This window comes from Oxyura jamaicensis, chromosome 2 (genome assembly GCF_011077185.1).
Source record: "Oxyura jamaicensis isolate SHBP4307 breed ruddy duck chromosome 2, BPBGC_Ojam_1.0, whole genome shotgun sequence".
In the NCBI taxonomy this organism is placed as follows: Eukaryota; Metazoa; Chordata; class Aves; order Anseriformes; family Anatidae; genus Oxyura; species Oxyura jamaicensis.
In genome coordinates, this window is record NC_048894.1 from 104,076,953 (window position 1) to 104,218,809 (window position 141,857).

The window sequence follows — 141,857 nt, forward strand, 5'->3', positions numbered from 1 at the left end:
TTTGGACCTCCACTCACCAAAGAAATTCTCCATCAGGTAACTGAGACTTCCCAAGAGCAAAGAACCAAACATTGCTAGCCGGTATAACGATATGGAGCTGGCATCTATCAGTGAGGTGATGCATATATCTGAGCAATCATTAATTATGACTAGATATATCAAAACTCCTACTATCAAATTATTTTCTCAACACTACTGTTGATTGTGACTTCTAGGAACATAGTATGTACTTATTTCTGTCTTGCAAGAAAAATGTTTTCTTGTGCTGTTCTTATGTGTGTTTCCTTTTGTTGTTTTTTAGGTTCTAGATTTGCAGGATGCTATTGTAAACATAACTGCATCTTTTGACAATGAGACTGTAACGCTGAAAGACATCTGCCTGGCTCCTCTTGCTCCCTACAACAACAACTGCACTATACTGAGTGTACTCAACTACTTTCAGAACAGTCATTCTGTCCTAGATCACACTGATGGGGATGAGTTCTATGTTTATGCTGACTACCACACTCACTTCTTATACTGTGTTAGGTAAGCAGTACTATTGCTTGTTCTTTAAATGGTAGGCAAGCTGGACTTTTTCTGACAAAACTAACTAGTACGGATGGACTACTTGCATTTTTACCACTTTTTTAATGCACAGCACTATGTGAGGTTGCAGATTAGTGTAGCATGTTGGTCTTATTACTTTAGTACTTAGAGCTTCAGCAGGAATTGTTTTAATCAGGTTTCAGGTTAATCTTGATTTGATGCAGACACTGGCTGTGGTTTGCTTTGAACACTTTCATATGCTTTGAGTAGTAAAGGGCCATATACAACTAGCAGTTTACTATCTTTTCAAGTTGGTCAGTAATAACAGAACAGCTTTTTACTTTGTTTTTGTCTGGTGCTGCTGTGCTGAAGCTGTCACGCATAAGCTGACAATTATTGCTGATTCTCTCTTCAGGGCTCCAGCATCACTGAATGACACAAGCGTGTTTCACGATCCCTGCCTAGGAACATTTGGTGGACCTGTCTTTCCGTGGCTGGTGTTGGGAGGATATGATGGTAGGTGGCAAAACAGTGTTGCAGTTTAAGTCTTGAGAGTACTTAGCACCAGAGAGAGCAAGCAACTAAAGTTGCATTCTTGTTTAGCAAGGCTGTTTAAATGCACTCCAGAGAAAGTTGGCTCCTTAAAAATTTCCAGTAAGGAAGGATGTTTTAACTAACTGGTCAGTTGACCAGTGCTGAAAATGAAGGCAGACAACTCCAGAAGTGCCAAATGCAAGCAGCCTGTTATAGGAACACACTTGGCAAGCATGTAAGTGTTCTGTCTTAAGTGAAGTTTGAGTCTGCTAAAGGATCTCTAGTTTCTGGGGACGAGAGAAAGATATGAAGTATTTCAAGCTAACATGCTGGGATGTGCACATGTCTTGGTTTTGAGATAGAATATTTTCTTCACTGGTCTGAAAAAGCAGTTAAGAACAGATTAAGGTGTTGACAAAGGAAATCCTTCCATAGTTATTCTAAGCCAGAGTTTTGTTCAAACAACTTATCCAATCAAACAGCTTGATGGGTATGTCAAGCAAATGTTCTAGAACAGCCATTGAAGGCAGGTATTTGATTAACTTTAGATTTTTCTACTTGATCTGACTAAAAGATATGTATATGAGGCTACCATGTTCGGAAGCCAGATCCGGTTTCTTATTAAGTCATAAGCACTAGTTATGTGATAGCACCTTGTCTAAGCATACAACTGTTTGCTAAGATATCATGAAAATGATAGATAATGAATGATAAACACTCCAGATTGATTCGTTCCTATTTCGGTAATGTGTTGGAGAGCTCAATGTGATTGAACAGATTGCATTGAATAGAAATGTAGTGTTGGGATTGGTTGAATACCCCTTAACTTAATTGTACCTGCCAACACTGGAATGTAAGCTGATTCATAATGCCTGGCACTCTTTTCCTATTCTACAGGTGATAACTATAATAATGCTACAGCTCTTGTTATTACTCTTCCTGTCAACAACTACTACAATGACTCCAGAAAGCTAATGAAAGCCTTGGCATGGGAAAAAGAGTAAGTATGCTTCCTGTATTCTAACACGCATACAGTACTTAAAGCAACCTTTAAACAGAAGCATGCAAAACACCTCTGCTGTACTTGCAGTTATTCTGTGTAACTACAGGGATGTTTTGAGAAGCAGCACAACCTGTAAAGGACTGACTGTTACTGGTCATGAGACTCGCTTAATCTGATATACTTAATTTTCTCTGAAGAGATAAGTTGTTGCCTTGCTAGAGACCATCTAGTTTAGTAGTACTTGCTGGTAAGTAGCTACAGAAAACCTGATGTGTTGCTTATGTTAGAATTAGGCACTTCTTTCAATCTGCTCTATTGTAACCACCAGTGCAAAGGTGTGGCATTATTCTAAAATTCTTAAACTGTCATTTTCTTAAAAAACTATCTTCCAAATGAGGATTAAAAAGCTTCCATTGTCTTTGCCATACTGAAGAGCTGCTGTTGCCTTACACAGGCCAGCTGCTTTGGCAAACAGTTCAGATGAAACAAACTTCTGTTCTAGAAGGTCTGAGGCTAAGTGCAAGTATAACTAGCATCTGCATGTCTCACAAGCATCTCCCTTCATTTAGGGGAACTGAAATAAGGGTTAGTAAACTGTTCAAGTGCTGTAAGCAAGCTGTAGTCATGTTTCATGTGTGTACTTCAAGATCTAGCTTCAAGGAAGATTCCACTTTTGCTTTGAAATAGCTTATGCAAGATACCTAGTTATCACCTACCTCTGGAGAGAATATGAAAAGTATTTCAACATAGTGCATTTCCAGTGCTTGGAGCCAAGTGCTAGGGATGTGTATCCAGCATCCCCATCTCAGTATTACAGGTTTAAAAATGAGAAGTGTGCCTCAGAGTACTGTTTGGCCACAGTGTACTCCTGTACCACACAGATAATTCAAATTTGCCTTCAGCCAACTTACAAGCCTTTTCTACAAGGTGTTTATTCTTTGAACTGTGACTGACTCTCCTCTCTTCTTAGGTTTATTAACTTCTTGAGGAACTATCATAATCCAAATTTGACTATATCATTCTCTGCTGAACGGAGTATTGAAGATGAAATCAATCGTGAAAGCAATAGTGATATCGGCACTGTTTTGATAAGCTACATTGTGATGTTTTTGTACATCTCCATAGCTTTGGGACATATCCAGAGCTGGAGAAGACTGCTGGTATGTTTATAGTTCTTGTTGCTTCTAAACACTGAAGTTACAGCTTGCTAAGTAGCTTTTAAAGTAGTTTTGTGGAACACTTGCATTCAATCTTGTTATAAAGCCTTGAGTCCTCTTTTGACTTTGATCTGGGGGAAACATTCTTTGTTACGTGTGACAATTCAGATGTTATTCATATCTTCAGCTAGGTCTATTTTCACTTGTTATGTGCAATTAGCTACAAGTTTTAAGGCTCTAGGTGTAAGTACTATCTCTTCTGGGGCAGGGGGTGAACAGAAGTAAGTTTCTAACTCCATTCTACATAAGAATGTAGCTTTTTGCCTTTGCTATAGTCTGTCCTGTGTGGTGATGCTGGTTTGGTTAACAGTTATTACAACTTTTTTTTTTAAGGTGGATTCGAAGATCTCCCTGGGCATTGCAGGCATCCTGATTGTGCTGAGCTCAGTGGCATGTTCTATAGGCATTTTCAGTTACTTTGGAATCCCTCTGACACTGATTGTGATAGAAGTCATTCCCTTCTTGGTGCTGGCTATTGGGGTGGACAACATTTTTATTATAGTCCAGACACTTCAGGTATTTATTTTTTGTGGTCTTCTAAACGTGTATTTCTTACTCTTGAAGGCTGTTACTTTGGAGCAAAGTCCTCTGTACTCTAGTGCTCATCCCAGTCTGAGCAGCTCTGGAATCTCAGGGGACATCTAGTGGTCTTGGAGAGAGCCAAGATTATATGAAATTGCCCTATCCCACTCCCTTCACTCCTCCCCCGAAATGTGGAAACTCTTGCTCATTCTTAGCTGTCAGTTGATAGCAAACTTGTTTATTATGGCTTCTGGTCCACATGCTAAGGACATAAAAGTGAATAATTAACATCTCTCTTTGGTACCTGCAGAACTCTGCTATTATTTTGATCACTTTTAATTGTAGTGCACTGTGAGCAGTAATCTTGCAGTAAACTACGTGCTCAACACCAGGAACTTTTGGCACCAATATTTAATGGTTGGGTAATCAGCTTGGTAGTTTAACAGGCTTGATAACACACCAAAACAAACAAACAAACCACACCTGGCATTGCTTTTGGTGAGTGTGTAGTTTTGGCTGAAGCATTGGACGTGTTTCAGACCTAACCTAAAATACAGTAGTAAGGCAACAGGGTGGGATTTTTATGCTGTTTTTATCTTAGAATCAGTTTATGTAACTTATGGTAATGTGGCAGTGATGATTTTGGACATTTGAATATTTAAAACAATATGAAATATTTAAAATTCCTAATAATTTATTATCTCAAAACAGAGAGATGAACGCCTTGAGGGTGAAACTCTGGATAAACAGATTGGCAGAGTCTTGGGAGATGTGGCACCTAGTATGTTTCTGTCATCTTTTTCTGAGACTGTAGCATTCTTCTTAGGTAAGACCCTTATCTTCAAATGATTCACATTATACCTGCATGTTGTAAGAGTAAATGCAAAGCTGAAATATTTAAACAAAGCAAAACCTCCCTTGTAGAGGAAGCTTAGCTTAGGTTTTTATTGCTATAATCAGGTTTAACTTGACCTCTGCTGGGACAGGCCAATGCAGCTCGAAGACCAGCAGAGTGAGGCCACACTCTGTACTAAGAACTTGACATTCAGAATTAGATCTTTTTGCTTTAAAGACTGGAGCTTTGTACTACATTTGTGGTGACTAATGTCTAAATTTGATACTGGGAATATATCAAAGGTAAGTCTGTGTTGACTCCTGTATTGCATTCAGCCATCTTTCCACCCCTTGGAAAAAGGTGCCCTGGTAATAAAAATCTATTTGAGGTTCACCCTTAGTGTGTTAGAGGTGTATCTTATGCTGGCACCCTTGAAGTGTAAATAAGCTGTCCTTCAAAATGAGCTTGGTTTACTCCTAGTGTGACTTGCCATTGGTTCTCCAGCAGGGGAGGGAGCTTGCTTGTTTAACAAACTGGTTCACTTCCTTCAGGGACACTGTCTACCATGCCTGCAGTCCGCACGTTCTCCCTTTTTGCTGGAATGGCTGTACTCATAGATTTTATTCTTCAAGTCACCTGCTTTGTAAGTCTCTTGGGCTTGGACTTTAAGCGTCAAGAGGTGAGTATAAATGCATCTCTAGCCACTGCGTGATAGTGATGGCATCCTCTGCAGAACTACTAAACTCGGCATACTTTGCAATTCATTTTCAGAGGAATAGACTGGATATTCTGTGTTGTATCAAAGGCAGTGAAGAAACAAGTGGGGTGCAACGTTCTGAGAGCATCTTATTTTTGTTCTTCAAAAACCTGTATTCTCCATATCTGCTTAAAGACTGGATGAGACCAATAGTGGTATGTACACTCTGCTTACAGTTAGCAGTCATCTAAACCTGAGCAAGAATGTTGAGCCTGAAGGCTTTATACTGATAAAAAAAATACATTAAACACAATAAAACAAATGAAATTTCTAGCATTTCTTTCTTCCAGCATTGGTATTGGAATGGGTTTGTATACTTGCAAGTGCTTGCTCTTGGATTGTTCAAGGCCCAAATTTACTAGAGTTGTATTTGTAACAATCAAATCATCTCAGAAGTATGTCAACATGTCATCTCCCACACTGTATGAATCCAGTCTTGCTGTTGCTGGGGAACGATTCCTAACTCAGTTAGAGGTTACTGTGCTTTTTTACACAAGGTGTTTAGCATATCTGTAACGGCAGCCTTCTAAGTATAAGTTGGCCCTTACCTAGTCAGTCCCCTCTGTGGCGCTGGATTTTATTGTTATCGTAGCACTAAACCTGGGTAACACACTTAAGATAGAGCCTTTTTGCATCATTGTTATTAACTTTAGTAAATTATTTCTAGAATGCTACTGCTTGTTGTTTCTGCACAGCTCTCACTCCCTGAATCTGCTTTCTTTGCAGATTGCCTTGTTCGTGGGCGTTCTGTCATTCAGTACAGCAGTTATGCACAATGTAGAGATTGGACTTGATCAGTCTCTTTCAATGCCAGATGTAAGTCTTAAAGCCACGTTTCTGCTCAGCAATATGAGGCTGAATGGAAAGCTTGAAATCCTGTTGTGCCTCTTCAACATTATGTAACAGTAACTAAAAACTTTACCCTTTAAGGACTCCTATGTAATGGATTACTTCAGCCAGCTCAGCAAGTACCTGCATGCGGGTCCTCCTGTTTACTTTGTTCTCGAAGAAGGGCACAATTACACCTCTCTGGAAGGGCAGAACATGGTGTGTGGTGGAATGGGATGTAATAATGATTCACTTGTCCAGCAAATCTTCAATGCTGCAGAAATTAGTAGCTAGTAAGTATTTCATGCTTTTTTCTTGTGTGGTTTTATGGAAGAGATGTAGCTGACCATTGCGTTCTGTTGATTTAGCTTAGGTTCAGCTGGTGATTGTGCAACTGGCATTATAGTGTTTGCTTTATGCTGCGGTTTATGGGAGGGAGGAAGGGGGAAAAAGCTGTGGCAATCTTCCTAGAATGAGGCTAAATCCTGTCTGGACTGGTGGGATGTATTGATGTACTTAGATGTGGAAAGGGGGTTTGGTCCTTCAAGGAATCGGGAATGGTAGGAGGAAAAGCTCATGAAAATCTCAGTATGATTTAGCTTTCCTAAGAAATCACTTGCATGCTCAGCTTCTAAACTTGGTGAATACACTAGCCTAATATTCTGGCAGCTAAGTGAGAAGTGCATCTGGAATACAGTAAACATAGCTGAAGCAAGTCTCTTCTAAATTCCCTTCACTGGACTTTATTTTTTTCCTTCATCCTGACTGAAGGGGGAGTCTTGATTGACAACAGGCAATGATATTTGAGTTGGGATGAGGCATGAAGTGGGCAGGGGAAATGGAAAGCTGATACTGCTTTCTGCTAAGCTCAAATACAGGGAATAAGCTCCTGCTGTTTGTTAGCTGCGGTGTTACAAGCAAGATTAGGTCTTGGATGAAGTACTAGAGCAGGGGACTACAGGGTGAACTAAGGAGCTGCACCAGAACGAGTTGAAGTAGAAAGAACTGGCACTGGAGAGATCAAGAGATGTGTTCTGGAATTAAAAATTAAATTACTGAGTGTGCTATTTTGTTAGTACAAGGATAGGCTATGCCCCATCATCCTGGATTGATGACTACTTTGACTGGGTGAAGCCACAGTCGTCCTGTTGCAGAGTCTACAATACCACCGGACAGTTCTGCAATGCTTCAGGTACTAGCATCCACCTTGTTACCAGGGGATTAGCTTGGCCAAAGTTTCACGGCCAAAACACTTTACTGTGGTATGAGTCAGGTGAAGAGCTTTCCTTACTGTGAGGAGGAACCTCTTGAGTTGCCCCCTAATTTGAACTGCTGTTTGAGTGAACTTAAATATTCTACTGGAATGCTGCATGTTGAAGATGGCTTACCTAGACAGCCAATGCAATGACTATTCCAAGAATAATTTGTTATGAAACTTTGATCTCTGTGCTCTAATGAAATCAGCAGAAGCTTACTACCCCATTTATGTTCAGATCCTCAAGTCTGATATAATTCTTCCTGAGTCTGATGTAAATAGTGCAAAAGTAGCTAGCATTTGTCTTGTAGACCTTGCCTTAGTAGTAATAAACGCAGAAACATGACTGCAGATTTAATACAGAATTGTAGGGCTGTTCAGTTGTCTCTTCCTCAAAAATGCTTTTTAAAGAATTATGTTTCATATTATTTAGAGTCAGAAGTTAACTAGTGTTAAAACAAAAAATACTCGATGCTGTAGCCAACATGATTTCTATACTTCTGCAGTCACTGATCCATCCTGTACTCGTTGTCGACCACTGACTCAAGAAGGCAAGCAGAGACCACAAGGCCAAGACTTCATGACATTTCTGCCAATGTTCCTCTCTGACAACCCTAATCCTAAATGTGGCAAAGGGTAAGAGCCATATTCCCCATATCTGGCTTAGACCAATGTCAAATATGCTTGATCTGGAAGTGTGGCCTTTCTGTGTATGCGTTTGAGGATGACTATCTAATGTTCCCCTAAAATTTGTACAAACCATCTAAGTCTCACCTGTTCTACAGCGTTTTCTGAAACAAAGCTGTGAAAACAAGCGCATTGCCAAACAAATAGAACAGAAGTTTCCCCCTCCTGCATGAAAAAACAATTCCTGTATAGTCTACTGTATCCTGTGTAGTCTTTAAATATGTTGTGGTCTGAAACCTTGCAGTATCAGCTTTGGAAACTGTTACAAACAAGGATATATGTGTTATAAAAGTGATAAACATGACTGGTGTTCATTGACACGTGAAATTCTGTTTACACAGAGGACATGCTGCATATAGCTCTGCTGTCAACTTTATAAACAACAAAACTGATGTTGGAGCTACTTATTTTAGTACTTACCATACTGTACTGAAAACATCATCTGATTTTATTGATGCCATGAAAAAAGCTCGAATTATAGCAGACAACATTACTGAAACCATGGGCATCAAAGAGAAGAACTATCGTGTGTTTCCTTACAGGTATGCTTAGATCTTTCTTCCTGTAGTGACATACTTAACTTCTACAAATGAGAATTACTAGCAAGCAACACCTTAGAAACGTGAGTCTTCTGTTTTGTCTAACAGAAGAAAAAATGGTTTTACTTCAAAAAAAAAAAAATCTAGGAGGAAAAAAGACTTATTGTCCAGCACTAATTTATCTATAGGCTGATAACTAACTTAAAGAAGCCTCTCCTTCAGTACAGATATAGCTCAGGATTCAACTCAGTCTTCTAACTTTCATAAGTAATTTTCTGTAGTTACTCTAAATTTTGGAGATACGCTGGTTTGGATAGTTGCAAGCTGTAATCTGATTGTATTGACTTCAAGCTGACGCAATTAAAGCAGTGACAGTAGTGATGTCAAATACTGCTTGCTTAATGCTTGCATGATTATTAATGCGCTAGAGACTCTGCATAATAATACACAGACTTTCTGTAGTAGTAGCACAACAAAAGTGAATTGGAACTAGCATCTGTACTGCTGAAATGCTAACCTTGTTTCAAAGAATCCTACCCATCCTTGTGGTCTCATTGCGTAATGAATCAGTTCAGACCCTTCGCAGTAGTTACGGTGGATACTACGAGCAATCTCAGGCACTACCATATGGCCACTACTATAGCTGCTTATATTGCAGTATGGGAGTTACCTTGACTTCCAGGCATATTGTTTGTTGAAGTGGTAGTAAAGACTTGTCCTGTAACAGCTGGTGTTCCATAGATGTGATTCTGAAGCCAGTTCCCGTTGGTGGTTCTTGTAATGATGGAACTACTTTATCACAGAAGCTAAACCACTATTAGCATCTTATTCTCGGTACTAGATGACTTCTTTTGTATTTCTTGCCTGTAGTTGGTCAAAACCTAAATAGCTCAAAATACTGAGGCATTTCTAGAGTCACTTGGGAGTTTTCACTAGATCAAGCATGCAGATCACACAGCTTTGTTAGCTCCAGCTAGCTGATCTTTCTTCAAGAGTAGTTCTAGTCTCCAGACCTTTCTATGTAAATGGCAAATGACATTAGATGTTCATCACCTTAAGCAGCTTTGTTCAAACATTCTCTCTTACTGCATTTAAATACAGTGACTAAAGCAGAGCGATTACCTATCGGGGGCTGAATACAGGGGAACTGTTCTGAAGTTCAGACTCAGCTTCTAATGGAAATAATGTACGGCTTTCTGCAGAAACAGCTTTGTTCCTGGCAAGTAGGATGGCTAACCACAACTTCTGCTCTTTCCACAGCGTATTTTATGTCTTCTATGAACAATACCTGACAATTGTGGATGATGCTATCTTTAACCTCTGCGTCTCCTTGGGATCAATATTTCTGGTGACAACTGTGCTGCTTGGATTTGAAGTATGGGCTGCTGTTGTGGTTTCAGTAACTATTGCTATGATAATCGTCAACATTTTCGGAGTGATGTGGCTCTGGGGCATCAGCTTGAATGCAGTTTCACTAGTAAATCTTGTTATGGTGAGTTAACAAGACATTTGTCTGCTTCTCTTTCCAAGTATTGAGCAGTTCAGTGTGTCATTAATGACGCTAAGTAATCTTTTTCTGCAAAACTGTCAGACACTTGACTAATAGCATAATTATCTTAGTACTTCTAGATGGTGTACGGAAAATAGAACTAGTTTGTCAGAATAAAACTAGTACAGATAAGATACATCAATTGAAGTGTAAAATATATTGCTTCTGTTCTGTGTTAATAGGTGTGTTACTACTTAGTCTAGGTGCTGTCACCTGAGGTTGTTCATGCCTGAAGTTAAGGCTTCAGCTGTATTTGTGTTCTGCAGAGATCTGTGATGTGCTTGCATCAGTATTGTCCCTGCGTAAATGGATGAAAACACGGGCAGTGAATGCCCCGATGAAACGCTGTAGAACTTAGCTAATAATAGCTGAGTATTGCCAACGCTCTGGTTAACCCTGTTTTCCAGAGGTTTTTGGCAGGTCTGAGAATGTTATGAGAAAATAAACCATTGCCCCATGTTCCAGCTAGGCATATATATTCATACGAGTCTACCTGCCGCATAAGTAAAGGATTTCCAAACTGTTTAATGTTGTAAATGATGAATTTTATCTTAAAAAGAAAAAAGCCTGCTTAAATGAAGTGTTACATTCAGCTGACCTTATGGTATAAAATCCACGTATATACTCGGAAATCCATGTATATACTTGTTGTTCTAAAGCTGTGCTATTATAGCTAGTGTCTAGAAAACGATTTCAGTGTTAACTGTGTGCTGCATACACTGTATTGAAGCTAGCTTCCTGTAACACCAAGAAACTTATGTCCTCCAGCACCATCCCCTATTCTGATTCTTGTTTAATCAGATTATCACCAGTCACTACTGAACAGACAAAATGCCATACATTACTCAGAAGCCTCTAAGTGACAAGTTAATGCTGAACTTGTAACTTGCAATGAAACTTTTCCAATGACTGGGAACGGATCACAAGTAGAATTTTTCTGGCCTGTGTAATGTCTCTACTCAGAACTCTACCATCGAGATGCTGATCTAAATGACACTTCTATGCATGCTTTATTTTCCTATCTAGAGCTGTGGTATTGCTGTGGAATTTTGCAGTCACGTCACAAGAGCGTTCACTATTAGTACTAAAGGCAGTAGAGTAGAGCGGGCAGAAGAAGCTCTGTCTCACATGGGCAGTTCAGTAAGTATCTACCTATGTACTGAAAAATGAGTAGCCAAGTTGGAACTTTCGACTATATCAATATCCTTATGACTTAAGGATAGCCTGGCTTTTTGGGGGGAGCAAGGGGGATAATTGATCAAAATTCTTAAATATCAACCTAGGCTTCTACCAGTAATAGGGATGATCAGGACTTGATTAACTTCATATTAGCTTGATACTAATACTCCCTAGTAGTAGAGAACAGAGCTAAAAGCTTTAGCTGAACCAGTAGTTCCAATTAATTGAGTTGTCCCATTAAAGTTGAAGTGCTTCTCACTTCCAAATGCTCAGAGGTGACTTGGAAAGGTCCTGAATATGGCAGGATGCTGGAGCTTTGCAAACAAAGCAGGGCTCAGTACTTAGGCAGTACTGTCCTCTCACTGCAATTAAGATGAACAAGCTGGGGGGGGAGTGGAACAGACTGTTCCAGTGCTGTATGTACTTGACCACCCAGGAAAGGAACTTTACTGAAATCTAAGTTACTCCAAGTAATCTTTCTTTAACATATGTATGTGTCTGCCTGACATCAAAATCAAACTAAAATTGTTTGGCTGTACAAATTGGAATAAATTTTTATCATACTGAGCCTGGCCTGTAGTGTCAAGTAGGCCTAAAAGGGGAACTCTTCTCTTGAGTAGGTCTTGGGTTTGGTTCTAAGGATTAACAGGGAAGCTGGTGTACTGCATCTAGGAGCTTCAAATTACATAAGCATTTTCAGCAAATGCTAGGTAGTTAGAACATAAAACTCTACTTAAGAAAACTATTTTTTAATTTACAGGTTTTCAGTGGAATCACACTGACTAAATTTGGAGGGATTGTAGTACTGGCTTTTTCCAAATCTCAAATCTTCAAGATATTCTACTTCAGGATGTATCTAGCTATGGTTCTTCTGGGAGCAACACATGGACTAATATTTCTTCCAGTTCTGCTTAGCTACATAGGTAAGATGTAAGAGTCCGCTCTAAAATGCGCATAAAACAAAAAAGCTTAGCTGCCTGTGGATAGATATCTTTTCTTACATTAAATGGAAAAAAAATTGGCAAAATTAGAAAATTAAAAAAATACTTAAGTTTGCTTCTCCATCATGCAAGTAGCGAGATCCCTTGGAAAAAGAGGGTTGGCAGTGCAAGCTCACTGTTGCAGGTGTGCTTAGCCTGTCTGGCATGGTTCTTAACACGCCCTTAGTAAGTCTCAAGTACTAAGACTTAAAAGCTGTTGTCCTTGCTGCTGGTGGCAGCTTTTGACAGCTGAACTGAAACATGCAGCTAAAGCCTCTCCAGTGTTAAGCTAGAAAACCAGGTTGTGTGTGGTTTCTTGTTGACAGCTGCTGACTGACCTGTAATGATGAGATTTGCAATAACGCTGCTTTCCCTTATCCAGGCCCATCGGTAAATAAAGCTAAAACTCACGCTGCACAGGAGAGGTCCAGAGGCACAGAACGTGAGAGACTCCTCTACTTCTAGTTTTTAACAGTGTTCAGTGGACTCAATGAACTGTGGCCTAGGCCCAACTATTCCTAAGAACTGAAGCGCAGCAGCGTTCTATGACTATCACTGTAACCACCGTCTCGACTCCTGCACAGATTCAACTAGAAGATAGCAACTGCAGCTTTGGACATGGCTTCAAACTCAGGGAACGCTACGTGTGGCTCATGTAACAGTATTACTAAAAGTAGATGTGTTAAGTTACTAAAACACTTCTGTTTTCAAGAGGTTGCATCCTTCTTCTAGAAACCTAAACCAGCTGCACTGCAAGTTGAATAGCTTTGTTGTCAACGAAACTGAGGTGATGTGTATGAGAATGGACTGCTAAACCACTGACACTAATTTTAAATGCAGGTCAATGCAATTTTTGTCTCTATTTTTAAGGGGGAAGCCATCACAAGTTGTAATATTTTTAGTACTATTTGCCAAAATGTCTTGTATATACTTTATTATAAAATAGCAATTTTGTAGTTCAAAAATCTACTTAAACGCAATAAATTAAGTTTATACATTCCAGTGGGAAGAGTATTTTCAGAAAGTTGTGGGCTTCATGAGAGCTTGTTCTCCAAATACTTGTTTGAAGAAGGTGACATGTTCTTCACAGTGCTCACCTAAGTGGGCAAAATAAGAGTTTGTTAACACTGAAACTGAGGAACTGAGAAGCAAGAGGGTGTAGTTTAATTTACCTCAGTTAAGTACTAACTTACATTTTTGCATTAGAGTTGAAAAAGTTTTAACAATTTCAAAGCAGTGGAATGCTTTAAGGTATTTCTAGTCCTATGACAGATTGTGCTGTGGTAAAGCAGGTGTTTGATCTAGTTCCTCTATCTGACCTGTGGCCTTGCACCCATTCAAGTTCTTTGCGCTCCAGATGTAAGATCCTGAAGTGGGATTCTGAGCCTTCGGACTACCTAGTGACTAACAGGTTGCTAGTACAAGGAGTGTGGCTGGGCTTTTAAAATGAGAGGAACTGTAGCATAAAACAGGCCTTGAGTTTTACACTGAACTCAACGGCTGCATCTTGATCCAGTTTGTGGCTTCAGGAGAAAACACTGAGTGGAGGCACCAGCTTTAATAAATTCAGTGATGCAGGCAACTGCTAGCCAAACACGTTACCTTCATTTGAGAGTTCCTGTTGTCTTAGAGTTGCTTTACTCTGTGCAGTGTATATAAAGTTATAAAGTTAACTTTGGAAGTATGCTTCAAGGTAAGACTAAAATACACTCCAGCTGAGTCTGTATCGTAAGATGGAACTCAGTCCCTGTTAGCCTGTAAGTGGAACAGGTCTTAGTTCTGTTCGTACAACACACCATCTGTGGTGAACTGTGTATTGCTTACCTGGTGTGAAACTAGGGTTTCCTCGTAATCGCTGATTTCTCTGTTCAAAGAATCTGAATATAGTGTAGAAAAGCATGTCGTCATCTGCTTGTTTTGCTGCATCAAGGAATTTGCGGGCTGAAATACTGTCATGTCCTCCAATACCTCTGATGAATCTCAAGGCAGCCAAAACTTGATGTTTGGACAACAGAACTTCCACTATTTCATCGTTTGCAGTGGAAAGCCTCTGAAACCAAGCACAGCTGTAAGACTATGTTCCTAAGAAACGATTCAGATGCTAGCTAGTCACTTCAAGCTTGGTCAGGTGAGCTGTTTGACAAATCTAACCCCATTGTGACACAGATACCGCAGTTTGAAATGCTTACTTTTAACATGTCCAGAGAGAGCTGATGTGCAGGAGGGTAAATGCTTTCCAGGGACAGTAACAGACAAGCCTAGGGCAAAAATAGAAATCACTTTGAAATTCTGAAGGCATCCCCCCCATCACTAGTTCATTGAAGCAATTTGCCTTACATACCAAAGGCTTGGAGTCACTGAGCACATGGTACTGAAGAAACTGATGGAGCATGTAGAACAGGTTGTGCTGAACAAGGGTTTTGATGACCAGCTCGTACAAATAGTGCTGTGAATACAAGAAGACCACCATCAAAGGCATGTCTCAATACTTCTTTTTAGATGTAGAAAGGGGTAGTGGCTAGGACTCAAACACATGGCCAAGACTGGTTTGACATTCCATGTAACTTCATAGTGAGGTGCTTCATGCATGTAAGTGCTTTACCTGAACTGCAATCTGGAACTGGTTGAGAGAGCGAATATATTCCATCAAGACTGCTATAGTGAACTTGTGAGGTGCTTCCTAGGCAAGAAAGAAGTGTTAAGTGGAACTTCCATAGCTTTCCCTTCTAGTGACACAAGCAGAGAAACAAGATCTTTTAATCATGACAGGAATAAAGAAAGCCTCCTGCTTGCTACTTCAAGTAGTCAGTTCAGCAGCAGGCTCACAGCAAACATCACTTAATGTTAACTTACCTTCTTCTCTGTAAATACAGATAAAACATGGGTGTACATGTCAGACTGGTCAATAACTGCTTGAGTGCGGACTGGACGTTTCAGAAGTGGATTACTTCTTTGGCCTGCTTCTACCACCTACAAGGAGAAACCCTTTAAGAATAGTGTAGTCCTGTAGTACAGTTTTAGTTATCTTATCTAGATAGACTATTTATAATTATAGTTTCCAGTTGAAAACATTTTATTATTGAGCAAACTCACATCTGTGGTTGAGTTATACTGGATGCATTCTGTTCAGTGGGGGCTTCCACAGTGAAATTAAAAAAATTTAACTGCCACTTGTGTATCTTAAAGCCAGGAGATAAAAGGGCATATAACCTTGAGGCAGTCCCAGCCACTTAATAGAAACTTGGTATGTGGCTGTGCTACAAGAGCAGAACCTGCTAGGTTGTCAGTAGTTCTGACATGCAGCAGTGTTCCATAGGTTGTGCAGTGGTATAACGTGCCATAAACTCAGTGGTCTGGAACTACTGCAGTAATTATGGCTTCAGAGCTGCTTTTTGAACTTCCAACTTTCTTTCTCAAGTATGAGGGTATGTTACTTGTCTTACTGGAGATGAACCACATAGCATCTCTGGCAGTGTTCAATGCCAGGTGGGACGGGGCTCTGGGCAGCCTGATCTAGTGGAAGGTGTTCCTGGGGGAGGGGGTGAGAGAGGAAGAGATAGAGTGTTCAGATGATCTTTGATGTCCCTTCCAACCCCTTCTGTGATCTTCCACAGCAGAGTGCTGAACAAAGCTGTCATCCCCAAGTGGGGGAAGAATTCCATGTTACATAAGTCTTTCTCCTGGGAGTTTGAGGACTGCAAGGGACTGACCTTGGGGGGGAACCTGACTTTCCTAAGTAAAGGACAGGTAGTTGGCCTTTGCCACATGATGCAACTTGAAATTCCCATGTTTCAAATAGTGTTATCCTGTCTCTGCAAACTGCTACAGCTAACGTGGTTTACCATAGTATAGCTTTGCTCAGCTTCCAAGTACTTCTTATATTCATGATTCAGTTTGTCAAAAACAGTTGCAATCACAGGTAGTGATCCCCTTTCCGGCTCACTGAGCACTGAAAAGATAAAAAAAAAAAAAAAAACTATGAGGAGAAACAACAAGGGCTTTAAAGCTACCTTGAAAAAGGTGATCTCTAAACTGTACGCTAAACTTAACTGAAAATGTTTCTTTCATGTCAGATGTATTTTAACTAAATGGGGGTAGCAGAAAGTTGAATTATTTCATGCTGTTAATTCCTTTATAGTGGTGACTGACACTTTATATGACAAAGCTTGTTTCAGAGGTGATCTCAAATCAAAGACCAGTCCAGCTAACTTGTACAAGCATTTGAGGAGTTGGTGTTGCACTTTCAACGTAGAGAAAGCACTTCAACTTACTTTGAGAGCATACAGCTAGGATAACCATCTTGCATTCTTTCCTTTGGAGAAGGAAATCCATTAGTCTTCCTTTATCAAGCAACAGGTTAACTACAGGCTCAAGTTTCACTTGAAGATTCCAGAGGTAACCTTGAGTTGAAGGAAGAAAGTAAACTGAATTGCCTTAGAAAACAAGGATATCTAAACTATATTTATACCTCAAAGGATAAGCAGATCACAACTTGCTTTCCTAAACATGGTTTAGAGCAGCATAACCCTGATAGGATTTTTAAAGGATATGCTCATCCCCAGTTAGTACTGTTAAGAGTGGTCATCTTACTAGGTACAGCTGCTTAGTCGCTATTTCAAGCTGCTTTGTGCACTAAAGGTATGAAGTAGTTACTGGTTTTGAGTAGGAGAGTTAGTTTTCTTGATAATACCATGTGAGGAGATACATTCTGGATGTGTGACGGAAGTATCACTGACTGATAATGTGTTTTGGTTCTTGCTGAGTAGTGTCTACATAGTCAAGGTCTTTTCTGCTTCTCAAGCTGCTCTGCCAGCAGGGAGGCTGCACAAGAAGCTGGGAGGGGATACTGACAGGGCAGCTGACCCAAAGTGACCAAGGGGCTATCCTGTAACATATTTCATGCTCAGCCATAAATGCTGAAGGGAAAGCAGGAGGAAAAGGGTACTGAGTTGTGGCCTTTGTCTTCCCAAGTAAGTGTTATAGCTGCTGAAGCCCCGCTTTCTTAAAAAAAAAAAAATGAACAGTGGAAAATTAATTCCTTATTTTGCTCAGATTGCATGTGCAGCTTTGGTTTACCTACTGAACTGAATCTCAACCCACAAGTTTTCTCACTTCTCTCTGATTCTCTTCTCTTTCCCCCTGGGGAGCAAGCTGCTGGGTGGAACTCAGCTGCCTACTGAAGTTTAAACCCCACCAACTAGGCACCATTGTAGAAAGATTAGAGTAGTCAAACTGCTCACTACTCACCTTCACTTGCACTGATGATAATATCAGGTTGAAAGACAATCCATGAAGACGAATCTAAATGTTAAAGTTTAACACCCATCTCAGTATTGATTCTAGACTGTTGCTACTATTTTCACATAATTGTACTGAAACAGAATGAGTTAACATACTTCCATTCCCTGGCACAGCCTTTCTCTTGAAACATCTTGAAACATATCCTTGGATGTTTATCTTGTTTCATGGTGTATCTATCCAGTAACTTCACACAAGTATCTCAAATGACTGAGAAATACTAATGCATTACACTGGCATCCCTTATTTGTAACTCTGTAAAAGTAGTAAAGGCTCTTATGAAGCACAGTTTCCTCTTGAAGTGGTAAATGTGTGCAATGAGCTAAAGCCAGATTTAGTGAGTCAGGCTGTTAGCTTTTTCCATGCTTAGTACATAAAAGTCTGACATTTTAAGAGCACTTAAAGGATACAGAGTTTACACGGAACAGGAGACTGACTTGTTACAGAGGCTGGACCTGCAGAAAAATTAACATCAGCTGAATAACAGTAGCAGGGCAGCTCCTGTACTAACAAAACACAAAAGCACCAGCATACACTGAAAAGGCAAGTGTAGGTTGTAACATTCTAGCAGTCCTACAGCAAGCAGGCAAAACAAAAAAAGTTACATGCAGTTGTGTAACTACATCTTCTATAAGCAAAACTGACATGTAGGAAATCATGCATGCTAAAGTATTCTATCTCCGATACTGTGACTCCAACTGCACAGTCTCCTACTTCCTTTATTTACATGTAATTGCTTTTGTTCCTTAAAAAGCAGCCTAGGCTTGTATCTTCTGGTAGTAACCTTTACTCACAGATTTATCACATACTTTCTATCAGTGACTTCAGAATTTTGTTGTCAGAGAGCTTTTAATGTGCAATCATCCCTAAATGAGAGTTTTTCTTCCATAGAGAGTGTCACGCTGTTTTGCCACAGCGTAGTGGAACTATGCTCAGACTATTTCTAGGTATTACCAAACAACTTTCAGGCTGGAAAATTATCTGCTACACTTTTATTACAGGAGGTCAGAAAGACAATCCAAGAAGAAGAGTCTAGAATCATCTTTAGTATTGATGTTAAGCTGATCTTAAACTTGAGTCTAGGCCTGAACGGTCTTTCAGCCTCATGATGTGGGCTAGAAAATTAAATAGTTATAATGGAGGCCAGAGAAGCACGAAGTGCTTTGGAGTACACACCAGCTTTTATAGCTGTGGTCAGTAGGGAAAGGACAGGGCATACAAATAGTCCGTACAACAAAATTTGAAAGATCTTTGCTTTAATACTTCAAAGTATTATAGCAAGTGTACAGCTTAAGTAGCATCTTTTACTTTTCTGTAAGAAGCACAAATTCAGGACGAGAATTTCCTATCAGTTCCTTGCTATTTTCTTTCTTCCCTCACCTCCTTCCTCACTACGTATAATGGAAGTGTTGATAGGCTGAAGCACTCTGGTATGCCAGCTGTTGCATTTAGACAATCCTGATAATAGGTTATTTATTACATAGTATAATAGTTCTACCTGCTACAGGTATTTGATAGGGTTGTATTGATCGAGGTGGAAGTACAAATTGATGGATGGTAGTAGACCCATCAAATTCTCCTTTTAGCTTGATGTCAAATATGACTGAAGTCTGAAATTGACAAGAGAAATTAGTTTTCACAAAATACAAGTTCCCACCCATTTACATGTATTCAGGTCACTTCTCACATTTTGTAACAGGTTACCCAGGGAGCTGGTGGAGCTACCGTCCCTGGGGGTGTTCAAGGAAAGGCTGGATGTAGTGCTTAGGGACATGGTTGAGTGGGTGACATTGGTGGTAGGGAGATGGTTGGACCGGATGGTCTTGGAGGTCTTTTCCAACGTTAATGAGTCGGATTCCCATCTTGTGTTCTACATAGTAACATCATGTCAAATTCACTGTTCAGTTATGGACTCTAGAAATTGAGAAAAAATTCTGCACCCACCTATGATATCCTCATACCAGCCAGTCTTGTTAAATAGCTTACTAACATTTTCACCCTGTATGGACAACATTCATAGTGAAAACCTCACATGGAAGAAATCTGCTTCACTGCCAATGCGACATGACTTGGCAGCTACCCTACTCAGTGTGGTATTTGTTTTGTGTGTTCATACAGTCGTATTTGTTCTCCAGCATTTCAGTCAAGCTATAAGAGTTCTGGGTTGAATGTTAACATGTAGCATTAATATGAATTTTAACTGAAACATCCACTAATCAGCCTAACAAGATATAATGACCCAGTTCTTGAAGCTGCCCAGCAGAAGAAAAGAAAGCCTCTCCACATGTAAAAAGCAAAGTACCGCTTCAGCTTTCCTACTGATCAAGCCTTGCTACTGTGACTACAATCAAATAAATTCTACCCACACTATGTGCGTAAGATCATGTGTGTTCCTATAAGTTTTCAGAGACCTGTCTTTTCAAACTAAAAGTTTTGGTTATAGAAACTGATCATTCACATCTTCTCTGATACAAGAAGTTCCCAGGATTAATAATTTAGTTCTACCAATTTAGCTCTACCTCTCGACAATGCCTTAAAAACCTACACAATGCAGCAGAATAGCACAGAAAAATAATACAAAAAAAAAAAAAAGAACACAAAAAGAGGCATTAGGAAAAAAAAAAAAAAGATGAAGTGTTATTCCCAACAAGGCCAAAGGTAAGTTTGAATCTTTTACCTTTATGGTGTTTTTTCCCCTGCAAGTACTCTGGCTTTCGCCAGTGCTAAGAACACACAGATATTTTCTAAAGCTAACATGTATAGTAATGAAAATATGTCCAACTTTTGGAAGTTAAGAAAATATAAACAAATCAGACCTCAGTATCCTGATGATGTACTACCACCAAGTTATCCACAACATTTAGTGCAAACTTTCCAGTTCTGTTGAGCTTTAAAATGTGCGTCTTCTTACAGGAGCCCTCTCTATGGAAATAGAGAAGAGCTGGTCAGTAAGCCTATTCAAAACAGAAAAGCAGAAGTATCTTACACACACGTGAAGTGCCACTGAAGTTCTTTATTCTGCTCTTACCTTGGCAAGTGATAGAGGACTACTTCTGCTCCTGTACTATTGGAAGTCCTTGAGTGATGCCTCAAATAGAGAACATAAAGCTGCCCGTATCTATTGAGACAACAAGATTAAAACATTATTTGACAACAAAGAGCTGGGAAGGAGATGAGACCTAGGACATCCTTTCTGAAACAAAGGCATAAAACTGTCTTACTCTAACATCGTGTTAGAACCACGTTTTATCCTAAAAGAACAGAGATAAGATTACCTAAGTCAATTGACCAATTAAAAGTGAAAGACTGAAGCAACACTTGGTAAATCACAACAGTCTACACACATGCAAATTAGACATTAGACTACCTCTATCAGCACATCAGCTCAAAAATGAAATATTCTCAAGATGTCTGTACTAATCAAGAAGAATTTCATGTAAGACTCCTCAGTTTGCATCTTGTCCCCACCCTGCCTCAGGAGAGTTTAGACTTTCTTCAAGGCAGTAACCAAAGCACTTTAAAGCCCTTTAAAGCAGGAGTATTGCCAAAACAAGAAACAAGTGCAACCATGTTACCATTCTTGTCTTTGAGCATCCCCAAACTCTCATACTTTTCCAAGGAAAGGAAAGGATTGACTAGTCAGATACATACATTGTAGCCATTGCAATATCTCTTTCAGAAAGGCTGAGCTTGGAGGACTTAGGTGCTGCAGGTAACTCAATTTCAAATTTTGATAGTTTTGACATTGTTCCACTCTGTTAAACAGAAACAACAACAAAAAACAGAAATCCAACATTAAGACTTGGAACTAGAAGGCGGCCTTGACTAAGCGTTAGTCAAAAGTTAGACGAATAGCACCCCCATGAGGAGAAGAATGGTGATAGCTGAAAAGAAAGATGACTGACACCTTTCTACTGGGATCCTAAAACAAATACTTAAGATATTATGAGATCATCTTGATATTATAACATCAGCTTCAGCTAGCAAAACTTTTCAGTCTTAGTTAAGGCAACACAAATTTGTATGCAAATCCCAGTGAAATTGGCTTGGAGATCTTGAACATAAATTCTCTCAACTTCCTCTTTCACAGCGAAACATGCACTCCAACTCTTAAATAACCGCTTACTGGGAAGGGGAAAAGTGGCAGTAATTCCTAGTCACAGTCTCCTTTTGTTCCTACTAACTCCAGAACCTGCATTAAACTGAAAGCATATCCTTGTTCCCACTTGAGGCTTCCTCCTCTCTTCCTCTTTTTGCATGGAATTTAAGTAAATTTTCAGAGCTGTTGAAACTTCAACTGAGTTTCGCTTGCCATTCTCATTAACTTGTTCTTGAGTGCGATATGCAAATACTACAGAAATTTCTTCTTTGCTAGAGCTTTATTTTCAAGAGATTATTTTAGCACAGCACTTTTCTCAGGAAATCTTTCTAGGCTACTTTCTGAACACAAAGTAAGAGTTATTTAGCTACATCTTGACACAAAATATGAAGGAGAGGGAAGCACAAAGTCCTCACAAAGAAAGCAGGGAGAGTACATTCTACCTAGACACCCAAGAGAGTATTACTTCAGGATCTAGGAAAGACCCTAGGTGAGATCAACCCAAATCAAGAAAACCATCTGAATATGCTTTTTAAGTATGCTCCCTTAGACTACCAGAGAAATATGTAAGCCTTTAAAAGAAGCAAGATGAAGCCAGTAGTTCTGTTCATTTTTTCTAAATCATCTTACTGTACAATTAACTTAAAGAAAAAAAATCTAATTTTCACTGCAGTGTTTTTCTAAGCCATAAAGAGAAATATTTTCACCAGAACCTTTACTGTTGTCCACAGGGAAGAGCACCAAGAAAAAGAAATAAGGTAAACCTAGCCCTCTCATGCCTGGAACAACAACTGTTTCTTAAGCACTACATTTTTATTTTCTTTTTTATGTTGAAGGATACTTAAGTTGTCAAGTCCTATGTCACTGATTTTCTGTTCCCCTTCCTCAACAGGAACTGCCCAACATTAGCTCGGTACCCTTCTTTTCAAAGAGGACGTAAGGACAAAGTGAATTAATTTTAAGTTGTTGCCGAGGACCTAACTTAGAGGTTTTGCTTTGTTCTTTGCTTATTGTCATATAAAGATGTGAACATGCACCTCTTGGAAGAAATCCAGGAAAAGCAACAGAATGCGTGAATGAAGTAGCAGCCTAAAAGAAAAGCAAGCACTGAAAATTGAGAAAAAAAAAGTGTGGAACATAGCCCTTTACCTTGAAATAGAATGGCTGCAGGACATTGCCAAGGACAGTGGTTGACAGAAGAATAACAGAGCTCTCTGGACAGTACATATACCAGTTGACATTGATACTCTGATTCTTCAGAAGCTTTAAGCTTCGTTTCTCTGGTAATACCTGGAAGTGTAAGATATTACCATTATATAAATATCAGGATTCCAACTGCATAAACAGCACACAGCTCTGGAGACATTTACAATACCCCTCATCACCAGTGTCCAAAAGGGCTGTTTATTCTTTAGATTCCTCAAAAAACAAGGTAATTAAAAAAACCACACAGGCTACCTCAGACAATTAATTGACCAATGTAAGAAGCAGCTACCAATTTGCAGAAGGATATCACTATCTTAATCAACATTTGTTCTTCACTGCATTTGAAAGCATGCACACATCTTGCCAACACAGAACGGCCAAGGTTGACAGCAACCTCAGAAGATCATCTAGTCCAAAATGCTGATTTGTTCTGCATGAAGTAATGTTTCACGTTACATTTATAAATTTGTTTCTATACTAGCCAACAGCACGTCAATCTTGAGCTCTCAATACTTCAGAACTCCTTTATAAAGGATCTTTGTTAGATGCACTACATTACTTGTTAGGTTTCCCTCACTCTGAAAAAAAGTATTTACCATAAGAAATCTAAACAAAAGAGCAGTACTTTTTCAAGAGCATTTTCTCAGTTTGAAAGCTGGAAGAAAATAATTCAAAGATACTGGAAGAAATTACAATTTTCTAATTTCTAAATGCGTCTAACCTACAGGAGTTATTTGCATTACCTGATAGAATTCAATTCCTTGATCTGTGATGAAGACGATTTCTGTTGAACTTGTCCAGCAGAATCCTAGAATATTGGCATTCTTGGTCTTTTAACAAACAAGCAAACAAGAACTTTTACTTGGAAAAAGTAACTATTCAGATAAGCTATTACTATTAATGAAGAATGTGAGATCAAAGGCCATTCAGTTATCCAGTCACTGGAGTTCATGCACTTGGCAGCTGAACACCCAATACACATCAGCTGTTTCATCAAAGACTGCCAAGACCATGTATGAACATAACTACCATGTGACTTGATCTTTTGGTAGCAGGTAAAATTTACAGGTTTATTATGCAGTCAATTTTTCTTCTCCCCCAAAGACAACCAAGTTCGAGAGGTTCAAATCATACTGCCAATTCAAATAATCCTAGGCAAGAAAAGCCTGTTCCTTCCATCGACAGAAACAACGAACTAAGATGTCCCATGACTACACTCAGAACTCTATCATAAATCCTTGCTATAATGCTTTTCTCAACTGCATAATCCTCAATAATGAAGCAGAGAGTGCTTCAGCTTTACAGTCCATGGGAATAAAGGAATCTTTGCAAATCCCAACATTTAAAAACTTACTTCAGCATTCTCTTACCCCATACTGTATTTTCTTAGTTAACAATTGGAAAGTACCATGGACAATAATAGCTGTTTCCCATAAACTGATCATTAAGAAATGAGAAGGGTTGTTGAAAAATACATGACAGTAAGCTATTAGTACTTTGCGTACTCTTATCACTGATCAATGAAATTAGGGCAAAACATCCAAATTAACGTCTGACATTAGTATACTTTTTAAAAAAAGAAAAAAGAAAATCAGCTCTTGATCTCTTTTCCTTCCCAAACCTTGACATTTGTTACTTTCACAGCATTTTCTATGATTCTAGTCCCTTCTAGGAAAGAATTAAAGTGACTGAACCAGGAAGGGTTTTTTTTGTGTTATCGTTCATACCTGTTAATTAGCCTTAATTCAGATAGACAGTAGCGACTACCTATCTCTTGCTTCACATTAGAGTTTTGGAAGGTATCTCAATTAGTTCTCTTTTAGAGTAGAGGCCACCAGCAGAAGTAATATTAGAGTTTCACCTAGGCCTATAAGCTTCGAACATTTATTTACCTTACATTCCTGTGTATATTCTAGCTGAGGGCTGTCTGGAATAAAATTCAAGAAATCCTGCAACGACACACATGAAGCACGTCAGCAATTACGAAGCACAGAATATCATAGATACAAGAGGACAGATATTAGCTGATCAAGTTATTTTGGATGAGATACATAGAAGTAAGCTTGATTTACTATATTCTACTTCACCACAGCCAGGAACTCTTTATAGGAATCAGCTCCACCCCTTCACCTTTCTTGAAGGATGATACCCACAAAGTGATAACATTTCCTCTCACCCTGAGAGGCTGAGCAGCTTGCAAGGCACTTTCATTACAGCTGTTGACAGCCACCAGAACTCTCAAACTTCAGCCTCAGAGGCTTCTACTCTGGTACTCTAAGCACTAGAGTTTCAGCTTCAATTCCCTTCCTGTTTGCAGGGCAGAGGAATCTTACCACACTTTTCGATGTTCTCTGCACAGCCAATATCTTGTTTCCCAAGGAAAACTTGATGCATTTTACTTCACCCTTGTCTTCCATTCTATATAGGAAGAAAAATAAGTTGTGTGAACATTGTCTAGAATAGTTTGTTATAGAATTCTGTAATACATTCTCAAAACAAGGAGAGAGAAAAGTGTAATGCAAATACTTTTGAACGTGACTTCGGAGAGTTGCTGGACACATACAGGATTCAGAAGTTGGCAAGGTAACAGCAGTTCACTCTTCAGAAGTACTGAACGCATCCATGACAGAAACACGGCTAAGACTGCACAAACCGGCACCTGAAGTTACTAGAGCTGCTCAGCTCTGTTGGCCTATGATGGGGAATTGAAAGACTGCAGAACTATTCAAACCTGCAGCTCTGTCCCAGTGCTCCTGGAGTTCTCTAACACTCACTGACATCCTGTGATCAGCTCTTTTACTACCAGGACTACTACTAATGGACACAAGCCTATTCACTTCCCCACTAAGACTCATAAATTCTTCTAGAGGATGAAGTAGGAATGAGGTTGACATCACAGTAACCAAATTGCTTCCTCCATACCTGGGTTCAAGCAGCCTTCAAGTAAAAGAGTACTTCCTAACACACAGACAGTAGATAGGAATATGTGTTCCTAGATAGGAATACGTTAATAGTAACAGATTTGCCTGTACCTAAGACGTGTCAGCTAACTTGCACTAACAACCTACGGATTTCTTTAGCACAACTGCTCATACATTTGTGTATAACCTGACAGAGAGACATCACTTCTAACAGAGGCATTTATAAAATAGTTTTCTGTAGATAAAGTAGTTTCATTGAAAATACTACTGTCAGATTATGAGGAAAGAGGGTGAGGATGACTCAACAAGAAACTGAAGATATAAAAGAAACCAAATCAGATTTAAAAAAAAGAAACAAAACCCAAGAAATCCACAAGTTGAAAATACTATGCTTGAATTGCTGGCTTGAAATTCAGAAGTTATGGTTCTCTACATATTTAAATTTACCTCATTTTGTTTAAATTACTAAACCACATCCTTAGAAAAGTCACAGCTGCTGTAGGAATCACAAGTTTGAATCCCCATAATCTCTCACATTTACATGTTTTAATGAAATATTGCTGTTACAGAAAAAGCCACAGATTTTTTTTTTCAGAAGACTGTAGATTGATGAGAGAAAAGCATGCCATCTTAATTACAAGAAGATTATGTCTAGGAATACAATAGAAAGACAATCACAAGTACTTGTAAGTTTTATGCTGGAAACACAGTAGATCAGGACTAAGTATCACATAATTTTTAAGACCACAGAATACTATTTTAAGACAACAAAAGTGAAGGTTCCTTACCTGAATGAAATGGGATTTCTGTCCTCCAAGCCTTTAACAACAACTCCTGTAGCTCCACCAGATCGAACAGCAAAAACCTATTACAAAGGGAAAAATCCATCATTTTCTCTGGAGCTCTAAGTTTACAAAGGTACTTACACGATACCATAGGCATTTTCTGAACTGCTGGGCAAGAAAAAAAAAAAGTAGAAGCTTGTATAAGCTTTTTTGTTTTGTATATTCTTGTTTACCTAATTCAGGTATTAGTAAAAAAGAATTACCTAAGAGCAGGGCATTGTTTAAGGAAAACAGCTTGGGGATTAGGAAGGGATGAAATGCAACTCACTGACCCAGAAGGCTGATCTTGTCAGAACATGTCACTAGACAGGACTACGTTAATAGTAATCTGCAGTTTTGCCTGTACCTAAGAAGTGTCAGCTGACTTGCACTAACAACCTAAGGATTTCTTTAGCACAACTGCTTACACATTTGCATATAACCTGCCAGATATATACCGCTTGCCAACTAGAATAAGGTAACATTAAGATAAAAAAATCATGCTGTACAAACTTCAACTGGCTTATAAAAAAAAAAAAAAAAAAAAAGGCAGATGCCTTATTGTTATAGTTGTACCTGTAGAAGCAGCAAACACACAGTTCAGGTCTTGGAATAATGACATAACGATATACTGTTTCGTAATATTAACCACGCTGATGGTGCAGTACGCTCATGCAGGAATACAGGTTTCAAGGCTATAAACCGCAAGCAAGTCCATAGTCTTACCAGAACGATAAAAAAAAAAAAACTATTTGTAAATACTTTTAATATTGATGTAGATAGAAAATGAAGGCAGCTTTCTCTTAATTTGTGCAAAACAAGAAGACAGCAAGGAACAAGCTCTCAGAAGACTCTTTATGTGGGGAAAAGAGTCATTGAAATGCTGGATAGAGATGATTCAGATTCACACTAGAAATTAAACAATTTTAGATTAGCAAGAAAAGATGGAGAATTAAAGCTATAACTGAAAGTAAGCTGATTTTGAGAGGGCTCTCAATCAATTTCTCACATCCACATTACCATCCAATGCCTCCAGACAAGTGCACTTACATACTCGTATTTCAACTGTCCCTTGAAATGTACGTAAAGTATAATGGTTTATAGAGAAAAAGGACCCCAATAATTCTGAATATGGAACAGCAGCAATAAGTTCACAACAAAAATATTGCACCTGCCCCCTTCAAATCTGCTGCCGATCTCGTCCATACCTCAGACGGCAAATTGTGCCATTTGTATGGGGAAGAAAGCGTGAACATTTCAACGCTGCAAACGCTGAAGTTACAGGATGGCTACAGGAATTAGACAGCCAACAGCATCCACACGTACACATAGATCAGGACAGACTGGGGACGTTTTAGCTACCGTACAGAAACCCATGGGGATATTTAGGAGAAGCACACTTTAAAAGAAGGAAAGCTGAGGAACGTGAAGCAAAGCAGCTGGTCAAGAGCCGTAAGAAAAGCTACAATTATTATTATGTAAGAGAATTTTGAGGTTTAGGAATTGAAAAACTCAATTCATTCTCCCTGAGGAACTCCAGAACACCCATACGGCAGGGAGGGCGATAACAAAGAATTAGGAAAAGAAATGCCCAAATTCCCCCGGGCCCGCAGCGCCGCGGCAGGTGCCGGCAGCCAAATCCCCACAGGAGCACCACAGCGAGCGTTAGGCTCGGCGGCCGGGAGCAGAGCCGCCAAACCAAGAGACTAGGGGAGAAAAAAAATACGAAAAGGGCAAAAATAAATAAAGAGAGCGTCAGGAAAGGACGCGCCGCCCAGCCGCGGCCCGCCGCCGCACCCACCTGCTTGTTGGCCTCGTCGAAGAAGACGCAGTTGACGGGGTTGGCCTTCTCGAAGTGCACGGGCCGGCCGCACAGCGCCAGGTAGCAGCCGCCGCCGGCCCGGCTCTCGCCGCCGCCATCTTCTCCCCCCGGCGCCCCGTCCTCCTCCTCCCCCGGCGGCGGCTCGCGGCTCATGGCGGCCGCACCAACGGTCCCCAACGGCGCCCAACGCCCCCGGCCGGCCGGGCGGCCGCTTCCTGTTTACACTCCCTCGCCGCATGACGCGGGAGCGGCCCGCCTTACGGGCGGTGCTGCCGCCATTTTGGGGGGGAGGGGGCTGGCGCCGGGAGGGGCCGGCTGTGCCCCAGGCGCAGGGGGCGCGTACGCGTTCCTCGTGTTTACCGGAGAAAAAGATCCTCGCTTGTTAGCCGAAATGTAGGGAATTCTGCTCGGGTTTAGCCCCAGGACTAAGGACTTTGTGGCGAACATCCGGAATTAATTCTGGGATGTGCTTGCCTAATAACAACTCTACAGGCTTTCATGGTTGTGGAGTCCAGGAAAGCCCTTGTTTTAGCAACCTCTCCCTTGCTGTGAGCTACTTGACAAAATATCTAGATGTCATACAATCATAGACTCATAAAGGTTGGAAAAGACCTCCAAGATCATCCGGTCCAACCACCCCCCTACCACCAATGTCACCACTAAACCATGTCCCCAAGCACCACGTCCAACCTTTCCTTGAACACCCCCAGGGACGGTGACTCTGCCACCTCCCTGGGCAACCCGTCCCAATGCCTGATGGCTCTTTCTGAGAAGAAATGTCTCATTTCCAACCTGAACCTCCCCTGGCACAACTGGAGGCCATTCCTTTGTCCTATCACTAGTCTCAAAGAAAATTGAGAGTGAGCAGATTTTACTGCCGGACATTCAGGCAATATGATCAGGCCCACTAGCTTCAATTCACAGGCTCAAGGACCATTACTTCATTTTTTATATTTTATTCCTATTTTTAAATATGTCCAAGCAGATTTTAGAAAGAAATTAAAAACAGTTGTACCAACTGAGGCTTCTACTCATGTGCAATATAACAAGTTTCCTGTCTCAATAATGACACCTCAAAAAGCATCCCCCTCCCCAACTTCCAGTTATTTGTGCTCTCTTCCTCTCACTCCCAATGCAAGCATCCCTACCAATCTAATATCCTTCCTTGACGAGAATGCTGTAACGTAGTAGGTGGCAGCTTTGAGAGAAATTTTTCTTTCTCTAAGAAACGTTAGGAGTACTGAGACTTTTAATAAGCCTAGAATATGAATGCTTTTCTTTTTAAATACCTTATCCTCTGAATACTTTGAAGAAGGTTGGGTTGTATTTGCCAACAGCAGCCTTTAGTCTTCCTGAAGGTGTTAGATAACTGTGGCATTCCATGCCAGTACATAATTTTGTTCATTTCCTGATGTCTTTATTTTGGGCAACTGTTTCACTGAGTGGTGAAGACATATCCACAAGACATAAGCTGCTTTACTCACAAAAGTAAGGGGTAAAGCAAGATGATGGGCAAATTCATTAAATAATAATAATAATAATAATGCAAATACCCATTGCAACTGGCCAAAGGAAAAAAAAAAAAAGTCAAAGTTGTTTACTGTTTATGTAGCACCCATTAAAATAGTATTTTTTCTGTTGTTAAACTCAAAAGAGAGTACTCCCCAAAACTGAGGATCGGTGATGGCCAGGACAATGCAAAGAACCACACAAGAATGCCACCACAAGATCTTAAGTTTTTACTTCGTCACCAGTTCTCCAATTATTAAAAAGAAAATCAAATCACTTTCACAGCACACTGGGAGAATGTCACATGTAGCAACACAATATTCTGCTTGATAAAGAGCAGCACCAGAAACGGCAATATAAAAAGTTGATCCAAACTTCTTAATTCCAAAGCACCCCACTAGATCAGTTCATCTTTAAATGTGCTGGAGGGAAAACATTGCTAGACTTTTAAAACTTGCTAAAATAAGAAGACTGGCAATAAAAGCATGAAAGACAAATTTTCTGTTTTCCAACTGTAAACAAAAAAAAATAATTTAAAAGTAATTCTGATCAATATTTAGTTTTCATAGTGTACGATTATTTTCTAGATCAGTAAGATTTGGTGCTCTACCCTGATTTTCAGTGCAGATGCAAAGTTAAAGAGGTTTGGTGGTTTGTTTTCTTGACTTGCACTGAGTTCTTGGAACTAGTTGTATATTAAGATTGAAAGTAACTGATTTTGCTATTTGTTATGCATCTTGGATGCAGCCCTCAGGACTTCCAGCACATCACTAAAGAAGTCCTCTGCAGGTTGGATTCACATCAGTTTCTCATAATACCCAATTGTATTCACAGAGGTAGTTAGAGCCACACTCCATGTGCTTTTAATGAAAAGGTCCAGACTTTTCTTTCCATGTATAAAGACATTGTTTTGTTAAATTAACAGTTTCATGATTACAGCACAGTTTGACTTTTCATTTTGCCCTGGGTGGAGAAGGATGAAAGGCTTGTTGACATGGTTGCCATACAGAATTTTTTAATTCGTTTTTCAAGTCGCAAAAGGGAAAAAAGAGGGACTCTTTTTTGAGTGTGCTTTCTCACTAAATGGTTCAGATGATCTAGAACTTTTTTTTTAAGTATAACATATAAGCTCTGAGTCACGCAAAATATGACCACCTCGGCTACATTAGCCTAATGTAACCAGACAACTGGTGAAGCTGTCAGACCATCCAAAGTAGTGACATTCCATTCCCGCAGTGCCAGCCTGACGTGTGGGCTAAATTAAAAACAAAAATCAAACAAGGAAAAAAAAAAACCACTGAGGCATCACCGTATGCTCACTGTGTTTTCCATTTTGGCATTCCCAGTCAACCACTCTCTCTTGACATCGGCAGTTGACATTTACCACTGCACTAACATAGTCAGAAGCAGCATATCTGTGTTGTTTTTTTGTAGTTTTGTGTTTGTTTGTTTTTTTAAAAAAGCAGCTATACAGCCAGTGCTATTCATCATAAATAGGTGGGTCTCCATCACTTGAAAATGTGGACACTTTCTTTCCATGATTCTGCACATGATCTTCATTTATCTTCTCCAAAGCTTCAATCTAGAAAGCCAAAAAAAAAGAAAAAGAAAAAAAAAAAAAAAAAGCTGAAGTTATAAAGCCAAGCTGTGCCTGAATGTTCCTCAATAGTGTTAAAAGGTACCTTTAGATGACTGATCAGGTATATATAATAATTTTATTTCAATGAATCTGTCACATGTATGGTGCAATACGCTTGGGAAATACAGCTTGAAACATCTGTTCTCAAAAAAATTAGTAAAAGGAGTAGCACTTTTGCAGCTTCATGCTATATAACACCTGACATGCATGAGCTGAAGGGAAGACAGAAGATTCTTAGGATTCCAGATATGCTCCTCAAATTACAAAAGCATCCCTTTCTCCAACTCTGAACATCTCTGCTGTAATTCAGCTAATCCACCAACACTGTAGAAACTCCAAGTAATATTAAGATTACAAAGCCACTTTAAGCATTGTCAATGGTGACAGCAGAAGACAGTTTAACATTTTGTGCAATCCAAGTAACACAGTCCTGTAGTTTATTTTAATCATCAAATTGTTATGTTTGGATTACTTCCTCTTGTACTCCAGGGGAGGTAATTTTAGATACTAAAGTCAAAGTCTGAAGTTTAAGGATGGGTGGCTCAACTTCACCGATACATAAACAGTGGGATGTCTTTCCCATAAAACCCATAGGCAAAAAGAGGACGTTGAACCTACACATACACCTAAGCTCACAACGCAGTCAGCGAGGTAACTTTTATTTTGCTTAATAAACTGATCTTAGAAAGTCTAAGAAACCCTTGTGACTATTTTACTTTGTTTTCTTGGCCCCTTGATCAGTTTGAGGACCTGTTCCGCAAGTTAAATGTTCCAAACCTACTACATACTTAACTAGCATAAACCCGTGCTGTTATTAAGATTTGAGTAGAATTGCCATAAAGCGCTTACTTTCATCAGTAGGTGTGGGACTTTTAGTCAACTTATAAGTATCTGGTAACAGGATGCATGCCTTGCAGAGGCACATCCAAAATTTGAACATTAAAAGAAAAGGTGACCAAAGATTCCTATTCTGTATTTAGATTAGCATGGATTCAGCTGTCTAATGTCACACTTAAACATTGAAAATGCTAGCCTATAAATTTTAAATTCAAGGAAGTTAAACCCTAAAACATTAACAATAAGCAGCAAATTATTTATTTTAAAACAACTTTCCTTTCTCTGCGTAAGAGAAAAAAGAGAGATGCAGAATAACTAGTGAAATTACACTCATATTAATCATACAAACTAAACTTGTAAAGTTAAGGTATTGCAATAGCTACTCGCTAACCAAATCAAAATGTTAAACGCAGAAAGTTGTACCTCTTCTAGGAAGTCTACTTCATTGTCAGCTGTAATATTTAAACCTGAGACAGCATTGAAGAGTTCACGCTCATTAAGCGCTTCTGCCACACCTCCTTTCTGGAAGAACTAGGCAACATAAAAAGAAGACATTAAACACTTTACAAAACAAAATACTCCTTTTTCTCCCACAAATTGCAACTAAAGCTTTTAGTCAAAATGACATTTTTGCTTTTGTTGACCTACAGGTAGCAACCGAGAGAAGTTCTAATTTCCACTGGTACTGTTTTATTCTTCCATACTTCCTTCCCTTTCAGAGAAGAACGCCATCAGTATCGACAGCATGCAAGAATAATCCCACACATATCCAGCCACAACCACTTTTTTTTTTTAAGTTGCGTTGGTTGATTTTAAATTAGCTCTGAATTTCAGTGATGCTGTTTTAACTTGGAAAAACACTCAGCGTAACAGATGATCATCAGATGAAGAGGTCCTACCTGTGAAACATTCCTACAGTCTCTGAACAAAAACTCAAGTCCATGAGGATGCGTGGGCTCCACAGACTGACTGACATCAATAAGCCAAACCTGAAGGCAGAGACAGCAAGTCATTTTGTATTAACATTTCACATCGGATGAAACCTTTCCTTCCGATTCTAGAAATACGCTCACCTTGCCATCATGCCAAAGCATGTTGTATTCACTCAGATCTGCATGGACCAGGTTGCACTCTTTATACAACTGTTGCATCATCTGCAAGGAACAAAATCAGTGCATGAATGAAGTGTGCTAAGTGTGCTATTCCAAATGATAACATTTGCAGGGCGAGCACAACAAAATGTTTCCCCACCCACCATTTACATTATTTCTTCCAAGTCTTCAGTGAAGCTTCACAGGGAACTGCAGTTTTGGTAAGCTGCCAGCAAACTAAGCTTTTATCACTGAGCTTAGCTTTGGCAAGTGAGAAGAATCAGTCTCGTAAACTCATGTCAACTCTGCCAACAGTCCAAGTGCATGAGACAGATAAACGTGTTCTCTAAAAATACCTGTCACTCTTACGCCTGTCACACAGGGGAAAAAAAAAGTCTCAGTTTTAGATGACGAATCCTAATTAATATCCATATTTGGTTCATTTAAAACATGGTTGTGTTGCTCTACTGATGTCAATATTTGACGTACAGACCATTCACAGCACCAAACTGCTGGGGGCAGGGGGCGTTGTTGTTGTTTTGTTTGCTTGTTTGTTTTTGACTATGGGAAGCTACTGGAGAGCAGACACTTAGGTACGTGTCTGAAACAATTACAGCAGAAAACAGGAATTAGAATATGGTACCATGCAATATTCTAATTCATTCTCTAATTACTAGTTTAAACAAGCAAAAAAAAAAAAAAAAAAAAAAAAACAGGGGAGGGAGGTTTATTCACCAAAGTGTGTTTAAACATTGTAAATTAACTATTCTATAAACCCAGAAGGACTTCAGAGAATTTTCTAAACCAAATACTGCTTCTGTAAAAGGAGGACTACTTGCTTGTGGCTTCCCTGCTACTAAGTATCCTTTTTGTCACCAAGTTCCAGCATGTTTTCTACTAGATTAAGATTATTTATTTGTATTATTTCTAGTGCTTAATTTCTCATTTATTCTAAGTCACTCATTAAACAGCAGTAAAATAAGCCTTTGGACTCCATACTTTGAAGCTGATGCAAGCAACCTGAAAAGTAAATAAATGCTGATTTGTCCTGTAAGTTATTCACCCAAAAGAAAATACAACCCAGAACTGGAGGAGAAATCAGCACTGTCTTACATTAAGAATCTGATAGTAGGCTTTTTTCATATCTTCACTATTAAGTTTTACATCCTTTAGTTTAGGAGCTGGGACTTGATCCTGGCCAATGAAAGACATAACCAAGATGTGTTTCTTAAGGATAACCACTTGAGGACAAGGAATTCCTGCATTTTGCATTCTGTGAATCAGAAAATAGATAGTGATTAAGAAAGAAACACTGAAAACAAAAAAGTAAAAAGTAAAATTAAAAACCTACAGTTCTAGTTCCTGCTTGCTCATTTCCAAACTGTGTGTGAAGAACTTGATCCAGACTCAAAATTTCTTTGAAAGAGACCAGATTGGTAATTGATTTTATATAGATATATTCCCCCCTCTCTATTTCAGATTGGGTAATTCAAACTTTAAAGCCATAAGCGGGCCTAAAAATGCTAATGGAAAGCTTATTACTTTTATAGCTAAAGCCTGGTAACTTCATGGGCTTATAAATTCTGCTGCCAAACCCCTGAAGATGCTGACAATTTATTAAATTGTAAGAAATCAGAGGCTATGCTAAAAAAAAGAGAATAGGAAACCAACAGGCATTTGACTTTTTTTTTTTTTTTTTTTTTACCTTGTTAAGTTATGCATTTCTTTCTCAGCCCACATACGAATAATCTTTCGTGGATTCAATTTACTGAAGCGGTCTTTAAATCTGTAGTCATCCTTGATGTATTTGTCGCGGTTCTTGAATTCATTAAGAGTCGTTTTAAACACTTTAATGGCACATTCTGGAGGTATAACTTTATCATCTTCAGTTGCACTTCTCATGGTAGGAATTAAACACATAACAAAGTTAAGTATTCACATCCTTACAAGCAAATGTATGGTTGCTCCTTTGCCTTCTGTTTGTGGTTTTCTTTTTTTTTATTATTATTATTTCTTTTTTAATACATTGCAAGATGCAGTGATTTTTAACACGAGGGGAAAAGACCTGATTTTGTATCGAGTTTGAAAGCCACTTCAAGTAAACTTCATAAGAGTTCTATGATTAAACTTAGATATTGAATGTTATTTCTGGAATTCTGACCACATGTTGCTCATTAAATAGGGTCCATCTCCCAACCTGTGAATATTTTAGTTAAATATCATAGCTAACAACAGCCCCGTTAATGGATATAATTACTTCGAGTATATTACAAGTGAAAAAATCCTTGCATTAGAACAGTAATGGCAGTGCCACAGTGTTTTGTCAAGCACCTCAAAAGACATTGTTCTTTGAATGATAATAAGCAAAAGAACACTCCTGAATACCATTCAAGGACATGCCAAATAAAAATAAATAAAAACAAAAACAAACAAAGCAAATCAACAACAACAAGAAACATCCACTTCAACTAATCTTCCCTCCGCCCTCAACTCATGTCTCTCCTGATATCTCTAAACAGGTTATGTGTATTTAGGTTTTATTAGTTTCTTCTCAACATGCATTGAACTAGAGGTGTTTCCTCATCCCAACACTGTTCTCCAGGTAAACCAAAAGTAAGAAGGAGCACCTACACTGAACTTCACAGATGGAGCTGCTAACACAGTGATTTCTATGTGTAGACAATCTGCAGGTAGCCTAAGATCATCATGATGGCTCGCAGGTATGGGGCAAGTCAGTGGAAGGAGTTCTCCAAAATCTCAAGACTTTTTTGTAAAAACAAGTATTTATTTTTTTCCCACAGAAAGTCACCATGGATTTGATCGTGTTCGTCAAATGGTCTCCAGGAAGACAGCAGGAATTTTTTGACTTCAAAGTTGGTACCATTTGGTTTTCAGAATTTATTATCATCTGCATACATGTGAATAAAACCTCTAAATCTTAGCAACAAAACAGATGCAGATTGATCGTTGTTTCTCCTTTTCGGGCCATCTCTGACACTTAAGTGTACCATGAGTACCAAACAATATACTTACTTTCCTCCATATGCATGAAAAACGACAGATTCTTTCCCTGTGCTGATGCAGCCTGTGATGGTCTCCAGCATCCCAGCATTGACCATCTTGTACAGAAGTAAACGTGTTTTAGGATCCACTGCTTTCTCCTACAGATAAGAAATGAACACTCGATTCATTAAAACAATCCTTTGCTTTACACTGAGTTAGAATATTTATATACTACAGGAGTCCAACTGGGCAGAAAAAAAATTGTATTAGAAGAACTCTCTGAGTGCTTAAGAACACTTTCTGTAGTGTTTTCAAGAAGTCTTACGCATGATGAATCTAATATCCCAAATATTATGTTCGTTTTGCATGAGCTACAATAAAGTAAAACATTCAAGTTTGTAAGAGTCCACAGCAGGAAAGACCACAGGCACTGCTCCAAACTCACCCATTAAGCTTATCGACTGACTTCCAAAATTACTAACTAAAATTTACTTGGTCACCTCATTTTCCTGAAACTTGCTATGAAGACAGATAGTTGGAGCCACAAACTTCAACCACGGAGGATTCATCCTCTAGATGGTTTCTATAAAAAATTTCTAAGCAGTTTACTCATTTTAGCCGAGTATGAGACAGGTTTAGAAAGAAAAATAGAAAATACTGGAAGCTGTTTATTCTTACTTTGATATGGCTCTCACAGTAATGCAGCTCAGCTGAAGACAGACTTTCTCTAGCAGGAGCTGATACTATCTCCTTCATCCATTATATCACTTGATTGGTTAAATGGTTATGTTTCAAGGAATTACCAAAACAGTCTTCCATTGTTACACAAGATAAAGAGCATAAAGAGACTTCCAAAACATACAGCAGTGGAGTGCTCCTTCTTTTCATGGAGCCTTGCACTTCGACGTTCCTCTGAGTATGCATGCTGCTTTAAGGCATTGAAGACTTGATTTGACAGCTTTAAGTCCATCCCAATTCCATCTCCAACTTGGAACCCAGGAGCAAACTATGAGGAGAAATATCAGAAATTTAAGTATTGTTATTAGCTGTCACCAGAAATTGGCACAAGCAAAAATTTATCTTTATGATCTGCAAATCCAGCTTAAATTAGGACTTAAGTGACAACATTCCACACAGTGAGTTTCACAACATCCAAAACATATTGCTGTAAACTCAGAACTTGAAATTCTGCCCAAATTTATAATAGGATTACCTAACATCCCGTAGAACAGCAATTGCAGCATTTCCTTATTTGAAGCAGTTGTACCAGTTACATTAAAGAAAAGTGAAGGTAGGTACTGTGGATAAGTAGACTGAAAAGCTGTACATCAAACCACTAACTGAAAACAAGATACTTAGTTGAGCAGGCAAAATTAATGTAAAAGAAATTAGATTAGATAGATACACTTCACTTTATTTGCCTACATACCACACTCGCCGATAGCTTTGTATTGTCAAAACTCTTGAATCGTGTCATTAACAAAATATTTTTAAATTAACAAAAAAATCAACTCAAACTGGCCATTTGAATAACTAAACCAACCATTGCATTGCCTTCTTCTGGTTTTTAAAAATAAATAATAAAATGAGCATATACAGTAGTAGCGATATTACTTCTTTGGTAAGTTACTGCATTCTGCATTCCAGTTTCACATGCAAAGCAAAATTTCCCTAAGCTTTCACTTACATTTTCCATACGAGCAGTGTTCTTTCTTCCACAGACCACTTCATCATGTTTAGTGGTAATGTCCTTTCCCTTTCCTATGAAGCCCTTTTTTGGTGTAGTAGTAGGTTTATCTGCCAGCAGTAAGAAAAAGCCAAGCTTGACATTGAAACAAACATTACTAACGCTAAGGTTCCACAATGCCCATAAAAATTATATAGTTTTGTTTACTAAAAAGAATAACATTTTAGTCGTATTATCTTAATGCAGTCTTATCTTGTCTTATCCTAAACACGTCAGCTTCTTTTGCTATGTCATGACTTACTTTTATTTTCTGGAGTATCGAACATTGTAATATTCAATGTTTTGTGTGGATGCCCCAATATATTCTCTATAAAGATCAGATTTCAGCTGCTGAAGCCAAAATACTGGAAGACAGAAGCCTTACGTTACCTGCCCAACTTCCTGCATAACACCTCCTAATTAGGTGACCTGTTTTTTCACAGAACTAGTATGTCTTCTCACATTGAAGAAAACTAATTCAACTATGCCATTTCCTTATTTCTATCAACTGAAGAAATTGTACTGTTTAGAACAGCCACATACCTGCCCTGTACGGATCGTGACGGGTATCCTGCCAATCAACCTCATCCTCCGAGCTGTCACTGTCAAAGGGATGCACCTTCCGATAATTTTCAAAGGATATGGAAACTTGAGAAAGAAAACAAATTAGCATGTCTGTGATTATCAGGGATTTGCTAAGTCTTCACACCTCTGCCAACTTAAGTAGAATGCCACTAGAAAACCTCCAGAGCAAAAATATTTCTTTTGGTGAAAGTACCTTTGCTATCTCCATTGAACTTCTTCTCTTCACGTCGAAGCTGCGCGTCATATTCCCTGTCAAATTCCATCTGCAGCATCTGGGCTAGCATTAGGTCACTAGAAGTGTCAATATTTTCTCCTGTAATAAAGGGTCCTTCAGCAACACTATATAAGATGAAAAAATGGATTACAAAAATTAAATGCGGCAATCTAAAGAGAAACACTGCTTTATAACATTTCACCACTCTATAGAAAAGATCCGGTGCAGAGCTCTATAGAAACTAATGGATCTCAAATGCCCCCCCTAAATTCTTTTCACAACTACTTTGCAGAGCAAGTTACGTCAACGTCTTTGTTTACCATTCTGTAAGGAGCATGAGGCTCCCTTTTTAAGATGTCACTTATGAGAGAGAAAGAAATCATATAGCTAGAAATATATAAAAAGAAAATATATACAATATATATTAAAAAGTAAAACAAAATCAGTGTTGCATTGCTCTGCTTCACAGAAAAGGCCACAGGCAAAATTTGTATGCATTTAGAACTAGTAAGCTCTCAGCCCACATTTAGAGGGCTCCAAGTACAGGGAGAATACGTGTGATATGCATAACCTGACAGTTTTCACATTAACCATTAACAAAACTCTCTAAAAGAGGAGGAGAAAAAACATTTCCAACAACTTCTCTCAAACCATAGCTTATGGACTGGCTTAAAGAAACCAAAACAATGTGAAGAAAATATCAAGAAAGAAGGAGTGGTAACAGAGAACAGCTCTAAGGAAGAGTTGTACCTGGGGAAGCCATCTTCACTGAAAAACACCTGAAGGATCGGAGTTAGGAAATACTAGGCAAGGCACTTACTATGCTGTTACGCTATAAGCACACTGCACAAAAGGGGACAGAAGATGGAGATTTACAACTATGGAGATCACTAATCCGGGATTTAAACTTACGCAACCACTTCAGGAAAAGCAGCATTTTCTTCTTCCAGTTGCAGCTCTTTTGCCAGCTGTTCACTCATTACGTCAGCGAGGGAACATGATATTGATGCAGTTTTGGGGGCTCCCCAGGGACACTGGAAATAAACATTTCATTCAAGCCAGCAACCCCGATAATAGCATAATTAGCTAGCAGTGCCTCTAAAGTAAGCTGGTGTAATCTTTTAAGACCTTGTTTTCTACAGACACTTCGGGAAGCATGATGAACTGTAGCGCAGAAGTATCTCAAGGAGCAGTTCCATAAACTCGGTAAGGTGTCACTGAAAGGGAGCTGATGGCCTTTCCCTAGCGGACAGGCACTGGCCATTCAGTAACGGGCAGACGGGGTAAACAAGTCGGTATCAGCACCTCTGAAGGCAGGGGAAAGGCCTTCCCAGGAAGTTAACTTTCTGAGTTTACACACAGCCCGTGTAAAAGTTCCGTGGGAATAACTGAACATCACTGCTTTATGAGCGGTGTCCTCCCCCATTTCTGGACTTTCTGAAGGGAAAAACACGACGAAGGTGCCCTCGGAAGCACCGAAGCCCCTCACCCAGCTCGGCTTGCTGGGGTGCAGGGGGGTGGCACACACCCAGCTCGCCTCCCCCGGCCTCCAGACCCCAGCAGCGCAGCTCGGGGGCCCGGCGGTGCTTTATGGGGCTCCAGCAACCCCCCTCTCCGCCGACACAGCCGCCGGTGCCCCGGCCCGCGGCGGGCCCTTCCCGCTGCTCACACGGCCGCCACCGAGGCCCGGCGGAGCCCGGTCTCCGCGCCGAGCCGAGCCGACACCGCCTCCCGGTCTCACCTTGCTCTGCCAGCCGGGGCCCGGCCCGGCGTCGGGAACGGCGGTGGCGGCGATTCCTACCGGGTCCATTTGCGCTCGCAAGGCCGGGAGAAGCGGCGGCGGGCGGGCGGGCGGAGAGAGCTGCAGACGAGAAACCTTCCGGGTCCTCCCCGCCGCCCCGCTCCCTCGCACCGCCACCTGCCGGCGGGCTCCGGAGGGACGGCGCCGGCTGCTGTGTGCCCGGGGAGGAGGCAGCCGGAGAGGGGACGGGGACGCGGGGACACGGGGTCCGGGGGACGGGGGACGGGGACACGGGGAGCGGCCGCCGGCCCCTGCCGAGAGCGGCCGGGAAAGGGCGGGGAGCCGCCGGGGAGCCTTGCTGATAGGAAAAATAATAATAATAAATGGTCCGGTGGGGTAAAGTTTGCTTTATCTGAGGAAATAATGAAGGTAAGGGGAGGAAAAAAAGCCTAAGTGTACAAATTGATTTGATCCTGATCCCATAACTCATAGCTTAAGTGAACAAATTCATTTGATCCAGATCCCATAACTCACCATAAATACAGAACTAATACAAATGGTTCCTGTGCGATCCTCCACCTGTTTCACCTCCATGGCAAACACAACGTTCACCTGGAAAATCATACGGGATTAACATGTCCACCAGCCCTCAGGAGCATGGCCCCTGCACCTCCCCAGCCCCTGAATAACCGGGAACCAGCCCAGCTGCCAGCTCTGTCACGGGGTGGGAGATACAGGAAGGGGTCTCACAGCCCCCTTGGCATCCCCTGTGTGGAGAAGCTCCCTGTGATATGGCTGCCAGGCCAGCCTCGGCAGCCGCCGCTTGCCTTTGACTCAGGCATGCAAGAATCATCGTTGCCAGCCAGAGTTCATTCGATCTGTCATTAGCGACCAGCGATGATGTGTCACAATCACCGAGGCGACCTGTTGCGGCTGTTCAGTGAGGCTGGAAGTCCTTCTGCTGCTGAACCAAAGGGCAGACAGCCTGGGCGAGGGCCGAGAGCCAGGTCACACTCCTGCCCACGCATGCCCTACCGGCACTGTGCCGACCTGCGCCAGGGAGGCACTAGGATGGCTCGGTCTGGTGAAGCAGCAGCAGTGCGGTTCTTGCCCTTGCCACCTGCGGCCCTGGCTGAAAGAAATTATTTCTTTCCCTCAGCAGCAGCCTTTTGTGGTTTTAAGATTGCTGCCATGCTCCCTTCAATCTTCTTCGGCTAAATTTATCGGTTGTATAAATGAACAGGATGCCAATGCAATGTCCTGCTGCCCTGAGATAACCTAGCACTCTCACACACATGTACAAGCACTGATTAAAAAAAAAATACATAGTTTTTGGCTCAGAAAAAGCACATTAATAATGACATATTCTTATGTCTTTTATTCAGTTTTTGTTTTTCAGAAATAAGTCTTTCACATTCTTCAGTTCTGCAGTCTAATAAAGGATTCAAAGCAAGCCCTCCTCAAATGAGTATTACATGATTGAGGCCTTGATCCCATGACCCCTTGAATGAATCAAGCTTTGAACTAAATTATACAGAGAAGAAATGCTATGTAAAATCACATGTAAACAAAATCATTTGCCACACATTCACATCTCCTGAGAAAAAAAAAGTTAAAATCTAGATAGAGCAGAAACATCTCTTCATGTTACTCAAAACATTTCTAAAGCTGTTTAGCAAATACTGAATATGGAACTCAAATTATTTATGATAAAAAACATAGGCAGAATTTTTTATTTTAATTCTTTATCCCACACTTTAAGTGATTTACAAGAATTTAAACCTGCCTCTGCATTTTGCTCTAGGAAAATACATTATCTTTGCCCAAGTCTCCTAGTTTTAATAAGAAACACCTCAAGAAACATGAAGAGAGATATCAATGTAATACTTTGTATGACATCTATACTCCACTAAATTAAAAAGTCAAAGTTATTCTTATCACATGCTTACATCAGTCTTTGTAGATGCCAATAAGCTTTTCTTATTCTTTCTTAAAGCCTTACAGGCTGAATTTATGGCACAATGCAAAGTATTTTTCTGCTTTGTGATTTTCAGAGCTCTTGAACACAAGATCTGTGAAGTGGAAATGCTGTATCATCTACACAATCATGTCCATTGCATCTGTTACTGTGGCATGTGAGTGATTGCTGTTGCCCAGGATGGGCCAAACCTTTCAGCACAAGAAATCAGATGTCTCTTTTGGGCCAACTGCTTACAAACCACACAGGATTGCGTTTCATGGACCAAAGTGTTTGAATTTGTCTTGGTGCAGTGGGGACTGTGAGGCCCTTGAGTTCTGTCTGCTGACTTTGCCTTTTGAGGCTCAACGTAGCAGGTTAGACGGGCTCATACTGTGGGGTAGATTTGCCCTTGCTATACCTGTTAGTTTCCCTCCTCCCTCTCCAATTTAGGCCTTGCTCACCACTCCCTCATCTTTCTTCAAAAACAGGGTGCACATATACAGAGATACTCTGTACTTTGCATTACACAAGCAAAGTCAAGATGAGAACAGCACAGGTAGGGCCCTACTGACCTGTGACATGATACAAGAACGCCCAGGACTAGGTAGGACACATCATCCACTGCTTCTCTGCCTCCCTGGGGTATTTATAGTTTACACGTCACCGCTGTGCTTAAGTACTGCTGTAAAATCTAGTTGTTTGCTCCTATTTGCTACTTTTTTTTTTTTTTCTCTAGGGAGGTTCACTAAATGAGTATCTCCTAACAGTGTAAGTTAAGCAACACAGGCTACAGTTTGTGAAATGACTTACCGTTAAATATCTTGAGCTGCCGAAGGCAGAGAACACGAATATCTCAAGTTGAGCATTCACATAATATATTTTACCATAAAGCTTGTCATTGAACAAACATAATGTTCAAAAATTACAGCTAAAATTAAATAAAAAGGACGAAATTTATGCTTGTTAATATATTCTATTAATGTTTTGTGTTTTTGTTGTTGTTGTTGTTTTTTCCAATAAAATGGCTGTTCTCTTTACCGTTTTCTAAAATGTGCCCTGTAACTGAAGCTATAAGAAACATTATTCTGCCTTTTTTCTGGTTTATAATAAAAGAAGTCCCAAAAGATTTGTTAGCTTTTCTTTACTAAAAAGTACCCCAGATGATTAATTTTTCACAACATAATTGAGAAGTATTTTTTTTTTTCTTATTATTTTTTACTGGAAAGCCACTTGAATATTTAGAAAACTGGAAATTTGTGTTGCAAAGTAGGAGCTTTTTGAATATTTCGTGTTTGTCAAATCCCTGAGTTAAATGCAGACTAACAAAACCAGTTTATTTTTTTAAGAAAAAAAAAATAATCTTATCAAATATTCTCTAATTACCAGCGTTCATACACATTCATACACCTCCATTCAGCTTCACATTGATAACTAAACACAGGCAGAAAGGTGGGCTGATACGTTTAATGGCATATTTGTAAGTGCGATGTTTGAAACTGGAAGCGCTAACTTGTCAGAAGCGGGGAGCAGAGGCAAAATTGTCTCCGGGCTGCATCTCTGAGAGCCCGGAGGTGTCACAGAAGGAGTGTATTCCTTACGTGCAAGGAATGGCAATTACCAAAATGAAAGTTTGTCATAAACGGCTTGAAATTTACGTTGGTGTACAGCAGCGGATGAATACAGACTGAGGGATTCTGGTCTCTGCTCGTCGTGCAGACGCTGCCATTTTGGTCCCAGCCTGCGTTTTCTTCTATCCTCGCCTCGCTCTGGATGTCATCTAAATGAACATGAGTGCAATTACGGCGGGTGACACCCGGCTAGCAGAGGAACCGTCTTCGCATTCCCCCTTCGGGGCCCGGCCCCGCTCCGCGCCGCCCCGCTCATGGCGGCCTCGCCCCCTTCAGGAGGAGGCGCCCGGGGGAGCGGCCGCTGCCCCGCCATGGCCGCGGGCGGCTGGGCCGGTGCCCGATGTACCTGAAGCGGCCGGCGGGCGGGCTGGCCTTCTGCCTCTTCTACCTGGCGTCCTGCTTCACCAACAAGGTGAGGTGCTCCGGAGGGGAGCCCAGAGAGGCCGGGGCGGCGGTGGCTGAAGCCGGGGCCCCGGGACACGTGGCGGCGGCCTGCGGCTTGCGGTCGGGCTGCCCCGGCGGGGCTGGGGACGGCTGGCTGCCCGGCTCACGGCCCTTCGCCTCACAACATGGGGGGCGTGGGGTGATAGCGCCGGGCATCCGTGGTAAGCCGTCAGAGTGGTGTAGTAGCAGGCCAGCGTTAGCTTCTGTGCGTGCTCCTGGGGTTTAATTAACCTGCAGACTGAGGGCAAGCCGTCAGTCAAATTCAGGACAATAAATCTGTTTTCTGCTCTGCAGCTTAGTTGGCATTGCTGAAGGATCCAAGCGGCCGAAGTGTGAACAAAAGTGTACTGCTTAAACATAGCTTGAAAGAGTTTGTGTTGATACAGGAGACAGCTGCTGCCCTTTCCTGTCCAATTTTTCAGAGAGCGTCTGTGTTTCTGACTGTACCTTTCTGAAAGAAAAGATGTGGTTTGGAAGTAACCAGGGCACGGATTTCCTGAGGGAGAGTTAAAGAAATGTGGTGTTCTGGAGGTGAGACTGAAATCTGTTCTTGGTGTGCACTGCTGGTTTCTGCTCCAAGGCAAGTCTGCCCGTAAGCATGCCCAGAAGTAGATCAGGGTCCAGATATGAAGCAGAGTTCATAGGAGATATTGCTCCTAACAATTCTGTCAAATGAGGTGTGTTGGCTAGTGAAACAGAAAGGGGCTACAACAGCTGCCAGGTTGCCTCCTGTCTTGGAAAAGATGCTTGGCTTAACTGTACTTCAGAGGAAGCTGGAAGAGCTTTGATGTAGGGCCTCTATTTTCAAACTTGAAAGTAGGTTTTAACATAATGAGGCTGAAAATAATCAGAATATAGAACTTTTGTTTGTCCCAGGTGGTATATAAATGGAAGTGGGGGTATGGACTTGCACAGGTACACCCTCCCAATTTAAAAGCCAATTACTACTTCTGACAAATCTGTGCAAAACACGACCCCTTGTGAGCCAATGTGCCTTATCTCTGTGTGAATTGATGCCAGTTTCTCAGTAACACGCCGCCACCACCTCTAAAACTGACTTTGTTCGGTGCAGTTTTGCTTTCAGCTTCTTGTGTTCGTTAGCTGCTGCCGGCTCCTGGAGGGAGTGGCAGGTACCTTTCCTTTCCCCTGAGGAAGCTCCAGCCGTTCTTCTCCTTTGCACAAATAGTGTCCGTGTACTTTATCACAGAAGATTGTTAGATCCTGGTTTGCGTATGGAAAGGTAGATGCATTTCTGTCTCATAGATGCATGCGTATATGGGGAAAAAATGCTTGCATCCGTACATGCAGACCCTGACAAAGCATGCTAAAGCAAAGACACAAAGCTACTTCCACACCTGCACAGTATATTACATCTCCGAAGGGCTTCGTGGACTACTTCATGTTTTACACAAAACTGGGTGAGCAGTGTCAGGTACAAATGGATTAATCATCAGGAGACAATTATCTCAAAGCTATCAGTCTTAATCCTGCCAAAGCTTGTCTCTGTGGTATATGATTTTAATTGACAAGTTCTTGTATCTTTTTGTTCCTGTACGTCCTTTTCCTATTCAGTGCAAAGTGTGGTATGTGCTCAGCAAGTGAAAGAGCAACTCGGTAGGCATCCTTCTCTCCGGTGTTCAGTGTGTCTGCTCTGTGCCTCACACACTTCTGTGTCTACTACCTTCCACGGTGACTGGGGCAGCATCCAGCAGTTTTGGCATAGGAAAAGAAGTTACAGAAAACATTGAGACTGTCTCTTATTTTTTTACATTTCTTTATTTCAGTAGGGGCTTCTTGTATTTTGTTACTCTTGTAATTGCTTGTTGATGTTATAACTCCGTGGATGTTTGAGGTCCATTAATTTGGTGTTTGTTTTCCAGTATGTCCTGTCTGTCCTGAAATTTACCTACCCTACCCTTTTTCAAGGGTAAGTACCATTTTAAGAATACAATTGTTTGAAAAATGACTTTAATCAGTCTTGCCGTGCCATGCTGAAGCCGATTTTGGTACTTCATGCCATTACAGGCTGCTGCTGTCTAGAGAACGTACTTCGTGAAGCTTTAGTAAAACAGACATTAATTTGTCTTGGTTAACTTTTAAACATGATAATGGTGATGTAATTAGGATATATATACCCCAAAATTTCTTGGTTTTCATGGAAGTTTTATGCTTTAGAGTAGAAAAGTAGTAATTATAGTACTGGCTGTCTCCATGGGATATGGCTCTCATGGATAACAGGCAGATTTGGTGTATTCTTTTTTACTCTGCTAATGAAAACTGACCTTGAACCCATCTTAAGGTGTACACATATACAGTGCTGCTTATTTTCATGCTTGGCATTTGTTGTAGCTGTGTATTAGCTGTGTAGTCCTTATGATACCTTAATGACAGTAATGAAAAATCTAATGCTTTGCCAAGTATTCATAGACCATCAGTACTGTTAATAATTGGTGAGACAGTTAGTGAAATTCTGCCCTCTTACATTCAAGACTTCTCCCTTTGTTCTTCTGAGACACTGGTAAAATCTGCAGATGTTGGATATCTTTAATGCCTTTACTGTTGCTTATCATGGCTTACATTTTTGCCTGACTTGTAGCTCCAGGGCTGTAATTGCCTAGGAATAATTCACCTGGCAATCTCCATTTTCTCTGAATATACACAGCTCTATATGCCATGAATGCTTCCTTCAGTAAACATGCAGTCTCTTGGAGAAGGCTTTTAACATATGGGAAAAGGTTCTTTTGTAATGTATGTCAAACACAAGTGTGGTAAGTCAACAGTAAAAAGCCATATGCTCAATGACAAGGAACTGCTTTATGGTGTCTGTGTTACCAGTTACTTCCCTTTTCCTGTTATTTCGAAATGCATCTGAGATGCATCTTAGTAATTCTGTTTTTTAAAAGTGACCATTCCTTGAAATTTAAGTGACTCAGGTGCGCTTTCATTTAGCGCTAAGGTAGATGAACAAAGGGGGAAGAGTGTTAGGCCCAATTCATGTCATTACTGTTTGTTGATAACTGCTTTTTTCCCCTCTACAATGTAAGAGAATATGACAGTAGTGCTGAGGATATGGAATTATTACAAGCTTCAAATTCTGTCCTTAAAATATGAGATGATACAAAATTATTCATGTAAAGTTGATGGGAATTCATCAATGGTTTAGAATGTAGAGCATGATCAGGCCTGCAGCAAACAAGAGGGGAATCTGGCTTTTAAGCTCTGAAATGTTCCTCATCTGAAAAAGGTCAAGTGACCTGAGATAGTAGCATTGAATGTTCGTCATGCCTTTATGCACAATGTCTGCTCTGACAATGTCTAATTGTAGGTAATGCTGCATAGAGCAAATACTCATCAATTTGTGTGTGCGTGAGAGAGATTTTTAAATAATTGCTTATTGGAGTGAATGGGAATAATCAATAAACCCCTTTCTATACCCGTTAATGTGACTTCATGCTGTTGTGCAGTACCTGTCATGTGTTAAATGCTCAAGTATTTTCACCCAAGAAATGCCTCTCTGAAAACCACTAGCCTGAAGAAGGAAGCTGATCATTTATTTTAAAGCTTAAAAAAAATGACCATGCACCAGTACTAATTTTACCTGCAGTCAAAACTACCTGCAGTCATCACTGAGGCCTCACATGCTATTTCTGTAGTAGGCTAAGGAATACCTTTGTGATAGGATATATTATTAGATAGGTAAGTCAATTCAGAACGTGTGTAATGGTGATTTTTCTCATTGAAAAGGTGTGTAACAGTATTGTGGTATATATGCAAAGTTATCTGTCTGTAAAGATGTTTTCTCTAGATGCTCTGAAGCAGAGGCTCCTGCAGCATAATGATTTGATTGTTGATGACACTTCAGTTGGTGCTTGCTACACAAGATGCAGGGAAAACATGTCATCTCTGTTCTAGGGAGTGTGTAATTTAGGTCCAGCATGAATATCAATGAAAAGTATAAAGCTAATGTTTGAAATTACCAGGACTACATGACACACTTCATCCTTGGGGCTTATTGGGTCATCCAGCTGAAGTCAGTCTGAATTCTGAAGTCATGTTTATTTGCTCTAACAATGACAGTTTATGTATGAACAGCTCTTTATCTCTTGTCACAAACCCTGCCTCGCTTGCATCTTTAGATTACCACGGTTGTAACAGCACTATTATTGTTGTTAATCTTGTGTTGGGAGAAAAAATAAAATGGGCATTCAATAACATGACTAAGGTAATCTTGGTAGATGGTCCTTTATTAAACATTTGAAACATGAGATTGGAAGCACCAGAGTAATAGGAAAAATTGGAGGAAATAAAGGCCCAGAAAATGGAAGATTGAAAGAGGAATAGTGCCATCCCTGATAACCTGAAGAAACGGTAATAACTATAGTCCTGGGTGTGCTCTGAGAAGTTTTAGGGATTCTGAAATCGTGCTCCACAGGGTTAAAAAAGACAAACAATTTAGAGATAGTGTTTGTTTCTATTTCAGGTGGCAGACGTTAGTCGGTGGAATTCTGCTTCATATCTCCTGGAAGTTGGGCTGGGTGGAAATAAGCTTGTGTTCAAGGTAATGTGGGGTTTTCAGTATCTGCTAAATACTTATTTTCTGTAGTTGAGTTATAGCACGGTTAAGTTGGTTATGGAAGTTCCTAACTTCTCAAAAACATCAGACAGTGTGTGTGTGTCTGTGTGTTCTGCCTCACAAGTATATGTGAGGTCTTGTGTTTCAGTCTAATGAATGTTCAAGGACATGTATTTCAACAGATCATTAAGATAAAGTGGATTCAGTTTAACCTTTGGTAAGGTAATGAAAAAAGGAAGCCATTAGAGAAGACTACAAGCTAATTCATCCACGCATTTTTCTGCATCTCCTCCCTGGGTTATCTTAAAAGTACCATAAGAGAAACTAAAAGTAATAGTAGTTAAAACCCCCCTTTCCTAAAATCTAAGTGCAGTGGAGTCTGAAAATGTAATCTGCCTTTTCCTCTGTAAGAAGTGTATGATTCTCATTTATGGGACGCACCCTTATGTGTACCTGTAGTCTTCATAAACGCGTGGCAAGAGTAGCCATTGCAGTGCACAGGGTTGGTATAATAAAATTATTGCTATAATAATCAAACTCCAAATTCAAATGTGCTTTGTTGGATCAAGATCATCTTCTTGAACTGTGTGTCTGCAAATTAGAAGAGTCACCCGGAATACTGTACTGTGTTTAGAGGGATCCATTCCATAGTACGGAACATGACGCATCCTTCATATTTCACAAAATGTTATGATCTATAAGACTGTTTACCTACAGAAATTGTTGAATCCCCATCACTGGAGATATTAAAAAAAACGATTGAACAACCCCCAGGTTTAAATCTGAAGCTGGGGTATTGGGCTAGATGACTGCCAGAGTTCCCTTCTAATGGATTTTTTTTAATCAGTGATTCTGTATTAGCAAATGACAGCTGATAAGTTTTCTGTTTGGCTTACAAGCAATTGATTTGCAAAACCAAAGCTTCTCATTTAGAATGAAATCTCCTGCGTGTATGTGTGTGAGAAGAACCAGGCTAAGTTCTGTTTTATTTTTCTGAGTGCACGTGACTACATCACCCCTGAAACCTAAGCAAAGTTGTAAATGGAAACAAAATTTAAGTCTCTATCTTTTATCTTTATGTTTAGCTAAAATGATATTGTTGTGGAAAGCTGTCATTGATGCTGGTTGAAGTGCGATTAGGTTCCAAACTTTGCTTTAGTAACAATTTCTGATACATATTGTTGTCAAATATATGTATTGTTTCTGCATATTTTGTCTTCGCAGTACAGCCTGAAGGACAAATGAATACAGCCATCAGTAATGTCCTTTTTAATTAATCTTTTCGTCACTAGATGAGAAATTACTTCTGCTTTAAATCAAGTAAAAAACTCGAGACACCGCTAGATGTCAGCATATGCTAGGGAAACTGTTTTAAACAAATCTTGAGAAAGCTTTTAGTAGTTTTCCAGAACATGCATTTTGTATCAGCTGTGGACCAAATGATCAGAATTAAAGGATGTGTTTTAGCTGTAATTCAGCTGAGTACTTAAGCATGAATTTAAATATTTCTTCAGAAGAATTAAGTGCATGCTTTGCCGAGCTGAACTTGTAGCATAGATCTCCTCTATTAAAAAAAAAAAAAAAAAAAAGGAACAACCCATAGTATTTCAGAGCTTCTGTCTGCTCTTTCCTCTCAAGGTCCTTTCCCCTGCAAAGATATTCTCCTGGTGGTCTGGAAAGGGCTTTTTTTTATCCCCTCTCTTGGATAATATTGGTCTCTGGATCTTCTTTGTGTGCGTACATGTAGGATATTTAGAATATTTAAAACTACTATATCCAGTCATCAGTCTTCTCATCCTGGAAATAACAAAATTCTACCCATCTGTGTGTTTCTACAAAGTCTTGAATATTTTTGTTCTGCAGACTGATCTCGTGCTTTCTGAGCCAGTTCAGGTTATCTCAAAGTATTTCCAAAGAATTATTTTATTACATAGAGAATGCTACCCTTTGTCTGAAAGGTATGACAAAGTCAGGAATACTAGCTTCACAATAAAGCAAATAAAAACAGGTCCTCAGTTCCATTAAACATTAATTAGAGTAATTTCTCTTTGGTTTTATGGATAGCCTGCTTTCTGTACACTTCTCTTCAGTACTGCTGGAGTTTCTCATCATGGTTGTTGCTTTTGTGGGGTAAATAGTGATGGTCTGCAAAACTTGTATCCAAAAGAAGAGCTCAGTGGAGTGCAGAGGATATGTGTGTATCATCTGCATAATTGCTTCCAGTGCTGCAGTCTGTTGTCCAGCCTCTGCCTAACCCTTGTAGGCACCTAAGGCCTCTGTGTTCTGCTTGGTGTTTCTTCTAGTGTTGAATTTTCTCCAGGGCTAAGCAGCAGCTAAGAGCCTTGCTTAAACCAAAGCTTCAAAGAATGGTTTCAGGGAAACTGCTCGTTGACTTCAGTGGGCTTTGGATCTAGCCCCGCAACCACAAACTCAACAGTTCTTTTACGTCACTGAGCTTGCCTGTTTTGCACGTACGTTGCTGTATTGCCAGCATAGGAAGCTACTAATTGGTTTGCGTACAAGACAGCTCGTTGGTGCTGACATACTACATCAGACATGCATGCATTCTTTTTCAGTCCTGAAATTCCCACTTGGCAGCATAAAATTCTCTTTCCACATCCTGGGAAAAGTATCTGAAGCCCTTTTCCATTGCACTTCACAGTGCTGCGTTGGAAATGGAGACATATTTCGCATACCTAGAATTTAGTGGTGGGGAACATGAAAGAGCAGTATTTTGATGCTCTAAGTGGAAATTCAGTTTTCATTTTGTGTTGCTTCTTCCCAGCCCTTCATTTCTCTTCTTCCTTTTCTTCTTTCTTGAATTTACGCCAAGTCAATTTTTTTGGTGATACGAAATCATTGGCAGTGAGGTATGACAGTTTTAAATCCTGGTCTTAGTGAAATTCCAGTTCAATTGTGCTTAAAAGGCACAGATTTTCAATAAAAATGATGATGACTGGCAAATGTTTGTGCCAGTAGAAGGACATAAAGACCATTTTTTGTTACACTGTTTTTTGTTTGTTTTTAATCAATTATCTTGGAAAATTATATAAAGAAAGGAAACGTTTAATTTTTTTTTCCTTGTCTTAAAGCTTATAGAAATCCTTGGGCATGATGTATCTTCATTTAGACTATTGGTTTTTTTTCACCTTTATTGTTCTTTGGTATTTAATGAAGTGTGTTACTCTAGTGGTATATTTAACAATATTAACTATATTTTTGACTCTTATAACTATATTTTGACTCTTACATGCTAGTTGGAAGCATAATCCAAGCTGACGAATTGCAAATAATTTGCCTTCATTTTAAAGAAACAGAATTACATGCTAAAACTCTGACTTTAGTTCAAGGTTTAGGAAGAGTGAATGAAGGTAACATTGTCTTCAATCCTGGGAAGCTCTGATTTAGTCCTTTAAATTGCTGTCAATTCTTTCCTCCCTTGCTCAAAATCTTATATTATTCTCTCTGAAGTTTACCGCCTACCTGATTCGTTTTTTTCCCTGAAGTACCGAGATCAAAAAAGGAAGAGTGCAAATTCTGAAGCCCCTTCTCAAAACTGAGACCTGACTCGACTGCCATAACGAAGACTTAACGAAAAAAAAACACAAAACACCACAAGATCAATCTGCGATGACTTCATTCCTCCATTAATTGTCAAACTGCCTCTAGGAGTTCGGCTTAGTCAAACGAGTATCATTAGGAAATCTCAAGAGACAGGCTCCCACAGAGACAATCTGATCTTTAGGAAGGATCTCTTTGTAAATCTGGCTGAGAAATGAATGTGTGGGTGGGCAAGTGTATTTGTACATAGTGAAAATGTGTGCTGTCTGTGCAAGTGTGCCATTTTATGCCTTCATTTGTAAGGTTTTTTCTTCCTTTTACAGTATATCAAGGAACTTAGTGAAATGGAACTGCTCTCCATTAAAACCAATAGGAATAATTGCTATGAAATAACTTTTTTTTTTTTATAGGAGAGCAGCCAAGGAAGAGGTACAAGAAAGGAACTAGCAGAAATACTATTTGGGATTAGTTGAAGTGGTTCATTTCTGTCTCAGAGACTTCTTTAGTTAAGTGGGAGGAATATTGAACAATCAGACAATAAATTATAAAATATGCACACTTTTGAATATATATATATATATGTGTGTGTGTGTAATATTCCTTGCAAGTAAGTGTTGCTGACTGCATGTAAGCAGAACGTGGTGAAGTAACGCAATTCTAATTGTTTTCACAGGTCTGAAATCCTGTCATGGCTTCCTGCTTCAGTACTTTTCGTGGGCATTATTTACGCTGGCTCTAGGGCGCTATCTAGATTGGTAAGAAATGCACAAGTAGAAGTCAGTTCGTTAGTGCCTCTACTTTTTGAGCAAAGAATGTTCCCTTCATACAAGGGGTTTAATGCTGTTCCTGGGCTGGGGGAAAAGAAGGGAGGAGGAGTTCAAATAATAAGGAATCTGTTAATGGTGCTAGAGCAGCAATCCAGTCCTACAAAGTGTAAAGCAGTAACAGAAAGCACAAAATACTTCTATCTTTCCGTGGTCTCTCTGACAGTCTGAAGAACTCAGCATCTCTCCAGAATACTCAGGGTTTTGCAGACAGATCCTCGGTAGTTTGAACTGTGCAAGCAGGGAAGAAGTTACAGAAATCATTAGCTATATCTCTGCAAAAGTGTAAATGGGACACGTCTGTGGGAAGTTCTTCCAGGAAAAGGATGAAAACTATTTCAGTGAGAGGCTTTGAGGCTTTACAAGATTTGAGAAAATAAATTGAAAGTTGGGAAGAGATTATGGGAGTGGTTAGAGTCATTAGATTGATGATCCGTATGAAACACAATAACCTACCAAATGTTTATTCAGGGGATATCAAACCTGCTTTCGTTAAAGTTGACTGCCTTTTACTTAAGCGAGCCAGCATTTCTCAAAAAAAACCTGACAGATGGTCTCTGTCCTCTCACCCAATGCAGTGGGCCTCATATTAGACCCTAGTGATCTTTGGTAAAGCCTGGCTGCATGCTCAGAAGCCACGTGCCTCCAGATTAGCTCTCTCTCATGGTGACTGCATTTACTTCCTCATGGTTCCTTGGCAAAGCAAGTTCCATGGGGCTTCCCTGCTGTAAGCTCAGCAAAGATCTCTAAGGAAAGAGCTGCCTGGAAACAGCGATAAAGCCTTGGCAGTGGCACCTTTTCTGTCTGCTCACCTGGGAGGTGGAGGAGGTCCGATCATATCCTCTCTTGCTATTTCTTCTTTCAGAGTCCCGACAATTACATTGTTTCCATGCCTTCCCTGCTCCCTGGTCATTCAAGAGTAAGATGTGCTGAAGTGGCAGAGGGCCTGTGAATGGTTTTTATTGATTTATTTTTATCCCAAACCATTCATCGGGAGCACCTCCCATTTCTGCATGGCTTTTTGTTATTCATGAATGAGGACTGCGGCCTAGTTCTGTGGCCATTTTAGGAAGAAAGACGAGTAGTCTTAGGCCATAATTAGTATATAGTTCCTTGTACTGGTTCTAAATTCATACTTACATGCCAGCTTTATTTACAGTAACTTTGCCTACACCAGTTTTATGGTGTAGTGAGAAGGAAAAATGTGTTCTCCCAATCCCTGTACCAAAATGGCTCACCTCACAAGCGTACTTGAATTAAGTGGGTTTATTTCTAAAGCAGAACTTATGTGAACTTTCTGGATCAAAACTAGAGATGCCCACTTTCAAACACTACTGTATACTGCCAGGGCTGTAATCTTAGTCTCTATTTGTGCCTCTCCCAAGAAGCGCTGGCAGTTTCTCCTGCCCAGGAGTTCAGGGCTGGGACTGGAGGAGGGGGCTGCTTAGCTCTGGGCTGTGATGCATTAGCAAAAGTATGCAGAACTGTGAGGGGAGGTTTGTACAGAGTCTGTTCGCCCTGCCTGTCCAACTAGTAAACCTTCCTTTTTGTTAGCGTTAAGTCCACTCACAAATTAAAGAAATAGTCACATCAAAGACAGTAGACATATGGAGAAGGTTAACAGGACTAGGCAAACTGGAGCCATTGTTGGCTCTGAAACATGTACGGAAGAGCCAAAAGTGGAGGGGAGAGAGGGAGGAAAGAAAAACCCAATAAATTGGCTTCACAAAAGGAATAACTTAAATTTTGCTGTCCACTTGCCTTGTATATGGTTATTTCTTTATAGTTACTTATATTTCCTATCGTGTCAGGCTCAGGATGCTTACGTTAGATAATTGTGTTTTATTGTGATTAGCTGTCCAGCAACAGGGTTGAGAACTGGTTTTTAGAAACAGTGAAGAAGGAGCTGACAAATTCATGCTAGTTCTGTTTGTGTGATTTTTCATTCCTTGCTAATTTAGAGGTGTTAAGAGTCACCTTGGCGAAACTGTTGTGTTTATGGATCCACCCCAGTTGTCATTATGGCTTTAAATGTTTATTTAGTGATCCTTATCCAGCTTTATGGGAAAGAAAAGAAAAATACAGAAAATACAGATTTCTGATTGCAAAGTCAAGACAGGGAGATGCTTGCTATCTGATACTTACAAGGCAAGGACATCACTGAGAAATTAACTCATTCTCTGCTCGTGATTTAAATACTATCCATAAAAAGGGAAATACTGCTTCCTACAACTGCTTTAGTCTTTAGGTTATCTTAATTGGAGCAGAGAGTTGCTTCTGTTTCGCCTGTCAGAGAGACCATGGATCTGATTTGGAGGAAGTGTTATGAACCACTAATTCAAGTTGGTTTTGCCCGGGGCAATGGGTGTCTTACTCATTATTGTTATCACTGGGGTTTGTTGCTTAATGATTTCATATTGGGATGGTGGCCAGATGCCTTGTTGGATATAATTTCAGCATCGCTCGTGTGTGAACTATTATATTTCCACCCTAATTTCTGGCAGCTCTTCCTAGCAGGAACTGAAAGCAATTGCTGAAAATAATCTTACTCCTAGTTTTGTTGCTAGGAGTAACACTGTATTCTTAGTACCCGCAGACAGAGATGGGAAAACTAATGAGAATGGTTTGCTGGGGAGGCTGTAGATACATGAACAGAGACACAAAACCTGTGGTAAATCTTGCAGTGGTAGCTCTGTATGAACAAACAGACTGAGCACTCAAAACTGGGAGAAGTGATGGTGCTCCTGGAATGGATCTAAGTCCCTTTTAGGAAATATGACATGGATTTACAATTTAAAAACAAATTAAACCCCTGGGACAGCTAGCCCTAAGAGGAACACCCGTTCCTACACCAGTGACTGTTCTGAGTTGATTCAGGCTTTTTTTTTTCTCTCCCAATGGCAGCCGATTCCAGTGTTCCTCACTCTACAGAACGCAGCAGAAGTCATAACCTGTGGCTTCCAGAAGTTTGTGCAGAAAGAGGTAATTGGTCTATTAATTGAGGTATTCAAGGCACCTCCTGTGATATAACTGCCCTATAACAAAACACCTCATTTCTTTTTATATAGGCATGACTGCTGTGTGCTTTTCTGCTCTCGCTGTGATACCAAGTCCCTAATGAGTCCCAGAGAGATATTTGCTGTTGACAAGTATCTATATCGATGTTTTAATTTCCTCTTTAGTTGATGAAAGACTGCAAGTGCATATTGATGGTTTGATCTGCATTTTAAAGACTGGCTTGGTCCCATCTCTCTTATGCCATATATAAGACTTTCATTGTTTGAGCTAAGGGCTGTTCTCCAGCCTCTTGTCCCCCATTCTCTATATGTATCCAGGGTTGCCCCTTCCCAGGGGCAGAATCTGGCACTTGCTCTTGTTAAACTTCATGTGGTTGGTGATTACCCAGCTCCCTAATTTGTCAAGATCTTTCTGCGACGCCTCTTCACCCTTGATGAAGTCAATACATCCTCCCAGTTTAGTAAGATCTGCAGACTAACTCAAAATACCTTATTGTCCTAGTGTAATCCAAGTCATTTGTGAAAACATTGAAGAGAACCAGCCCTAAAATGTTATGGGGAACCCCAATAGTAACTGCTCACTCACCTAATGCAACCCCATTTACTGTAACCCTTAGATCACATCTCCACATGAAATGTTGGATAAACAATGCATTTTTGGATTTGTTTCTGAGTGCTTGTGAATCTGTTCCAATACTTGTTAAAGTGAGGAGAACAATTCCTACTTACTTTAATCAGAGCTCTTCAGCTACACTACAGGAGATTTTTCTTTTTAGGCAATGAAATGCTTTTCTAATTGTCTAACCTGAGAGCTGCTGTGTGAGGTAGCACTGGGAAATCACAAAATCATTTCTGCAGTGGCCTATGGCTTGTAGTGGAAGGGATCTTCTCTTCATTACCTCTGCTGTGCATATAGAAGACAAATAAATAGCTGATGTTTGCTATTCGTAACAAGCTGAAGAGCTCTGAAAGGTTATGAATAAGGGACATAGCAGTGTACAGCATGGCACATCCCTGTGGCATATTTCCCTGTCTAGTGTTTTTGTCTTTCTTCTTCTAGCTCACATGCTTATATTTCCTGTCTTTGAAAACAAAAGCGTGATGGGGAAGGATAATGCAAACACAGGCCTTGCCGGGAGTCTTCTGGGGAATAATTTTGGCCCAGGGGATTGGGAAACTCATGAATTTAGACCAAGACTGATGCGGTTGGGATAATACCTAATTAATTAAGGATACTTAATATATGAGTACATACAAAATGCAGTTTTGGTATACTTCAAGATGTGAGTGAGGACCGGATATTAAGTTAGCGACTGGCTTTAGGTTTACTTGCTGGTAAATAACCTGAAAAAAATAATTAAAAAAAGGGGAGTAGGCTAATCTGTAATCCTTGTTCTTTTTTTTTTTTTTTTTTTTTTTTTTTCAAAATAAATTTACTAAGCAGTACTCAAACATAATGGGCTGTTGAGTGTTCAGTGGCTTTTTAATGTGTTTGGTGCAGGAAGATCATCTGTGGTCAAGCGGATTAATTTTTTAATAATTTGTTCTTTTTTACAGCAGACCTCTCATCTGAAAGTCTGTAGGTAAGTTTTAAAAACTGCTCAAATTCAGATTCAGACTTGTTTTGGCTCCAGCTTCTGTATTTGTTTCAGATAGTAGCACATCAAAACAATGAAGATTGTTAAGACACATTCCTGTAGGCAGTGAGTCTGAATTGCAACAGAAGTAATTAAATGTTTTTGAAATGAATTTTTAACAATTGCTTAAATAGATCCATTTTTTCTTCTCATTATAAAAATAAAAACAGCCAGAAGGCTGATCTTCCTGAGTAACAAAGCAGTGATTGTAAGTGTTTTTGAAAAGGAGGTGGAAATCAGGTTTAATAATCCAGTGGATGAACAGTAAGAAAAAGATAATGTGATATGAAAAAAATATATATGAAAATAGCTAAAAATGCCTTTCCTAAGAAAGAAGAGGTGGGTGACATCCAGCATCATTCTGTTAGCATATACACAACCTTCTCAATCTTGGTTGGGCTTCAAAAAGGAGATAAGGTGACAAACAGAAATTGGCTACACATGTATTAAAAATTTCATTCTTCCTGCCTATCCTCTTGAAAAACTGTCCTCCACACTTTGTAATCTTTTAGCTGTACTTAGAGTGGGTGGTTGTAGTTTATATGTTAGTGTCTTTGGAGGCCCTGTCTTCCTACTTCCTCCCTGTTGTTCCCATTAGCTAACTTACTTATTTACTGCCTTATTTTCCACTACTGGATTATCTTCAAGGACACCAGTTTGTGTTTTTTTGTTTCTTTTTTTTTTTTTTCTTTTTAATCTTATTTATTCTGTCTTCTGTGTCCCTGCAAAGCAGGAAAAGGAGCTGCAAAAGCAAATATTCACTATTATTAATAGCGATTGTCCATAGAAATTCTGCACCTGCATTTTCCGTGTAACCTGTAGAAATCCTGACTCGGCCACAGTTTAAGCTTTTGTTTAGTCCAGCTCAATGGACTAGGGGTGGATGTGTGCTGTCCTCACATCATTTCTGCCACTCTGCCACTCTGTGCTCTGTGTTCTGGAGTTAACAACATACTTTTAATGGAGCCACCACTGCTGAAATTGTAACAAGCAATTTGTCTTAATGACAGAACTTTTGGTATCTGTTCATAGCCAGAGATGGGTTGGTTTTAGTGTTCTGATCAAGCCTAGGGAGGCCAGATGGCAAGTGAAGAACAGTATCCCCTTAAAAAGTAATATTAAAAAAACAATGCTGCTGAGATGTTTTGTGCTGCTTTTCTTCTTATACAACTTTGTTCTGTATTATTATTTATGAAGAATGTCTGATGTAAAACTTAATTTTGGTGGCAGAAATTACTTTTTAAATACATGGAATAAAAAATAAGGAAACAAAGTGTCGCTGTAAAATCGAGTGGAAGTGTCCAGATTTCACTGGGAGCGTAAGCTTTTAGTCTTGTTTTTTCTCTTTCCCACAGTGTGCTGTTCCTTCTGGTAGCAGCAGTGTGCCTTCCTTTGGTTGACACACAGGTGAGCTCTGTTTTTGTAAAACAGCTCTAGTTTGATGTTTGTTCTCATATAAGGGATGCAGCTTTTACTTAGGGCAGGATTCCTGCAAGGAGTTGTAAGTGCGGCCTGTTGCCTTGTTATAATCTTGCTGGTTTTAATGTGTTTGCATCCTGGTAAAAACCTCTGACTGGTACACACATGGAGCTCTTCGGTGAAGCCAGTGGCAGAAAAGACCTTGGTATAACTTCTTAGAGGGCTTTAAGCAAATCACTTCAGTGTGAACACGCAAGTGGTTTCCTAAATAAGCTTTGTAGTCACTCTCTGTGCTTTCGGTAGCCACTGGAGAAAGAAAGGAGGTATCTAGATCTAGAGTAGCTCAGTCCAGCACAGATCTATTCTTTGGAGATGCCTGTCTCTCTTTTGGAGGCTTAGGAAGGCTCCTTCTTTGATTTAGAGACTTCAGCTAATATCTGAAGTCAGGTGGGAAGAACATGGGACTTGTCTGGATGCATTTGATCAAACATAGATATGTATCAACAGTGTTGCACCTGAGCTAGCTCCCTTTATGGTACAGAGTAGGAACTTCTGGTGTATAATGCATCTTCCCTGAAAGCAGACATCAAAAATAGGCCAAGTGAATTCCCCTCAAAAATGTTTATTTTTTCCCCATTGATTGAGCACAGTAGGCCCTCTTCATAGAGCGTTCTTTTAGGATACTCTGCACTTACTGAGAGCCTTGGGGACAGAGACTGCTTAGCTGCTGGAGAGGCTGAGAGGAGAAAGGAGGCAAGAGAAAACCACTTCCAAGATCTTTAGTGGTATTCCTCTGATCCCCTCATTCCTCCCTGACTGCCAATCCAAATGTCCAGGGGCAGCCAGAAGTGCACTTTGCTGCTGAGTGAAAAATGGCTGTGATACATGAGTAAACAGGCTGGAGTTCATAGTCTCAGGCTGTTTAAAATGGTGTCTATGTCTGAAAGAAATAGAGCTGTCCTCTCCAGGGCTGAGAACCTGGGTAACAGCATAGCCTTGAATATGCCAAATTTCTAAGGGGAAGGGAAAGAACTTTAGTCTTCTCTAGGCTTTCTTCTCTTTACTTGTAGCTTTGTGAAGCTAACTGCAGGGAAATAGTAATACCTATGTTTATATGAACATGCCTTAATTTACTTGAATGTTCTTTATTGCAGTTTGATCCAAACGGTTATTTCTGGGCCCTAATTCACTTGATCTGCATTGGTAAGTCTTTTTCTTTTGGAAGGAGAATTCTGAAGAGTTGTAGAAGTAAAGAGTAAGAGTTATAGAAGTAAATCAGCTTTGTTGTGAAGTTACTGATATTTAAGGGTTTTGACGTAAGAAACATTTGAAAAGAATAAAGAAGGTCAGTAAAGAAAGTGCATTCCTTTTATAGCCTTTATGTTGAGAATAAAGGAATAAACTAGATACTGCAGTCAGTTAATTGTGGACGAGAAAATACACACACAATTTTAATCAACACTGAGCCTTTCTGGGAGTTTTTAATGGTTGGCCTCTAAGAGGCGCTTCTCTCAGGGGGGAGAAGAAGCATGAAGAAAAACAAATAATATCTTTATTGCACACACACATTTTATTTAAAACCTCACAAAAACTAATCAAAAAAATTGTGGAATATGCTCCCGGAGGAGGGGTGTTGAAATGTTGGTGTTTTTGATGCAATCATATGTATTTTTAAAAACAAAGAAACAACAACAAAGAGTTGTATGACCTGTTAGTATTTGTATATTTTAATTTTGTCTTTTTCAGATTAAACATTAATTTGGATAAATAATTCTCTGAAAAGCTAAAAACAGACCTAAAAATCTGAAGAAAACCTGAGTAGTGATATTTAAGTAGGGTATTTGTAACAGTAGGTTGGATTGTAAGGGGTTTGTATTTTGTTCTTAGAACTGCTGTAAGACTGAGTGACTCATTCGTATGTTAAGTCTTGTCTGCAAATTAAGGCTGATTCCTTCTTTATTTTGTGTATTCCTATTGTACATTTTTTAGGTCAGAGGTAATGTGTTTATATGTATTTGTGTCTAAGGAGGCCTAGAGATTGCATGCTAAAAAGTTGTGTACAAATAAGAATACCAGAGGTGGAACACTGCTTAGAACCTCCAGGAGCCCTAATACGTGTTGATGAAATGTGTAGGAAGTGACAACGTAATGTTTACGCTCAAAATACATCTTCTTTCCATTTTTGCTTATTTCTGAGAGAAAGCTGTTTATGTAGCTGTTGAAGTTTTTATGTAATTACGTTTTCTATCAAATAACACCAAATAATGATGCTGAGAGAAAGGGTGAACAGGTGAACTAACTTATCACACAATTAAGACAGACCATAGAGGAAGGACAGACATATTTTACCTTTCAGCTTGGTTCAAAGAGAAGTGGTAAAAGGGAAGAAAAAGGTATTGATGAGGTCTAAAGAATTAGAGCCTGAAGCTGTGTTATTCCTTCCTTGAGTGCTTAAAGCCTTTCCCAAAATAGAAATGGGAGCTAACCAAGAGGTGAGTAGGTGAAGATTGTAGAGAGCCTGGAGAGCCTAGAGCTGAGAACTGCAGAGAGCAAAAATGGCTCAGAACCAACAGCTGTAGGAGTCTACATAGATGAACACACAGAAGTTACCCACAAAAATGTTACCCCTTTATTTGTGCACACGTGTGTACTCCCCTCCTCATTTTTTTAGTTGCCATGAGCTAGAAGTCATCTCTTTGGAAGGACTAGCAGAAACATGTAGTGTGACAGTAATCTGAGGTGGTAACACTTTGAAAACCATTAATTCAAAGCGATAGGTTGATTTTACTCATGATTTACGTATCCTTTGTGCTGTGTTGCTAACTGTAATTTAAAGGGGTTCCACATCTGTCAGTACCAATGACCAGATAAGCTGTTGTTTGTCAGAATGATTGCATGTTATGGTAATTACACATCATTTCAATTGCAGGGGCTTACAAAGTATTTCACAAGCTATGGAAACCTAGTTCTTTCAGGTATTGTGTTTTCATATTTTTTTAAAAAGAGGGAGATTGCTATCAAAGAGGGTTGATCTCTGTAGCAGTCAGGTAAACTGTAGGGATCTCTGCTTTATCAGGATGAACTGGATCTCTCTTGGTTAATCATTAATGACTTACAAGAGGAGCGTTGTTGTTGATAATCTTAAGAATACCATGCAGTTATTATTTATACTGCTAATACAAACACTGTATTAGTTTTAAACAGTGCATTATCAAAGGATGATGACTCAATCCTGGAAAAATATCCCCTCATTACTGGCACTGGCATTAAGAGGAAATGTTAGTTTGCATTAGACTTGAAAGCTGCGAGGTTTGTCTGTGTCACTGTCTCCCAATGGGACACAGTCTCAAAAGTGTTTAACAGCTGGTGAGTTGTCACAGGATGTGAATGTCTCTGAGTAGCTTAAAAACCTTGAGACCTTGCAACGAACCCAAGTGCATGCTAGAACTTCAGCCATACAGTAGTTGTTTCGAAAGCAGGTGCGTTGTTCACTTGACGTATTTCTGGTGTCTATAATCTGCAATTGTTGTGGATGGATATTAAGGATATGTATATAACACATACATATACTTAATGTAGAAGTAACATATCTCTATAAAATACGGATAGGCTCATTTATTTCGAAACCATTTTCCATCTTTGTTTAAAGGGTCTAAACTTTGGTCAAACTCACCCTATCTTTACTTTCAATGAGACTCCCATGGACAGAGTAACAACAGAAATAGTGTGCAAAAGCTGTGTAGATTAGTATGCTGATTAATATTATGATATTAATAGTTTGTTTATAATATAATAAGTATGCTATATAATTATAGCATGTAAAATGCAAATATGTTGCAGCATTACAGTGTTATAATACTACTTCCTATACTGATCTATTGTATCAAGTGACTGGCATTACTAAAAGAACACTTTTTCCCCCTCTCTTCTCTCCTAGTGAACTGGACCAGCAGTACATCAATTATGTATTCAGGTAAAATGAATAAGCCTTTGATACACTATTGTTGCTTTTATTAGTATAGGTCTTCATTTTATAACTCATAGCTACCACTACTTAAATGTACTTATTTAACAGGATGTTCATTGGAAGAATATGGCTTAGCAGCTGCATGTTTTTGGCACTGGTTGTAGGTGGGCATGTCAATATACACCTGGGGAGGTAACGAGGTGTTAATTACAAATTTTTAATCACCATGTGCACAAGTGACCTATCTTTTCCAGAAATAATATTTACTGAGTAACTCCCTGGCAAAACCTCCACCACAGAAAATCAAACTTAAACTAAATTGCCAGAGGGAGAGGCAGCGATTATAAAAGTACCACGTGCAAAGAACATGAGCAGTAACTGATTGTTGAGAGTGCCGTTAGTGGGGTTGAGTAATTCAGACCTTTAGCTGTTTTTCTGATTTGGAGATATAAAACTGGCTTGTTATTTTGTAGTTAGTGAAAGAGCCTGAGTCACAGACCAGAGTCCCCTGGTTGTGTTTTTGTTGTTGTTGTTTGGTTGGTTGGTTTTTGGTGTGTGTGTTTTTTTCTTTTATTTGGGAACAAATCAGTCCTTTCCCCAAAGAGCTATATAAGCTAGAGCATTCAGTATGCATGGTTTTCACTAGATTTTTGTAAGGCTTCATTTGAAGTAAGGTGTAAAGAGACTACTAGATCCTTCTCCATCCATTTTCACATCTTCTTGTATATATTGACCTCTTTTCTTAGAATGGTAACTAAAGTTGTATGGGAATGCTCTGGGGTATGGATGTGGAGCTCTAAGGAAGAAAGGGGCTGAAATACATAAATCAGTTGGGGCAGAAGTGGAACACAGAACAGAAGTTAGGAATAAGCATAGCAAAAGTGAAGTTGTGCTTGTCGATTTGATTAGATAGTTGTGTGCTTTAATCTGACCTCATTAAAGATGCCTGACAGGAACGCATCAGGGACACTGGTGTAAGATAGTTACTTAACTTAGGTTCCCATTTATCTTAGGAGCATCATCAACATGATAACAACATGTATCTCTTTCTATTATATCCCAATCAGATCTTCTATTTCCATAAAAAAAGTTATGCAGGCCACTTGGGGTTTGTATGGTTCCAGTGTCTGTTCACCAAGGTCCTGTGTGTTGACAGTACCTGAATATCAATTTGCCTGAAGTAGGTTCTTGTTTTAAGTCAGTTGTTGTTTCCTATTTAGTATGAAGTGCAAAGCAAATCAATTTTACTGAAGGGAGGTAGTTGTATTTATTGAACTGTTTTGAAGAATGTTAGTCATGGAGCTTGCAAATGTGCTGCTATGTACAGAGATAATCCATGAAGTCTTGAATGAATTGTAGCTGTATGTTTAATGTTGAAGGAAGAATCACTAAACAAGCAGTAAAGTCAGTTGTGTTTTTTGTTGTTGTTGTTATGTTTTTTTTTTGTTTTGTTTTGTTTTTTTTTTCGCTTGTCAGCTGGCCAACTATGGCTCTTGGTTGTCATTTTAGCTGAAAACTGCGTTTGGGCCTTGACCTTTATTTGGATTTTGGCTGAAGGTCTTAATTTTGAAGCTTTGATTGAGAAATGAGGGCTGTGTTCCATGTGATGTTCACTGATGCTATCCTTTGAAGTCTGTGAAGTTGTATCCAGCAGAGAGCAGAAGTTCCACGTTACATGGAAAGGGTGATTATGGATATAGAGGATTTTGGAAAGGGAGAAGCTTCTCAACTAAGGAACTGTGAAGTACGGTGGTGTGTATTTAGAAACTTAATAATAATAAAAAAAAAGCAGAGAGATTGTGCAAATTGGGAGATGGCTTTTTTAGCATCTCGTTAAAAACAGAAATGTGTTATTAAAGTTTGAAAACATTGTTTTATGATTTAAGGGCCTTAAAGGTCAGCATAGCTTGTGAGATGATGGTATAAAGCAGTTGATGGAAAATGGGTGTCTCGTTCTTTGCAAAAAGGAGGTGGAAGACCGGATGCTCATTTGTGTGTTTTACATCTCTGAGTATCCATGTATCTCTGTCTATCTGTGTATGTTTCTGTCTGGTAGAGAACCTCACAGTTGATGGCACTTGGGCCTCAACTTGTCTAGGGAAAACAAACAGTACCATGAGCAGTGGAATAAATAACACCTGGTTTCTTCCAAGTTTGTGTGTTGTTATTACGGCCATCATGTTTGATAGGGTGTGAAATTCGGTGGCAGCTCTCTCCTTGTTTGTGACCTTCGTGAGGTGCCACTGAAGTGAAGGCCCTCTGGTGTCTAATGGTGCTGAGAGCTTCCTGCCACCAGAGGCACTAACAAGATTTATCCCTTCATGAGACCTGTCAGCATGTAGTTACCTTTGAAAGGTCTGCTGTTCTCCAGATATGGAGGAAGCTGGTCAGGCTCTTAATTTTGGTAGAAAACAGTCAAAAATACTTTAAAATAACACCAAACGGAAGACATTTTACTCTGAACTCTGGACGAGCGCAAACTTCTTAAGCCTCTTCTCACAGGTAACTAGTGATAGGACTAGAGAGAATGGCCTCCAGTTGTACCAGGGGAGGTTCAGGTTGGAAATGAGGAGACATTGCTTCTCAGAAAGAGCAGTCAGGCACTGGAACAGGTTGCCCAAGGAGGTAGTGGAGTCACCATCCCTGGGGGTGTTCAAGGAAAGGTTGGACGTTGTGCTGAGGGACATGGCTTAGTGGGTGACATTGGTGCTAAGGGGATGGTTGGATCTTGGAGGTCTCTTCCAACCTTAATGATTCTATGATTGTTACGGGCAATTCTTGCTCAGAATTACTGTAAATGTGCTTGTCTCTGGCAGAGAGTGCCCAGCATTTTGTGATTTGGCATGCTGCTTCCTCTCAAGGAGTGTTTTGGCTGTGGTAGCATCCTGGTTCCATCTCTGAGACAGGACAGTAACATCTGGTGGTCTTGTCTGTATGAGCTTTTATGAGGGAACTTCCTAGAGCGGTATTAGTGCAACTTCCCCCTGTTAGCGCATTATCAGCAGGCCCTTGTAGCTTCTTATTTCTAACTAGATCAGACGGCTGACATGAGACTGTGCAGGGAAAAGAAAGCAGCTGTACGAACACAGCCAAATAGTTTTTGTCATCATAGGGTCTGCTCAAACTGTTTCTGTCAGTGCAAAACCAAAATCATGCTCTGTGTGGAGGCAGTGCCTGGATGGAGCAGGTTAAAAGCTCTGTCCCAAGCAACTGGATGTTACAATGCACCAGTGTGTCAGATTGAAAGTACATGTATTTAGGTTTAAGAAAAAATAATTGTGTTGGCTCTGTTGAATGCTTCCAGAGGTGCAGCTGAAATTAGCAGTCTCCTAACATATGCTGTCCTTGTAAGCACTGTTTTTCATTTCAAAATCTGAAACAGTTCCGTGGGGGAGAACATCTTAAGTTAGAGTGTTAGCAAATGTATATGGACAGGAACTTTCCAGATCTGAAGAAATACATGTTGATGATGAAAGTGTGGTGGTGTTCTTACTTCATCACTTACAGCGTGATTATTCAGGGGATTTTTAAAAGGGAGCCTGGCCAGGGACAAATGTATGGGAAGAAAAGCAGAGCTGTGCTATGCAGAGAAAGGAGGAGTGATGTTGCTTTTACTACCCAGCCTGATCCTCCTCTTCATCCCTCTCTCTTTCATTGTCCCTCTGATCCTCCAGTCTTGTCCCCAACACCCTCTTTTACCATAGTGATGTATTTCACTGAATTCTGACTCTTGTGCTTCTGATACTTCCTACTTGTTATGCTGTGTTTTTCCCCCTTTCCCCCTAATCTTGCATTTTCTTTTACTCCCTTCCAGTCACCCACTTCTCACCAAGGCAGGAGCCAGATTTCTCTCACCAGCCAGCTGGCAAAGGCTAGTGTGAGGCAGGGGGTAGAAATGTCTACCTGGCATGAGGAGGGATGTGTAATGTGTCTTAGGAGTGGGCTACAGCTTGTCTTGGGCTTTCTCGTATGGTAATGCAGGTAGGGATATGTTACTTCTTGGGGAGAACTTGGAAGAAAGCTTCAGTATATCCTAATATCTTTTACTATTTGGTATTTGTTCACAAAATAACCTCACAGTCACCAGTGAAGAGAAAGCAAAGACTTAAGGCAGGAGAATTTCAAATGGTGAATAAATGGTACTGTTGAAGATATGGGGAAAGGCTTTATTCTGTGCAACTAAACTGTATCTGGCTGTAAAAGAGCTTTTTTAATTCACAGAAGTGGCAGATTAGCTACAGTAGATTTTCTACAATGAGGAGGCAGCTTTGCAGGCATAAATTACTGTCCTTGCTGACAAAACCTCTTTTTAGCTAGACAGAAAGCCACAGGTGACCCAGCCCATACTAGTGGATACAGAGGAAGACCAGAGGAGCAGAGAAACCCTGTGTGGGAATCCTGCTGTGGCCTGAGGTCCAGGCTGTCCTTCTGGAAACTCCTGGATCCCTGATTGGGTTTTATAACGTAATCCTGTCTTTTCTATTCATTTTCTGTTCACGGTAGAGTTACAATACAGCTTTAATGCCATCTAACCCTTGTGCCTTAACCTTCCCTGCACTTTACAAGGACGAAAACAAAACTTTCTCCATGTTTTCTTTGGATTCAGGCTTGGGATGTCTGCTATGGTTATCGGTCCCTCTTGGCTGCAGAAGGAAGTTTCTCTTTGAGCATTTCCCAATCTCACTGTTATTTTGTTTTAAAAGTAATAATGCAAAAAGCAAAAGTGGAGAAACACAGGTTAGTCATAATTCTCATTAGTGTTGATAGTTGTACTTCCAGTCCCCTGTTGTCTATCTTATTCAGTCAATAATAGGTACCTGAGGTTGCTCATTTACAAACAAAATTTTTTAACCATCATTTTTGCTGGGAACAATTTCCAGCTCTTTCTCTGCATTAACTTTTCATCATGTGGCCTTCTACTGGCTGGGTTTGTACTTTACTGCTCTCACTGTGCCCAGTGACCTGTAAGAATCGCTGGTAATTAGCAAGGGAAACTGCTTAGCTTTACCATTCACAATATTAATGAATGTCTTTTCACCTTCCTAAGTGCAGTGCTTGCTACTTATCAGGGACGTGGCCTCCCACATACTCTTCTCCTTCTCTCTCTTGTCCCTTGTGTTCAACAGGGACGTGTGTTGTTGTCTGTAGGAAGCTCTAGTTCTGCTTTGGAAGACGTACTTGCTTCTCCCATCCTATAATGCTCCAGAATATCTTTCTGTAGCCCTGTAGCCTTTTAAGCTTTGAAACAATGTGGAATAAAAAGTTTTTTTTGGGGAAAAAAATAGAAATTTATAGGAAGAATCAACAGTGCTGAAGGAGGCTCTGTACAGCCTGTACTACACTCAGAGCATGAAGACCATGTAGGATCTCAGAAGTCTTCTGTAGTTCTCCAGTTAAATAACTAGTCACAGATGGTTTTCTTGTTCACTTGGATCTTTGTAAAAAGTGTGTATCATTTGGGCTGGTACTACGTTTTGTTTTCATGCATGTTTTTCAACTTGTTTAATGGCAGCATTTGTTTTTTTTCCAGTTAACATTTTGGGCATGAATGTGCAGCAAGTGTACAACTGCATGCATACGACTGGGTATTTAACTCTCTTACACAACATACGGACATTCCTACAGAGCAGGCATTTGTGCACGCTGTTAAGATTCATCCTTGGAGAGAGGGTCACTCAAATCTGTAGTTCCATCTCGATTCTGTCTCAGTGTCACTATCTGGCTGAATAGCAGCTCTGTTACAAAGGACCTGGGGAGTAACAGGGAATGCTAAAATCAACCTGGATGATCTAGCCGAACTCTTCTAAGGAGAAGCAGGTAGTATAATGTGGAACAAAAGTCATGAACTTTAGTGATAGATGAACTTTAGTAGCTTTAGTGATTTGCAAAGTGGACATCAGGAAAAAACTCTTCATTAGGAGGGTGGGGTGGCCCTGGAACAAGACACCCAGAGATGTGTGGAGTATCCATGCTGGCAGATTTTTGAGACCTGATGTTTTCAGAGAGCCACACAAGACAGAGGACATAATCGATTGGTGATAGCCCTGTTGCAAGTTAGAGGTGGTAAACCTGGAGATTCCTTTCCAACTACCTTTTTTTGTATTATTATTTATGCCTCATTTATTCTACATAACTGAAATCGTTTTCACCATGAAAAAAATTGCAAAGCTGTCAATTCATAATGTTTGGACCATGTCATAACTACTGTAATATGTAATTAATCTTTTTTTTATTTTTCAGTGTGGTGTTGTTGGCCTCCGCATCCCATCCAGCAGGTAAAGTGGTTTGAGTTGCTCCTCTTTTAGGTTTCTGTAGTGCCTTTCCTTTTCAGGAAAGTTTTTAGAGACCAAACCCTGTATAGGTTAGCTGTGGAAATCAATTGCAGTATGACTGATAATATGGTGTCTTGTAGGAAGAAGAGAGGAAGGTACCTGATACTGTAATTTGTGTTTGATATTTGGTAATGTCTTTCTAACTGCCCTTTGCAAAGAAGCAGCACAGGGCAGCCAACAAACAACAGCTTTTGAGGTGGTACATGGTAAAGAACAAAGATTCCTTTACCGAACACGTCCTCTTGAGAGCGGTGCTCCAGCGCTCCTGATAGATCTCAGCTTCCTTCTCTGCATTTCCCTCAGTGCTATGCAAAGATTTTGGTTTGTTGTTTTCATGAGATGTATCCCATCCCTTAACCCTGTGGCAGGATTTGAAGTAGCAAAAGATCAAAGGCTAAAATTGAAGAAACAGAATATTTGATGATGGAAAATACTGCTCTCATACAGGTCTTTTAACAGAAGGAAAAAGATGTCTGCCTGTTGCTTTCGCTAGAACACTTGCTCAGTCAGAAAAATAAAGCCAAAAACATTTAAGTAAACTTGAATTCCCCCTTTGGACTGGTGGTTCGTAGTGTGTATACAGCATTTCCCCACCAGGATAGACAGAAATGCTAAGGAAAATAGGCCTATGTTTCAAAAAGTAGAAGAGGGAGCTACATCTGCATCTGTAGAACCCAAGGGACAAAGGAGTCCCAGGAATTTTTGCTACTAAGATTATTAACCAGGGCCCAGATTCCTGGAAATGCAAGTACTTGAGATCTCTGTGTGGATCTAGGAGAACTCTCTTAAACCTCTTGACTTGTTCTGTGTGACAGAGTTCAAATTCCAGAGGAAGAAGCAGCCAACATGTATCTGTGTTTCCTGTTGCTTCGATAGGAATCATCACAACCTTCTGAAAGAAGTGGATGCGATGGATGTCTAGCCACTGGCAACTGTTGTTTCAGCAGGATAATCTGTATACTAGCAAAGAATATTCTTATATTTTGTATAATCCTGTTCCTCCTTTTCAACCAAAGGCAGGGTCTGGCTGGAATCAAGGTCAGAGAGAAATCGTTAAGCACACTGGAAATGTGGAAAGCATCATAAATGAAAAGTCAGCCAGCTGTAAAGGCTCAAAGGAATGTTAAACTAGTAATGTTCTTATAATTGCTGTTCCCTGCTTGTAACAGTGGTAATTTTTTTTCCTGTGTTCCACTGAGTGTATTGCTTTGTCCCTCAGGTGATCTCTTCAGTGCCTTGGACTTTCCATTCCTGTACTTCTACAGATTTCATAGCAGTTGTTGCGCCAGGTAACCTCTCTGTGACAGGACATGTGAACGTTTTCAAATTACTGTTGAATTCCAGCCTTGACTCTCAGTTTAAAAAAATAAATAAAATGGAGCTATCCTAGTTTGTACCGGCATAAGCCAATAAATCTGCAGAGAATATGTATCTGTGGCAGTGCATTTGAAGGTGTAAGATTTAAATGTGCTGAACTTTGTACAAATGAAGTGAATGTGATTGTTTGAGTGAAGCAGGAGAGTTCCCAGTCACCAGCAAAGTAGTTCTTACCTAATGTAGCAAAGCTTTAATAAACAGCATCTCTTAAATGCTTCCCAAGTTGGATTAGCCCTTGTAAAACTTGCTGTTTGCAGAGATTACAAAGTATTAGTCTTCAGCAGGGCATGGGCGTACATGGATTTGTTTGCTTGTACATCTTGTTACTTGGCAGAATGTTTTTTGGGGGTAAAAGGGAAAAGCTTTAACAAGCATCCCTTTATTTTGAGTAGCAAAAGTTCATTGCCCAGTGATATAATTCTCACAGGACATCATAAATATGTTTTCTATAGGTCTTAATTATCTCATGTAATTTATTCCTGTCCTTCCCCTCCAGTCTTTTCTCTAATGGAAGTATTCTCTTTTTAGAGAGGAAAAATGTTTTCACACTAACTGATGATGAAAATGTTTCCTGATTTTCTTATCTATACCTGAATTCTCTGTGAAAAGCTGTTATTTAAAAATGATTGTTAAATAATTCCTCTGTAGTTTTGTGGTACAAAAGTTTTTTTGTTTTTTTGTTTTTTTTCTCCAAGAACAGACTGTACCTACTACAAACAAATTGCAGTTAGCTATCAAATAACTTGTTCCTTAATAGCTGGTGAAATCTGTTTCTTCTTGAAGACAGATGTAACTTTAGGCACTAATGGATATTTAGCTAGCCCAGACATACTTCTCATTTACTTCAATACAGTTTTACCACTGATGTAGCCTCCTGCTTCTATTTCCATTGCCCCAGCTTCAGCACACATATTAGATAGCAATGTACACTACACTTTTCTAAAATAGTTGGAAAGGAATTGATGGAGAAACAAGTTGCTTACCCACATCTTGTCATCTGGTGTTTTGTAGATGTAAAGGACTTGATGGAAAACCTGCACAATTTAAAGGGTAACTGGTGGGGCTAAATGTATCACCCGTGCAGAATGTCTGAAGCATTAGAAGTTAGGTTCAAAGTGCTCAATTTATTTAATGAAATAAGATAGTGTTTAATTTTGACATCAATATTTCAGGTATGATAATTATCTGTTTCACTTTTTATGCCTGAATTACATGAAATGCCTTCAAACCACTTTAACTAAAAGCACTTTTCAGCAGGGCAGAAGGTATGGAACAAACTTTAGCCAGCTACTGAACTTTCAGAAGTTTGGGCAGTGCTGCTTCACTGAACTCACCAATTTCTCAGGGTGGGATGCTCTCCTGCTCAGTACTTCATCCTCTGCAACTGGCAGCTGCTTGGTTCTTTTATCACTTAAGCATCGTCTGCTTTCTTGGCTACAGGCGCAGCAGGTAGCCCTCTGGGGTCTTGTGTTATGCCTAAGCGTAAGAAATTGTAGTACCTCCTACTCCTCAGCTGTTATGTCCTGTGCCTCATAACCAGCCACCTAGTGATTTGTGCCACATGTATTTTGAAGTCCTTTTCCATTCCCTGCTTGCTGGCTTGTATTATTTCACTGTTCACAGCCAGTGGATTTTAAGTGTGTTGCAAGTGGAAAAAAAAATCCAGAACCAAAGCGTGTCAGGTTTATGAGGTCCAGCGAGATGTGGAACATTTCCTTCGAAAGTAGCCTTGGCTATAGGATGGCCTGTTGTCCTCTATGACTTGAGAATCAAAATTCACTTATTTTTTAGCACAGAGCTTTGGAGTGTTCTGTTCCTAATGCTATTGAGTCTTCTGTCTATCTGTTACCTGGGGGAGGTGTATTTGACTTTTTAATTGGAATTTAGGTTTTGTGAAGTTTAAACAACTTGAAAACTTGAGGCAGAAGGTTTCCAATGGTTATTTTTCAGGTGAACCTCTGTGGAGATTGGAGTGAGTTAGCTGCCAAAAGTGTGGCTTCTGTGGAAATTAGCATTGTCTTTATTCGGAGCTGTTTCAATGCCTCAAGTTAAATGTTTGACCTCATGTTTCCAATAATCTCTACTTTTCTGATTATGCAAGTGCATTAGAGACCAACCATAAGACCGTCAGGCTTGCTTTACTCAGACTCTAGTCACTGACTGAACAAAACCCAAGATTTGCTGGATATAATGCAAGCTCTTGTCAACCAGTTTGCTTTCTCCAAATAAGATTAACGCTGCTTGAAGAGTGCCTGTTCAGTCCTGTGTTAGAGCTGACATGCTTGTCAGAGACTGCTTAGCTGAAACTAAGAGACTTTATTAATAAACTTTCCCCATCCTTTGCAGCGGGCTGTTGGGATTCTTTCTGATGTTGCACACAGTGAAGCTAAAAAGCAGCACAACCTCAGGGCAATATGCAGCGTGGAGTTTCCTTGCAAAGGTAAGAGAAAGACCATCCCAGGAACACAGCAGATCCATGCATCTCACAGGAGGACAAAGGAAGTCCTGCATCTCCGTAGTTTCCCATGTTATTCCTACTTGACACTCGCAGAGCCTGGCCGTGCAACCTGCGCAGAGAGTTTAGGCAACAAATATTGTGCAGGTGCATAGTGAATCAGGATTGTTAGCTAGGGCAAAATGCTGTGTATAGACTGAGTTCAGTGGAGCTCTGCTGATTACTGCTGCTGAGGATTTGGCCTGCTGATTTCAAGTAATACAAATCAATACCTACCAAAGGTGTATTGGAGAAAAATACTCCTCCTGAGCATGTGTGCACCAGCCATTGTTCCCAGCATATCTTCCCAGAATCGAGAGTTAAGACTTGTTCTGTGAAGATCAATACTAGCACTCCCATTGCCATTGTCACACGGCAGAGGATGTCATTTGCTTCGATATTAACAAGGCTTTTGACAGTATCTTCCATAATGTTCCTATAGCCAAATTAGGCTGTTAGAGTCTGGACGGGCACGCAATTAGATGGTGTTAGGAAAAGGTTCTTCTCTGAGAGGGTGGTTGGGCACTGGGACAGATTCCCCCAAGGAAGTGGTCACAGCACTGAGCCTGCTGGAGTTCTGGAAGTGTTTGGACAATGTTCTCAGATATGTGGTCTGATTTTTGGGTTGTCCTTTGTGGAGCTGGGAATTGGACTTGGTGATCCTGTTGAGTCCCTTCCAACTCGGGATATTCTATGGTTTTATGACCAGTCAATAACGCTGAAGGACTCGGTTACACTCTAGAGGGACCTGGACAGACTGGAGAAATGGGACGACAAGAGTCTTAAAAAATTTAGCAAGAACAAATGTGAAGTCCTGCACATAGGAAGAAAGAGTCCCTGGCAATATTACAGGTTGGGGATTGTCTGGCTGGGAAGTAGCTCCGTGAGAAAGGATCTAGGGATTTTGTTAGACAGGAAGCTGAACATGAGTCAGCAGTGTGCCCTGGCAGTAAAGAGGACCAAAAGTGTCCCGAGTTGTATTAAAAGTAGCATAGGCTACTTTTAGTGGAATAGTGGAAACAATCATCACTCTCTACTCACCACTTGTTAGATCACATCTGGAATGGGAAATCAGAGAATCATTTAGGTTGGAAAAAAAACTTTAAGATCATCAAATCTGACCATCACCCTGATTGTCTGAGTCCCATCACTAAAAAATGTCCCTTAGTGTCATGTCCTCATGTCTCTTAAATACCTCCAGGGATGGGGATCCCACTGCTTCCCTGGGCTGCCTGTTCCAATGCTTGACCACCCTCTCCATGAAGAAATTCTTCTTAATATCAAATCTGAACCTCCCTTGGCACAACTTGAGACCACTTCCTTGTGTCCTATCACTTGTCACCTGAGAAAAGTGACCAGCACCCTCCTCGCTGCAACCTTTCAGGTAGTTGCAGAGGGTGATGAGGTCTCCCCTAAGCTTTCTCTTCTCTAAGCTAAACAATCCCAATTCTCTCAGCTGTTCCTCAGAAGTCATGTTTTGTAGTCCCTTCACTAGTTTTGTTGCTCTCCTGTCCTGAATGCCATGTAATTGAGCTTAGCCCATCAATTGAGTCTGTCTGGCCTAGTCTGTCTGGGCCCCTCAGTACAAGAAAGACATTGATAAACTGTAGCAGGTTCAGCAGAGGATCACCAGGATAGTCAGGGGGCTTAGAGCACATGCCCTCTGGGAAGAGGCTGCAGGACCTTGGGCTTGTTCAGCCTGGAGCTGAACAGCTGGAGAAATGGCTTTGGGCGCACCTCGCAGAAGCCTCCCCCAAGTACCCATGGAGAAGTTATCAAGAAGATGGATGCAGGACAAAGGATAATGAACATAAAAGTCAAAATGAGAGGTTTGAACTGGGTGTAAAGGAGTTTTTGACCCCTAGGACAAGTCTGGCAGGGGCACAGGTATCCCAGGGAGGCTGTGCAGTCTCCATCTTTGAAGGGTTTTAAGACCCAATTGCACGAAGTGCTGAGCAACCTGCTCTGACCTCCTGAGGTCTGTTCCTCCCAGAACTATCCTGTGATCTGTGGATCTAGGGTCTGGCTGTACTTGCTGTAAGTTAGTAACAGCTCATTTGTTAGATTATCAGTTATAAATGCAGTCAGAAGAGCTGGTCTGACTCCTTTGCTAGTTACTACCTCGTTTCATCACCCTCAGCTAGGTTATCTGAAAACCACAGCCTTGCTTTGTGGTTGGTGATCACAGCTTTCCCACTACAGTAATGAAGCTGTTACTTTTAACAACAACTACAACAAAGTGTACTTGCATAACATGCCTGTTTAGAAACTGTAGTTAAATGATTATTTTTTTTCTGCTGATAACAAGAAGGGAGTGATGCGGCTCATTTTTGCTTTGCGAACTGCTTCATGCTGTACAAGTCGTATGGAGTTTCTCACCGGTTTGAATTTCTCCCAAACGTTCTGGCTGCAGATTTTAGTGCTTTAACTTTCTTCTTGCTCCTTGGTAGCAAGTCAGCTGATCTAAAGCTTGCTCTTGCATTTTTGTTTTCTAATGCTCTGGGCTGGAGATGGGAATAGCTGGCTCTGCTCGTAGGTATTGTGAATAATGAGAAATGGTTCTCCATGTGGTATTTATGACCTATCCCCAAAAAATTCAGGCAAAGATGTGTTGTGAAATATATTTTAAGCAGATTTGGGTACTTCCCAGCTGAAGTGAATCAGAGCCACGAGGTCTGGAGTGGATCAAAGCTTTCCCAAAGTTCAAGGACTTCTAGATTTGTGGGGGTTTGGCCAGCTCTAGATAGAAATTAGACGAAGTTTATTCCAGCGACTATTGTCAATGAAATTAGGTGCTTTTGTAGCAACTAAAGATTTTAGCTTGTATCACTGTGATAATTCAATCCCTTCTTTAGTTTTAAAGGGTCTGTGTGCATGTGCGTGGTTTAATTGCTTATCTTGCCTAGGAAAGGTTTTGTAACAGAGCATATTAGTCCTTTTCCTACTGTAGCTTCTAACCCAGTGCTCAAATTATATGCCTCCTCTTGAATTCAAAGAGGGGAATAAGCAATCAGGACATGAGATCTGTCTGTAGCTCTAATTTTATCAAAAGTAGCAATTTCCTAAATGTTTTTCATTAGTGTTTAAAGCTCATGGCAAGAATGTTAAAGCTCACTATAGGAATGTTTTTGGGCTCAGTCTGAGGCAGCATTCAGGACACAGAGGAGCTGCTGCTCTCAGTGCTGAACTGCAACTGATTCTGGGGTAGAAGGCAGTGAATGCTTAAAAAAATTCAGAAATACTGCGTGTCAGTTTTAGAGCAGGACCAAAAGGGACTGCAAAGACAGCCCCAGAGGGGCAGAAAGCAATGAGCTGAACCTGCCTGCAAAGGTAGGGGCTGATCTACCAGCTCCTGCAAAATTCTTATTTGGTAACTCTGACAAACCACAGATTTACATGTGGAGTGGTTAGGAAGAATATCTGCCTGATGGCTAATGCTGCTTCGTGCAGGTGGTTGGGAGTATCCTAGTGCATGCTGATCCAAACTCATTGCCTAGGTACGAGGGCTGTCTCAATCACGTCGTAAGTCATGAAAGGACGAAAGGTGCAGAAGAGCAGTGTTTAACTAGTGCTGTAAGAATGTGCTTAAACCTAAGCGTGTGACGCCCTTGGGGGGGGAGGAAATGAATGTGGATAAAGATTAAAGATAGAAACTATTTGAATCTGAACTTGCAGAATGAAATGAGATCCAGTGGAAAACAAAACAAAACAAAAAGCCAACTCCGGGTAACAACAGCGGCTTTGCGTTCCCACATGAGCATTTTTCTCGTATTGAGTAGTGCCCTAGATCATCCTCTTAATCTCTCAGTCTGACTGGAGTTTTCACCAGCAGTTGGAAGGGAGCAGCTTTTGAGGCCAGAATATGTTTATCCTGCAAGTGAGCCAAGAAGGGAGAATGCTCAAGTCCTCAGCACAGGCCTCGAGGGAGGTGCCGACAATCAGAAAATGTGTTTTCCATTTGGATGCTTTGTACCTGTGTGACTGATGAGCTGGGGCTGAGATTGCTGCCGCCACTTCAGGTCTCGTTAAGTGCCCATACACCAATAAAGTAGCCATGAGAGCTGGTTGGGCTTCTTTAAAGATTTGAGGAGACATTCTTTGTGAAGCCCACATATTTGGCCTCGCTGCCCTCTAATTATTCATTCACTTAAAAACTGGAGCTGGGTCGTAACTTGTTTTTACGATACTTACTTTGGCTCTGGCAACTTAATCATTGTATGAGGTTTTTGAATTCTTCCCTGTAATGATTTTTGACAGCTTTCTTGTCAAAGCATTGCTCTGTGCATGGACAGACAAAGCACAGACTTCATCTGTGTGTATAGCCCTGCGTGATATCTGCAGTGACAAACACGCCGCGCTTTTGCTGTGAAAGCAAATAGCCCGTGCATTAGTCATATCTGTATAAATTTGTGAGAAATGCCAAAAAAATCACTAAAGTGATCTGAAAAACAAACAAAAAAACTTTCAAGAAGCCCAAGAAATATGGAATGCTTTGTCATAGCTTTGCACAGATTTAATCCCCAGAAGAGCAAGGATTTGAAGTCACACTAAGTTTTCTTGTTTTAATTTGAAAGCTGTGCTGGTGTCATGGGTCATGTACTGGAAAGAAAAGCTGGAGATGCTCATATATACAGACAGAAGCAGCTGGTGAGAACACTAATGAGCTCTAACAGTGCTGTCAGTGAGTTTGTTTATATTAAGGCTGCCAGTCTATATCTGGTGATGAAACCTGCTAGTGACTCTAAAAAATAAGCAGCAGAAAAACTTAAATCATGATTAGAAAGGAACAGTGACATTTCAGAACTTTCCTAGAGCAAGATACTGGTTACTTGTGAATTTCTGCTCCCATATTATATTTAGTGCTAGCCCAGTAAAACTTGAAGTAGTGAATTCAGCTTATTTGCACCAGGAATATTTTATAAGGAGGAAGAGTAAAAGGGGAGGGTCAGTGGAAGGTGCATTTTGAATTCTTTCTTCCTCCCTCCTTTGACAAAATAATCAAAGTCAAGTTGCACTGAATTTTACCCTGGTTTTCTTACACGTTAGCTGGAAGAAAATTTAGTTTAATCAGACCGGCAGTATGCAGTTCTTTTCTTTATGCCCATCCTATGCCCAACGATGTAACCTCCAGTGTATCTGAATGGTGTTGGGGGCTCCCTGCTACATAAAAGCATCTCCTGACAGCTGCGTTGGTTTCTTGTTTGTTAACTTTAGAACTGGTTGCCCCAGGTCACCCTATGTTTAGTGCTGGCTGCCAGACATTGCAAAAGTACTTTTGGAGAAGCATCTGAAAGAATATCTTATCCATGGGTCTGATGTAACTAACTGTAGCCCGCTGTACTTACAAACCAGCATTTTAGTCCTCCCCTAAAATACCTAACAGTTCTTCAGAATGTCTCCTGCAGGCTTTGATTTTATATTTTGTGCCTGTGTATCTGCTTCCCTGGTCCCTGTGGTGCCCTGAAGAGAAAGGATAGAGTAGATCATCTTCATATCAGTGCAAAAAAATGGACGATAACACTCCTAAAGACTGGAAAGTACTGATGTTTTTTTATTAAAGCAGAAATTCTATTTTTTCCTGCTTCTCATAAAATGGAGAGGCCACAACAGTGAATCTTCTGCGTCTCTTAGCCTGGTTGTGCTCACTGCTCCTCTCCACAGATAGCAATTGACATGAGAATTTTATCTACTTTAATTACAGGGGCAAACCAACCAAGAGAAATAAAACAAATTCAACTTTTTCCATATTTTTATAGTCTTAAACCTTTTCCTACAGCATTTACTCCTATCTGTGTTTCTCTTATTTCCTCTCTTGCACTGCTGCTTAGGATGCAAGTGCTATAAAACATTCTAGTCCAGAGTGTCAGCTCCTTACTTCTGCTGAGGGGTATTTACTTGCAGATAAAGGCGCCACTGTAAGAGAGTCTTGGCCATTGGTGCCTGATCTGAAGCAAATGGATCTCCTTGTGCATCTCTGCCCTGATGGGAGAGGATTCTGGTTGAAATGTGTTGAAGAATTTTATACATACATCATAACCAGACAATCAAACACATTCTGGTTCTGAACTTGCCCATTTAGTTCTATTGTAGATTGAAGTCGTCTCTTCTTCGTGTGCTGCTGTATGCAAGCAAAAGTGACAGATTCATGGCTTGGGCCTTGCAAAACTTCATGCAAGAATGTCGTAAACTCCCTCTGCAGTTCCATAAACGCAGTATGTTGTCATTCAGCAAAGACCCTGCACTGCATATGAGGCTGTCTGGAGATCTCTGCTTGCCTGACCTGGAAAAGCCGTGTAGATGCAAGCCAAAGCCCTGTGAGAGAGGGAGGTTTGTGTGCTAGAATTGGCCAGTCTGTGTGCTGGTAGGTGCACTGCAAACCACACTGGTGCCGGAGAGAGCATCTCTAATCTGAGAGAGGGAGTTACCATGACCCTAATTATTTTGTGTCTGCTAAGAAGTTTATAAATGTAGAAGTGAGCTTCTTCCACCTACATGCCACATGTACTTTTATGCATGGGGATATGCACACACATGCATAAACAAGATTAAGGATGGTAAAAATTCCTATTAAATTGTGCTCAGCCTTCACCGTATGAAATACATAACTTCATTCTTGTCACATGTATTTGTCAGTCACCATGGGGACTTTAAAATACCTAGGAGGAGAAAGTGTGTTTCTCAGCTGAGCTTGATGAGCAGGTAAGGTAATTAGTGTGCTCTTAACTGTGTCTTAAAGGTCTGTGAAACACCCCAGTTGTGGAAACCTGTAAGTATAGGTTTTCAGGTAGTTTCCATGGAGACAGCTTGATAGTTACGTCGGAGCATCCAACACTAATTACGCCATGTAATTGTTGGGAAGAAATCAGTCTCCATAACAACTCCTCTGCGTGCTCTGTGACCACTAGGCGAAGTGGCGCAGGCTCCCTGGGGCACTAATACAATTTAAGGAAGCTGTCCTGTAAAAATAGCTGAAACTTACTGCAGATTTTGCATCTCCAGGCAATGTTAAGCTTTAATATGTATATTAACAGGTGTTGTGTAGGGCTGCATTTCTGCATTCACTGAAAAACAGCAGCTCCCCAGATTTGGGCATGACAGGGTAAGTGCATAAAGTTACACGTTGCTGCTTGGGGGTGGCGTCGCAGCACAATTTTCATCTGCACTCAATATAATAAATCTCTAGTCTCAGCAGACATGAATTGTTAGATTGAGCCCAAAAGAGATGCTCTGCATTAGTTTTTCTTTTATCCCTACCGAACATCGATTTAAAGTGCATTGTGTACGTTTGGTATTGTCATTCTCTGGAACATAAAGATAACTGCAGGACTGCTAGTGGAGAGTATGTTTCCTGAAGCTATTTTTTCATCCCAGCCCTTGGCACACTCCCTGTATATTTGATAGTAGAAAATGACAATTTAAAAGTAGATTTTGTCTAATCTAATGGAAGTTTGAATTGCAGAGGATGCAGGTTCATTGGTTCCTTGGCATAATGGGTTCCTAGTATCCTGTGCTCTTACTTAGTTTCCCGGAGTTACTTTCATATGGAGAGCCGAGGCTGGGAGATGAATCATAAGTGTGACAAAGAGAAGACAAAAGAATAAGGGCTGGTTTGGAAATTGTTTCCATCGGAAATGTACTGATGTAAATACAGAAATTATATGGGAAAACCATGCATTATACAGCATACTGATGTAGAAGGTTTCAGAGCTATCTCAGTGTAGGCTTCCAAAAATGAGCAGAAAACAGCCTCCTTCCCCTTGCTGGTTCCTGGTTCCTTTCAGGATCTGGATCACCACCTGCCTTTCTGGTTCTTAAAACCCGTCATGAATGAGGTGTCTCCAGAGGGCCTCACAAACCTTGAGCCTGATCATTGACCTCTCTGATAGGCACTCGGTGTCACGCTCCAGGTTGCTTTCTTCAGCACCTTCTAATGGTAGCAAGATGCTACTGTCTGAAATTGGTCTTCCTGTCTCTTTCCCTCCCTTCCCCAGCGCAGAACCAGTCTTTGCAAAATCTCAGGTGTGTTCATTTCTCAGTCCGTCTCTGGATGCTTTCTTAAGGTTGTCTTGACTTTTGCTTCCTCACCCGTTCTGAGTGAACGGGAGCCCACAGACTAGTCACTTCTGTCGCTCTCTTCTCACATGTGGGACACTCTCAGACTGCTGACACCCACAGAACCAAGTGCATAACCTTGTGACACTGTTCTTAAAAGGCATTACTCAGAATGGATTAGCTATGATCACATTTAAAAACAACGTTTTTCCAAGTATCACTTTTTTTTAAGGTTTCTGATGGAATATTTTGACCTTTTGTAACAGTGAATGGTTAGAAAGCCTTGGAAAGACTTTTGTTTTTGAATGGAAAATTAAAACCTTAAAGAATACCAATTCTTCTTTGCAATCCTTAGCATAATAATAATAATAGCATGTCGATTTCTTTCCATTACATCACTACTAAAACAGCATAAACACACCAGAAAATGGAAAGGCAGAGACTGTGACTGTTGTTGTTGGGTTGTATGGAAAGGGGTCAGCAGTAAGATTTAGTTATCTAGTCTGGGAATTGTTTGCTTGTAAATTAGGTTTTCCCAAAGGAGTCGTGAGATGGGAAATACAATAGGAAGTGGACTTTACACATGCACAGAAATACCAAAACTGTGCGTCTTGTGGGGGAGAGAGGTTGATGGAAACTTGCTATTTTTGCTAACAGATTTAAAAAAAAAAAAAAGTTTCCTATGCTATTTTTGATACTAGTGATATCCCTACAGAGTTCTGAGTTAGTCATGACAGAAAATTGTTTCACATCTGATAACATTGACAAGGATCATAAACACTTCAGGTGTTTCTTTAGATTATATAATAATGGAAAAAGCAATATAATGCCCTTTTCACACCTAAAATATTCCCCGGAAACCAGATGTCCTCACTAACTCTGTCAATATCCTTGAATGCCTTTCAGCAGCCTTGTGCTAGCCATCAGGCAGCAAAGCAGCACGCGTGGGATTCACTTACAGCAATAACACTCAGGGGCACGGTAAGCTTCATGAAATTCATAAAACCTCACAGGTACTGAACTGACAACGGCCTCAGGTTGCAATTTTCAGCCCGAGACCCTCAGGCAATAGAGAATGGCAAAAGCAGTCACATAGTGTGTGCTGCAAGGTGCTCTGCATCTGCTCAGTCTTGGCACAGTGGGTCAGGACACATCGGGGCATTTAAGCCAGCTGTGGAGGTAGCCTCAGAGCTCACAGCTGCATCAGTGTTCATCTCCATGATGTCTACGTGAGCATTTGGGGCTGTAGCAGAGGCACGGTCCTGTGCTTTTTCCCAAGGTGAGCCCGTAGTGGCAGTAGTGTATCAAGGTCAAGACTGTAGAGGTCAGCAGAAGCCTGTATCTCATCCTGTGTTTGGCAGCGGATCGCACGTTACGTTCACTCATGCCTGTGGTATGTTTGCTGGCTGCTTTCTTACACAAAGATGTGGGGAGGGAAGGTTCACTGTTGGACGCTCAGGTTGCTCAAGGACGTTTTCTGTTGTCAGTCTTCTCATCTGCTTTGTGAAGGTATTATCTGGTGTGCGGCTACACCAAAGCACACGGCTTTGGACTGAGTGCCCACCTGACTTTCGGGAAGGCATTCAGTTCTCTGTGTGTATGGAAACGTGCTGATACAGCCTGTAATCAGTCTGTCTTTGGCCCTGTTTTTTGCCTGGTCGCCTCACTGTTGAAGTTTTCTGATCGTAGTCCCCTGAACAATGTTCTCTTGCACTTCAGGAGAGAACTGACAGTGATTGCAAATATCAGCCTGGTTGATTTGGACCTTGAGAATTATGAAATGGTGGGCATGAAGTAACTAAATGGTGAAGAATTATTACAGTCACTGAGCAGTCTGTTCTTGAAAATGTCATCATCTACCACAGTTCTGCTATATTCTGCCCCCAAGAAGCCAGCTGGATGCCAGCTGAGCCACTGCTGCAGGAGGTCATGGCTCACCTGTGAGGAGCTTGGAATTGCCTCGTCTCCCACCTTCACTCCAAGATCCTGATACTGCAAGGTGGGCTGTTACGGTAAAAGAGCCTGCCTGATCTGGCTGCTGGCCCATCCACTAGGTCCTAGCATATGGGAGGAAGACAGACACAGGCAGATGCTGAGCTCGGTTCTTCACAAGCAGCCAACTCCTTTTGTGCCAGATATATATAGCAAGCTGTCAGCTTGCCTATTAGATTTGCTTCTTTAGTATGACAATGAAAAAGAGGGTCTTCTTACCTGGGTTATCAGCCTTCTCCGTCTCTTTATAGTAACCTCTATTTCATAATCTCGTAAGGGTTAGATGAGGTAAAGAGTAAGTAGGAATGCCAAAAGGCTATTGCTGGGCTTACTGTAAGATGAAGTGTATTTTATTGCAGGATTTTACAGTGGCAGAGCGTTAGAACAGCTGGCCATTCCCCAGAAATGAAAAGAAATACTTTTCAAATCAGACAACAGAAATACTTCTTTAGCACGCTGTGCCATATTACTAACCAATAACGTGTAAGGAAAAAAAAACAAACCACTGTTTTTTACAGGTTCAGATATGCTCAGATGGTTTCAGTGACGTGGTCACTGGTTTCTCAGCATAGGAGAACATTATATAGATATCTTTGCAGTACAGAAGCGAAAAGACTAATAAACTGTGTGCCAAGGGGTGTAAGTTTCCTATAAGCTAAGGTCGATGTGCAGATCCCTCCTTTCCTCTGATGTGCACATCAGCTGCAGACTTGCTGCATTAAGGAAGGATTATAAATTCTCCTGATGCCTCTGACATCAACCAGGACTTGATTAAACAAATCCTTGGTTCGCTGGCTCACTCCAGTTGGTGTTTGGGATCTTAATAGGTAGAACACTTCACTGCTGTTGCTGCTGTTGATAAATGTTTGCTCCATTACACAAATATTTAATAATTCATATAATAAGAACAAGATGATTATGAAACCTTGTCCTGCCAACTTCTGAGCTCAGAGGTTTCAAGGGAGAGAGAGATGAAGTGGCAGGAGCAGTTTAAGGCCATTGCAGTAGTGGGACAGAATGTAAGGAAAAGAGACTCCTCAACAGGCTGAAATGACAGAGGAAAAGTACAGTTTAGCATTTCAATGCAGGAGGCATTGGGACTTAAATTTAATATAACCTAGAAATACAAATACGTTTCATCTATTGCATCTATACATGCATCAGTAGTCAACCCTGTAACAGCAAGAATGGACAAAGGGCTTCTCATCAAAGAAAATCAGTTATTTAGTCTAATTAGGACTTTTCTTATCCCTTATTAAATGACCTTTTGTTGTCCTTTGAGAAGGCTTCAGCTGCTGCATGGATCGTACCTCTCACGCAGAACTTAGCGAAACAGATGCTATTAGTCTGGTTCATAGACACCCACCTGTTGGAGTCATGATTCATAGCGATTTCGTGTCAGCAAGGCGTGCTTCAGGAAGAACTTGGATGAATTGTGCGTCATTTCCCCCTTTTCTCCTCGATACTGGTGCATACTGAGGGAGAGATCAGTGTCTGGGTTACATTTTCAGTGGTCACACTTAAGAGAAATACATAAGTAAAAATTGAGTTCCACAACCATTCTACACTTTATAGGCTGGAAGTTGATGGCATGTGACCAGCTATCTCGTTAGTCACCGCAAGGGGAAATGGAAATTTTTGCCATTACATCCAGTAGCAGAGGGCACATGCTTCCTGGGTTTGATTTCTCTTTATTGTGACAGAAATCTGATGTTTGTGTTTGAGTGTTGAAGGTAGGGTGGAGTAGCTACTTGACGTCCAAAAAGAAATAGCTACCATAATCGTCAACTAAATATTCGACAGAAGTTTTTTTTATAAAGTCTTGGGATATCTTTCACACCTTTTAGGCATTCAGAATGAGTTAGGATGTACTTGTAATTGTCCAGTCATATCTCACCGGTGATGCAGGCTAACGTGTTTCTGTGCTGTATACAGGATGTATGGGTTTGTATGGCTCAGAGCACTGACAGGTGCCACATACCCCTAAAGTGATGGCAGAGAGGGATGTCTAGACGTGATTTAGAGGCAAGATAACAGATGGAGGCTTTTTTGAGCCCTTTCTGCATTGTAGGATGGGGATGGGCATACAGCTGGCTTCCAGGATGGCCTGGTAATGACAGCTTCAGTATCCCCCGATGGCTCGTTTTCTCCCACAGCCAAACTGCTAACGAGATGCATACAGTGCAAGAACAATGGCTTGGCCACCTTTGTCTTATAAGGAATAAATAAAAAAAGATGAAGTTAGACAACAATTTTGCAGTTCTTCTGGCATTCACGTGGGTGCTCTGGGTTAAAAATAATGAATGTATCGTATTAATCTGAAAAGGTTTTACATTAGTCCTTGACGATGTATTAATATGAGAGGACAGGATGCTGAATGACTTTAAGGGACCTGATACATCCACCTATTGCTTCAGACTTTGCACATGTAGGATCAGGGTCTTGGCTGTCTTGATCATCACAACCTGGAAAGAAAAAGTACAAACAAAAAACAGCACTGAGAAAATCCTTCTTAAACATGATAGAAAGCAGAGGATGTATACCTGCTTCCTTAAATACTAGAACTGTATGTATCCAGGCACGGAAACGCGGAGGTTTCTCAGCCCTCTAAAATCATACTAGATGTAATTAAGAAATCTGTTTTCTCAAAGCAATTGGAAAGCTAATATATAAAGATACTCCTCTGTGAGACAGAGACTGCTCTTTTGGGTGTTGGTTAAAAAAAATTAAAAATATCTGATGATTTTGCTAGACAGAACATTTATACTGCTTCTGTTCTGAAAACATTTCAGAAGGCAGGTTTCTGATTTCGTTTGTCATTTAATCTACTCTCCCCCTCTTTTTAGTGTGTTTCATGTTTTGAATGCAGCATGTAGGTGGTTTTAAGCTGGTGAGAAGTTAATTGCTATGAAAGCCAGATAGATTAATTACACTAGAACTGAATTTTATCTTTACCATTAAGTGTGCAAATGCCAGGGCATGTTAAGGCACTGGCTGCATTTGAGTCACAATACATGGAGCTAACTGTGCTCTCTTGAGCTGTGTTAAAAATTGATTTTGCCATTTTGATTTTAATAGCACTCAAAAAATAGAAGTGCAGTACAGAGAAAGGGCAGAGGACAGTGACCAAATCCCCTTTGAGGAACGTGTACTTCAGGAAAGGTGGACATCTGTGCAGGCATTTAGACAGATGTGAAATAAATGATCTTAAAGAAATCTACTGCAGCTGGTAAGACTTCTGCGTGGCCAGATCCAGGCTTTGTGGATCATGAAATTGCTTACTCTCACCATTGCCATGGTGCCACTGTTGCCATGGTGCTGCCATCACCAGACCATCCTTTAACAACCTGCTCAGGGTGTGTGTCGGGAAGGGTTAAAGGGTTTTCTTACTTCTTCTCCTAACACAGCTTCAGGAGAGCTGAGCAGAACCCACCTTCGATGAGCAAATTTCACCTCTGGATGCTGTGATGTTCAAATTCATTGCAATGTCTACTGAACTCACGCTGTGGTGTGTGCTGAAAAGGTGACTTTTCAGCCTCCTGTTAAGTCCATCAGGGAACAAAAGCCCTTAGGGTACGTCTGCACTTTGCTCAGACTGAGGGTAATGCAGCAGACATGCTCAAGTTAGCTTTAAGCTAATGAGCAGAACTGAGAGCAAAACCTCTTTTGCTCTTCCCCCTTTTCCAATGTATTTCATTTTGAATGGTTTCTTTCCTTGTTTGGGCTGCTCAGCTTTTCAGGCAGGATTATGGCATTGCCGTTTCCTTTTGGAAGGGACAATATTTTGGTGCTTCGAGGCTAGATTCATTATTTTTCTTTGCAGAAAGCTGTGTCTGCTTAAAATTGTTCCTTGTCTGTGGATTTATGAATACTGCTCCTTCAAAGGGGCTGTGTCATCACCTGGAGCTGTTAGGTTAAGCAGCGTGTTTTGCCTTTCCTTTTCGTTGGTGACAACAGACCCTCAGAGCAAAATTAAAATCTCTCTCAGCTCCTTTCAATGTGTTGATAGGAGGCTTTTCAGGATAGTTGGTTGGAGGAGCTTTGCCCACTTTTGCTATATCCCTTTTAACCAGAGATGAGCTTTGGTGCCTTAAAGATGGTTTACAAGGACTCTGAGCTTCCAGAAAAGATGCAGATTGCAGGGAAAGCCTTCTTGTAGGCAACGTGCTCAAAAGCTTCTGGGAAAATTCTCATTTCTATGGTAGATCAGCCCCCAGACTGACCTGAAATTAAACAATTAATGCAAGTTTGATTTTGGTCTGGTTCTGCTTGCAGGATTCCTTCACGTACTCTGCAGTCCTGGGGAGATCTTCTGTGCACAGTACCTACAGCTGTTAATGGTGCTTTATTTTGGCTTATGACTGCTGGAGGAAATTTGTTTATTTATTTCTCCATGTTTTTTTTGTATTGTATTTTTTCCCTTGCTTTATTCACAATTAATCCAGATGTTCCTGACTTTATTTCTACTCCCATCCTATCTTGTGAGGAAAGGTGTGTACCATGGTCGTCAGCTCCAGCAGAGATTTTTGTTCCACCCCCCGTTCAACCCAGCTGAGGTCGGTCCCAGTGCCTGCAACAGCCTTTGGTAAGCAGGGAGTTCCTTGGTGCTCACTGGTGCCTCTGGCTGCTCAACGCTGACTTGCCGCAGTCTGTGGAACATGGCAGTCAGCACCTGGTCTCCAAAGATCTTCCCTCAGGTTTGGGTTGCTTCAAAAGGGCTTCTCGGAACACACTGGACCTCTCTAGCTGGGGTTTAGCCGGGGAGAGCCAGGTCCCGGGGTGTTCTTTCATGTATTCAGCTGTCCCAGTCAATGCCTTCTTCATCTGCTTCTGCAGCTGCTAGGTATCCCTGAATCAAAAAGCTCTTGCTAAGATGCAGAGGAGCTGCCCCTCTGGCCATGTTTGGTTGCCTTCAATTGGAATGTAGCAAGGTAGAGGAGAGCTCGATAGAAGTGGCTTCTACTCCAGCTGAAATGACAAATGTATGTAAATGAGGAGCAATGGTGTTAATAGCTCAGAAAACATGAATTTCTGAATAGAGGCAATAACATAAGATTAACTGTTCCTTTTTTCCTGTTCTGAAGATATTTCTTGCTAGCTCTCCCTACCTCACATAGTGTTTCGTATGTGTGCATCTGTACATATGCTTATTCTCAAGTAAATGAATATGCAAAAGAGATGTAACAATAACATTTGATAAATTATTTCAGTGGCTGTCCCTCAAGAAACAAAAGAATGTGTTGTTACTGATTCTTGCCCACTGTAATTTCTGCCTTTTTCATGTTAATGTATTATCTTGATGTAGCTGTTTGCAGCAGCACTAAGAGCGATCCATTTCCCTGGCGATTTTTGACAATTATCTTAGCAGCTGGTTAAAACATGCAGAAGAGGGACAAAACAAATATTATGTCTATAAAAAGCTTGACATTGCTTTAATTCCACCAGTAGAATGAAAACAAAGGTTACGCACATCAGAAGCTTTTTCCTGATGTTTTGAGAAGATGACCTGATGATAAATACAAGATTTATTTTGAACAGTGAGTGAACTCGATGAGCCATTTCAAAACACTGTCTTTGGAAAAAAATAGGCATTTTTGTAAGGACAGAGGTTTTGGCAGTTTGGAGAAGTGAGGTTACGAGGATTGGCTCTGTGTACACAAAGTAAGGAAAACTTTTATAAAGTATTCTGTGTTCGCTTACAGCAAGCACTGTATGACATTTAGCTTTGTAGTTGAGCAGTGAATCAGAGGAAACGTACTTTTTATATGGTATGTGCAGATATAGTTGTACTGTTAACAAATCGTGTTCGTGTCTGGACTAAATCCCCCATATCTTTCAATTCCAGATAGGAAGATTAAATCAGAATCTAAATTCTGAAAATGGCCTCATCTGTGTTCTTGGCCACATAAACGACATGTTCCTGAACACCTCAGAAATGTTAGACACCCAAAATCCAGAGCCAGCTTTTGCAGCTTGAAAATCTTTCGCTAAGGTGCTTGTGAGGTCATGGATGGAAGGGATCAATGATTGCTTGCTCAGGAATGACACATTCATCTAGCCAGTACTGGCTGGTTTGACCTGTTCAAGAACTGACGCCGCGAAGTCTGTGAGACAGCCACAGCTGCTCAGTGGAGAATGTGAGGCAGCGAAGAATGTGTAGTCCCACATTTCTGTATCCCCTACGATCCAGGTGTCTGCTTTGTCAAGAACTAGGAACCTTGAGGATGCCATTGTCATCTCCTGTCTCATGTCAAACTTACCAGAATTGTCGTAAGTTTTGTGGTCAAGAAGTAGATCTAGTTACAGCTGGACCAGCTGTAATCTCACCTGTTCTTAAGGTTCCTCAGCAAAGAACTTTCCATGCAGTCTATCTATTCTTTTTGGTTATCTATAAAACCTTTTCTGACTTTTTTTCTAATAATGATTTAAAATTTTTTTTTTTTACTAAGTTTTTAAAACAACATTTATTAAACAAATTTTTCTTTCTCTTCTGAACATGTTTTGTCATCTGACTGTGATTAGGAGAAAGGAAGGGGTCATTCACATCATGAATTGTGTAGCAGCCTGTCAGAGTTCTTTGGGAACTTTTTAAAGTCTGTGGTAGTCGTGCTTCTGTCCATTCGTGAATCACTTAAGCACATTCATAAATGCAGATGCATGAGAGCACGTTCTTTCCAGTGCCTCCTCTTTGCCTGTGGAAGGTTGACTTTTGCATGTTGGATGTGTTCCTACTGTGCAACAAGATCTTCCACATAGTAGGGTATTTGGGCTTTATGAATCTTAAACTGCTACCCTGCTGCAAGGATGCCGCTGGTCTTGCTGCCCGTAGTTCAGCCTGATGTGGGGCAAACGCTGGACCTGTGGGATTGACTCCTACGTGATTCCTCACAGTCCTTCCCCAAGGTTTCACCACAGTTCATGCCTTACCAGCTTCTGATGAGTTATCTTTGACAATCGTGATTTCTGCAATGCACAAACCCCAGAGCTTTTGTGTGTCCTCAGTCATTAGGTAAAAGGGTTCAGTCTCACTTGTTTCTGTTTCGCTGTTTGCAATGACCGGTTCTTTCCTATCACTGACTCTTCCCAACATCACTCCCATTCAGAGGCTGGAACAGCGATCTCACCAGCTTTGTTTCCCTCTGCGGGGTCCATGTTACAAGCTGAGAAATGAGTCTGTGTTTCCAGGCTCTCCTGTCCCTTCTAGGTGGGTCCAACCCTACTAGAACTCCAACTCCAGTCTTTGCTCCAGCAGTGCTGCAGAATTCTCCCTGTGCTCACAGTGATCGCTGCTCTAAGCTTCTTCCTCCTCCTTCCTGGCGGGACTCGCAGCCCTAGCTCATGCAGGTTATCTGCCTTGCCGTGGAAGCAATTTCAGCTGGGGTATGTTGGGCCGGGCCAACGAGATTCAGACCACTCTCCTTTGACCCCCAGATAAGTGTCCTTCACAAGGATGCAGTTACTGCCTTCAGTGCTGATAGATTTTGTAAAGAACTGGAACTGTTTTTGACTGAGACAGCAAATGTACTCTGCAATACCAAAATGTTTGTTCACTTACAAAGTTACTTGTAAATGAATCAGGGATTAGAACTACAGAAACAGTTGAGATCAAGGTAAATAGGTGTTAATCAAATGTTCCCTTCAAATGCGTGTTGTTTCCATGGTACAGCAGAGCGACATTGTAAAATTAAAACTGTTTATTTTAAGAAGCATTTTTTTTTTTTTTGCTTTTTGCTTTTTTGTTTCCTTTTTGAGCAAGGAAGGTTTTGAAATGATTTCTTAGGAGCAACTTCAGCTCACATGGAAGTGTTTTGTTAAATGATGCTACGCTCAGATTTCTTTCCTAATCGCTGAAAGCTGTGTCAGATTTTTGTACAGATGTTTGCAGTATAAATGCTTTTAACGTGGCTTTTGCAGCACTGCACGGTCACAGTTTCTACAAGCACGCAGGTAGCCCGAGTTCATGGAACTGTTCCTGTTTCTCAGATCGTTGGGGTTGAACCATCCAGCCTATATCATTTGGTAGACTTAGTATCCGTATCACTCGGTGGAATTTTGACTGTATGTCAGAATCCTGGGGACCTTTGCTTTAAACAGGCTGGCTATGCCTAATTAAAACTTTCCTTTCCGTCTCCTAGTTTTAATGATTCAGCAGATAGATTTGGAAATCACTAATTTAATTTGCCCCTTACTTGGTTTCCTTTGTCTTGCAAGCTCATTCCTTTTCCTAAGGCATCTCAGTGCCTAAGAGGACAACTGTGACCTTTAAAGTGAAGAAAGAGATTACCGCACTTTGCGTGGTTTTTGTTTCAGAGGACATTCAGGACGTCAGTGTAGGTGTATTTTTTTTTAACTAAGTACATGGGTGCTCAAAACACTTCAGGAAATGCTGAAATGCAGTAAAAGGAAAATAAGCTTCTGAACTATATGTCTAGATTTTAGAGACTTCCCCTGGAATGACTTATCTGGTTAACTTCTTTAAAAACTCGTTTCTCATTTTTACGTTACACAAACAATCAGAGGTGGACCTTTTTAGCGGCATGTTTTCCTTTTGTTTAGTTTCTTTTTTTTTTTTCCCTTGCGCATGCTTATTTCATGTGCTATTCCAACCCACGTTTTGTTTCTCTTTGGCACAGAGGCACTCTTACATAATTTTTCAGAACTACAAGAGTGTTCTGCAGCAATAGTCCAAAAGGCTACAGCCTGCAGTAGCGTTCTTGCAGAGTTTTGGGATGATCGCAGTAGAATGGGGTATTGTTTTTGATAAGGCCTGTTCTCACAGGGTTCTTAAATGCCTGTTTCTCTGCTCTTGGCCTCCTCTCAAGTTTCTGATAAACATGACTCCACAGTGGGGTGGGTGACACAGCTTTAACTTATGTCACTTCTCAAACGCAGCACTTGAGTTTCTTTCAGGAGAACTTGAAGAAAAGAACGTTGTGTAAATGTCACAGCTGCCATTCTTCGTTAATTCCTGTTTACATGCATGATAATGGATGTTGTGCATCTTGACGTAATAAGCTCACATTAGCCTGAGATAAGATGAATTTAATTAATTCTGCAGTCATCCCCACTGATATGAGAAGTTGGTCTATGGAGGTCAGAGTGGCTGCAAGGTGTGTGAGGGAGAATCCAGCCCCCTAGATCAGGGTGTGGATGCATTTTAGGGTGCTGCATTTGGACTGCCAGATATCCAGCCTAGGAGCCGTGTTAGGGAAAGCACATGAAAGATTCACCTTCTGAGGGGCTGGACTTTCAGTGTTCTCTCTTCCACTGTTACCTTCAAGCTTTGTAGCATTGCCTGATGTTCCCGTATGCTACTCTGATAGTCACTCTCATAGTTAGTACAGAGATATGTTCATCAGATGAATGAGTGGTTTGCATCAGGAGATGTATCAGCGGTTGTATACCAGCAGTTTGATTGCTGCGGAGGAGCAGAGTAAATCTGCAGTCCTGTGGTGTGGTATCCTTGGATCAAACCCATCTCCGGCCTCATTCCCTCTGCAAGGTGCCCGTGCCGTCAGCAAACGGAGAGCAGCCAGGCTGTGGTTTATGGTACTCCCTAGGAGGAAAAAAAAGCCATTTCTGCATCCCTGATTCTCCCTAAATTAGGGACATCCCCAGAGGTGGCAATCACTGTATTGTCCCCATCAAGCACCACGGTTCCTAGTACTTACTGCCATTCTGTGGCCTCATGCCAGCTTTACATTACCACCCCCTGCCCCCTCCAACTATCAGGCTGGGGCTGGAGAAGCGATGCACCAGCCTCTCTTCTGCTGCTGCTTGTGATCTGCGGATTCAGAAACCTGTCTTTGAAAATGCAGCCGTGGTGATTGTAACGGGTATTGGCTAACAAATCGTTGGCTCAAGCTCCGGCACACGGAGTTTACTACAAAGAAGCATTTACTTCCCTGCTGGACACGTATTAGCGTTATAACAAGTCTTCAGTAGATGAAGGAATGAGGTTTGTGCTGTATCCCCTGGGAGTCAGCTAGACAAACAACTATTAGGAAATCTTAGTTGATAATTATTTAAATGCTTGGTTTCTTAATTTCATCATTTCACTTGGGCAACTTTGTATTATCCTAAATAGTTCCCTTCATTCCTCAGTGCTTGTGTTTCCCAAGTGTTTGTAAATCACTACCAAGTCTTCCTTTCCCACAGGCATTGCTTATCCTAACTGTTGACTGAAAATCAGTTCCTCCATCTAATGACTCTGTCACTGTTCTCTGAACTCTTTCCATTTTACATTATCCATCTGGCAACAAAATGTCCAGAACTGAGAGCAGACTGCAGATGTGGTAGCTCCGTAGCTGTTGAGACAGGGATCTGCTGCAAACCATTGTACATCAGGAACTATGTGTTTCTGGGATCGGTACTACAAAAATATAGTCGTTTGTCCCCATCTTTTCTGCCCAGGACACCTTGGTGTAAGAAAATACTTGAGATAGAAACACGTTGAAGTTACATTGTTTTTATTCACCCCATTCCTTTTTTTTTTTTTTTTTTTCCTTTTTCCATCTTTTCTACACCCGTAACACATTTCAAGCTCTCATTGTCATCAGAATTACAAGGCTTTTGAAGCCCAGGACCTGACTGGTCTTCCCCAGTCTGGTTTGCTAATAAAAATAATACCAGCAAATAAAAACTAGCAGGTTTCCCCACCAGACCGACTGGGATGTGCAGTAAAGGTACCTTCTGCTGTAGTTCCCTGCCCTGCCTCTGCTGCATCCCACATTCTGTAGGAGTTAAAGTTCAACTGCAGTGTGTGGTAGTTGTGTTATTTTCCCCATTACCTCCTAGCCTAAGGAGCAATATGTTTTCACTGAATTTTAGGATGGTTTGGGTTGGAAGGGGCCTTTAAAGGTCACCTAGACCAACGCCCCTGCCACGGGCAGGACATCTTTCACTAGATTAGGTTGCTCAAAGCCCCGTCTAACCTGAGTTTGAAACGTGCTTCCCAGGGATACCTCGTGTTCTTGCTCTGAGCTGGTTGCACAACTCTCATGTCCCCACATGTTGGGTCGTCTTCTGGCCTGCCTCACACAGGGCAGAGGAGAAAGGAGGTGCCTCTGGAGAGTCTGTGTACTCACGCAGGGGAGGGAGGTTGGGCAGGAATGGGAATTCCACCTTCAGCAATGTTTGACTGCTTAGAATAGTCTCATTGCATTTTTCCTGTCATTGACTTGTATTTTTGGGCTCTAATAGTTATTATAAAAGCAAAGGAAAAAAAATGTGTCTGCATATATGGAAATTTAATTTCAGCAAAAGCATTTCAGTTTTCATTTGTGTTATCACAAGGTTGCTGAGTTGTTGTTTTTTTCTCCTTTCAATTTTACAGGTTATCACTGCTAGCTTATCACCACTCTTCTTTGTCATGACTGCTAACGTACTGACAATTTCTTGGTAAGTACCTATGTGAACATTTTTCTTAACAGTAAAAATGAATTTCCACACAGTGTTTCATTTTCAAATGGCAAATGCTATTAGTGCTAGTAATATTTAGCATGTGAGGAGAGCCAGGTGTGATGGATTCAGTACAGCAAGACGAATAGAAGAGTGTTTCTCCCCCTTCTGTGGGGGAACACGGACCTTTCAGACATTAAGCACCACCACAGTTCACTCAGCATGTTTTACAGCTAGATAAATGGATGCAATAGGCAAATAAATGACCTACTCAAAGTCATACTATAAATCAGTGGCAGAACTGGACGTAAAGCGTAGGAGTCATGGTTTGGTAATAGAGTTAGCCAACAGAGTGCATTCAAGTTTCTGAACAGACCCTGGTGCTGTGTGTACTGTGAATGCATGAATAGAGGTAGGAAAATAAACTACTACTAATAAACTTTTTTCCAAATCCGTATCTGGATTTTGTAACATTTGGCCATGCACTGCGAATCACCTAACCTGACTTGTTTAGGTACCAATATAAAGGATTGGATTGCAAACTCCTTTGGTCAAAGGCAGCGGTTTTGATCTGGGTTTGAAAAGTGCCCAGCAAAAGGAAATCCCAGCCCAGGGCTGATGCTCTCAGGTGCTTCTGCCATTTACATAACAACTAAAGAAGGGGTTAGGCAGGTATCTCTGAGGATAGACTTGTTATTAGAAATAAGCCTGCTTGCTTTTGAACAGCTTGAGGCTCCCTTTTTTCCCCCTCAGAGTTTGATTGTCATTCTAAGGATTCAGCCCTGCGCTGAAGGGAATTAGCATATTCTGTTCCCAGGTGTGATGAAGAAGATAGGGAAAGGAGAATCTCGGTTTAAACTAGCCCCGTTTATGTATTTGTGAATATGCACTCCCGTATGTACGTTATGCATACGTAATCTCAAATGCTAAGGTAAGTCCTTCGTGGTTTTTGTTAGCTCTAGCTCACATTTATGTGGCCTGTGTATGCAAGAGCCTGAACTAACGGCAACGCTCGCAACGCTGCTAGCACAGGCCATTAACTTGCTGCTCCTGACCTTGTTTTACATGCATTGGCACAGCTCTGCATGCTAGAGGTAGGCTTTTATAATGCATATGTGTTCACTAACATGTATGGGGGAAAAAGGCAGTATCACCATGAATGTGAACACATCTGACACGCCCTGCTGTATGTACTGAAAGTAATATAAATAATGAGTGTGTCTGGATCATTAAAAGAAACTTTGCTTTGCTGCCCTTGGGCCAGTATTAGGCTTTCATGGTTGCAATTAAAAAGTATCGTTATTTGTTTTCAAGTTCCATTATTGTTTGTGCCTCGGTAGTGCCTTGGCCAAGCTCTGGAAATATTCTTAGATGATAGCAGCTGCAAAGCACTCATGAGATCATTAATCACTGAGGTTTTTAGCGTTGCTCCAGTTTTGTCATGGACGATATCATATGTTAATTTCTGAGTGATGGGCAAATGCAGTTAGCTGTCACTCCCACAATAAACAGAAGCCAAAGGATTTGCCAGATGGTAAACCGAAGGTAAATAAAGGTTGGCGTTTAGCCTTGGATTTTAGATCTGCTTCATCCCTAAGTTATAATGATTGGTTCTATTGGCCTAGTAATCTAGTTAAGTATGGATTGCATGGGCTTGCGAATACCTGAAGCTTCCCGTCCTGCAGAAAGGGATTCTTCTTCTCCAGTGATGAAGGGCATAAGATATTATAAACAATTTAAATGCAGGTGCATTTTTACAGGATAGTGTTGTACAGTTTAATCTTTTGTATAGGATTGCCAACTTAATTTTTAGAGTGCTGCAGCAGTGAGATTTTTTTTTAAGTCTCTGTCAAAAATGTTGTAGAGAACACGTAAAAAGGAAAAAAAAAAAGTCATTTCTAAGACTCTGTTGGTTTTTTTAGTTCTTCCTATATGCATCGGGTTTCTCTCCTTGGAATAAAAAAGAATACATTATCCAACCTTAGCTTCCAAAGGAATTAATGCAGAGACGTGTTTAGAACTGGTGCTGAAAATCTAGGCAAGACCTGGGAGTTAACCCTCTCCAAAGAAGTGCTCAGGTGGTTAGTGATTTCAGGCACATACACTCGTGTGTTTTAGATCATTTTGACAAGCCTGCAGCCCTCGCAGCTCCTCGTTGGCAGTTCCACTTGGGGAGGCATTCTGTCTCCACGGTAGGCTGTCAGCACCTACCTCCCAGGGCTGCTCACTGTGTAATTGTGAGGTATTGTGTCATGGCTGTACAATGTTTGTTCCTCTCAGGAACAAGGGGAATTATGTGATTTTTAAAGCAGCTCACCAGAACTAATCATATAAGTGAACGTAATGCTATTAAGGACCAGAGCCTTCAGCTTCACATGCATTTTTTTTTGTATCTGAGGGAAAAAAAAAACCCTCTTGGAAATGAACTTCATGAAAGTTTGTTTTATTTATGAAGTTCATTAAGGAGCTTTTCTGTTTCATAATCTCACTAAGCCATGAGGCTAAGATGAAAGGTCAATATGCTTAGCTTTGCACTGTTACAGAAGTGGAGAAGAGTCTGTGTCCTACCATATTCCTCTCGGATATGATAGCAGGAAAGATTTTGGAGGTTATAACTATTACACAAATGAAGTTGGGTTGATAGATGATTTCAGTGAATGGTTTTGTTTGTAAAAAAGAAAACATTCATCCTGATTTGGATTTACGACATTCATCCTGCTTCACGCCTGAGTCTTGGCAAGACGTGTTAGAGCCACCACTGTGCTGTGAGCAGCAGGGGAAGGAAGTGCCTGGGCACATGTGCCGCTTCAGCCAGGGCACTTCTCTTCCACCAGCTTCCTCGCAAAGAGCAGCAAACACAAGGATTTCTGCTGGCCTCCCTAGGCCAGTGGGAACGCCCCAGCTTTTTCCAGATTTCCTCAGCTCACAAAACCTGGGCTTTACATCTGCTCCTGCCTTTCTTTCCTTTTCTTGCTGGCGGGTGGGTATATAGTTACTCCCCTAACTACGTGCAATCTTCTCTATGTAGACTCGTGTCTTTTCATGTCGTTACCATCAGCCCCAACATACAGAAAGGGCAATTTCTGGTGCGATCCGTAAAATAAGACATTTCTTTTTTTCAGTCTCTTATCAAGACAAATGAAAAAAAAATCACCTGGGATACTGCCTCTAGGTTGAAATGTATTCAGGCAAATTAATGCCGTTCTCTTAATGTTGTGGTGTGTTTGGCATTGTACCAAGTAAAGGGACTTGCCTGATGCTAAATCTGTGGTTTACTTTGTTTACAGCCTTGTGATCAGTGGCGTTGGAGAAGCTTTGCTTGTGTACACTGAAAGGACAGGCACGTAAAGCGGAACCAGATCTCACCAGCTGGAAAAGAGCTGACTTGCAGCCTAGAGAGCCTATCACGGTTGAAATGCAAGAATGAAGAAGTGCAACCAAACACAGGGAAAAAGGCCTATGTTTTTTATTTTATTTTATTAAGAAGGAAAAACTATGCTATTAATAGTGCTGGTAAGAGAGCAGCATAGTTGGTAGGATGATTTGCCTCAAAGCACAAAACAAACTATTTCTGATTGATGTGGTAAAGGAAAAACTGTGCTGTCTCATGCCATTGGCTCTGTGCAAAAACCTCTCAGTAGCAGCTTTTTGCACAGGGAACTGAACTCAGGAAAAGCAGCATTCCCCACTGGATGCTCCCAGGTTTTTGTTGGTGTTGTTGAAAGCTGACAGTAGGTTATACCAAACAGTGTCAGAGCCCAAATCCTGCCCTGAGCTCAGTATCAGGAAGGACGGACTTTGTTTCCAACTGATCTGAAAACAGCAAGCCGCTGCACACAGGTCTGTAGTCACGCCGTCTGAGCTGGCACAGTGACTGAGGCCACAGGGCTTCTGGAGATAATTCCCTCGTGGAACTGCGGTGGGTTGACAGCTTTGCCAAATGGGGAAATCAGCAATAAATCTCAATGTCTGTAGTGCCTGCTGTTTGTGTGTTTTTTTCGCCTCCCATTCCCCAAGATTTCTCTTGAAGTCTGTGAATTTTTGTCATCTGGAAGGGGTGGAGGGAATTGTACTGTTCCCAGCAGTGGTTTGTCTCTTGAATTGTTGCAAGAGGCAACAAAGATTATAAAACCTGAATGGATGTCATAAGGAGTCCAAGGCAATTTATCTCAAGAGTTCTTAAAATTAATTTCTGGTTGCTTAATGAATGTTAGAAATGAGTCTTGATATATTAGTGCCTGGGAAAGCAATTTATGTGAAAGTGGTATTAAATGTTGACTTGATAATATTGTGAGGAAGGTCTCCATGGTAAAAGGAGCTTGATAACAGGTCTTCAATGAGGAGACAGACTTGTCTCATGTGGCATTAGATATCTAAACTGCAGTGCCTTAATCTAAGTTGACAAAAATTTCCTTCATGGTCAGTGGAAGGAATGGGGTGCCTTCACAGAGAGAACAACGGTGCCTCATGAAGGAGGCCCCGAGTGATAGCCTACGTTTTGCAATTGTAGCTGGAACCTTTGCTGTGGGAAAAGCTCTCCGTGTACCTCTCAGTCTTGCATAATTTTCATGGGTAGGTTGCAGTCTGGATTTTTTTTCCCCCTGCTCTCTCGTTTGTCCTATTCATAGCAACACAGCAAACCCCAGAACACCCGTTTGCTTTCTTGCTGGTGGTCTCAGTGGAAAGAAACGGCCAGATCAGCAGCAGGGGTTCTTGAATTCCAGAGGGCATGCTTAGGGTGTTTGTGGGAAGGTTGTTTGGCTGAAGTAGGCATGACATTGTCTGCGTTCTGGGGAATTGAGTCTCGGCAGCTGCCGAATTAGTATCTAAGCTACCCGCTTAGCGAGTCGGCTACGTATTTGTTAACTTCATGCACGTTAAACAACACGGAGCTCCTTTGCTTCTGTTTTTCATTTTTGTGCCTTACCACAACGTGCTTGCATTTGTAAGACTCTGCTTGATGTAAATGAAAAAACTGCAGGTTTCAGTCGATCGCTACATAAGCCCTTCAGGAAAACAGCGTTGGGCTCCCCTGTTAAACGCGGCTGGGAAGAAGCAGCACGCTCTGAACCAACCTGACCTGCTTCAGACGGGGATGACCCCTGTGTTGGGTCAAAGACCCCCTTCCGCTGGTCTTGGAAGAGGGGCTCCTCCAGCAGCATCTCCCGGGTGAGAGCAGACACAAGGAGTGTGTGACTGGTGGGGATGGGACAGAACAACGTGGTAATTTCCTGAGGAAACCATGGCCTGGTCTTTAGTTGAGCCCTGCCTCAGGAGGAGAGAGATTGCAAGGCTAAAAAACGCACCTCGGCGTTGTAATAATGGTCTTTGAAGAGGGAAACCTCTGAAGTTCAAACTTAAGATTGCTCTCACAAGACTTGCTAGTGGTTATGTTCAGTAATTGAGAGGAAAAAAAAGAGCATTTACATCTAATTGTTTTGTTTTCTAGTCAAAGATACCAGGAAACAAAGATCTGAAGAAGGAGCAAAGCCGCAAGGAGGTTAATTCCTAAATGCATGGCAGTGGTCCTGTAGTCGAGCTGGTGAAGAACCTCATTTTTTTCCAGCCTCCGTCATTTCAGGAGCGTCCCATCTGAAGGCTCAGCAGCTCTTGGGCCATCAGCGCGCGGGACTAGAGAGAGATGGGGCTGTGCTGAGGGCAAGCAGATCCTTGTAGCTGCCTCATGCTGCTTTCATGTCTGCTGCTTCTGATCAAACCTCTCTGGCAGATAGTGCAGAATCACGTGATGCCTTTTTGATCTTATCTCGCTCAGTTGGTTTGTGGCGAGGCTCGTATGATCTGCTGGGGAGGCGCGACTTGCGCGTCTCGCTGGTCTTCGGGATAAAGAGGCTCTTCAGGTCAAGCGCCGCGGAGAGAAGCCTGAAATAGCAACGCTGATGGGTACGGACTACAAGCGGGTGGTCAAAACAGTCTTCTAGACCTGGCTGCTGTGCCACGGCTTCCTGCAGAAGGTTTTATTAAATGAATTAATAATCTGATGCCTACCGCTGAAGCAACTCCGTTGTTACTTATTGCTAGGTGACTGTTGTGCTCAGTGCTAGGAAGAGAACTTACGCCAGTCTTTCACTACCTTTTGTGTTTTTTTTCGTGAAAAAGCAGCGGACCTATTAAGATAATTGATGAGAGAGAGAAATACTTGCTAAGGGGTAGAGTTATAATTTACTGTTCTTTTTTTAACAGCTATGTCAGAGTTGTTGGATGAGTATATATGTACTTAGGTTCTTGTTTCCCATCCTCGAACAAGATCTGAAAAATTCAAGACGTGGCTTTGTGGACATGGCTCATGTTTTGAAAAGGGTGCTGTTATTAAATATGGTAGAAAAATTATTTACTGGGAGCGTTGCTGAGGGAAGGAGGCCTTCTTCCAAATGTTTTATCTGAAGCCTAGGGGAGCTCGAGGGTTGAAGAAAACTCCATAGCAAATTTGTGTTGCCCAGAGCAGAAGCCGACTGAACGTTTTCCAGCCAGATGATCTGCTACGTGAAGCAGGCAACAGACCTGCCTGAAACCTTAATCCTGCTCCAGACAGCAGAGCAGGGGCAGGCTGGTTTTGTTTGCAGAGCAGGCGTGGGTCAGGGGAAGGAGACTGGGGGCAGGACTGGCAAAAGCATGGGCCGAAATAGTTCTGTGCCAGGAGATAAAACGGGAAGAGATTTTCTCCTGAAAATGTGTTGCTTATTTATTTCTTTTTTGATTAGGGCACATTACAAATACATGGCTGTTTAGCCCCAGAAAGCGATTAAGGGAGCCCATGAGGGTTGTGTAACTATTTCCATAGCGATTGCTTTGTTTGAGAAGCTTAACCCTTTGTTAGCTATGCTTTGACCTTGTGTGAGCTTCGTTTTCTGCTAGAAAAGTGACTCTTTGGGGAGAATACTGGTGAAAAAGATGTTTCTTGGTTGCTGGGGTGGGGAATGTACCCCTTCCTTGCTGCCTGGGATGGGCTGGCATCAGGCAGTGCTTTCCTACCCCTTAATAAATGTCTCTGCTTCCAGAGCAGATGGGGGTAGCCAGCTGGCATCTTGACTTCTTGATTTGAAAAATCTCTCTTTCTCTCCAAATCATGCTGACAGCACGCTCGGTGTGTTCTGTGTTATGCTTTGTGATTAAGGTTTAAAAACAGGCAGCTGAGGATGCTCAGGCTTCTCCTGATGTTTGCCATCAGCGGTCCCAAACTTTTCGTGACTCCCTTCTGCCCGAATAAAACAAACCCCCAGCACCACTCCTTCGAAACGGGTAAGGAGGAGGCATCGGTGTTGTTTGGAGGAAAGGGGAATTGGGGTTGAGAAACTGGGGGGTTGGGATTTACGCTCGTTAAGCTGTAAGGCAATGAAGACGGCCAGGAAAGGGGGAGAGCTGGCAATGCCACAGGAGCACGGCCAGCACCACGCAGCTTAACGAGAGGGTCGCGGTTCCTGCTAAGCATGAAGCCGTGAGCAGGCCGACAGCCGTCGTGCAGGGGACACAACCCTTCCTAGGGGCACCCGAGCCCCTCGCTTTGCCATCCTGCTCCTGGCTGTCCCACGGCCGGGGCTGAGATCTGCAAATCCTCCCAGCCCCGGCCGCTCCCGACGTGGCGCTGAACTTTCTGTCTCCCACCACTGTGCTCCTTCGGGGCGGCGCTAATTGTTTTCTCTCATGTAATGTCTCCATTTTTATTCAGAGACGTCGGATGCTGGATAGACACAGAAGCTAAAAATTCCATCACGGCAACTTGTATTTCCTTATTGTACTCGTCCGTGCGCCCTGTCTTCAGCATGGGCGCTCCTTGGGTGATTATTGAGGATGAGTAAGAACAGACCGTGTGGGGCTTAACACAGATGGCCGTAGCCTCAAGACTTGATGAGCTGTAACCAAAGGAAATAAATCTCCACTTTCAAGGAGAGCCTTACACAACGCAGTTCCGTGCGGCTCCGCCGTATTCAAAGCGGCATATTGAAATTGCTGAGCAGAGAGCTGCGTGGCTCGTGCTGTGAACAGGCACGTCGCGTGGGCAAGTCGCTTGCTGCAGCCTCTCGGATGGAAAAAACTCGTCTGTATTGTTTTCTGTCGGGTTAAAACAAACAAACAAACCCATAAACCAAACCCTCTGTGGTTCAGAAACCTTCAGAGAGAAGTGGTCCAGCTCAGCAGAGCGGGCGCTGTGCGGCAGGGCAGTGCCACTGGAAACGTGGACGGGGGAACCCTTAACCTCCCGATACAGAAACCGGTGGAAAAGCTGGAAAGTTACTTCCCCCTGCCCTTCCAAATCTCTCGTGTGTTTTTTATTTTTCTTGTTTACGAAAATGTGACACAGGGGCACTATTTCTGGTTCAAAGTCTCTCTTGTGATTTTTATTTTTCTTGTTTATGGAAACGTGCCACAAGGGCACCATTTCTGGTTCAAAGTCCTCTGAAATCACAGAAAGTTGATTTTTAGAGGAGCAAACGCAGGGGATGGCAGCGGGGGTTGTTGTGTAACCTCTGGTTCCCAGCATCTGGGGCTGTAAATGCGACTGCAGGCAGCTCTCATGGGACAATGCTGCCAGTTTCCTCAACGAGAGGAAACGCGAGCCTATTATGACGTGACTCAATAAACCACGGTGAGGTAATAAACCACATCGCCTCCTAAAATGATGCGCATTGAATCAGCTTATTAACCGGTCATGATACGCCGTGGACCTCCTGCAGGTGTCAGGCTCCAGGCAGCGCCCTCAAGCCGATGGTTGTGCTGCTGGGAACCTCTCCTGTTGTGGCTTCACATGGGATGGGGGAAATAATGGGCTGCGGCATGGCGCCAGCTACCCTTCCCCTTAGTCGTTTCATCCAGAGGCAAAGACTGGAAGGGTGTACGGCTTTTAGGGAAAAGAGAGAAGGGAATGCACTCCCAAAGAGCCAGTGGTGTCGTCTGTGTTGGTCTCTCTCCCTGAGACACTTCATGAAATCTCTTCACGATTTCTTTCATGAGCTGGAAGTTGGGCTGTCTCGCCTTAATAGGAGGGTACAAAGTACTCCGAAATATTTCTGACCACTCCAAAAATACATTCCTGCTATAGGATTCGGACATCATTTTCCATGCAAGGTTTAAAAACAGTTGAGTGAGCCCATGGCACGCATGAAATTTCAGCTGTAACATTCTCTAAAGTTTTGGAGTTTGGGGTGTTTTTTCTGTTTCCCTTCATACTGTTTTCCTCTCTTCCTATTTTCTATAGTAGTCTTATGTAAATAAATATAGTTACAGTTATGCTAAGAATAAATAGTTTTTAATTTTCTGTCCCATTGCTACCCAGTTAACTGAAAAAAAAATGCATATAGTTATAAAATCAATAGCTGATTTAGGAACAGGACTTCTGCCTTCTTTGCCAGCTTTTTATTCACCTTTTTCCCCCTTAAAGATCCCCTTGGTAGGATCTGAGGTCATTTGCACTTTGAAAAGTCTATTTGATGATTTTCTGGATGCGGCCCCGGGTGGGTGGGTTTCCAGGGCGTCCATGTGCCTTGATGGGCTTCCCCAGTGTCTGCAAGGTCTTCAGCACAGGTTGCCGCTACGACTTCTTCCCTCTGCTCAGCTGCTTAGTTCAATGAGACTACAGGATGATAGTGCTGGGACTCCTGCCACCTTCTGCTGAGTACAAAACAATGGGGATGCGCGAGTGTCATCAGGTATGTCTCAGATCCTTAAGAAATTAAGGAGAGAGGGAGAAGAACTAACTTGGATGGTTAGCAAACGTCATGGCACAGTGATAGCTGGCCTATCATAAACCTTTGAAAGATCAACTTAGCAAAGTGTCCGACCTACCCACTGGTAAGGAACATTTCAACTTCTCAGCCCCGTGGCCTGGCAGACTTTCATGCTGCCCTCCTTTATCTTCCCAACTAAGAATTTGCTTTGGGTCACAGACTGCCATTTCTTTAACATTTGTTCACAATAATTGCGTTGCCACCATCAATTAAATTCACCAGATATTTTTCTTCCTGGCCTCCTGCAGCTCTAATCTGAAACTTTCCGTTTTCCTGTCCATGGACACCATCGCAGCCTGAACAGAGTCCAACTTTCCATTAATGGACGCAGCAGGCTTTTAAAATAAATCAGACAGAGGGTGGGGACTGCAGCTCCGGATGCCCTGTATGAAAGAGTCAGCCAGCCCCAGCTCCCTGCGCTGCACCAGCATCTTCCTGCTTATCTGTGGGTTTATTCAAATACAACAAGGTGAACCAAAAGGAAAAAAAAAAAAAAAAAGTGCACTTTACAGTCCTGGTTTCATCTTTGTGGGAATTGTAATCTTTACCCAGAGAAATACGCCAGCTCCTACTTGGCTTCCAGTCTGCGCTCCTCACTGGAGAAGGGTGTTTCAGGATGGCTGGGAGGATGTTGCTCCAGGAGAAGGTCTTAAATATCGAGCTTTCATAAGCACTCTGGGTGTAGCTCTTCAACGAAGTGCTTTCGAACGACGTGCATCTGAAAGATGTATATTTAAATGACTTGCTTTTGCTTGAATTGGCTAGAAAAATGCTCACAATAGAAGAGAGATTGGAAAAAACTACTGATGTTTAGAAATGTGCTGGACTTTGTCCATCTGAAATGAGTGCTTTGATGTTTCTTTAAGATGCTTGTGGTCTACAAAGAGCTACAGAGCAGTTAGTTTGTGGGCTGCATCATGGGAGGTCAGAGCATGGACCTGGAGGTCGGTACAACCAGCTCACTTTTGGCCTAGAAAGCAGAAGGTAGGTTGCTAGTGATTGTAGTTCAACCATGCTTCAGTACCCTTTTAGGAAGGAGATTGCCTTTTTTATGAGGAAATGAATGACGATGATGTGCGGGCAGTCATTGCTTCAGTTCACCTTTCTTTAGATGGGCCTGTCTTTAACATGCCTTGGTTCTCTCTTTTCCTCTAAGATTGCTCCTATGGACAAATGTGGTGATGGCCCCTTCCACCCTTTCTTGTCAGTGTTGTGGGCTTCCTTTAAAGGGAAGCAGAACGGGTGGTGGGCTGGTTGGTGCACACCAAGGCCTCACCTCAACTTGAAACCAACACATAGCCGACGTGTACACCTGGGGCCAGCCCCACCACGTGCTCCTGCCCTGTCCCGAAGACAGAGCTCAGACCTTTCTCAAGGAGAAGGCCTGCTCATGGCAGGTTAATCAGACAGAGCTGACTGCCTCACAAGCTGTGCTCTCACCCACAGAAGCGGGGGGACGTGAGGTAGATGCCTGGGGTTCAGCCCTTCTGCTGGAGGCGCTCACGCAGGCGTCGCTCTGCAGAGACACCCCACTGGGAAGCAGGGCAGGTCTGGGGAGGCAGCACGCTCCAGACGGGTAATCCAGCTTTGATGGCAACAACTCAGTCATTTTTGTCATCCCATTCTGAGTGGGATGAGAGCAGTTTAGAAATAAAAGCCTTTTATCTGGCTTTTCAAAACTTTGTAGATACTGTGTTACTACATTTTTTATCTTTTTAAACTAAAAATACAGTTGGGCTTCTTTGCTTGCCAGCAGAAAATATTAACAGAAACCACAGACTCCCATTGTTTTCTGCAGATCTGTGATTTTGTGAACCATTCCTTCCTCCCTCGAGCAGTTTCAGACCACTCAGCCCTGCAGTTTTTCTACATCTCTTCTTTGTGCTTTATCTCCTCTCCCCATCCAAAGCATCTGTTTCTTCGAGACAACATTGAGAATCTCCTAAATCAACGAACAGAATCCATTCCTGGTTAACCACTCTGTGATCACACAGGACGTAACAGCGACTTTTAAATAAACCAGGCTGTGTTTTCTCCCCTTCTGCCTCTTCACCCTCACTCTCTCCCAGTCAACCCCAAATGAAAACCCTCTGGGAAGCAGTGGGCAACAGGTAAACCTGTGAGTCTTGTGATATGTTGGGATGGAAGGGCGATTAGATTATAAAGGCTCTCTCAGGGATGCTGGTGAATTAAAAACGAGCATGTTTAAGCCTAATGTCAGCGGTTCTGAAGGCCTGGCTTGCACAGCTTCTTCCTTGGTGGCAGCACCCACTGATGACAGCAAAGGCAACGCTTCACTGGGATCAGAGGCTTTTCTTTTAACTCTGAATAATCTCTGTGTGCTGTTTACTGATACTCTGAGTGGGTGTTTGCTGCCAGTTTATCCATGATCCCATCTGGAGCGCGTGCCAAAAAGGTAGAGGAGTCAAAGGAAGAAGAGAGAGACACAGCAAGGGGCCTGGAGAAACTGGCAGCAATGAGGGCTTCAAGCAAAAGGTGACGGTTTCAGTGTGACTGGCAGCTCTCCATAGGAGGGAAGAGTTGCTTGGGTGTCCTCTCACGTTTCATGGTTCTGCTGCTTTAGACGAGCACTGTTTTCTTCTCGTGTCTCCGTTCTCCTTGTAGTATCTCGTCTAACTAAATACCTGAATGCTGTTGAGAATATCCTCTGCTGCTGAGGAGACACTGATGCCATAGTCTCCATAGGTGGAGGATTTCAGTTTCAGTTAGGTGAACTGCTGACAGGACTTCAAAGAGTTACAAGCTAGTCACAAGTTAAATCAGACTGAATCGGAAGGCTTCTCGTGGTTTGAGGCATTAAGTCCTGGAGCAGCTCTCTGAGCGGCCTAGCAGAGGCCAGGCCCTTACCTGCTCTAAGGTAATGCTCAGCAGGACTGTGGGAAGGGCTGTGTGACAGGCTAGAGGAAATCAGAGAATGGCTGAATTTTCTTCTGATGGTCACCAATATTTAGGTCTCTCTAAGGGATGGAAGTTTTTGCCTCTCAAGGCAACAGCACCTCCTTGCCCTGCCTTGCTTTGAAGGCCGTTTCCCAGGACCACCATCCCTGCTCTCTGCCAGTAGCACGCTACAGCCATAACTCCTGCTCTCGCTATTGGTCCTGACATTTGCCACTGGGTTCTGGACAAGGTTATTTATTTATTTTTTGGTTTATAGTGAATGGAAAGAGGCTTTTTGAGCTCACCCGGACCAGAAGTCCCATAGGCCGAGGCACTGAGTCTCTGGCTGTAGGAACTCGCTGTGCAGCCGGAGCCAGGTTCAGGATTTCAGAAAAGCCTCTTTGTGTGCAAGCCCCGTTAAAAGGACGCATCTCAAGTTTCCCTCTCCCCTTTACTTCTTTTCCCTTTACTACAGAGTTTAAAATGGCAGCCAGATGAACAATTTCAGTTCAGATCCTCCTCCCACCTTCCCCAAAGGCGCAACCTGGGACAGCTTTCAGTCTCGAGCACTGATGTTGGCACTGCTGCTGTGATTGCTCAGTCTCTCACTTCTCTCAACAACTTTTACATTTTGTTTTACCTTTTTTTTTTTTTTTTTTTTTTAATGTTATTTCTGTGTTTTTAATGTGGAGCCGGGTGCCAAAATCCGTTAACGTTGTGGGAAGGTGTTATCTTCTCCTAACAAACTGCTCACTCCTTCCAGGGAAGTTAGCCCGTGGGCTCCGTGCTGCGTGGCTGAAGCAATTAGATAAAGATATTGCATTTAAACACACTATGGGCTATCCCAGAGAAGCCACTGCCTGTTTGTGGGTTGTTCTGGAAGCTATCAAAGTGTTCTTCCGTATATTTGCATGTTCTGGGGCCCACGTAAAGCCGGCTGCCGTTCCTATCACCACAACCACCCATTTACAACTGCGGGGCTCTAGGGAGCACAGTGATGGGTAGGGGTGGGAAGCCAAACCTTTGAAATCTCTTTATTAAAGTGGACGTGGAATGAAAGAGCATGATAAATGGCTGCTATCTGTCGAGGCCTTCTGGCCAGGCGAGGCCTACCTAGGTGCTGGATTTAGGCGGTGTTAAAGGTGATGGAAAGACAGCTTGAATAAACTGGTGGCAGGTAACGGGGTTCAGTGCTCAAGATTGCAGTTCTGGCAGCCTGCTGTTTGTGCTACGACTGGTACGGGACTGGCTACACGTTTTAGTAACACCGGGCCCAAACATAAGTGGCGTACCCAAACTTCTCCAATTAACAAGGGTCATGAGACAGAAGCAATGCTTGGGAGCCTGCTTGTGCCTCGTGCTTCTGCACATGGCCATTGGGCTGGGCAAAACAGGCTTATGGCTTCAGGAGGAGCTGGTGCCTCCAGAAAAGCAAACCCAGCAACCTTTCCCCCCTTCCCTCCTCCCCAAAAAACCAACCGACCAACCAAAAAAAAAAACAACAAACAAAAAAAACCTGTGGCCTTGGTGGAAGAAGATGATCTGGGCTGGAGGAAAGACCCTGCAAGTGGGGGGCATGTGCAGGGAGATAAATGTCAGGAGATGCCCTGGGCCCTTGGGCAGTCATGCCGCTGGCATATCACTAAGCAGCTTAATGTCCCAGAGGAAGACAAAAACCAAAACCACTTGACACATACAGATGAGAGTGCTGAATAATTTTACTTGCTGTCACTGGTGGAAAAGAGTGTTCTTTTCATTTTTTTTTTAAACTTTTTATTTTTTTTTTTTTAGAAAAAGGAAAAAACTCTGCATGGTAGAGTGTATGGTATATAATTTCAAAACAGAACAAGTGATATGGAATGGATCATTTCCCACACTATTTAAAGATGAACCTAAAATCATCTGTAAATCAACACTCATTACCATGTAAGACAAAGGCAAACAATCAACATTTTTTGTTGTTTGGTACAGATTTCTTCTATCACTTCAGCCTGAATTTTCCAAGGGTTGGGGAGCAAAGGGGGGGCAAATGCTGCCCGTTGTCCTAACCATAATTGTACTGCCCAAGCTTTGTGCTTTGAGATCTAGCATCATATGGCTTTATATACGTTCCCTAAGTGAACAGTGCAACATCATCACCATCTTCAGCGTTTATTCCACATTCAAACTGTAACTGAACAGCACTCCCAAACCCCTTTCCCGCCCGCAAAATGACAAATCCAAAAAGCAGAAAGTCTCCAGCAAGCAGATTTCCTCCCAGAAATCTGTGTAAACTGTAGCTCAGGGTCGGGTAGCAGCACAGAAGACAAAAGAGGTGACAGCATGATTCAATAGTGTCTCTAAAGACTACTGTAAGACTGTCATTCTTTAGTCTGTATCTTGCAATCACAATTTGTTTTTTTTCCCTGCAATACTATAAAGCAACATAAAAAATGAAAAAAAAGAAATCAAGACTCAAAAGCAAAATGCAGAAGCCTTTACAGAAAGGTAAAGCTTCCACTTAGCTTCGAGTGGTCGCTCTTGGGAACAGATCTCTGCCATCAGAAGCGAATCTCAAATGTACGCACATGATTTTGGTGGGGAGGGATGCAGCCAGGGATGGAAGGGCCTCTTAGCAGGGCTGCTGCCCGTTTTGCTTTGCAGACCAGCTTGCTACACCACTGCCCGGGGGCTGAATCAGCCAGGGGGGCAGCTGTAGGCGCTGAGCACTCTGCAGGCTCTGGGCCCTTCTCCTCCAGGGCTGCCTGGGGACGGGAGGCAGCAGGGAGCAGGAGCGATGCGGGGATTGCAGCGGCCTGGGGAGTTGCACCGGGGCGGGAAGTGCACGCTTTTCTCTTTGCCCCCCCCCAATCCTGTTGGAATGTATCTGATCAGTAATTAGGCAAGTGTTAGCAATAACTGTAAGCCAGCCCAGTGGCCCTCCCCCTTAAAATGGAGGGAGAGCAACAGCATCAAGCGAATTCCCAGTTGTCCTGACTTGTTTCATTCAACCTTTCCAGATCCTATAGAGTATTCATACACAGGCGTTTATCATACTAGAATTTAGAGGAGTCAAAGCTGGTAAAGAAACTGGATGTTTCCTGGCCTAACCGAAGGAAATAATAAAACCGGTTAAAGTAAAAGCGAAAGAAAGTAAGCATTAGTGTGTTTACATCCTCTGGTATGTCCCACTTCTCTACGCTCTGCTCACAAGCCCTTTCCGTACTCTGAGCTAGCACTCCCGAACTTAGAGAGGTAAGGCTTCAGCTAAAATCTCGTGGTTGAGATTTTTTTATTTGAATACCGTAAGTGTAAGTATCTGACTTTACTGGATCCATGCGGGGCATGTTGAGGGCAAGGCTTGTTACTAAGTGAATCTGCACGAGAGAAGGTTGGACACGGGTGTAATCCCACAGCGTAACGACGACTGAGCAACGTCCGTAAGCATGGCGCTAGCATAGTGTGCACGTAGCATCGGGGAGCTCGGATGAAGCTCCCCAGCTTTCTGGGTGTCCAGTCAGAGCCACGGAAGCTGCAAGAGGTTTTCCTGTAAAACTCCAGTATTGAAATGTCTAAAGGAACTGGACCTTTAACTTAAATGGGCACTGGTTTTAAGTTTTGCACAGTCAGTTCTAGTTAAAAACCAAACCTTGAACAGCTGATGCCCCTGCCGTTGGAGCCTTAAGACACCTGTTATACTGCTGAGCCCTACTTTTTCTTTTTTTTTTTTAATAAAACACTGTTTTAAGATACAGCACAATAAATGTGCTTATTACGCACTCTAACATAGAGCACAGAAATACAACACTACAGAGTGCAAGTCTAACCATCTCCACAGTGGGAAAAGTGCGAAGGTTAAAAATATGCATGTGGCTTAACACAAGATATTTTTAAAAAACATGACATGGAAATCTCATCCTAATGCTTTCATCTTTATCACAAACACGACTGAAAACTTATGGTCAGTTGCTGATCCTTCTCTTGTAATAGTAGTGTAATCCTTTGAAAGGTAAAATGTTGGAAAGATCAGAGAATTAAAACAACAACAACAACAACAACAAAAAACAGAAAACAAAAAAACAAGTGTCCAAAAATGATCCCATTTACCACTTTTCCAGTAGTTATGTTTTTCAAGAAGTAAACACGTAAGGTCACCTTGATCTTCGCCATCAGTAACTGATACACGCTGACACCGCCGAGCCAACCACCTGGACCCAGATCAGGTCAGTGCCACGCACACACACACACATGGATACACACACAAACACCCCACAGGAAAAAGTGCACTTTCAATTGCTGATACAAAAATAGATTGGCACATTCTTTTTGACACAGTGAAGATATCCTCTTTTAAAAGCTTTTTCACAACGTTAGGGAGTCCTTTTGTAAGTTGCAGCAGGTCTGTAGAAAAAGCACTATGAGAATGCACTCACGTGGGCTTCCAGGGTTTGTGTGATTGAGAGAGGGGTGGTAATGAAGGACGCCCTTCGTATTTCTGTATGACTGATGACAGGTAACTTTTACGTCTGTAGTCCCCGCAGGCAGGGTCAGTTGCCACCCAGTTTCAGCACATTAACCATGTACCAACATCTCAGTCTTTACCTGCTCTGAGAAAGTAACGATACGTAAATTTGCCAAAGCTGAGAGTCTTACGTCAACGCAGTGTTCCCTATCAGTCGCTGGAAAAACTGCTTTGGAAAGGGAGAGAGTGAAGTGTTAGGAGTCTGATTTTGCATTTCCAGTAGTAACTGCAGCTCAAGGGAGCTGAGTGGGAACAGTCCAGAGCCCCTTCCCAGGAGGGCAGCCAGTGCTAGGAGCTCTGGATCAAGCGTCTGTAGTGTGGCATCACTTCGTGCTCAGGAAGGTGGAGAGCAAACTCCAAGGCCACCAGCACTGGGAATTCAAAGGCGATCAGCTCTCGCCTGTTCAGCCGAAACTTCTCTTCCAGTTTCTGCAACAACAGGAAAAAACAAAGACTTTGTGAATGAGGATTTGACTTTCTAGTGCCTTCTTACAAAAGACATTATTAAAAACGTTTAAATAAGCATGTGTTGCTGTTGCTAAACATCTGCCTTGCTGGGCTTGCATGGCTCTAGATTTTGAAAATGATAATTGAGGATTTCTGCTCCTACCTCTGAGTTGAGCCTTCCTAGGTGGGAAAAGCATTGGCATCAGTGTTGGCATGCTCTGCTTCTTATTCAGAACTGATTTTTCCTTACCACATTGTTCAGCAAGACTTTTAACTGACCTAAATGTGCTGAGCAGCAGCTTATGACAGTGTCACATTGCTTCGTATTCCCCCTTCCCTTACTGACCAGCAGGTGACAAACTACTGGGACGAATCAGATGCACCCATCTCTTACTGGGAAGGTTGTTTACAACATTCGGCCAGACATGCTATTTTTGGCATGTTTGTCATTCCACTCATTCCATCTTTAGCAGATTCATCTTCTAATGATCATAATGATTACCGATGCAGGAAGAGGAACACCTAGCTTCATACAATCACTTGTGTGATGGAATAGGTGCACCTTGTACCTGCCTACCAAATTCCTGCTCTGCTTGAAGACTAAGATTTTCTTTTCAGTGCTAGGCTGTGTTACAAGGCCCTGTTAGGACAATTATTTATGCTGCAATTATGTGTATTTGATTGTAATACCTCAGAGGCTAAAGGTGTCATCTGCAACAACTGTAAGTAGAGTATGTATTAAAAATTACTGTCCTCAAGGGAGACGAGATGGGTTTCATAGTTGACTTTCTACTGTAATGTACTTAACCTCCCATCTGTTCTGCTGTTTTCACTGGATTTGGATGCTAGAAGAAGGCAGACAGCTGTTCAGGAACATTCTCAATACCACCCACTCGTCCCCCCCAACTTCTTATGACCTCCCTGGCTTGCTGTGTCTCTGCCCACTGGATCTAATGAAAAGCTCAATGCGACTTAAGGGTGGACCAATCTTTAACGACAGCATGAGGCCAGGTCTTCCAACTCCCACTCAGTTTATTTTTTCTCAGTTATTTGAGGGACGTTCTAACAAACTGAGTGTCAAACCAGTTCTGTGGCTGTGGCAGGAGGGTATGAGTCCAGTTCTGCCCCCAGCCAAGTCCCATGCCTCTTGAAATGAGGCTGGTTGTACTCAGCTACCTCACTGATTTTCTTCAGCATTAAACCAGATTGGTATCTCAGTTCTTGCAAATGGACTATGGAATAACACAACCCTCTGTCTCTTAACTCTTTAACATGGAGTGGCTAGAAGACCAAACACCTTCCTCTACCAAAAAACAAGTTGGGATGAAGTGTCGAATGGAAGCCATGTCCTCTTGCCCAAATTTTTAGCTTAATGAAAAAAATACAAACTGGAAGTCAATTAGATGCCTTCTCCAGTTAGTATCTACATTTATCTTTCAAAGGAAAGTCTTTACTAACACTCTTAAAAATACAATTAAAAGCAAAATGAATTTCTACAAGGTTAACTTTTGACTTGTATTGACAGAATGGTGGTCAGATATCTCTCAGACCTAACAATATCTGACAGCAGGGTCTTCAATCACATCAGAGTTTCTCAGTCCTCTGTTGTGACATTGATCTCTCCTACTTCCACACGAATGTAAAATAAAGGAATGTGTTTAGCTAGCTGTAGAGCTGGCAGCCTAGAGGAGGGCATGACCACTGATAAGCAGGCTTGTGTATAACACACACTGGCACTTAATGTAGAAGGAACACTGGAAACGTATGGATACCTACATCTATAAGATGTTTGACTTCGTGTTTTCTGAGGTCACTGCCAATTTTGGCTGCTAAAAGAACACAGGCTCCAGCACAAAGCTTCCTATTCTGCTTGTTCAGCTTCCCCTTGAGAGCGAGCTTCTCAAAGTAGACAAAGGCCATGGCTACCGTGGGCTCTTCAAAACCACATTCTTCTTGAGCAAGCTTGCGCATTTCTCTCTTCAAGCTGGGTAAAGAGAGCAGACAAGTATGCTGTGAGCTGCATGTTAAAGCATTTCTCATTTTACCATAATAGTTGTATCAAAAATTTAGAAGTAATTGTAAAGCTTTGACACTTTTAGTAAAAACATTTCATCAGAACTCTTAAGCTACATACAAATCATTTAGTAACAACAGATCGAGTGCTTGTGATCTGTATGCAGCTTTGCAGTTGGTTATGGCTGGTCAAACCCAACCTTGCTACGTACCGCAGAGTTCTCTAGTTACACAGCAAGGAGAATCAGTATCCTGGCCACTGCAGTCAAATGAAATCATCGTTACTTCAGTGAAGCAGTATGTCTAGCCTGCTACACTGGAAACTGTGATGAAATATTAAAACTTTGCTGTGAAACTGATCACTTGTTTTGCTTCTGGCCATGCTCTCTGGACAAGGCACAAAAATCAACATTTCTTCTATCTCAGGCTCTTTTCAAACTAAGTGCCATATACTCAAGAGTCTTTTTTATGTTATTTTTCCAGATCTGATAGTATAGTGCAAGCCCAGCTCATATCCTCGTCCTCTTAGATGCCGAGTTTGACACCTCAGTGGTACACGTTTGTTCGTTCACCTATCTTGTTCACTCAGCCCACTAATCAAAGCAACCGTCTGACTTATTCTGCACCTCTGCAGGTCACTGCTCCTGGAAGATCAATCAGTGCTGCGAGTCTCTCCATGTACAACAGCGATGGCCCTGAAACGTGAGACAGCTGTATCATGTGGCTGCCAATACCATGCTTTGCAACGTACCTTCTTATTTTACTGAGGGTTAACTTGATGTGAGGGAACTTCTCCTTAAAGGTCTCATTCATGTCCTTCTTGAGATCTGATGGCTTCACGTAGTCTATGACTGTGGTCTGTAACACACGGTGAAGAGAAAATCATTCCTTTAGTGTGTAACAAACAAGATCACTCAGTCCCTGAAAGCAAGGAATACCAAACAAATGCTTAATGATTTCAGAGAGGGGAAAAACAAGTCTGAATTAAGGTAACAATTTGTGACCGCTCCGTCAGAACAAGTGACCTGAAATCTGAGATGAGTGCTGAGCACAAACCCCAAACAACCCATACCTCATTACTTCCAAATATTGCTGCAAATGAGCTGAAGCCAAATGTGGGCGGATAAAACCTAGCTGACAATCCTTGTTATGCCAAAACAAGTCATCACAATAACGTGATGACCAGATTTTGTGTGTGGTTCTGAAACATGTTGCCAGTCTCAAACAGACTCCTCAAAGGATCTGCTGGTACAAATTCTTGACTACCGTGCTATACAATTGTGATAAAATAGGTAATTAGACTAAATCGTGGGTAAATCAGTAGAATGCAAGACAGTAATGCTGTCATAGCTTACATACTAACCGGACAGAAATACTGAGTTAGGACCACGTTAGAAGTGCTCCGTTTGTTTACTTCACACTGAGATTCCTATTCCTTTTTGTCACGACCTGAAGAATTTCCCTGGATAGCACAGGGCCCTCCTGGCCAGTCCTGCAATGCCACCACCAGCAGCAGCTACAGGTGTGTAGGACTTATCTCATTCCTTCAGTATTCATTCGTGAAGCAATTTGCCAAAATCCTCTGTCACCACTCACCTGGCCTAAAACTATCAGCTGAACAAGAGCTAAACCCTCACTTGAAGGATGTGCCCGTTCCCTTCCTGGCTCTGGCTGCTGTGCCCCTTGGACAGAAGCAGAGAAGAGCCCTGGCTTGGGCAGCCAGGGGACAACCTCGTCCCTGGGCATCAAGCTCCTGGCCAGCTTCAAGCATGGGCAGTGGGAACAGTCTGAGGCACAGCGTGTTCACCTCTGTGTAGGGAATCCCCATCCTGGATTTCCACATCCCAGCACACAGCAGGTGGGTGCATCCCATATGGATTATATACCCTGCGTTTTCCTCCCCGTAAAATCATTATTCCCTTCTACTTTCTGCTTATGGTTAAACTCTATCAGAGCAAAGGGCTGTTGACTCTAGACGGGAGAAGGAAAGAGACATACAAAACACTTGCCACGTTATGCCCCTGTAGAAGATGGAGCCTCACGGCATTACATCCTCATGGGAATCTAAATCAGCCAAAAAAAATCAATAATAAAACATGGAAGGGCTGTGGAGGATAGGGTGTAATGGCTCCGGAGAGCAACTGGACAACTCTTGTTATCTGATCGCGTTCTTGGCTGGATCAGAAATGAGCACGGAGAGGAGCAAAAGGCATCTAACTTTTCCTGCACTTTGTTTAAGAGCTGTGGTACTGAAATAATGGGTGTTTACAAGAATTTAAAAGAAAGCAGAGCATGCTTCTTCCTTGAATAGCACACAACAATATCTGAGATAAACATGCTGATATGAAGAGGAAAAAACCAACTAGCCACAGGGAGTCGTCACAGTCATATACACATTTTAAAATGAGGGCTATTCTGCTGCCTGCCTTGCAGTGTGAAAAGCATCGTTTGTCCAGATAAGCTGCTCCCCACGACATCCTGGCAGGTAATTCTGCTGGGCACATCAAGCACAAGAGTTGCCTGCTGTTAAGTATAAATGCTTGCAAGCCCCCTCTGACACAGTTACATGTCAAGCGCCTGTCCAAATTTTGCTCAATAAAGGGGAAGATTTATTACAAAACTCTGCCCTATTCAGGAAAGCTGCCAGTTACAAGAAAACATCAAAAAGGAGAAGGCCACGTCATTCTTCTTCAGTGATCCCTGCTGCCCTGCACGTGTACGGATCAGCTACAGCACAGGTCTGGGAAGACACCAGAGCACTGTTAAGGTTAAACATTCAGATACCGTCCTGATGCTGAAGCAGGCAGACTGCCATCATGCCTGAATAAAGGGGAGAGAAGAAAAGACAGGCAGCAGAAACCTTACCCTACCTGGGGCAGAAGGGAAAGGCTTCAGCCGAATGTGTGGGTCTGCCTGTTTTCAGTCTTGCTGAAGGTGGAAGGAAGGGAGGATTTGGCTGAATGTACACAGGAGACTTTGCCTGGGTGTCTCAGAAAGTCACTTGCTTGTGGGAGGCTTTGCCTGCAGCCTGCAGGGCTCAGACCTCAAGAGCTGCAGAATGAAAATCTTACCAATTTCTCTCTTTCTCCTCTCATTCCTTTCCCTGGGATTTTGATTCTTGCTTGCCTACTGCTTGCTTTTGGGGGTTTGAGGTTTTTTTCTGCCAGAGGATCATCAGCAAGTTGTGTGCTTTGAAACTTACATGAATATGCTTCTGTGGACTTAAAAAGGATCCTCTTTAGTACTGCCCTAAGAGGACTGCTGAAAAAAAGCCATATAGCATACTTTAGACCAGTGCTATTTGCTCCTCAAAATACAGAAACATTGGTCCACGCCTCACTTGTTTGCAGAGTCAAGAGATGCTGAGCACATAAAGGTTACCCACTATTAAATCCAAGGATGGTTTTAGTTACTATCAGCACTTTTTGGTCGTCTTGGGCAATCCTAGAAAGAGAAGGCTTGGTGCTTCCGTGCAAAGCTGCATTATACCTTATTTCATGCTTCATTGCAAACTCAACTGCCTGTTGTTTGCTCTCCATTACCACAGAGCTCCTTAGTTTTATCTTAATTATCTCCCACAAAGCCATCATGTTGTTTTTTTTGTGTGTTTTTTTTTTTGGCAGACTCGCACTTGGCTCCTTCCAGGTAACCATTTCGCCTTGCACAGAGGAGAAACACACAAAAAAACACGACTTGAGTGTGCAGGACAGAAACCTCTTTGCAGCAGAAAGCCCACAGAGGAGGGAGGGCCTGAGCATCCTCCGCAGTCAGCTGAAGGGCTGCACGTTGATTTTGCAGGACGGCAGGGGTGGGTTGCTTTCACCTCCAGCATGAATGTGCCCAGGTGGCTCCGGGGTGGTTGGGTGAGCCCTGGGCTCCTGCAGTAGCCTCCTGGGTGCCTTACGCGCTGCTCTGCAGGGATCTTGGTGTTACCTGGGACTCCTCTGGCTAAGCTGAGGAGATCAGCCAGTATTCAGCTAAAATCTTTTCAGAAGATGTTGCCTCGTTTTTTTTTAAAAAAAATATTTAAAGCAAAGCATTCAGAGTCTTGAGAATAAGCAGACGGCTTAAAACTGAGAATGGTAATGAGGTACAGCTATTTTTAAACGCAGAGATTTGTCAATTTTGTCCTGGCGATAAGGATCTCCCCCCCTCCAACTCCGAATACTGCTGCTTCCTGCTAGACAACAGTCTCTGCGATATAAATCACAATAATGAAATCCAGATGAAAGCTAGTGTGTGCTGTTTTTGATTCATGTAACAGGATAACAGCAGCATGTTTGAACACACTGGCTCTAAGGCAGCTGTCTCGTCTTGTCAGTGCCATGCTGGAGAGCTCAACTAACTGCCCTTATTCTCAAGAAAAGGAATTGTGCAACTTCTTGTCTTTTTTCCCCTGATTTTTCTTTGCAGGCTGCAGCAGAATCCTGACTTACCCCTGAGCAGCAGGATGCCCCTTTCTCAGCTGGTGCCTATAGGATAACTGTATTTGGGGCGCTGCTCAGCAGAGGGGCAGCCCTTTTGCTGCCATGCTGTGTACCCGTGAAGCTAAGGAGAAATCCCACATGCCCAAGCATCCTCTCTCCATCCTTTCCTGCTGGAGCTGCCCGTCTGCACCCCCCGAGCGGCCCAGCACCGACCCTCTGCTGCTCCCCTTCCCATGGGGAAGGAAAGAGAACGGGCTGGTGGAAACCTCAGTGCACGTGCGAGGCCAAAAGCACGGTCGGGGTGCCCCAGTGACCCACAAGGACCAGCCGGGATCTTCCTGCTGAAATGGGAGTGCTCTGACCCCAAGTCATCTTCTGCCACCTTTTCTTCTGCTCAGCATTTACTCTTCCTCTGCTTTAGGCAATTTTATTTCTCTTGGGCTGTCTGTGAGCTAGAAACAAACTCGCTGTGTCCAGGAAAAGACATCACTGTAAGCCAAGTTTTGTCTGTCTGGAAGAGTTCTGCTATTGCCTTGCCTGCACTGCTCAACACCAATGCTCTGAATTTTAGGGTGGCGTTTTAAATAATCCCCTAAAAGGAGCATGGCGTTTTTCCATCCAAATACGCTTAATTATATACAACGTTATTCCCTAGAAGGCAGCCGTTTTGCACTTCCAGGGCTGTCAGCACGAGCAAGGCACTGGGAAGCACCCGACCATCTCTCTAGCACTCTAATCTCCAGTGTTTGTAACTTCTGTCCTCCAGCCTCGTCTGTCTTGTCTCTGGCAGCTTATTTGCACCAAACACATTTCGCTGCAGTATTCAGAAATGCTCCTTCGCGAGCTCTGTCCGTGTTCTCTGTATACAGATCTGTAAACCTGTATTTTAGTTTGGCGATGGAGGTTGCACAAGACAAATGAAAGCTTTGAAATATGGTGGCTGACAGATGCCTGGCCAACGTGGTGAAGGCTCGGGCTGAAGCCTGTGCTCTGCACACGTCTTGCATGGCTGGCAGTTTCGAGCTTGGAGGTTAGCTCGTGTGTTATTCACACGCGTTTTCAAGCAGCTGCTTTCTCATAGGAAAGCTGTATATATAGTTCCATGAATACGGGAGGAGGCAGGATGCCTGAAATGGTTGGAAAGACTGGCAGGATGAAATATTGTTGAAAATAAACCCTACTTTGGCACGTTACCAGTAAAAGATGACCTAGCCTTGGCTGCCTCCATCTCCCTCTACGAAGGGTAAAATCAGAACAAAACAGGTGAATAAAATGGAAGTTACACGATAGGTTCTCTGCAGCTGGCTTTACTGCAGACCTCTGATCAATCTGCTTCATGGAGAGCAGACACGATGGGTTTCAGAGACTTCCAGTACGCGATGGTAAGGTCTCAGCCACATGACAGACGCGAAGAAGTCAACGACTGTGCACGTGCGTACCACGCGTGATCAGCCACGTGGCTATAAGCTGTCAGTAACCTAATGTACGTAGCGATGGCTTAAGGTGCACATACATGGGAGATCCCGCTGGAGCAGAGGCTTGAAACAGTGATGGAAAATGGGAATGATTTCTTTGTTATAAGATTTTTTTTAAAAAGAAAAGGGACAACTAAAACATGCCTCACTGTTAGAAAGTTACTGACATTGAAGGAACTTAACCTAAAATATTTAGAATTTCACAAAGCAAATCACCTCCAAGCTGCCCCTTTGCATTAAGGTACGTGGAACGATGCCAGTTTATTTTATACAGTTAACACGCTGAAAGCATTCGCAATTAATACAGTGTGTCACTGCTTCAAAATACGTATTTAATGGAGCCTCAGCCAAATATAGCATCAAATCCATCCAGCACTGGCTTTAAATATGAATATATACCACCGCTTTGATCCTCTGCTCCCTGAGACTTTGGGGTACGAGGCCAGCAGCTGATAAAAAAGCCATCTGGAGATGCTTCTTAATTTCCAGCTACAGAAGCAGCTCGAAAACTACAGTGACGACATCAAAGGACGCTTGCGGTAGTGGAGGACTTCTGACCTTGGTGCTCCTTGTGAAAGACAGTAAGGGGGGAGCGAGAAAGCAAATGTGCTCTATCATCATGCAGGGCTTTTGTTAGACCGAACGGATGGAGCAGCAAGCAGTTCTAATTTTAAAATCACATTGGAAGACTAATATTTAATAAAGCAGCTTGGCTGTGCTTGACACGAGTGCTGTACTTGGCAAATGCGGGCTGATGGTCAGCCTGCTGTAAGAGCCCCTCAGTCCTCTGCAACATGCTTTTTTATTAGCAGTGTATAGATGTCAATTTGTTTTGATACAATTAAAGCAATGCACTGAAACTGTCGTTAAGGACCAAAAACCAATTTCCAAGCGTATCCCTTGGGCATGGATAGATGGATATTGCAGGGATGTTATTACACAAGGGTCACTCAAAGTCAAGATGCTACTGATCGAGGCTTTTCTTCCTTTTCTGCAAGTTTTGGCAGCAGCCAGCAGCCAGCTGAACACGCTCCTGTGTTTTTGTGTTACCACCAAAACCCAGAGCTGTGGGGGTCGTCCTCACGCATGCTGCAGAGGGAGTTTTCTCCTCCTCTTTGCTTCTGCTCGCAGGAATGCAGGGAGACAGTGAAGATGTTGGCTGCATGCTGGTTGACGTGAAATGCTAGCAAAGTTACTGCTCTGCCTGCTAGCTGGTGGAAGTTCCCATTCTGGAGAGATTTAAGAATCTGCAAGAATTCCTGTTTTAGCAGTATCAGCCAGGAAGACATCTGTTAACCATGACATGATGTTTCCCTCCCCCTGCCTCCTCCAGCATGAATTCTTCTACCTCTTACTGTTTATATTGTGTCAGAGATTGTAGGCTCTCCTACAAAGCCAACATAAAGTGAAATAATTTCTCTGGGGTACACCAGAATTTGAATACGGCGAATGCAATTAATGGAAGTGGTGGGGTTTGTGCTGGAAACAAAAAATGAGCTGCCTTTTCAGATTTGTTCCCTATCAGGCTGTTTGTGGGTACTACTTTTAGAAATGCTACAGGGAAGTGCATATCCTTTAAAGCTAGGAACTTCGCTGCAAAGAAAAAAAAAGACCAAAGCAAAAGCACTTCTTCCCCACAGCTATCTTCAAAGAGGAAGCTCTCCTTTTCCTTGAAAACAAGGACTTGCAGTTCAAAATGCTCTGCAAGTCAGGACTAATTCAGCTAAAATTATAAGCCCATAAAGTCAATGTAAGTGATAATAACCTTGGGCTCCACAAAAAAAAGCAGGAAACTGCCTCTCTCATAGGCTCGAGTGCAAACCGCACTCATGTCAGAGTAAAATCCAAACAGGACCACACATTTTATCTGTCTTGCACCTTCAGGTAAAGCCTGCAATGTTTAGTGAAGCAGAATTCATGCAGACCTCAAGAGCATTTTACCAGAGGAGCAATCCTGTCCCTCAAAGCACACGTCGGGCTCCTGGGTGTCGTATTTGTGCATTTAACTCCACTCTGCAGCCGGCAGTGCCCTGCAGACCCGCTGCAGCTCAGCATCTAGCCTCGCTCCTCTAAAACACCATTTGTTCAGATTCTTGTCACACACCTTACCCCCTTAATTGCTCTGACATCCACAAGGAGGGGGAAAAAGCCTACAGGCTTGCAGCTGCCAAACATTAATGCTAAATGCTGGCCAAGTAAGGAGACTTTAATTACAAACTGCAGCTTTCCATGCACGGTGCTCACGCTGGAGATGCTCTTGGCTGCTCCGGCACCCGTGGGAGGCAGTAATTGAAGCTGTATTCCACTCGGGACCGCAGGCTGCTTTGAATCTGTGTGTACAGTAGGTCGGCACTGCTGCGGTCGTTTTGCAGGAGTCTGCTAACGCTAAGATGGCTGTGCGCCGCCAGGAAAAGAAACGCAGGTTTCTCGCTGACCTCAGACTGCAATTTGCTTTAATTGCAGCATATGCTGATTTTTGTATCTGGGGAGGAAAATGCCTTGGAATTACAGACGATTATGCTTCTGTTCACACGGATGTGAGCTGCAGGGAGGGGGAACTCCAGCTGAGTCTAGGAAGATGGATGCAAGTGAAGTGCATAAGCCCTCCTTACTCGCAGCCCAAATTGCAAAACCCTGTTTAAACCTGCAAGCTCCTGGGATGCTCTAGCACGACCTTTCCTCCCTTCTCTCGGATGAAGGATGCACCAGCCGCTTGTGAAATCCCTCAGCCAAGCGCTGAAGAACAAACACCCACTCCTTGGTTCCCTGTCAAGCTGTGCAGCTCCTGTGTTGCATCACGGCGAAATCTTGGACCTTAGACAAGAGAGCTCTTGGCACATGCCAGCTATTCTCACCACCAAATGAAACACAGCACTTAATTTCCTTCGGTCCTTTCTCAGATTAGTGCCCTCCTTCCGAGAAGGAGCAAACAATGCCATTGATTTTAATGATTAGCCTTCAAGTCCATTTTTCGCCTTGAATGTATCTAGTCATACCTCCATCGCAGGGGAAAGCCCAGGCAGCTTACTGCAATAAAAGCACAAACGTGGGCCTCAAAATGTTGTGGTTAACCAGCGTACGGAGAAGGAGGGCATCGCACACCCACTCCTGGGCAGAGCTCCCCTGCAGGAAGCTCTCCTGGCTCTCTCATTTTGACTCACCTGACCACGTCCACCTCAACGCCAAGCATCAATGACTTTGGGTGATGTTAGAGGACTCGGACTGTTTGGAGCATACTTCCAGCCTGAAGAAGACAGGAGGCACAACCACGATTGCTAAAACTATGTTCATTTTGGATGCCAGTTAGCAACGAGTTTCTGTTTGAAGGAAGACAGCTCCCTGTCCGTGACAATAACCGTATCAAAACCTAACAAATATTTTCCTACCCAGACGTGGCTGCCATAAAGGGTTGACACTTTGTGGGTTGCCAGCCAAAAATAACTTGCCAACCCTGAAAGTAAAGCTGGCTGAAAGTAAGCAGAGGACATACTAATTTTCTCACTTGAAAATTTAACCCAAACACGGCCTCAGAGCTCAGTTAGGCTATTTCTGTGCAACAGACAGAGCACTCTTGCCAGCAAGAAGATTGGCTTCAATCTATATAACACAAGTAAAATACATTTATATTGAAGAAGGAGCACCTAGCAATACTATTATCAAATAAAGACCAGGCTGGGGGGCAGAGAAGAACCTGCAACAACTGTACCTTTATATATATTAATAGTTTCCTAAGTAGTATCTCTGCTCCAAGTTAAGTGGGGACATGGATGACACTTCAGACTCCAAATTCTATCCTATTCATACATAGAAAAGAGTGAGTAATAGTAAGTCACCACTTTGAAAAAAAAAGAAAAGAATTAGCTTTCCACCACAGTGTACTACTGCTTTGGATGTCTAATTCAGATAGATAGGTGCTCACATGCATACAACTGCACTGCGTCTTGCTACATTTCTGCCAAAATAGCACTCCAAATCCTACGGGCTTGGTGCAACTGCAAAAGGGCTACCGAAGTCTCTCACCAGGGTGAATACTGAGTTAGGGCTGAGATCAAGGAAGGGTTATGAGTCTGTTGCATTACAGCTTTCGATATGGTGAAAAACATACGGGTTCTGCTCATAATTGCTGCAATTAAAGGAAGGACTATCCCATGATGAAATAAATATCTGGGAAACAAAAGCTCTACAAGACACTGAGGTTCTACTCCAATGAGTAGAAGATAAGTATCAAAACAAAATACAGTTTCATGACTTCAGAAAAACCCTAATGGGCATTCTCCTATTTTGTAATAGATGCCAATTAGAGGAAGTATAAATTTTCCTCTGAACGAGAGAATGAGAGCATTGTTCAAACAAGCCTTTCATCTAAAACATTTATGAAATAGAGCAGTAATAAAAGCACTTACTTTTGTAATACCTCCACAAGTTTGTTTTTACATGTCCCAGTAAGTAACTGTCATTTAGAACAAAGCATTCCAAACAGCTGTTATTAGTAGATTAAAAATAATAATAATCTTCTTAAAATGCAGCCAAATGCAGCCTCAACTTTCTAAATATTGTTGCTAGCATTTATCTGTGCTACACCTAGTTTTGAGTATCACTTACCATATATGAAGGAAATATTAAAACCCGCTTATGTTTGCCACACGGCCACTGGGGATCATCTAAAAGATTGGGGTCATATTCAACATAGTCTCCCAGGTCACTGCCTATAAAACAATGGTAAAAATAACACTTTTAATTACATCAACAAATCTGTAAACGTAAGTGGCAAACAAGTTCACAGGTAACGCACAAAATGATCTTCGTGCTGGCTGTTTGAAAGAGTCAAAAAATTTTGCACATTTCACTCCAAGTACTTCAATAGTAGAAGAACTTGCAAAGATGCAGAGGACCTAAAGCTTATGAATTACCTGGTAAATATGAGCATAGGGATTAGGAAACTGCACAATTCTATGAAACCCCAGAATGAAGCCACAGGTCAAAAGCCTGCCAAACAAATGTGGTCCCGTGTACCCTGCCACGTTCAGGTGAGAGGAGAGTGAGTGGGGAAGTTTTGTTGACTTTTATTCCCAGCAACAAGCTCTCATCTGTTTATGCAGATGTTTTGATTTGTTTCATTTAACACGCCCAAGTATCTTAAGCGTACAGTGTTTTGGCGTACGTTTTGTGCCCGGTTTTGTAAACACAGCCCCTTCCAGCCTAATAAAGGTCACAAGTACGATTTACACCTTCAGCTTATGACTATTGTGTTGCCATTGTGTATTTTCCACAGCAAACAGCAGTCACGATGAGCCTTATGTGGGAGGAACAAACAATGCCAGTTACACAAGGAGGCATGCTGAGCGGGATCAGCGGCTGGCAGTATGACAAGGGACTGGCGATTGTGTTTACTCAACTTTCCATGATCTGTAAGCCAGCTTTGCTGAACAAACAGGGAACAAGCGTGGAAAAGGGCACTCCAAGCTCCGTTATCTACTGCGTAAGACTGTATTTTGCTTAATTTAAGCATAAAAGGGGTTAAAACATGGCGTGTCTCCCCCCATAAATCTTCATAATTGGATGCCTACCTGTGCAGTTTGCTCTTGGGAACCTGCTTTGGAAGGGGGGTTGGACGTGATGGTCTCTTGAGGTCCCTTCCAACCCCTACAATTCTGTGATTCTGTGATAATAGTCGCCTACTGCCAAGCTTCTTGGTAAGTTACCTGCATCAATGCTCCCCTGGGTGCTGTTAGCTCTTGCCAGAGAAAGGCTACGATGGCTTGCATTGCGAAATTGGGAGAAGGATGAGGTGGAGTCTATTGTGTTCCTCCGAGTTCCCAGAGCATTGGTTGGAAATAGGAACTGTGTGTATGAAACCGTCTAAAAAGGAAGTCAGAATGGACAGAGAGTTACTATCAGCCCAGCTCAGCCACGGCAGGATCCCTTTGGGGCATCCCAGTTTGAAGCAAGGGAAACCAAATTAGCAGGGGATTTGCTGGATTTGATAGTTAGGCACAGATGAATAAACACTAGTCACCTACATTTGCTTCAGTGTAGTCACTTTATCCACACAAAAAAGCTTTTGCAAATGCATTAATTCTTCAGCAAAACAAAACTACAAACACACACGCGAGCTCTAATACACGGGATTTACAAAATCCTACTCAAGGGTCAGATTTAAAAATATGTCAGGTTTTTCACCGGGCCTTCCCTGTAGCAGATTTCAGCTGTTTCTTTACTGAAACAGCCTTCTACTGTATGGGTCCCTCAGCACAGATCAGCCACAGGCAAATCACCTGAACACTGCTTAACTTAAGCACTTTCTCTGGTATTTTTGTCCTTTGGGATTTGGTCTGGCAAAGTCTTGTTGGTGTCCTAAGTTAACAGTAATGGTTATGGGAGATCATTTACTACCTGCCAGCATGGACTCTGTGTGAATGAGTAACATGTGACAAAGTTATTTTCAGAATGAACCAGTTCTCTGTTTGCATGCTTGGCCAGAAATAGACTACGTCTTGCTTCTCCTAGGTTTATTTTCCAAAAATAACAGTATTATGAAGAAAAAAATGAGTCTCAGACTCCAGACCGGTTTATGAGCAGGTCAGAACAGGTATCAAATAAAACACGTGAGCTTTAATTTATTTATAAGCAGACAGCTTGTCCTCAAGAATTTACAGTCTGGGGTCTGGACTGTCACTTGGTTAGGTGAGCACACCGTGTGCAGCAGCGTTGACCCAGGGCTTTAAGCCTGTAAATCCAGAAATGACAGCAGACTGGATAAATGAAGGACAAAACGTAAATCAGGTTTTCAGAAAAAAAAAAAGAAAAAAAAAAGTTTTCATATATGATTAAAATAATCTACTCTGTACAGATTTGTTTAAAATGGATCACTTTCCCCAAAACCTCATAATTGCTTATTCCATTTCAAATGAATGCACGCTTGGATTTTGACATGTTCATCAGGTTTATACTAGTATCCTCTTGCTCTTTTGGACAAATGCAATGTTAAGTGAGATTTATTTTATTAAATAAATCTGAAAGCAAGCAGAATTACAGCTTACAGCTATCACCAGAAATTATTTTTGCCTCTGACAATATGCTCTCTGCTGATACCTCCTGCTAGAGCCAGGGGAACACCAATTTAGTAATGCTCCACAGACTCAGATGTTGCCGGAGGCAGATTTCTTCAAGGAAACCGAGTTGTTTGCATTGACAGCTAGGATGGTCCCCTTGAATTTCTGCTCATCTTATTTACAGCTCATACATACTGTGCTTTAACTATTGTGTTATGCTGAACATTGTAATTTATTTAATTACTTGTGCTTGTTACTAGTTATGCCATATTTTTCCCTAACTACAAAGAATCTAACGGAGTAGGAAGTGAAGCATCCCCACCTTCCCGTCTGCTCCGAGCTCCACTCCTTCAAGACCAATGATCTCTTTTAGACACACTCCAGTAGAATGGCACTGGCGTCCACCATCCAACTTCATATCCCTGGGGAACAGAAACCAGAGCAGAGACGGCTCTTCATAAGCACATCTTATTTACTTTCCACCACACAACGGAAGCAGCATTAATCCTAAATCTACCAGCGCAAAGCACAGACGAGACAACCTTTCCTACGGACAGGACTGTGTTGTCTAAAACACATTATAGCTACTGGTTGCAGCAACAAGCCCACTTTGTTCCTGGATGTGCCTCAAATTCCACTGATGGTGCAAAACTTGCTTCCTCATCACTGGGGGCACCTGACAGAGCTCGGCACTCGGAGGGAACTGGGAGTTGTGTAAGCTTCAGGTGAGATCCAATAATCTAGCATATCTAATAAACTGATGCTCCTAAAATAATATGTCTCCAAGTGCCCCCATGCTGTCGTGCAGAGAAGCAATTGTCCATGAAAACCTCTGGGACGAGTTTCTGCACCTCCACCAGCAGGAAGGTGTCCAAAGCTCAGTGAATTTGCTCCTGGAGGCCTTCAGGAGAAATCCATCTCTCTCTCTCTCACTTCAGGATAGAAACTTGGGTGTCTGCTTTAAATTACTGATCCATTTGTCATTTTATATGTAAAGGTAAATGACGTGCCTTAGACAATCAGTCTGTATCCCATGCTTTAGCATCATGAACGCGAGTGAAGATAAGAAAAAAGATGATGAGCAAATCTGTTCTCCACAAATGGCTACTGTATTCAACTCCAGAATATTTATCTTGTGGTGTTTTCCCACATGATTTTGTGCTAAGGTCCAAGTACATGCTTAAAAACCTGTGGGAGAGATGCTGACATGAGGCTTGGAGAAGCAGGCTCTTCACTGGACTGCTGGACTGCTTTCTCTTTGCAAACCCTGTTTCCTTGTCTTCACTTCAAATCTTGTCACTCATTTTATTTCTCTGAAAACTGGCAATCAGTGAGTTCCCAATAAATCATGTACCTGGCTTCCAGAAAAACCCAACACATCTATCTGCTGGAAAACATATCTCTATGGCAAACAAAAACACTGTATCAAGGTTTTCATCCAAAGCCCTCTCAATTTCTTGACTGGGTTTCACTTTGCACAGTGTCATATTATCATTTTGTTTCCTGATATCATATTACTGAGAAGCTGCACAAATAATTAGGTAAAAATAACCTTCTGTCAGAGGCACCGGATTAGCCTCCCCGTTCTTGCACACAACATGCTTAAAGGAACTATTTCTTCTAGAGATGAATCTCTAAGAAATGAACACACGACTTGAGGAAGCCCCCAAATCAAAACAAAAATCAGAATTATCTTTAGCAATATCAGGATAATTTAGTTTCCTTCCTCAAGGACAGAGGAAGAAATAATGCCATTACAGCTTTGAAAACAAGTCACGGAGACACTTCTCCATGCAATTAACAGAGAAGGCTAGATAGCTTTGTTAATTCATTCAACAAAAATCTGGCATCGTTTAAAGAGTCAGCTCAGCAGCTTTTCTAAACCAGGAGTGGCTCTGGGGACGTGCAAGAAATCAGTTCTTTGGGAGCAGAGATCAGGGTCAACTCCAAGTGTAAGCATGCACTGGAATGATTCCTGCCCATTAGCTGGAGATCGATCAAGACTAATCCCCCAATTTTTCCCATCTTTCTTCTGTTTTTTAAAGAAACCTCTACCTTCAGGACCCTGTAAGCAACACTGCAGTTATTCTCCCTCATTCTAAATGATTTGTAAGGGCTACGCTGAGGTGCTCTCTACCTTTACGTATATCCTTGTATTTGTAGGTAGTATCTATTGCTTGTGTTGTAAAACAGTAATAAAACTTTACTGTTTGGGGAGAAACTTGTCCATAAAACTGAGAATTTAACTCACTCTCTTGAGGAAAATCAGTACAAACAACACAGAGTTTCTTATCAATGTTCAAATGAAAAGGACCATCCCAGCTTATACACATCCTCTCCTCGCTGATAGAAGACATTGTTAAACACTTGATATGAGATTCCTAGGTGAGTGTAGCTTATCCTTTTTGAGCTCCCTGTCACTAAGACCAACAGCAAGCTAGTCAATTTTTTGCAGGGAGAGTGATTTTTCTTTTTTTTCTTTTTATTCTTTTTTTCAGTGATTTTTCTTCCCACTCCTACTACAGCAGACTTCACAAATGCCTCAGCAAAGCTCATGCTGGATACCTGCGATTGAGCCAGCTAAATAAAATAGTAATAAATCCTTTCTGGATTGTAAATTAAGGCAGATTATGGTTTCTCTTCTGGGGAACTGCTGGTAACAAGCTACAAAGCACTGTCCCAGGGGTGCTGGGGCAGCTTCCCCAGCTGGGACAAGCCCAGGGGCTGCGACCGTGCTTCTGGAGGAGCCCCAGCACAGCTTCTTCCTCACCAAACCCCCAAAATCCCCAAACCAGCTAGGAAACAGTGGGATATGTTTCACACTTGCTCCCTGCAAAATGTGTGAGCTGTGCCTGGGGAATGGTTGGGACAGTTGTTCTGGGACCAACCACACGTTAAGTGCAGCAAACCACTGCCACCAGGTTCTTCAGGATATGAGCCCTTGTGGGGCACCACAGTCAACAGGCCCTACACGTGTGTAGGATAGGAACTTGAAAGAAAATCAAGCCTTCCCTGAGTTTAAGTTACTTACATTACCAATGGCACCGAGGAACTGCGCAAACCAATATGCAGTAGTAACAGCTGTTTACAAAATCCAGAGTAGGAAAGATGGCCCTTGCCAAATAGGCTTTTAAGTGAAGAGAACTTCCTTCCTCCTCTTCCTCGTTTTTGATTTTCCTGTGTTTTGTTTTCCGAAAGTGCTTTTTAACAAAATTTTCCAGCAATTCCAGCAGACACTGAAAAGCTAAAATAAATCACAGGAATGTAACTTTGCTACCTTTACGTTATTTGAGCAGGGAGAGCTTAAGGAAATCACCAGATCAGGATGCCATTTCTGCGGGAGGCAAAAAACTGGACTCCAGTTTTTGCTAACATTTGGGGAGTTACTCTGATTTACATAAATGTGCACGCTCTGTTTGTGCATACCATTTCCAGAAAGCAAGCTGCTGAGTGGTGTTGGAAACTAGACTCAAAACTGAGGGAGAAAAAGAAAGTTAGTTTCTCCACCTCATACACTTCGCAGATTTTCCTGGAACGGTGCTGGGTGACTTGTGAATCCAAAGCTGTTGTGGGATGGTGGAAAGTTTTACTGAACAGGTAAATAAGAAGCAGAACAGGAATTCTCAGCCTGTGCGTCAGGCAAGGACTAACGGAACATAACTGAATATAAACTGTATGATATATATAACTGAATATAAACTGTATTACCTGCTCTTTCATTAATATAACATCTCTTTAATGAGCCAGACACTGTGCTTTGACGTGATCTATAAAGCCCCATGCAAGAGTCCTGCTGGGTGCTTGCTCTTTAAATGACATAACAGTTGAACACTTTAACTTGTGAATAATTTAGGAGTCCATTAAATATTAAACAGATTTCTAGATGCACGAAAAAGCCTTCTATTTTTTGCAAAAGGAATGTGATATGTGTTATTTAGAGATGTAACTTTTTGTGTTTGTATTTTATGCTTAGTGATTCCTGACTGCCCAGATTTATTCCAAAAGCAAAGGCGGTTCATGAGATGTCAAAAAAATAATGATAATACTGCTCTTATCCCTCACTGTAAATAATTTCTACTTACTGTCTGTGTTTACAGGGATGAGGACAAGGACAACTTTGGAGATGTGCTGCCAGCCAGTTCTACAGCAGAGCTCCTACTGACTGAGACTGCTGGCTTTAATTGACTGAGAGTTTTCAGATCCTAATTGCCATTAGTGTTGCTAGAACAACATCTCAAGCTGCAATTTACAGGGAAAGGAGGTGGAGAAGCTCGTGGAAAGATTGCTCTAATGGGCCAGCATCCTTTTAATCTCTCCAGACATATTCAGGTGTCGGCGTGTCAGCTCCTGTCTTGATGTTTTGCCCAACACGGAATAAAAGTTCAGAACTTAAGCCTATTAGCTTTTGGGATTTATCACTTCATTTCAATCTAAAGGAACAGGAAACCTCATAAAAATGAGCTAATGGTGGATCTATAAAATTCAACGGTGAGATGATTAGTTTAAAAATGTCACGCTGTGTGGGAAAAACAAAAAACAAAACAAACAAACAAAAAAAAACAGATTTCTATGTCTTTCCATGAAGCTAATATGCACTTGGTTTTGGTTTTGTTCAATTTGGGATAAGCAAGGAAAATGGGCAACAGCGAAGGAAAGCAAGGATATTTCAGCTTCCCTATCATATGCTTAAGAATAGATAGCTACTGTTTCCCAAATCTACAGACTGGTAAACGTTCAGGAAATATACTTGAGATTGATGACTTGATCAAACTGTCTCGCATACAAAAATTGGTTAGGGAAGAACAGCAAGGCACCTGGTAACAAATCTGAGGGATATAAGAGAGTAACCTGCTATGTGCTTATCTCTGTCATACTTACGGCAATTTAGAAGCTCTCATTTCTCCTGTAAATATTCCCGTTTCCTAGAGGTGCAGTGTGTGAGACAAACTCATCTAGATGTTTCTTTCTGCCTCATTTTGCACACGACTTTCTTACCCAGTTTAAACACTGAGGACGAACAAAGATTTCAGAATTTGGATAATGAAACCCTTTGGGAATGCCTGGCTTCGGGGCTCATTGATCGCTGTGGCTACACGTTATTTGGGATGATGGTATTGAAAACTTCTTGCTCGTGGTATCATTGAACTCATTAGTGGTCTTGTCAGGACTTCAGTGGGCTAAGTTAAATTCAGTGATGATTTATCTTTAGAAACTGGATGAAACTGGTTTGCAGCATTGCTGAGAAGGACACAAATTCTTTTTATCTAGTGACTTAATGCTTTACTTCAGAAGAATGATCGATTTTCTGTGCTCCAGTCCATTTGATTACTGATACTGTATTATTTCCCTTAACTGGAGGCAGGTTTAGTCGGATAAATTTTTATGCCTGACTTAGTAATTCTTGTAATTCTCCTACCAAAGAGCAATATTCAGCAGCTATACTTTCTGCTGGATAAGTTTCTGACCCCTTCATGAATTCAATGCCATGAAGAATAAAACATGAGGCGAATTGGCTGTTTTTATGACACGCGCTATCTGATGCTCTGGATTTTTCTGTATGCTAGCTCATCACCTCCAGCCTCACTGACAGTCAGCCACTTTGACCCCACGGCTGATAGCTGAATGTAAAACCAGCCATGTTGCAGTGCCGAATCTGTGTGACACTGCCAGCTCTCCTCCTTCCCTGGCTCCTTTACATTCATCTTCTGGGCAGAGCTCTACAGAAACTTGGAAATTCTTAAAAGGCTCTTGTAACATCACAAAGTAAAATACTGTAATAGGGATGGTTAAAATCTGTGAATGCAAAAAAAAAATAAAATAAATAAAGCTTAGTTTTTGTTATTAACAAAATTTAGCCTAAAAAGCCCCTTTTCAAAAACATGTTTTTAAATTGTGAGCCATAAGGACGTGTGCCAAATTAAAAAAGAATTAAAGCAAGAGAACTGTAAAATCAGCTAACTTCACTACCTTTTTCTCCTGGAGGAAGCACAATATGGTACCTTTTTCCTCCTTTTTCCTGCTTTGTGACACAGTTAACAACGACAGCCGTACATTATCATCTCCTTTTTTTTGCAAATGCTCAGACATTTTAGAATATGAATGAGAGCTGGATTACTCTCGGACTGCCCCTGTGTCCTGCAGGCCACATGGAGCACCTCCAACAACGTCCATGAGGATTGCCAGAACTGTACTGTCTCCTTGGAAGCCAAAGGAGAAGTGGTGCCTAAAGAAGCTCCAAGAGCACGTAAGCAATGGAGTTTGTTTGTAAACGTTACTGCAAAATCCCCCTTTGGTAACTTCCATGTGTGGGCATGTTTCACAGGTGAGCAAGGTTTTGCTCAGCAGAAAAACCCAGACTGTGAATACCCTTTAGCTGCAAAGATCTCCAGTACGTTAGAAGAGAGTATCAGCTGCCAAGGTGATTCTGCAGCACTACTAGCAGCCCTTGAACTGCCTTACCCCTAACCTGTGTGCCACACAATGATTTTAAATTTCATAAAAGCATCATCAAAGGCAAGCATTCAGCCAGTTCTACCAGCGCTGCTGATAATACATGCCTCTGCAGACTGGCCTGTAACGATAATGAGAGTTTGTGTATGTTAATTTAATAAGAAAGGCAGTAAGACTATCACATTGTTCCCAGTATGGAGCAACTCTCTCATCGCTGCGCCTTAGCTACCACTACGCAGTGCATAGGGTCTGCTAACTTAGGACTTGAGAGGCCAAGGGAAGGCAGCAGGCAAGACTCCTGCTTCTTTCAGCTCCTGACCACTAACTGAATGATCTTGCTTCTCTTCAATGAAACAGAGAGAAGTAGAGCAAATAATTTCCCTGGCACATGGTGCCCTTCCCTCTCAGCCTCCTGAAACAGCAGGTAACAAAACCCAGCAACCTCTGCACTGCTCTGGAATATGCTTCCCTTCAAACTCCTGCTGTGAGCCACGCTCTGGTGAGCCTGCTGCTGTCTGCCTGCAGGGGAGGGAGATCTGGGAAAGATTTTCCAAGGTACAGCTCAAATTTCACCCTCTTGTGTTTCTGCAGCCTTCCCTTCCACATTCCCCCAGACACACATTTGTTTTTGTACAACAATTTAAGAACATAGCTCGGGGAGGATTCCTGCTATCGTAGCTTGAATGAGCATGGAAGGTGGGCAAGATCTATAGCATATTTCCTGCACATGGTTGGTAAGGGGCCGTTATGCCCCATCCATCCTGGCCAAGTACACAGAATTTAGCTGTGTCGGCAGGAACTGCCTTTCGGGCAGGTTTTTATTAGAGATCTATCGGAGCAGTTCAGCTGCCAGCATCGGTACAGTAGGACTCTTCTCTGCTGCCTACAACATAGCTGGGGCTGGCAGCCTCCCCAGGGCACAGCTGTGCCTGCAGGTTTCCTTGCTGGCTGCAGAGCCTGCATGTCAGAGCAGAGGTGGAGAAGCAGCAGCAGCTCTGCCTTCTGCTCCAGTCACATCCACTAGTGTCCCCTCCATGTCCACCCCGCTCTCCCACTCCTGCCAGGGCTTACTCCATCCACTCTGTTTTAGTTGAGGACACGTCCGAAGCTCCCTGGAATTATTTATTACATCTCCTCAACTATTCAGTAATGTTTGCAGACGGTAAACCAGTCAAAACAGATGCACCAGTGATCCAGAGACACACAGATAGCAAAACTAAGGGCTGCTGCTATTGCAAAGCTTCAGAAAGGTAGCGATGTCTCTCCCCCCTCCTACCACACATCCAAAATGTGCAAAGCAGCCAGCAGCTACTGTGCAGCCTGAACAGAGTGGCTACAGTTCCTGATATACTGCCTCATCTGTTCTTTGCACCAGCTGTTCCTGGAAGGAGGTACTGTTTAATTGTTTCTCGCTTCCTCTGATGCTTTGGAAGAAAGACAGAGGGCATTTTTTTTTTTGATCTTGGCTTTTTAACAGACAGAACAGGACTGGATTGCTGTGTACTGGCACTTTCTATCTACTCATCCCAATCCCTTCTTGCTGCGCAAGCACGGCACAAGACATTACATATTGAAATAATATTTATACATGGAGCTGGGTTCATTACTGCTATAATTTAGAAGATGTAACCAGTCATCAGCATTTCAAAATATATTCAATTTTCAATAAAGAGGCAATTTCCACAGGGCAATGACCATAAATGAATGACAGTGCACCCAAGAAGACTGAACAAAGCTGCCAGTCCGTCAAGGATTTGCCTGATGTGTCATTCCTGCTTAATTATGGGAAAAAAATTACTCTAAGACACAGGAGAGCAAGTCAACTTTCCTACGCAGGTACCTCCTTTCCTTTCTGCATTAAAAATAATCCCCCTTTGTTTTGAATTACTGATGCATGAGCAGCTTGTGGCGAATAACTCTCCAGAATTAAATAGATGACAGAAAAATATGAGCCGAGTTCACCCTTTGTGCACTGGATGAATTTCATTCTAGGTACTTTGCGGGTCTTTCAAAAACACCCCCCTGAATCATCTGAATATTTCCCCCAGCTTTGTGCCCTGCAGGCACCGAGCCAACGCCAGCTACAGACAGCTCTCAGCTCGCTGGCAGGCGGCCGCGTTTTAAACCTCTGCCCCAGAGGCACAGAGCTGCAGCCAGCACTGCCCTTCGCAGGTTGTGCCCCAGAGACTGAGATGACATTTCCTAGCTAAACCCAGTTTCCTCCACTTCTGCAGTTTCACTGCAAGGGCAAAAAGCTTTTTCAGTCTTTGGAGAACTGCTTCAAATCCAGACATCTATCTGAGGGCTAGTGGCTCAGCACTTTCAGGGATGTAAGTCAGCTCCATGGAAGTTGCTCACAGCTGCTAAGAATCTGTACGGCGTTAGTGCCAAAACAATCTGTCAGCATTACTACAACTCTCTTTTCACTCACTGAATGATCTGACCACTGTCTACAAGTACAATGAAAAGCTATTATGTTTAGATTCAATTATTTCTCTGTAGTAATGGAAGTCTAGATACAGTAACACCATATGCATGCGGGAGAATCAGAAAGCTAGGACTGCTTATAAAACAAAAGTTATGCTGTCCAAAATACGTGTTTCATCCAAGATGAGTGAAGTCAGAAGAAACAATATAGGCTGTGCATTTTTTTTTTCAAGAATGTAGTATTCAGGAGGATGGTTTTCTCCAGTTTAATAACCAAAGATACCACAACACATATAAATAAACTGGGAAGTGAGAATCGTAGTTTTAACCCGGTAATGACCCACAATGCAAACATTTCTAAATGCACTTCTCTGTTCTCAGAGCAGGTATTTCAAAGCATTAGCCTCTGTCATTCTGTTGTCCGTACCCAGTTCTACATGCAGGCCCAGAAAGACTACATAGTACGTGTATAAATATACATACCCGACTTGGGTACAGTCTCGATATGGCAGCACTGAAAATATGCTACAGAAGGATCTTCTGCTGCTGATAAGGACTATTCTAAAATATAAAAGAAAATAAAAGAAATCAAAGACTAAAATTTAAAAATCCCGCCACAGTAAGCAAAGCAACAGATGTCATTGTTGAGGAATTCATCATCACAAAAATTCCATCACTGACAATTTTTCCTTCCTCCTCCTTATTTCACGGTAAGGTATCGCTTAACTGAATCTTTACAGGAATGCTGAGGTCTGTGCCTTAATACAGTAAAATATACAGTACAGCCCATCCCCTGTATAGGCTTTCCAAGAAGAACATATCGAGTACATTTCACCTGGAATCCAGAACTGATGTTTTTCTAAAAGTCTCAGTGAAAGGGTCCACCAGGAGCATCGAGGAGCTGTTGCCTCACCAAGGTGCCTAAAAGAAAGCTAACAAATCCAACAGCATCCCAGGGGATACACACCAACCACCAATCAACTCTGATGCACCCCACAGCTCTGGCTGACTTAAGAGTCTCCATTTATTGGACAAATATTTGCTGCTACTCGTCATGACCTTCCTCTGCTAAACCAAAAGGCTCCACTATTTTCAGCTTTCTGTTCCTGATATTGACTACTCCATGAATGAAGTCAAACTCTGCTATTACGATAAGTTTTCAGATCTTTCCACTGTTTTCCAAGTTCCTCCTCGAGTATTCTCCAACTCTTCCCCATCATCCCCCTTGGCCTCTGGGCATTTTCACTGGACTCAGCAGCTGCACAGACGGCAGATGTGAATGTCATGTAAGCTTCAGTCCTACCTTTAAGATCAGTGTCTAGACTGGAAGACTCACCAGCCTCTGCGCTCAGTAATCACATCACCCTCTTGGCTATGATGTTGCTCTGACACTCGGGCATGACTGATCCCATAGCTCCTCACCCCGTCTCCTCCAGCACAACGTCTGCCTCAGTTACTAACTGTCAGGACTGGCTCCCTTCTCCTGCAAAGATGGCTTGCCTGCATTCATTACAGGCAGGTAGCTCAACGTGTGGCTCCATAAAAGTATGATTTGTTTGCCTGCACAGAGCTTATCTCAGAATACAGGCCGCTCTAACAGCAAACACCTTGTGTTTTCAACCAGTCTCTGAATCTCTGCGTCATCTGCAATAAGTCACTGAGTGGCATTAAATTAAATACCTTAAAGCAACCTATCTGTTTTACATCTGCACTACAACCTTTAGCCATCAGCCACTGACGTACCATCAAGTAACATCGGAACAACCTTGAGGTCAAGACCCACTTTCCATAAAACTACACGGACTTCCACTTTTAGGACATGCAGATGGGCAAGAAGCCAAGAGAAACTTGATCAAAATGTAAGATATACAATAGCAATAAATACATGATTATTTATAAATATGCCATCTTTCCTCCTTAGCTTCAGGACCCCAACAGCTGTACATTTGTATAACAGACACTGAAAAAGACCCTTCTTTCCCCTAAAACTGGCCAACAGACTACATCCCCTCAAATTCCTCTAAGATATGGTGATGGTAATTCGGACACTTCTAGCCTGATTAGTGTTATGATTTACCTGTGTTTCACCTTTCTGAAAGTCTCCACCTGTGGTCCAGACTGCTAGGACCTATTGCTTGGTTGGTTGTCAGGGCTATTTCACTTCCTTGCTCTGCTCTTCAGCACTGATTCTCCTGATGTTGTCTGCCACAAATCTCTGTGGTGTGGGGATTTCACCCAGATTTTTGTCCTATACTGGTCAAAGTTGGATGACAAACCCTAGCAACCTATTTTGTTCTTTATTGTCTGAAAATCACCATATATGTCTAAATCTTATACCTTTTACTTTTTTTTAAAGTATTGTTTACATATGGGACAAGCTTGGCTTAGTCATATGTCTTGGATAAGGCTTAGGTCCCCCAGAGAGCTGCTGGATGCAAGTATTGTCTCCTTGGAAAAATGCAGAATGATCAATTTTCATTTTCCTGGATCATTCTATTATAGCAATTCTATTTTCTTCCCTAAAAGTATATTTCAAAGCAAAGCATTATTTACCCTTTAATAGCAAAGGGTTTCTAATAATAAACATATGTACAACATTAGGAAACTCTCCTGCAGCAGATACTGTATGGTCTGAGTTCCATAACAGCCCTTACCTATGGCAAGTATCTCATACCTGATAGATGGTCTCATGGTGCTGCAGTAAGTTATAAAGCAGGGAGAATAATTTTGTCACATTTGAGAAAGGCAGGCCACAGGCAAAAAAAAAACTGTCATATGATTAATTTTGTGCTTGCCACTGTTTATTGCTGCATAGTTGCTACTCACAACAGCTTGCTTGTTCACTGAAAGCCTTGTTTGCTGATGTATGAAACTTGGCACACATTTCAAGGTTGACATCAGAAAGCATCTTGGAATTCAGAGAAACACAGCACCCACCAGGCATATTCCCCCATGCCCCCGGCTGCTTCTGGAAATACAGCTCTTCCACTGAAGCCCTACAACTCCCTAAAAACTCTTGAAGAAAATCAAACTGATGCTTTCCATGCCTTCCAGTGGAAATAGCAATGGGAAGTCACCAGTGAAAACTTGCTGTGTATCAGAAGGAATCTGATCAGAAAGAAAAGGATCAGCCCAGCCTCTATTTTTTCAGATTTCTTTCCCTTGGGAATCAAACACTGTCCCTATTTCCATGAAACAGGGGACCTCAACTACATAAAAATCGTCCAGGCAGACTGGGAGATGAGTGCACAGCCTCTCCTTGCAAGGGCCTCCAGAGCCAGGTTGCCACAAAACCTCTGCTTGCATTTCCAGAGGGAAGCTGATACAAAACAGACTTAGGAGGTGGACATGGAGAGAACCAGGGAAGTCAGTGGTCAGAAGCTGATCACAGAGGGATAAAACAGCATTTTATTCAAAGGTTTGATGATATCTGTGGAAACAAAAAAAAATCTGAGGGTTGACAATGGTTTGCTGGACCAGAAAATCCAGATACTTGTCATAAAGCATGCTTTGGAGAAGAAAGTGGGCAGGAAGCTGGCTGCTGTTCAAGAAAACAGAATTATTGTTTATGAGAGAAAAGCATTTTTCTGGATTTCAGCTCTTCATCATTGTCTACGATGCTGTGCAACTCCGATTGAGCTATCTTAGATATCAGAAGCAGTTTGACTCAGTGAGTTTACATGCCCTGATTGCCATTGTGCCATGTAGACATGTTTAAAATTACCTCATGAAAAGGTTTTCACTCTCTAATTCTCTCATTTTACCAAAATGTTGTACTAATTGCTACAGCTTAGAGAAACCATTCTTTTGCAAGAGAGCTCTGACAACGCGGAACTGTCTGAGATTGTAAAAGCTCGTCTTCCAATTTCTTTAATGAGGTATATACTACAAAACTACCAAAATTTCCAGAGCACAAGGCTCCCAACAGAGTTAGTAATATGCCTGATTTGAAGAATAACACCTGTTTTCTTTAGCTTCTGTCTAGGTTTGATTGTGTTGCACCAAAAGACTGCAATTGCACTAAGTGATATACATCACATGGACGTCATATATGCTGAATATTTCCTCAAATGTCATTGACAAAGCTTGAGCAGCAAGACTTTGCTCCCCTGCAGGTAAGGATGGACACAAACTACAGATGCCATCTTGGTACCAGACACCATTCTAGAGTCTCCCAAGTTTGCGTTGGACCTATTTAAAACCGTTTGAGAGTAATCATGAACAGTGAGGACACTCAAATCGTCAGCCTCTGAGTGTGCATGGGTGCGTCACCACAATTAAAGGGCAGCAAGACCTTTCATAGCTTAGGGGTTCTGCTTGGTTTTGGCACAGAAGTAGACGTTAACGAGAAATTGAGAAAGCAATGGCACGGAGTGGGAGAGGTGTATTGTTTTACTGCTATATAGGATGACTCCAGAAATGTTCTTGTCACATTCTCACCCTGGGTTGTTTGTTCAGCTGGCTCACGTTGCTATTTTGGTGGCCTGTTTCTGCTAGACAGGACATCTTCTGCTTCATGGTTTATGGAAGAGACCACCACTAAACCTGCTGAGTAAAGACACCGGGTCTCATAGGGTGAAACCACACACCGGTGGCTACATTTGCCAATTTGTAGGACGGGTTGGCTTGTCTTTGTCTTTTAATGGGGAAATTTATTTTGTGTTATTTTACAAGATTGCTTTGATAGTGCAGTCTAGGAAACATAATTTTCCAGTTCCTTTAATAAGCCACATCCTAAAAATCTGAAGAAACTGGTTTAACCAGTGCACAAAACTATCAACAGGAAACCTTACAAGGAATCACTGATATGCTGCGGTCTGTG

The 141,857-nt window shown here is 41.7% G+C and overlaps 5 protein-coding genes and 2 long non-coding RNA genes across 11 annotated transcripts in view; 3 read left to right on the forward strand and 4 right to left on the reverse strand.

Annotated features, from left to right (window-relative positions):
• Positions 1 to 13,411, forward strand: part of NPC1 (NPC intracellular cholesterol transporter 1) — a 27,244-nt gene extending 13,833 nt beyond the window's left edge. Inside the window, exons 8-25 of the mRNA XM_035316305.1 lie at positions 1 to 36; positions 302 to 528; positions 944 to 1,044; positions 1,960 to 2,062; positions 3,036 to 3,225; positions 3,616 to 3,798; positions 4,516 to 4,630; positions 5,191 to 5,318; positions 5,411 to 5,551; positions 6,123 to 6,212; positions 6,327 to 6,517; positions 7,301 to 7,416; positions 7,986 to 8,115; positions 8,508 to 8,708; positions 9,966 to 10,197; positions 11,281 to 11,394; positions 12,194 to 12,356; positions 12,796 to 13,411. The exon at positions 1 to 36 is cut by the window's left edge and continues 335 nt beyond it. Coding sequence (XP_035172196.1) covers positions 1 to 36; positions 302 to 528; positions 944 to 1,044; positions 1,960 to 2,062; positions 3,036 to 3,225; positions 3,616 to 3,798; positions 4,516 to 4,630; positions 5,191 to 5,318; positions 5,411 to 5,551; positions 6,123 to 6,212; positions 6,327 to 6,517; positions 7,301 to 7,416; positions 7,986 to 8,115; positions 8,508 to 8,708; positions 9,966 to 10,197; positions 11,281 to 11,394; positions 12,194 to 12,356; positions 12,796 to 12,878 — 2,544 coding nt within the window. The 3' untranslated portion in view covers positions 12,879 to 13,411. The remainder of the gene's footprint in view (positions 37 to 301; positions 529 to 943; positions 1,045 to 1,959; positions 2,063 to 3,035; positions 3,226 to 3,615; positions 3,799 to 4,515; positions 4,631 to 5,190; positions 5,319 to 5,410; positions 5,552 to 6,122; positions 6,213 to 6,326; positions 6,518 to 7,300; positions 7,417 to 7,985; positions 8,116 to 8,507; positions 8,709 to 9,965; positions 10,198 to 11,280; positions 11,395 to 12,193; positions 12,357 to 12,795) is intronic.
• Positions 13,331 to 28,827, reverse strand: RMC1 (regulator of MON1-CCZ1). The gene is made up of 20 exons (XM_035316306.1): positions 28,563 to 28,827; positions 26,726 to 26,802; positions 25,350 to 25,434; positions 24,909 to 24,965; positions 23,760 to 23,846; positions 22,960 to 23,100; positions 21,363 to 21,466; positions 20,740 to 20,829; positions 20,528 to 20,633; positions 19,210 to 19,321; positions 18,122 to 18,166; positions 17,661 to 17,714; positions 16,685 to 16,813; positions 16,256 to 16,362; positions 15,267 to 15,383; positions 15,016 to 15,093; positions 14,755 to 14,859; positions 14,603 to 14,671; positions 14,238 to 14,463; positions 13,331 to 13,510 (listed from the first exon to the last, which is right to left on the reverse strand). The coding sequence occupies exons 1-20, from the start codon at positions 28,734 to 28,736 to the stop codon at positions 13,431 to 13,433; spliced, it is 2,043 nt and encodes a 680-aa protein (XP_035172197.1). The 5' UTR covers positions 28,737 to 28,827; the 3' UTR covers positions 13,331 to 13,430.
• On the forward strand, positions 19,317 to 30,789 carry LOC118161206. The gene is made up of 2 exons (XR_004747902.1): positions 19,317 to 20,345; positions 30,585 to 30,789. It is a non-coding gene; the product is annotated as an uncharacterized LOC118161206 (long non-coding RNA).
• Positions 30,790 to 31,196: 407 nt separating this feature from the next.
• On the reverse strand, positions 31,197 to 41,582 carry RIOK3 (RIO kinase 3). Of its 3 annotated transcripts, none has more exons than XM_035316308.1 (13): positions 41,463 to 41,582; positions 40,100 to 40,221; positions 39,167 to 39,312; positions 38,932 to 39,036; positions 38,350 to 38,459; positions 37,525 to 37,668; positions 36,693 to 36,820; positions 35,365 to 35,553; positions 34,773 to 34,932; positions 33,642 to 33,722; positions 33,468 to 33,557; positions 32,992 to 33,099; positions 31,197 to 31,674 (listed from the first exon to the last, which is right to left on the reverse strand). In XM_035316308.1, the coding sequence occupies exons 1-13, from the start codon at positions 41,550 to 41,552 to the stop codon at positions 31,573 to 31,575; spliced, it is 1,575 nt and encodes a 524-aa protein (XP_035172199.1). In that variant the 5' UTR covers positions 41,553 to 41,582; the 3' UTR covers positions 31,197 to 31,572. The 3 variants fall into 3 exon arrangements, with proteins under 3 accessions (XP_035172199.1, XP_035172198.1, XP_035172200.1); XM_035316307.1 differs by having other exon boundaries at positions 35,365 to 35,556; XM_035316309.1 differs by lacking the exon at positions 41,463 to 41,582 and adding an exon at positions 40,929 to 41,012 and having other exon boundaries at positions 35,365 to 35,556.
• A 3,189-nt stretch (positions 41,583 to 44,771) lies between these two features.
• Positions 44,772 to 99,579, forward strand: TMEM241 (transmembrane protein 241). Of its 3 annotated transcripts, none has more exons than XM_035317286.1 (15): positions 44,772 to 44,928; positions 46,841 to 46,887; positions 49,441 to 49,518; positions 53,768 to 53,849; positions 56,823 to 56,900; positions 58,496 to 58,518; positions 59,928 to 59,979; positions 61,146 to 61,194; positions 62,921 to 62,966; positions 63,929 to 63,964; positions 70,199 to 70,233; positions 71,510 to 71,579; positions 74,014 to 74,107; positions 95,541 to 95,605; positions 98,893 to 99,579. In XM_035317286.1, the coding sequence occupies exons 1-15, from the start codon at positions 44,857 to 44,859 to the stop codon at positions 98,951 to 98,953; spliced, it is 888 nt and encodes a 295-aa protein (XP_035173177.1). In that variant the 5' UTR covers positions 44,772 to 44,856; the 3' UTR covers positions 98,954 to 99,579. The 3 variants fall into 3 exon arrangements, with proteins under 3 accessions (XP_035173177.1, XP_035173178.1, XP_035173176.1); XM_035317285.1 differs by having other exon boundaries at positions 44,773 to 44,928; positions 58,493 to 58,518; XM_035317287.1 differs by lacking the exons at positions 95,541 to 95,605; positions 98,893 to 99,579 and adding an exon at positions 79,608 to 79,661 and having other exon boundaries at positions 58,493 to 58,518.
• LOC118161711 lies at positions 52,316 to 62,766 on the reverse strand. Its single transcript, XR_004748134.1, has 3 exons — positions 62,635 to 62,766; positions 60,155 to 60,162; positions 52,316 to 52,328 (listed from the first exon to the last, which is right to left on the reverse strand). It is a non-coding gene; the product is annotated as an uncharacterized LOC118161711 (long non-coding RNA).
• Positions 99,580 to 110,634: 11,055 nt separating the features above from the next.
• CABLES1 (Cdk5 and Abl enzyme substrate 1) overlaps positions 110,635 to 141,857 on the reverse strand; it is a 67,246-nt gene continuing 36,023 nt past the window's right edge. Inside the window, exons 5-11 of the mRNA XM_035317208.1 lie at positions 137,519 to 137,596; positions 128,481 to 128,580; positions 126,809 to 126,965; positions 125,709 to 125,812; positions 115,956 to 116,062; positions 114,968 to 115,175; positions 110,635 to 113,173 (exon numbers count right to left, since the gene is read on the reverse strand). Coding sequence (XP_035173099.1) covers positions 113,033 to 113,173; positions 114,968 to 115,175; positions 115,956 to 116,062; positions 125,709 to 125,812; positions 126,809 to 126,965; positions 128,481 to 128,580; positions 137,519 to 137,596 — 895 coding nt within the window. The 3' untranslated portion in view covers positions 110,635 to 113,032. The remainder of the gene's footprint in view (positions 113,174 to 114,967; positions 115,176 to 115,955; positions 116,063 to 125,708; positions 125,813 to 126,808; positions 126,966 to 128,480; positions 128,581 to 137,518; positions 137,597 to 141,857) is intronic.

Coding starts and splice junctions, on each gene's coding strand:
- RMC1 (XM_035316306.1), bottom strand. CDS start 28,736: ATGAGCCGCGAGCCGCCGCCGGGGGAGGAGGAGGACGGGGCGCCGGGG. Junction 23,847..24,908: donor AATATACACAGGAATGTAAG/GTAAATAAATGT, acceptor GTTTGTTAAAAG/ACCAAGAATGCCAATATTCT. Junction 17,715..18,121: donor TCCTGTTCCGTGTAAACTCT/GTATCCTTTAAG, acceptor TTTAACATTTAG/ATTCGTCTTCATGGATTGTC.
- RIOK3 (XM_035316307.1), bottom strand. CDS start 41,552: ATGATTTTCCAGGTGAACGTTGTGTTTGCCATGGAGGTGAAACAGGTG. Junction 36,821..37,524: donor AGAAGGAGCACTCCACTGCT/GTATGTTTTGGA, acceptor TCTTATCTGTAG/GAGAAAGCAGTGGATCCTAA. Junction 33,100..33,467: donor ACTGTAGGAATGTTTCACAG/GTAGGACCTCTT, acceptor TATGTTGCCTAG/TTCTTCCAGAAAGGAGGTGT.
- TMEM241 (XM_035317285.1), top strand. CDS start 44,857: ATGTACCTGAAGCGGCCGGCGGGCGGGCTGGCCTTCTGCCTCTTCTAC. Junction 53,850..56,822: donor CTAGGGCGCTATCTAGATTG/GTAAGAAATGCA, acceptor TCCCAATGGCAG/CCGATTCCAGTGTTCCTCAC. Junction 56,901..58,492: donor AGAAGTTTGTGCAGAAAGAG/GTAATTGGTCTA, acceptor TCTTTTTTACAG/CAGACCTCTCATCTGAAAGT.